Source organism: Phoenix dactylifera, chromosome 11 (genome assembly GCF_051530095.1).
Source record: "Phoenix dactylifera cultivar Ajwa chromosome 11, Ajwa_hap1_PhDact_Kaust_v1.1, whole genome shotgun sequence".
Taxonomy (NCBI): Eukaryota; Viridiplantae; Streptophyta; class Magnoliopsida; order Arecales; family Arecaceae; genus Phoenix; species Phoenix dactylifera.
In genome coordinates this window covers 19,262,439-19,405,377 of record NC_143200.1, presented here as the reverse complement: position 1 = coordinate 19,405,377, position 142,939 = coordinate 19,262,439, and the positions used below count along the sequence as shown (strand labels likewise).

Sequence of the window (142,939 nt, the reverse complement as noted above, 5' to 3'; positions counted from 1 at the left end):
GGAAGAAGATGAAGGTTGGATTCGGATTTTGGGCTATGAAATCCGACCCGAAATCTGAATCTGAGGGTTGATTCTTTCTTTCTTCTTTTTTTTTTTTGGCTAAGACAGGTAGTTCATACAATACGTGTATGAATGCACCTAATAAAATCAGAAAATAGAATGTCGCGGAGCTCTCGAGGCAGCTCCCATCCCCAGCCGACAAGGTGCTAACAGCATAGCTGGCCACATTAGCGGCCATCCAATACGCAACCCCGTTGGCTTCTCTAAATACATACTTAACCTGGACAGCCTCTCCATCCTGCATCATCATCCAGATGTCTTGAAGCAAGGAATGGTCGCAGTCGGCAGCCCTCAGACCCCTCTGGATCCTACTGATGACTGTGGCCGAGTCACCCTCCAGGATGTCTGAACTAGCTAATAGCACTCACCGAGCATATCGAAAGCCCACTCAGGCAGCCCTCAACTCTGCACCGAATATCATGATGTCGAATAACTGACAGTCGCCCGCTGCCACTATCCTAGAGTTCGGGTCCCTAATGACGAAACCCGCACCTAGGGGCTTCCAGGTGAAAAACACCATACGAAGTGCTGCCTAGGCAAAATGAGAACTTCAGATATCTCGAGCTGTCAATGGCACTTCTGAGAAGAACACATGACTAATCTCCGCCGACTGCACATGGGCGCTCTCCGCTACGAGACTCGGCGATATGTTGTGCTCACCAAAAGTTCGAGCATTCCTTACCAGCCAGATCTGCTATGTTATACAAGTCGCTCTAACAACCTCCTAGCATGTCAGTGGGTTGCTCGACCACCGACGGATGGTCCGTACGAACTGGTCCCTCTAACTCCAAGCCACCCATAGAATTTCTGCCAACTGCCAAGTCACCCTTGCCCATGTGTACTAAACAGCGCATAGTCCACTGTCTCGTCAACACCACACACCCCGCACTCTGAAGAAATTCTCAAACCTCGTCCACCGGGTACTGCTCTCGTTGGAAGCCGATCCCAGACCACCTTCCATAAGAATAGTGCTACCCTCGGGTGAAGGCTCAAGCACCAGATCCAACTCCCACTGGAACACGCAGGAGAGTTCCACCACCCTGACGCCGGTTCTACATGATGTGCTCCAAATCCGGATATCTGGTCCTGCACACCCCGATACTGGAAGAGACTGGATCCTCTCAGCAAGATGTACTCCAAAAACTTGACCCAACCTGGCATCGTCCCATGCTGCCCCACTAGGGTCGAGGAGGTCGCATACCCACAGTCCCTTCACTGCCTCTACATTAACCATAGTCGACTAGAGCCTCAAAGGGAAGGCATCTACCTACGGGTTGCCGGCCATATCGATGCTTCGCCTATCACCTATCAGCCATCTAGTGTTTGCCGAAACAGTTAGCAGGTGCCTCTCGCCACATGAATGAACATTTGCACCCACTCTGGGCCACCCCCTTAGGGCTTGCCCAGCCATATTTAGCTGTCATAATCTGACTCCAGAATCCCTGTGTCTCCAGCATAAATTGAACTGCATGTCGGGCAATGAGCGCCTCACGCCTCTCTAGAAGAGAAAACACCCCAAGGCCGCCCTCACTCAAGGGTAGGCAGACACTCTCCTACGCCACTAAATGCATCCCACGTCCCCCTCCATACGACCCCTACAAGAAGCTCCGAATTAGTTGCTCGATCCTTATCAGCATTATCTTCGGTACCATCATGTTTGCCATGAGATAGACGGGCATGGAGCCTAGCACCAATCTAATCAGCGTTAATCTACCCATTATAGAGAGAGACAACGTCCTCCATCCCTCCAGTCTGCTCTGCACATGCGGCACTAGACCAGAGCATTCAGCCACCCTCAACCTCCTACCTGTGATGGGTACACTTAGGTAGCCCAAAGTCTCGTCCTACTCTGGCATCTTCAGAATCCTCTGAATCTCTCGTCTAACCCTGCGCTCCGTGCTACGGCTGAAGGAGATGGTTGACTTCTGGAGGTTTATTCTCTGCCCTGAAGCTGCACAATAATCCGCCAGCACGCCCCTAAGGACCTGAGCATCCATTACCCCTACCTTGGCTAAAAGAAGACAATCATCGGCAAAAAGTAAATGAGAAATGGGTCAGACCTCTGAGGCTAGAACGTAAGCCTCCAGCTCCCGATTCGTACACGCGGCCCGCAGTGCCTGAGACAAGACATCAGGGCAAATAATGAACAAATATGGGGATAAAGGACATTTTTGTCTAAGCCCCATGGTGGACATTGTTGCCCAGATATGCAACCCAAGAGGGGGTGAATTGGTTTTTAAAACTTTTTAATTAAATGCAGCAGATAAACTATAATTTCAATTTGAAAGATATAAGTGCTTAAGCAATGAATGAATAATGGCAGAGATTAAAGTGCAACAGTATAAAGAGACAGGCACACACAAACACAGAAAATTTATAGTGATTTGGTGTAACCCACACCTACATCCACTCTCCAAGACTCTTGAAAATTTTACTATAACCACTCTGATTACAGTATGGTTGTTTTTCGAGCTCACAACCCAACTCGCTGTTTTTTCGGAATCACAACGAATCCAGTCAGGTTTTCCAGGATCACCAACTACAACCTTAACCCGTTTGTTTTTCGGGCTCACAAATAATCTAGCTGGTTTTCACAGGCTCACCAACCAAAATCTTTACACGTTTCTTTTTTCAGGCTCACAAACAATCCAACTGGTTTTCACAGGCTCACCAATCGAAACCTTAAACCTTGTTGAATCTCCTGATTCAACAACTTTCAATTAATGTTTGGAAGAACTATTATCAGTTTTAGAGCAAATAAAACTGTTACAGCAGAGTTTAAAAAATATGTAATAAATGCTGTAACTATGTAAACAAAGCTTCAATGTAAATGAAACAATAAATATAGATCAGAAGCTTTGAAGATGGTTGTTGCAGTCGAAGATCTTGATAGCACAGCAGCAACTTCTCTGTTGAATATGTGAGGACCCGTGCGGCGTGTGTTTAGTCCCACATCGGTTATTCGCTGGGTAGATCTTGGGTACTTATACAGGACCAAGGAACCCAAACAATACATTATGGCTAACCATTTTGGCCTCACATACTCCCCTCGTTCAAACCCTGACGTCCTCATCAGGCTAAGAGTTCATATCTATTCAAATCAAATCACAAACACCACGATTGGCCTGTGGTCAGCCTCAATGGATAAGTATTTGGATGACCTCACCCAAAATGGCTAGCCGGAAGGTATTATTTAGGTTCTTTGATCCTGTATAAGTATCCAAGTTCTATCCAGCGTATAACCGATGTGGGACTAAATACACGTCCGCACGGGTCCTCACAGAATATTTCAACTAATTTCCTCACAATATGATTTTTTCTTAAAAGCTCTTTTTGTGAGAATTTTATCTTTTGAAGCCTCGATGTTGGGTGTCAAGATTTTCTCACTTGATCCTCTCCTATGTCTTCTTTTTCTCTTGGCGTTCCTTTGAATTTTTAGGTTACATACTTTTCAGAAAGTATCGAGTAGCCGTCACACCAAGAAATTATCCGTTGGCACCCAGAAAAAGATTGTTGAAAGTAGCCGTTGGAGTTGTCAGGATAACAGAGGTCGACTCACCAGGTTCGGGGGTCGTCCCATGTACTAAGAGAGACAGCTCATTAAGCATAGGAGTCGGCTCTTTCCTTCAATCCATATAATGTTCCTATGCTTGCCTCAAGGGTCGACTCGTTAATGTCGAGAGTCGACTCATGTAGATATTGGCTCGGCTCCTTAAACACAAGGGTCGCCTCATTCCTTTAGTGCACATAAGTTTCCTGCGCTGGCCTTAAGGGTCGACTCATCAATGTCGGAGGTCGACTCATGTTGATAATGGGTCGGCTAATTAAATACAAGAGTTGGCTTATCTAGTTGGTCTCAAGCGATGATTCTTCTTTGTTTTTTTTGAACTATACATGAGTCGACTCATTTTCTGTATGGATCGACTCATTAAGTTTTTCACAAAAAATTCTGAGATCTTTGATTTTATTCTTCTTGATTCTTGGAAGTTGTAAGCGCAACTTTCGTCTAGAGATCTAACACTTCATATTTAAGCCAACATAATTAGAGTACATATTTAACTCAATTATTTTTATGATCATCAAAATCCATCCTTTAGGATTAACAAACTTGAAAAAAGAGGATGGCGTACCGTTGACCAAGATGGAAAAACTCGGCCCCCAAATGCACCCCAACACCTAGTCAATCTAGATCCCATGGAAACCAAAACTCTCCAAAGCTCGCCTTAAGAAGCCCCATCTGATTCTATCATAAGCTCATTCCATGTCCAGCTTGACAACCATCAAGCTTGGCCATTTCGAGGCCCGCTGAAGCTTCCACATCATTTCTTGGGCCAATATGACATTGTCAGAGATATTTCTACTTTCCACAAAAGCACTTTGCTCTTGATAGATAATACCGGGTAGTAAGGGCTTCATCCTACCCACCAATATCCTTGCCACAACTTTATATAGGGTGCACATCTAATAGGCCTAAAAGAAGAAGCTCGAATGATACCCCAATATCTCTGAAAGAATAAGGGAAAAACACATCCAGTCCGAGAGCCTTATCCTCTGCCAGAGCGCAGACCGCCTCCTACACTTCCCTCCTTGCCATTGGCCATACCAAAATGGGCATTCTCAATGGCTTCGATTCCCCTGTCTGCCCTCGGGAGTTGACCGACATCCTCAGAATGCCTATCCTCCGTCCATCTGGACCGAAAGAAGTTAAGCAATACCTGATTGATTGCCGACTTCCCTTCCCCCCGTTGGCCTGTCCCGTCTTGCAAGGAATGGATCGTGTTCCTCTACCTTTTAATAACCGTTGTCCGGCAGAAAAAACTAGTGTTTCGATCTTCCTCTTTGACCCATTGGATCCTAGATTTCTGTCTCCAAAAGATCTCATGCTGTCGCAATAATGAGTGATGAGTGGCAAGTAGCCCCCGTAGGCTTATCATGTCGGCCTCTGGGAGCTTGCCCCCCTGATCTTCTTTTTTTTGAAGGTCAACAATCGCGGCCTCCATCTCTTCCAACTTTTCAAAAATATCGCATATGACCTCATAGTTCCATCGGCGAAGCCACCTTTTAGTTAGTTTCAGTTTACGTGAAACCCTCTGTATAGCATTGCCGTGCACCGACAAGCTTCAGCCCTCCTGGATAATGTCTCAGGGTTGAGGGTAAGACAACCAAACCTTCTTAAAGTGGAAGGGGCAATGATGGTTGGAACCCAAGGCAGTTGAAATTAGCAATGGAGAGTGGTCAGAAGCAATACAGGACAAGTGGCTGACCTGACAGATAGGAAATTAGATGATCCAATCAGGGGTCGCAATAGCTCTGTCTATCCGCTCCCATACCCTAGCTCTATCGGACTGGTTGTTACACCAAGTGAATCGCGGCCTGAAGAAGCCCAGGTCCACGAGGCCATTTTGCAAAAAAAAGTCACATAACTCCCTTCTATCTACTATGTCAGAGAAGGCCCTTCCTCCCCTCTTTTTACTAGCATTTTGGATACAATTGAAATCACCCACCACCACTGTCGGAAAATTCTGGGCAACTAAATTGGTGATCTCGTCCCAGAGGACTCTTCTATTCCTATAATCTGTGCTCGCATACACACCGCATAATACCCATGGAGCTGCATTGGGTTCGGAGACAACCATAATAACCTGTTGGGGATAGTTGCGAAAAACGTCCATTATCGCCATCCCCCGCTTCTACAATACCAAAATACCCCCAGACAATCCTTAGAATTCCACAGCATAGGACTCTCAGTCGGCCTCCAGGCGTTAATGTACTCGAGAGGAAGCATATCTCTGAACTGCACCAGTCTCCTGAAGGACGTCATAAAAGATGACTTAGAACCCCCCCCCCCCCCCCGCGCGCAGTTCCATTCTAGAATCCTCGTGAAGAAAAATTCGAGAGGTTGGGCACAGGCTCGTCCACCCTCTAGGCCATAGGGTCTATCTCAACCTCATGGTACATGCCACCCCACTGTTCGTCATCCTCACTGACTTCGAAGACGACCCGCATCACTGCCGCCTTGACCCATTGAACCATTGTCGGATGATCCGTCGCTGACCTACTCACGGTCTCGTGGCCTATAGCCCTGTTGCCACCACTGCCAATACTAGCCTCTGAAGTCTCTGCCTCTCGGAGGGCTCATGCCGGCCGATCCACTTCTGCGCCTACTCTCGGCGTCATCGGTTCAGCCGCGTCTGGAATTGTTGTTGAGCCATTCTTGGGGCGGCCCACACCTAGGGCATGCTCCTACTGCACACCAACTACCACTCCAGGGCCTACTGTGGGCCTCCCATCATTGATTGACCCCTCGACAGTTCTGGGTGCTAGGGGCGTTCCTGGTATGGCGCCCTCCACCGCCTGGGCTAAAAAGACGAACCAGAAGACTATGCCTGATCCCTTTACTGGGCCCTCAAGCACGCCTAGTGGCCTAAACGGATCCCGTCCTAGGGTCGCCGAGGCCCCTATGTCGGGCCCACTCCCCAAGCCTGGCCCACTGCTGGTGGATCCGAGCCAAAGGGCCCGGTCACCCCGCTCACGGGCCAGGCTGCCCTTGGCTCGTCATGCCCGGCTCCTTTCCCACAGGTCCAGGAGCACACAGCCCTCCCTCACGGGCCTGTTGGTCTCCAAGCCCGCGTCGGGCCTGCTGGCTTGCCGCATGAGCCGCGCAGGGCACATGTGCCATGCGCGAAACCGCCCTTGCGAGGCTGCAACCCTCGCCGCCAACCTGACCTGTGCCTGCCGATTCCTTGGCCAAGCTCAAGAGCTTGGATTGGGCCAAAGGCTCGCTCGCCGGGGCTATTCCTGGGTCGGCTCGCTACCCTGTCGAACAAACCGGCCTCCCCACCAGCCCAGTAGCATTTGCTAGGACATCCGAGTCGAGCAGGCCCGTGAGTGGCTCAAAGGCCGAGTCGACTCGGGGGCTTTTGAGCTATGGCCTGGAGACTGGGTCGTCGCCTCCTCCGCCGGTGGACCCTTCAGTGGTGACCATCGGCGGGCTACCTTCGTTAGCTTCTGCCAGCCATCCAAATCTGGTGGGGACTTAGGTGAACTAGGCCGAGCCATTGGAGAGAGCGGCTGAGGCGAAGACTACTCAGGCAAGGGTGCGATCATCTTCTCCGACCGCGGCAGCCCTTTCTCCCTCGGGAGCTGGGCCTGATCCGCCACCAGCCAAGGGTCGTAGATCGGCCCCTAGTCACCCTCCCCAGGTCCCGACACCGACATTTTGGGGTCGACCCCAATGTCCACCACCCTTGATTGAAAATAGGGGGCATCCTCCTCCGAATGCTCCAGCACCAGGTGACGGCACACCGTCGCCGAATGACGGCACACCGTCGCCGAATGCCCAATCCTACCGCACCTGGAGCAGTAGTCTGGTAAGTTTTCAAAGAGGAGGGTTGCCACAACACTTTCGTCTTCCCTCGGATTCGGACACCCAGAAGGAGAGGCTCAGTGGTGTCAATCACCACCTTCACCCGGGCGAAGCCCATGGCTCATCGCTGCTCGGTCACCCCGTCAACGGCGAGCGACCGCCCCGCCTCGGACACGATTTGGAGTATGGTCGTAGCCGACCAGTACTCCGGCGGGAGCCGGGGTAGCCAAAGTTACACCACCACCGTCTTCACGGCATCCTCCCTAGGTATGAAATCTGGTACCTACGGCTCCATGGCAAGGAGCTGCCCCGCCACCATCCACGGGCCCTCAGAGTGTGCCCGGTCTTGGTCCACCATCGATCGGATCCTTAGGGCGAGGTGGTCGTCGGCGAGTGGCACCGCGTCCACCTTCCCTGCCAACTTCCCCCGGGTGGCCACATCTTTGGCCACCTAGTCAGCCGGCACCCGGCAGCCAAGACTGCGGACCACCACCGACAACCCGTCCCACTTCCGGTGTGTGGCCTCGATCGGCTCCTCTGACAGCTCTATGATTGCCGAGAAGCAGCGGCTTAACCGAGCCACGTCTGCTTCCGTGGGCCGGTGAGTCACCCAAGGCCCTAGCCTCGCCCAAGCCCCGGAGCTCTCCTCCCGTCTCGCATAAGCCTTACCTTTGCCTTTGGCTGCCACCTCCGCCGTCTTCCCCGATGCCTGCTTCTCGGTTGAGCCCGCCTACCACTCCATTAGCTGCTGGAGTCCTTCATCAAGTATTTACACCACGTTGTATCAGCTTGGAAATCCCAGCCGTTGGTCCCTTTGATGACAACCAACCTTGCCGACAAGGAGAGTCTTGAAGATGGTCCCCTGCTTAACAAAAGGGCTAGGATGAAACAATTTATACTAAACACATGAACAATAAGGACCGGAGCTTACACCCGAGCTTCTGCCGCGCACCCGCCGGTGAGAACTAGCCTTTAGTCGCACGGCTGCGCCGGAGCATCCCTTCCCACAACCAGCCGTTGGAGCTCCCCTGCTCTCTTAGAGGACTTCACTGTGGCAGCCGTTGGAGCACGCAGAGCGCCCGCCGGCGAGCCAAGCTTCCTCTCCTCGATTCGCAAGTAGAGCCTTCTTAATCTCTCGGAGAACCTACCGTGGATGGGGACGGCGACGAAAGCTGGTAGCCCTTGCCTTCTTGAAGCCAAGCACACACGAGCCGAGTTCCTTCCCTCCGTTCGCAGGTGGCCTTTGCCTTCTCGGAGAACTTCGCCGTGGATGGCGACGACCCCGCCAAGCATCCGCCGGCGAGGACTAGCCGTTGGAGCAAGATTGACCCCAAGTCAATATTATCCATAAACATGTTTCACATGGGCTCATGTATATTGCCATTGCACTTAGAATCCTGCGAAAAAGGCCTCAAGTTTATTGCTGTATGTAGCTCGATAAGATTTTTTAATTAAAAATATAATTAATATTCTATAATATTTTTTTAAAAGATAAATATTCGATCAAATATAAGTCACTTTGAATATATTATTTTTTCATCATTAATTAAAAAAATATTTCAGCGGGAATTTTTTTTTCTATAAACTTAAAAAAATTCTCAAGGAAAAAGATGGGGTGACCCTTTCTCTTCGTTCATTTGGTACGAATAGAGTTGATTCTTTTAAAAACGGGATTGACGCCAAGTCAACATTACCCATCAACGTGTTCAGCACGGGTTGATGTAGACTCCCATCGCTCCTTGAATCCTGACCAGAAAGGCCTCAATTCTCCTAGAAGGGCACATCACCGCGTCTAATTGGGTTGGTTTGTTTAATAACCGACAGGGCCAATTGACCCCAATTCCAAGCAGTAGCTGAACCATCAAGTGGAGCTAAATTATAAGGCTCGTACTCTATCACGTTCACAGTCAATTTGGTTATTTACAAGTCCATATGAACGCGTCTTGGCTTAGGCTCGGCAGGACCAGGTTGAGTTGTTATGAGTGACCCGGAGTCTTATATCACATACAATTTTGGCCATCCTTTTTTTTTACAAATCCTTTCTTTTTTGGTTAAAAAAATTTAGATCATTCCTCGATTTATGCGTATCATTTTTGTGTAAGGGCATGCTAATTTTCCCTGCATCATTCCAATTTTATCGATGTCTCCGAAGAGACGGTCGTTCTTTTATCCACTAATATCGTCGATATAGGAGAATATTGGTAAACGATCATTGCATCACCTATGAAGAGTAGTGATATAAAAATATTATTTTTTTTTAAATTCTTATTTACGTATATTTATATTCATTCACGTTTGAGTCTTCAAGTCAAGTAAACCTAGGTACAAAAATCGCGGGCGAGCTTTTGACTTTGATGTTTTTTTTTTTTTTTTGGTAGAATTCATGGGCAAAGCTTTTGATTTGTTCTTATGCCGTGTATACTAATTGTTGACTGGTGGGCTGGAAACTAAAATATTGCCGCTTTTTTTGAAAAAATATCTTGGTTTATATCCCCAAAAGATGCATCCACTTTAAAAATTAATTTTGGTTGTCGTCCTTGGCTGTCGTGGGCCAGCAAGCAAAGCATGGTGTGGTGGCGTCACTACGTACGACCACGTAGGAGGACGTAGGCACGCATGTGGGTGCGGCCGTTGGCAAGGCTGAGCTCGTTGAGAGGTCGCATCATACATTTGGTGAGAACAACCTGACGGGTGATGAGGTTTGCCTAGTATCCTAGGTTTTGAGGTGCACTCAACAGAGCGCCCCGGGCTCAAGGGTCGGATCGTATCATTGGAGAAGGTGCCCCGAGCTTGGTCGGGATGAGTCGGTGATCGTAGAAGGTGCCTCGAACTTGGTCGGGCGAGTATCCGAGGTCGAAGGAGCTTTCGAAGAGGTCCAAGGTCAGGCTGGTTCTGGGCCGATCCGAAGTTCCGTCTGGCTGGCGTTGGTGTCTATTGGGCCAAAATTGGGTAGCCGTCTTGTTGTGGGCGATGAAAATAGAGACTAAGGAGATAGGAACCGGGATTAGTCACCTAAATTTTATTAAGAAGAGGTAAAATGCATAGAATAGGAATAAGGAGTGTAATAAGGAAAAGAAGATTTTGCTACAGCATCTCATGGTAAAATATTAAATATATTAGTCAAATTTTGCCTTGAGATTTTTTTTTTGATTGTAATAAAGTGTGCATTTATTGAGGATTCGCATTGTACTTTTTATATCAAATAATGATTCACCTGTATCATGACATCGACCATTAAATGATGCAATTACCACTTCAAAATCCATGCAAGCTGTGAAAAAAAAAATCGATGTATTTTAAAATTTATATAAAATGTAATTTAATAATTAGTATTTTTTTAAAAAATAATTTTTTTATTTATACAAAAAGTATAATTCAAATTATGTTTAACTGTTATTATTATTATTATTATTATTATTATTTTTCATACCAAAAAAAAAAAAATACCTGCAACGATTTTTTCTGTGAGCACAAAGGGTTTGGTATAATATGGGTTGAGTTTTGGGCATTTTCAGAAAAAAATTATATCCTATACGGTCTGCATTATAGGACCGTGTAGTCTGCACATGGCACATGCGGTGGCCGGTGAAGCACATAATTTCTCAGTTTCAAAGAGCCGAGAGGCCGCCAAGGCGGTAGCTCAGTTGGAACGGAGCTCTGTTTCTGACCAAGCGGTTCCAGGTTCGAAACGCGCGCGCGTCGATTAATTGTGGGGAGCGGATGCCCCTAGCCTGGACGCGGGGTTTAGAAACGCTACTGGTCGGCTGACTGCTTTGGTGGTGCCAGGTGTGACGTACTCACACGTGGTGCTCGAGCCGGAGCCCGCTGGGGTATCTGAGCCGGGTCTACGGGTGGGGAGGGTATGAGTAATATATGGCTGGGGTCTGGTGAGCTGGGCCTATACCAAACAGCCATTCTGCCCGAATCGAACATAGTCCTGGCGGGGGCGGGGCCCGGGTTCGGGGTTGCTACGCGGGTTGGGCTTGTCCCTTCCCCCCTACCTCCTTTTTCTCAGCAAAAAAAAAAAAAAAAAAAAAAAAAAAAAAGAGCCGAGAGACGCGTTCATTGTCGTATTGGCAGCAACGAAAGAAATATTGACGCCTGGCATTTTCCTTTCGTACAATTTCTCAATTGGACGGCTACCAAAGCTACCAAAGGGAAGACCTCTAACCACCAAGGTGGTAGCTCAGTTGGAACGGGGCGTTTACTTCCAACCAAGTGGTTCCAGGTTCGAAACGCGCGGGCGTCGATTAAATTTGGGGACCGAATGCTCCACGCCTGGACACGGGGTCTGGAAGTGCTACTGGTCGGCTGATAGCCTGGGTGGTGCCAGGTGTGACGTACTCACACGGAGGGTCGGGTCGGGTAACCGAGCCGGCTCACGGGTGGGGAGGGTATAAGTAAAATAGGTCGGCGTGCCCAACACACGACCCGGTTTGCCCGCATCGAACATTCTCCTGGCGGGGTGGGGGGCCCAGTGGGGGCTGCTACGCGGGGTTGGGCTTGTCCCTTCCTCCCCCTGCTCCCTTCTTCTAGCAAAAAAAAAAAAAGGGAAGACCTCTAAGGGCTTGAAGCTACCAAAGAGAAGACCTCTAAGGGCTTGTCCTTTCCTCCCCTTCCCCTTTCGCCACAGTAAAAAAAAAAAAAAAGAAAAAAGAAGAGAAGACCTCTAAAAAGTATAGTCAAGCCTTTTTCTTTTTCTTTTTTTTTGGCAAGTCAAGTTGTCTTCTTTTTTTTTATGGTAAGTCAAGTTTAATTTTTCTAGTGTATACGTATTCTCCAAGGGCCATAAAAAATGAAACTTAAGGTTTTTTGCGTTCAAACGGGTCTGATAGTACCTTGCTGGAGTTAGGTTGAAAGAAACTTACCGTTTAAAGAGTGGCATCACGTGCGTAGAAATTAGCCCCTCTTCATGATTCAGACATTATTTCTACACCATCCACCGATGACTTCCTTGGTTAGAAATAAATGTATTTTTGAAGTAAGAAATAGAGTGTTAGAATGATTCTTTTTAGAATACCCACTCATCTTCAAGAATTTGGAGGATCCATTGATAGTAAGAATAAATTATGCTTCCTTAAAATCAACTTCGACAATAGCCTATATGAGAGAGGTGTTTTTGGTGGAGCAAATTTTATAATCAGAAGTCCTAGTAATATTCTACTAGCTATAGGTGGAGTTCGAGTTTTTAATTCAACAATTCTAAGTGGAGCTGTATGCAGCTTAGAAGGGATAGATATGGAGGACTTCACATATTTTATATATAAGGGATTCTACTCATCTACTGTAATTATCAAATAGTTATTAACTTCACTTTCTCTAGAGGCTAATTCTCATTCTATTCTACAAGATTGTTTGTAAATAACAAGTAATTTGTTTTCTTTTGAGCTGTGTAGGAGATTCAATGACAGCTTATGTAGCAAATCATATAGAAACTATTTTATGAAATTCTACGGCTATTTTATCGTCTAAATTTTTGAATATCTTATTTTGTGATTTCCATGGATGTATTTATAGTAAAATAATGTAATTTTTCCCCTATTTATAAAAAAAAAGAAACGAACTTACCATGCGGTGGGGGGACCTCAGCTGCAGTTGATGCCATATTTGTTTCACGACGACTTGGTCCAGAAACCGCGTGGTTCAAATTTGTAGGCAAGGAATTGCTGAAATTTTACGGATTACTGGAGTTGGTGGAAGATTTGAAGATTCTTGGAAGACCTGTCCTTCTTGAATGCGCAATAACCATACTACCAAAAAAAAAAAAAAAACCCAACAAGCTCCTATTTAAAGAGACCTCCTCTCATCTCTCTCCCTCTATCAGAGTTAACTTCTCATCTGTTCAGCACCAAGACCGATCCTTCCATACCCTTCGACAAAGAACTAGAAAAAACATGAAGGTACGTACGGCCAACTCGCCTTTTTTCTTTATATTTTTATTCTGATGCCACATATATGAAAACATACTGCTTGTCGAATGGCAGTACTATTTTCTTAGGGTATATGCACTTCTCTTTGTTTGCTATTGGATCAACTCAACACCATGCCACAGTTAATCGCTAAAATTGAATTTAGTTTCGTCAGCTGATAGCAATTCTTACATGGTGATATATACATGCATATATTTTGTGTTTGCAGAAGGAGATGGTGATCAACGTGCAGATGAACTGCGAGAAGTGCCGGAGCAAGGCCATGCAGTTGGCTGCATCAGCAGGTGGTAGATTACCAGATTCTTGAGGCTCATCTTTGCTGAATATATAATTAGAAATCAGATAAAAATATATATAATTATTACTATCATGTCACAAATATATGGACTCCCAAGATGCCGAGCTCCGACTGATACAATTTTTTTCTTTTTAATACGACAGGCGTTGATTCTGTTAAGGTAGATGGGGAGAAGAACCAGTTGGTTGTTGTTGGAGAAGTCGATCCTGTTATCTTGACAGGCATTTTGAGGAAGAAGATAGGCCATTCTGTCATAGTTAAAGTGGCGGAAGTGAAGAAAGATGATGAAGAATCAAAAGAACCAAAGGTCGAGCCTAACTTTGCATGGTATGGTTACCCGCCAGCTCCGCCCGTGGTAGTGTACGAGGATCCCAATAATTATTCGAACCCCAACGTTTGTTCCATCCTGTAAACTATGGATTATTGGGATCATCCCTTTGCTTGCTAGTTTTTATTATGAGGACTTCAAATATTTGTGTAGAATGTTGTGTTTGCTTATTATTGTGACCGACAATGGAGTAGGTTGGTGTTGCAATCACTCAACTACCCGTATAGCCCTTTCAATACTGATTGAATATTTCGAATTTCTATAAGCTTGGGATGCGTATTGTTATGGTATTGGTATTGTTGATCTTGCCTTGACGATGTACAGCAGACTTTAATATGGGCTTCTGGTCTGAACTCCAAACTTCTAGAATTAAGCATGTAGGCTTAAAAACATTTTCTTTTTTAAGAAAAAGTTTAAAGATGTAAGTTTTCCCCAAAAATATGACACATTAAAATGGTTACTGCTCTTACTGAAAGCATCTGGAAAAACATGTAATTGGTCTATTGGGGCCGAGATAAGAGCTGCATGTGAGGGTATCACAAATGCGGGACGTGTTTTGGGAGCGGATTGATTTGCCTTGAAGAATACTCTATATTGGTGATCGAGTGGATACAGGACAAGCATAGGTACGGGGATGGATATCCGCTGCTCTATGATATTCGCAGGTTGGTAAGAAATTGTGGCTCCTTTCAGCCCGCTCATGTATGCCGGAAGGCAAACGAGACCGCGAACTAGATTGCCTCCTTTGCTGCTCAGCACTCAAAAGAGATTTTTTGGAAGGGTTATGTATTTGCTCCTTCTCTTCGCTAATTTTTTTTCTCATGACTCGGCTGGCTGTACTAATGCAACGTCTGTGTAAACGGCCGTTTAAAAAAAAAAAAAAATACATGCTACCTTCGAGTATTTTAAGGGATCCAATACGAGGAATGCCCGAGTAGGTGGCACAGTCACCAGCAGGACTTTGAACGGCGCATGCGCTTCGTATATCCATCCAAGAAAATGACTTTGTTGGACGACAGCGGCTGAAGACGGAGACTTGTCTGCGCTGGCGAGAGCTCGGCCGAGACAATGGGTTGACGAGAAGACCATCATATCAGTGACCAAATGGAGACTTGTACGTCCTCTAATTCCCACGATGTTCATGTACTCATGATGCTTGCATAAAAAATTATGCTAGTGGGCTAACTAAGTGAAACACTCCGTCTTGGTGCTTAGAGGACCACTAGTTGTTGTTAGATAAACCATTATTCATTTTTTGGAAAAAAGATGGGCATAATGAAATGCAAGAAATGCAAATTAGAAATTTTTATTGATAATGAATCTTGCAAACTAGGTTATTAAATAAAAAGATGATGAACTACCAATCTCACACTTGGTTATGTCGGCTGAATCCTGCATGATGGGCTTGAACTAAAGCCTTAAATCTTTGCCTCGGTGGGTCAGTGCTCAAGTATTCTAAATATTGATCATTTAGTTAAACTCAATGTAAAAAAGGTCATGGTCTCGTATTATACCGATCCCCTGTATAAGATGAGGATCTCTAGACGAATTTAAATATCACCATGAATCAGCCTTGGGCACCCAAAATTTATTTAAATGCTAAGGAAATGACATGATACCGCTCCTACTTAATTCCAAACGTTGAAATCGGAGATTTTATTTGCCTGCTAATGAAATAAAAAATAGAAAGATAATAACATTAAGAACCTAAGTAATTCTCCAAATAGTTAACATCTTTGTGTACACAATTAAGATGTCCCTACACAAAGTTAACATCTCTGTGCATACAATCCAGATGTCCCCCCCCTTATGCTACCATCCAGATTCTCCACATAATCGAAGCTAAAAGAATAATAGTCAATAGCATCTGATACATTTTTTATCTATTGCATTGGCTTTATATTAGGTATCATGTTAAAGCAAAAAAAAGAAAAAAAAAAGAAGAAGACACAAAAGAGATTGAAGAAGACACAGAAGAGGAAGAGAAAAATTAAGTGAAAAGGGTATATTGGTTTTTTTAGAGCTTTGAGTGCCATACATAACATATCGCTGTTGATAGTCATTCATCACTTGATGACGGCCATCAAGCATTGTATAGCATTCTGCTATGCAGACAGTATAGCATAGAGGATTCTAGTGTAAGAATATTATAAATTAATATTCTATTAAAGTGTCCCACACACCCTATAATACCCAATTAAAGGATTATGGGTCATTACTAGTCCAATTGTATTTATGGGTAGAAAACCTATTAAAAGAATCTTTTGGTTTTCTTGCTCGTAGAAAACCTATTAAAAGAGTCCTTTGGTCTTCTTGATGGTGGGAGACCTATAAAAGAAATGAGAGACTCTAGGGTTCAAACCTACAATATAATTTGTGCCTCTAACCATCGTGAGACACTCTTGAGGAACATTGTTAGGGTGATCCTTTCTCTCTAAAAGCAAGGACAGATTTTAGCAATGGATACAGGTATGTCTATATAGTTTTATATTCCGCATTGATTGTGATTAACATGATAATCCAAGATCTTCTTGATGTATTTTCATATTTGAAAATATAACATTTGGTATCAGAGCCAATGTTGTGGATTATTATGTTTTTCCATTGATATTAAGAATCTGCCATCAAATAAGGTTTGGAGATTATGATGGATTTATGTACTTCATTTCTGTCTACTTAGTTTTATAACCTATTATCAAAAATTTGTCCTAGAGCTATATAAATATGCATGCCTTCCACGTGTTTGTCAGATTGACTCATCAACATTTCCTTTGTGGATACAGTTGTTGTATTGCATATCAGTTCTAAAAATTATGGACAAGTTTTTCACAGTTGTATATTCATACTAAGCATTCCTATAGAAGTTATTAGTGACAAAATAAACTTCTCTACATTTTGTTTGTCCATACCTCTGTTTAGTTCTTAAAATATTTTCTGTCCTTCTGTTCATGTCAAGGAGTATTCCTCATTTTTTTTTTTTGAAGTTGCTATGGTTGTTGTGCCTGTTATTATTGATACAGTTTGGCTTGGTCTGTATTGATTTTGGGCTCACAAAAGCAGGGTTTCCGTATAATAAATTTGAATCTTTACATGACCTGACGTAAATTTGACCCAACAGGCTTGGAAATTGGAACATTGTATTTCATGCATAAATGACAAATCCACTGCTTACGCCTACAGTGTTATGTTGATAGAAATTTATAACAATTTTTTTTTAAATTCCTCATGATGTTCTCTTCTGAAACGTCCTCATTCACAGTTTAAATGAATGAAAGTTCAAGCAAACCTTTTCAATCATTTATACAGTTCCTGTCTATTTTGGTCCATGGCATATTCTGATGCATCTTGCTTGCTCAAGTATGGAACCCCATTTCATCCATCTGAATCCATTCCATTTTATTAGCACTTGACATGAACTTTAGAAGAGATTGCCCATATTGTCATTGTAATCATCTAAGATGAGCAATGGGTACAGAGAAAGTGCATGTCCAATCTTTGCACAAGTTGCTGGATAATCTTAGTCCAACAATATGAGTACCGGCCTTATGTTTAACCAAGGTTTGGGCTGGCCTTGCGCCCATGAACAGTAAGTGAGGGTTGACTTGAACCTGCCCAGAATGATTATTATATTATTATTTTTAATATTATTTTATTTTCAAAAAAAAATTTGGTGAAAATTATTCTTATTACCTCTAGATTACCTTGTGCCCATTATGTATTAAATTCTTAACTATTAATTGAATTTTATTATGGTTGGGCATGTATTTGTATGTAGAAATCTTAGTCCATTATATGTAAAATTCCATTATTACTTGATGAATTTTATTTATTGATTGGACATGAATTGTTTGAGGTAATCTATTTGTACTAAAATCAAGTGAGAATTTGTTTGCCCAAAGGTACAAAATCTTACCAGATTTTAGATGGCAAATATTTGACATCATAATTATGAATGGATAATATTGGAGGGAACACTTGTATGTTAGGATCCTCCTAAAGGTTGGATCTTAATGATACGATTAGTTCATCCACTAATTTTTAATGTTGGAAGGAACAATTTGTATGTGAAAATTGCCTACCTAAAGGAGGAATTTTGATGATACTACTAGTTCATCCACAGAATTTAAATGCCGGAAGGAACACTTGTATGTTAGGATCCTCCCAAAGGTTGGATTTTAATGATACCCTAGTTCATCCATTATGATTTAAATTCTGATTATTATATTTATGAGTGTCTAATTCAAAGCATTAATGTGATTAAATTGAAATTCTTTGCAGTAAGTGTACCGATCTCTTTACATTCACAAGCATCATCTGTCCCTATGCTGAATGGGAGTAACTTTTTCGAATGGATGGAGAGGGTCAGATTCACCTTAGGAGTTCTTGATCTAGATTTATCCCTTTTGACCCCAAAACCAGCTGCTCTTACTGAAAACAGTAGCAAAGATGAGAAAGACAATTTCAAAGCCTGGGAGAGATCAAATAGGTTGAGCCTCATATTTTTAAGAATGACCATAGCTGGATACATCAAACACTCACTTCCTAGTACAGAGGATGCCAAAACCTTTTTGACAAGTGTTGAAGAGAGATTTTGCTCAGCAGATAAGTCTTTAGCGGGGACCTTAATGGCTAGACTTACCACCATGAAATATAATGGGGCTAAGGGAATGCAAGAGCATTTCCTTGAGATGACAAATATAGCTACCAAACTTGAAACTCTAGGAATGAAAGTAGAGGAGTCCTTTATTGTTCAATTCATCCTGAACTCATTGCAGTATGGTCCATTCCAGATGCACTACAATTCTATTAAGGATAAATGGAATGTGAATGAGTTGGCTAGTATGGTGGTTCAGGAGGAGATAAGATTAAAACAACAGGGGACTTTTTCTGCTAATTTTGTGACTCAAGAAGCTGGAAAGAAAAAGCACCATTATGGGAAAGGAAAGAAACAAGCGCCACCAAAGGGAAAGGGACCTGCTAAAGGCAATCAGGTTCAAGGAAAGGATACAAAATGTCATTTCTGTAGGAAGCCTGGACACATGAAAGCTGAGTGTCCAAAACGTAAGGCTTGGTTCGAAAAGAAGGGTAAGCTTTATGCTTGTGTATGTTTCGAATCAAATCTTGTAAGCGTTCCTACTAATACTTGGTGGTTAGATTCGGGTGCTAATGTTCATGTTTCCTTAACAATGCAGGGATTCCTTACAAGCCGTACACCAAATCCAATTGAACGTTTCATCTTCATGGGAAATGAGAATAAGGCCGAAGTTTTGGCCATTGGAACCTTTCGTTTAATTTTAAGTACCGGTCATTGTTTAGACCTTCATGATACTGTTTTTGTGCCTTCTGTAAGGCGTAATTTGATTTCCTTGTCAAGACTTGACATTGATGGCTACTCTTTTTCCTTTCAGAATGGTTGTTTTAGTTTGTTTAAGAATGTTATTCCTATTGGTTCCGGTTTCCTTTCTAATGGCCTTTATCAGCTTTGCCTTGTTAATACCTTTGTTAAAAATGTTTACACCCAACACCATGAAGTTTGTATTGGAATGAAAAGGAACATGATTAATGAAAAGTCTTATGACTTGTGGCATAAAAGGTTGGGGCATATCTCCAAAAAAAGGTTACAGAGATTAGTAAAGGAAGGGATTCTTCCGGTTTTGGATTTTACTGATCTCGGTATGTGTGTGGATTGCATTAAAGGAAAGCAAACCAAACATACAAAGAAAAGTGCCACAAGGAGTAAGGAGCTTCTTGAAATAATTCATACAGATATATGTGGACCTTTCTCCACAGAATGTTTCAGGGGAGAAAAGTATTTTATCACCTTCATAGATGATTTTTCACGGTATGGATATATTTATTTGCTACATGAGAAATCTCAAGCCGCTACGGTCCTTGAGATATTTCTCACTGAGGTTGAAAGGCAATTAGATAGAAAGGTGAAAATCATTAGATCGGATCGAGGTGGTGAGTACTATGGTAGATATGATGAATCGGGTCGTAACCCTGGCCCATTCGCCAAACTTCATGAACAACGTGGCATTGTGGCACAATACACTATGCCTGGTATGCCTCAGCAGAATGGTGTTGCTGAGAGGCGTAATCGGACATTACTAGATATGGTTAGGAGTATGATAAGCAATTCTACCTTACCTAAGTCATTGTGGAGTGAAGCTCTTAAGACTGCTGTGTATGTCTTAAACCGTGTCCCTAGTAAGTCAGTTCCAAAAACTCCTTTTGAGTTATGGACTGGAAGGGTACCAAGTTTGAGACATATGCATGTCTGGGGTTGTCCAGCTGAAGCAAGGCTTTACAGTCCACATGAAAAGAAATTAGATCCTAGAACTGTAAGCGGGTACTTTATTGGTTACCTAGAGAGATCCAAAGGGTATAGGTTTTATTGTCCAAACCATAGTCCGAGAATAGTAGAAACTGGAAATGCCAAATTTCTTGAGCTCAGTGAAGTCAGTGGGAGTAAAGAATTGAGAGATGTAATTATTGAGGAAGTATGAGTTGATGTTCCAATACCCACTTTTTCAGAAAGCATTACTGATCCGCTTAATGATCATTCTAATGATACTGTGGAACAAGTAAATAATGATCCATCTCATAATGAGAATGCCACTGATGAACAAGCTATGGAGATACCAGAACAGATGATGTTACGCAGATCTCAGAGGGAACGGAGACCTGCTATTTCATCTGATTATGTAATATATGTCCAGGAACATGAATTTGACATTGGAACAAGTAATGATCCAGTTACGTTTTCACAAATTAAAGGAAGAATTGATTCTGATAAATGGATTGATGCCATAAAGGAAGAGTTAAAATCCATGGCCCAAAACAAAGTCTGGGATCTTGTTGAATTGCCTGAAGGATGCAAAAGAGTCGGATGTAAATGGGTTTTCAAAAGAAAACATGACTCTAAAGGCAATGTGCAACAATATAAAGCCAGACTTGTGGCGAAAGGTTTTACTCAGAAACAGGGCATTGATTATAAAGAGACTTTGTCTCCAGTATCTAAAAAGGACTCTTTCAGAATCATTATGGCATTGGTGGCTCATTTCGATTTGGAGTTGCACCAAATGGATGTGAAAACGGCCTTTTTGAATGGAAGTTTGGATGAAGATGTCTACATGGAGCAGCCGGAAGGCTTCTCTGAAGAGGGTAAAGATCACTTGGTTTGTAAGCTCAATAAGTCAATCTATGGACTTAAACAAGCTTCTCGACAATAGTATCTAAAGTTTCATAATACCATTATTACCTTTGGATTTAAGGAAAACGTCGTTGATCGATGTATATATCTAAAGGTCAGTGGGAGCAAGTTTATTTTTCTAGTCCTGTATGTTGATGACATATTGTTGGGCAGTAGTGATATGGGTTTACTGTATGAAACTAAGAGTTTTCTCTCAAAGAATTTTGAAATGAAAGACATGGGTGAGGCATCTTTCGTGATTGGAATTGAAATCTTTCGAGACCGAAAACGAGGATTGTTGGGATTGTCTCAGAAAAGTTATATAGAAAGAATTCTTGAGAGATTTGGCATGAAAGATTGTTCATCTTTAGATACCCCGATAACGAAAGGTGATAAGTTCAGCATCTCACAATGTCCAAAGACTGATTGGGAGCGGAAGGAGATGGAAAAGATTCCGTATGCATCTGTTGTGGGAAGCTTGATATATGCGCAAACTTGTACGAGGCCAGATATCAGTTTTGCAGTTGGCATGCTTGGGCGTTACCAAAGTAATCCAGGAATGTCCCATTGGAAAGCTGCGAAGAGGGTACTGCACTATTTGCAAGGAACGAAGGATTATTTGCTCACCTTTAGAAGAACTGATAATCTAGAGGTGATCGGATACTCAAGACTCTGATTTTGCTGGTTGTTCAGATAGCAGGAAATCCACTTCTGGTTATGTATTTTTGCTAGCAGGTGGAGCTATTTCCTGGAAGAGTATGAAGCAAACTATTACTGCTTCGTCTACAATGGAGGCTGAGTTTGTGGCGTGCTTTGAAGCCATAGTGCATGGTTTATGGCTGAGAAACTTTATCTCAGGACTTGGAGTTGTCGACTCTATAGCCAAGCTGCTGAGAATTTATTGTGATAATTCCTCTGCAGTCTTTTTCTCCAAGAATGACAAGTATTCTAATGGTGCGAAGCATATGGAGCTCAAATACCTTAGTGTCAAGGAGGAAGTACAGAAACAAACAGTGTCCATAGAACACATCGAGACTTCACTTATGATTGCTGATCCTTTGACGAAAGGATTAACAGGAAAGAAATTTAAAGAACATGTTGACAGTATGGGTCTTACGTATTTATCCATGTTTTGAACATGTTAGTGAGCTCATTAATGTATTAAATGTTTTCTTCAAGACATACATGGATATCCAAGTATAATTGTTTCTGTTTTCTTGTTTTCCACTTATATGTACATTGAATTGTATGGATGAAAGATGACAAGAAAAATGTCTGAAATAGACATGAATACGAACCCAAGGCATAATGATAGTAGCCTTAAACCCCTATAAAAGATCATGTTGAATGAAGTTGCTAGTGTTGTGGTACATGGAAGGAATTTTGTTGATTGAATAACAAATGACCGCCATGACTCGCATTGGTAGCCAATTTGACATTGATATAATGGAACTCATATGAAGTATATTGGACTAGAAAGGTTTTCTAATGAAAAACGTGCACGTGTATGATTTTAATGTCATAACCCATAATAGTCGTTTAAAAAAAAAATTGAAGTATTTTCAAATTACAAAGAATGTTTTATTTTGTTTTATGGTGTATGGGTCAAGTGGGAGAATGTAAGAATATTATAAATTAATATTCTATTAAAGTGTCCCACACACCCTATAATACCCAATTAAAGGATTATGGGTCATTACTAGTCCAATTGTATTTATGGGTAGAAAACCTATTAAAAGAATCTTTTGGTTTTCTTGCTCGTAAGAGCCTTTTGGTTTTCTTGCTGGTAGAAAACCTATTAAAAGAGTCCTTTGGTCTTCTTGATGGTGGGAGACCTATAAAAGAAATGAGAGACTCTAGGGTTCAAACCTACAATATAATTTGTGCCTCTAACCATCGTGAGACACTCTTGAGGAACATTGTTAGGGTGACCCTTTCTCTCTAAAAGCAAGGACAGATTTTAGCAATGGATACAGGTATGTCTATATAGTTTTATATTCCGCATTGATTGTGATTAACATGATAATCCAAGATCTTCTTGATGTATTTTCATATTTGAAAATATACCATCTAGATCTTCTTTCTACCTTTGTATGGCAGAGAGAAGAGAGCACCGATAATTGGATGGCCCTCATCCACATGCACTCTATCCATTAAACAAAAGTTTAAGAACAAGCCATTTCCAAAGTCCTACGTTCTTCCCGCCGCCATGGATACCCTTATCCGCATGGGCCCCATCCAAATTTGGGCTACTTGTCATGTAGTGAAGCCCGTACGTAGTTTCATGCAAAGCTGGTTGGCTGGAGCTAGTCAATGTTCCATCCAGAAGAAAATTAGGGGATCAATCCTTTCAGAGGTCATGAATGAGAACGAGACCACTAAAGTCTTGCATATAAACGAATTGGATCAGATTTGAGTAAAATAGAACATTTAATCTAGTTATTTTTTTAAAAACATAATTGAGTAATTGAAAGAAAAATTTGAGTAACGAGACAACATAAAATTTTATCTTAAGTGACGAAAATGTTATCTTTGTTAAAATCAGATTCAATTGGAACGAAAAGGAATTTGTCACAGAAAAAAAAAAAGTAAAATTCGATACCATTGATGAAACTAATTCATCCAAAAAAATCCATAAGTAATCAGTAATAGAATCATACAAAAAGCACGGTGAAACCTAATCAGTGCAAATAACCTATATTTCGCAACAAAATCTTTTATATCTCTAACAAATAAATATTTAGTCAAAAATATTATCATCATCAAAAAATTTAAAATATTTTACAATAAATTAAATTAATTTATCGCTCTTCATAAAAATAAATTATAAATAATTAGTAGTAAAAACTGTTTTATCATAAAAGTTATAAAATGAAATATAGATGACAAAAGTTAGTTGACCGCCAAGTATTTTGTATTCTCCAATAAAACTTGATATGCTGCCAGTAAACATATATCTAACAATGATATATTATTATCACTAAAAATTATATAAATAATTAGCAATGAGAAACTATTTTATCATAAATTTACACAATGAAGAAGTGGTAACAAAACACTCTTTATCATTAAATAGTCTATATTTGGTGACAAGAATAGTAAAAGTTATCAACAAATAAACATTTAGCAATAAAATAGAATCCTGCTAAAAGGGTCTCAAATTTATTGCTGTGTGTAGCTCGATAAGATTTTTTAATTAAAAATATAATTAATATTTTATAATATTTTTTTAAAAGATAAATATTCAATCAAATATAAGTCACTTTGAATATATTATTTTTTCATCATTAATTAAAAAAATACTTCAGCGGGAATTTTTTTTTTTCTATAAACTTAAAAAAATTCTCAAGGAAAAAGATGGGGTGACCCTTTCTCTTCGTTTATTTGGTACGAATAGAGTTGATTCTTTTAAAAACGGGATTGACGCCAAGTCAACATTACCCATCAACGTGTTCAGCACGGGTTGACGTAGACTCCCATCGCTCCTTGAATCCTGACTATAAAGGCCTCAATTCTCCTAGAACTAGAAGGGCACATCACCGCGTCTAATTGGGTTGGCTTGTTTAATAACCGACAGGGCCAATTGACCCCAATTCCAAGCAGTAGCTGAACCATCAAGTGGAGCTAAATTATGAGGCTCGTACTCTATTTACAAGTCCATATGAACGCGTCTTGGCTTAGACTCGCGTATGAGTGACTCGAAGTCGTATATTGCATCAGTACTACGAAAAATCACACACAATTTTGGCAGTTCTTGATTGCTCCCTTGTTCGCTCACCATCACCGCATCACCTATGAAGAATAATGACTATTTTTAAGTGAGATTACTGAGGAGAGGAGAGAGATTGATGGTCTGGACTTAGTTGAAATTTCTGTTAAAGCATCTCATGTTAAAATATTAATTATACTAGTCTGTTTTTGCCTCGAGATATTTTTCTAGATTGTAATAAAGTGTGCTGCCACATCACCACTCATTCACTAAAGAGTTCGGATTGTATCGCAAAATAATGATTCACCTGCATCATAACATCAACCATTATATGATACAAACTTCAAGATCCATGCGGCTGATGAAAGAAAAATTGGAGGTGCTTTGATATCTATTTGAGATGTGATTCAGTAATTGGCGTTGTAAAAAAAAAAAAAAATCAATTTTTTCTTGCTGCAAAAGGTACAATTCAAATTATTTCCTAACTATTACTTTTTTTTTTTTTGTTTCGTGCGAAAGACATATCCGCAACGGCTTCCCGAAAAATAAATAGGCTCTAAGCACAAATCCGGTCAGCTCTCTTTCGGGCGTAGCCCGAAAACCAACCCAACTTGCGTGTTCTCCATAGATTTAGGTGTATATAATGGCCTTGTCATTTTTATTTCTATGCCATTTTGTTTATAAAACAAATATCAAGCTGATCAGCATTGTGAGGAACAAAAGACCTTGTAATCGAAGTTAGATTTTCCCTCAATTCAATATGATACTGTGGGTTGTGCCAATTTTGTTCTATTTAGTTTTGTTTCTCTGGGTCTTTGACCGCCCGGTCCATAACAAATAAGAAAGAAGCACAATGAGTTTATACCATAATGTATTCTATTAGGCAATTATAGAGATAATTAGGTAGGAGACAAATTTGACTAACTTGTATAGTTAATGACCAACAAGATTTTGCGTCCAGTGGTTGGCACCCTGCTCATGAGGGTTTGCTTCTGAGAGAGGTCTATAATTTGGCTCCGATAATTGTTTAATTTAAATAATCTCTTTGTTCTGGCCTTGTGGGTCCACTAGAGTTGTTTTATCTTGATCATAACCTTATCAACTAGAAATCTAGTCAGATTGGTTAGGTATGTTCGGCAGGTATCTTATTTGGTTTAATTTTTCCATGAATTTATCTTTCCCACCTTCATTTAGGTGTTGTCCGGTTTCACAACCACCTTGTCTTAAGAAATAATCTATGATCTTGTTTGATGAGGGAGTTTCCCTAAAATAAGTTTACATAAAACTTAAAAGGAATAAGTTTTACGAAGATGTCGTCTGGTTGCCCTCCACAAATCTGTTATGAAAATTGAAAATAAGTTTTATGAAAAATAAATTATTTATATTTTTTATAAAATATTATTATAATAATATAGAAAAAAAGGCAGGATTGAGAAATTGAGAGCTTGCCGATCATAGAAACCTAAACAACCGGTATAAAGAAATTTCATCTGAAAGCTGATTTTAAGTACTGAAAATTTTTTAGGTTGATACTAACCAAGTTTTCAGAAGTTAGATAATTTAATTTTTCTTCCCCTTTAAACTTCTTTTGCTTGATCATTTACCCTTAGAAGTGCTATGAGAGAAAATTCAAAGTCCAACACTAACTAAACCCAAGTACCCCACATGTATGTGTGTATATATATATATGCATATGCATGTATGTATGTATATACATACATACACACAAATAGTTCAACATAATCCTGCTAGAATATATATGGACGGCAATTCCCAATGACGACATGATGAATAGTCTGCAGAATCTGAGATGCATGATTGGTGTGGTGCACTATTATGTGGTCCATATAGTATGGAGTATAATTTCTCCTGAATCATTGACCTAAGAGGCGGCACGGTATTTAAAATAAGTTGACTCATTGACCTAAGAGGTGTTTTTGATCCATTTAACTGCGTTCCTCTCTCACTTTCCTAAATTCTCAATCTGCACTAGTGGACAACAAATGTTTTTAATTTCACCAAGAAGTACCGATGCATGGGCTTTATTTCGCTTTCTCGATGCACCTCTCATTCCTTTCGGAATTTGCACCTTCAAACATCTTTTTCCGGTGCTTTCTTTAAGAGTTGAGCCCACTCTTGCTACCTCTTTAGCGTAAAGTAAGTTGTTTAAGAAATAATAAACGCCAGCCAATTGCGTAAAAATATTCGAGTTTTAAACTTTAATTAACAAGAACTTATTTAGTTCTCAAAAAAAAAAAGAAGCAAGAACGTAGTTAGGTCGCTTCCTCGTCATCATAATTTTTTATTTTTTATCATCAACATAACTCCCAGTGCAAAAATAAATAAATTAAAACCAAAGACCTATAATAATAAGATTACAAATGACAATTGGAGGCTGATTTTTTTTTTTTCAAAGGAGTGAAGAATATTTGAAGGCTGGATGCTGGTTCATATTTGAGAAAACCGTAGGGTTTCAAGGGAACGGCCTTCTCATCAATTATGGCTTATTTTGGTAAAGTAGAATTCCACTTTATAAAAAGGACAGTGATGTCTCTTCTTCCTTTGGTTAAAAAGAGTTTGAATTCTTTCAAAAGCAAGATTGACCCCAAGTCAATGTTATCCATAAACGGGTCCCATTGCTCCTGTAGTCCTGGCTAAAATGGCCTCAAGTTTATCACCCTGTCCGGATAATATTTTTTATTAAAATTATAATAAATATTTTATAATAATTTTTTTAAAAAATAAATATTTAATTAAATATAAATCATTCTAAAATATAATTTTTTTATTAATTAAAAAATATTTTAGTGAGAAAAAAGATTTCAGCAAACTATAAAGGCCTCAATTCTCCTAGAAGGGCACATCACCGCGTCTAATTGGGTTGGTTTGTTTAATAACCGAGAGGGCTGTTGGCTCTAAGTCCAAGCAGTAGTTGAACCATCAAGTGGAGCTAAATTATAAGGCTCGTACTCTATCACGTTCACAGTCAATTTGGTTATTTACAAGTCCATATGAACGCGTCTTGGCTTAGGCTCGGCAGGACCAGGTTGAGTTGTTATGAGTGACCCGGAGTCTTATAAAAATCACATACAATTTTGCCCATCCTTTTTTTATACAAATCCTTTCTTTTTTGGTTAAAAAAATTTAGATCATTTCTCGATTTATGCGTATCATTTTTGTGTAAGGCATGCTAATTTTCCCTGTATCGTTCCAATTTTATCGATGTCTCCGAAGAGACGGTCGTTCCTTTGTTCGCTAACATCGTCGATATAGGAGAATATTGGTAAACGATCACCGCATCACCTATGAAGAGTAATGACCATTTTTAAGTGAGATTAATTAGTAATCAATTCTGTTTTCTTCTAAAAAATATTTTTTTCTAAAATTCTCATTCACGTGTATTTATATTCATTCATGTTTGAGTCTTCAAGTCAAGTAAACCTAGGTATAAAAATAGCAGGCGAGCTTTTGACTTTGATTTTTTTTTTTTTTTTGTAGAATTCATGGGCAAAGCTTTTGACTTGTTCTTATGCCGTGTATACTAATTGTTGGCCCTCGCGGATGAGTTGGTAGCTAAAATATTGTAACTTTTTTTGAAAAAATGTCTTGGTTCATATCCCCATAAGATGCATCCACTTTAAAAATTAATTTTGGTTTGATTTACATGAATTAGTTTATCTTAGTCCCGGCATGGCCCATGCTTTGGAGACCATGGTCTTGGGGCAACTACCTATATACGTATGTGTGTGTATGTATATATGTATGCATGTGTGTTTTGATATATATAGTAATGAAAATGGAGACTAAGGAGCTAGGAACATGGATTAGTCACCAAAATTTTATTAAGAAGGGGTAAAATACATAGAATAGGGATAAGGAATGCAATAAGGAAAAGAAGATTTCAAAGAAGGTAAGAAGAATTTAAAGTAGTAGATAAATATCGTCTCAGCTGTTTGGCCAAAGAGGAGAGAGATTGATGGTCTAGACTCAGTTAAAATATCTGCTACAGCATCTCATGTTAAAAATTAAATATATTAGTCAGATTTTGCCTTGAGATATTTTTTTTAAAAGGTTCGAATTGTACCTTTTATTAAAGTGTGCTACTACATCACCCTAACTTTAATAAAAGGTACGAATTGTACCTTTTATGCAAAATAATGATTCACCTGCATCATGCATCGACCATTAAATGATGCAATGATCACTTCATGCGAAGTGACGTGAAAAAAATTGATGTGATGCAATTTAATAATTAGTATTCTAAAAAATAATTTTTTATTTAAAAAAGTACAATTCAAATTTTTTTTTAACCATTGTTGTTATTATTATTATTATTATTATTATTATTATTATTATTATTATTATTATTATTATTATTATTATTATTATTATTATGCAAAAGATATACCCGCAACGCTTTTTTAAGATGAACACAAGCTCGTTCATTGCCGTATTGGCAGCAATGAACGAAGTACTGACGCCTTGCATTTTTCTTTCGTACAATTTTTTAATTGGACAGCTACCAAAGGGAACCTCTAAAAAGTCTAGTTAAGTCTTGAAATTAGCCTCTTTTCAAGGTTCAGACATTATTTCTGCACTATCCACTGATGATTTTCTTGGCCAAGAATAAATATATTTTTGAAGTACGAAATAAAGTGCTAGAATAATTCTTTTGAGAATATTCGCTCATGCTCAAAAATTTGGAGGATCCTCTGATGGTAGGAATAAATTGTGGGTCTTCCTTTGTAGATTCTAGTCATCTCAGGTTATTTATTTTTCTTACGAGCCACCACTTTTTTTTCTTTCAAAATCAACTTTGGCAATAGCCTATATGAGAGAGGTGTTTTTAGTGGAACAAATTTTATAATCAGAAGTCTTAATAGTGTTCTACTAGCTACAGGTGGAGTTCGAGTTTTTCATTTAACAGTTCTAAGTGGAATTGTATGTAGCTTAGAAGAGATTGACGTATGCTACACAGATATTGAGAACCTCATATAGTTATATATAAGGAAATTCTACTCATTTACTGCAATTATCAAATGGTTCTTAGCTTCACCTTCTCTAGAGGCTAATTCTCATTCTATTCTACAAGATTGTTGGTAGATGACAAGCAATTTGTTTTCTTTTGAAGCATCTCATATTTACAGAGAAGCTAATTCGATGACATCTTATATAGCAAACCATACAGAAAACTATTTTATAAAATTCTACGGCTACTTTACCATCCAATTTTTTGAATATCTTATTTTATAATTTCCATGGATGTATTTATAGTAAAATAATGTTATTTTTTTCCCTATTTACCAAAAAAGAAGAAATGAACTTACCATGCGGTGGGGGGGGACCTCAGCTGCAGCGGATTACTGGAGTTGGTGGAAGATTTGAAGATTCTTGGAAGACCTTTCCTTCTTGAATGCGCAATAACCGTGCTACCAAAAAAAAAAAAAAAAAAAGCCCAACAAGCTCCTATTTAAAGAGACCTCCTGTCATCTCTCTCCCTCTATCAGAGTTAACTTCTCATCTGTTCAGCATCAAGACCGATCCTTCCATACCCTTCGACAAAGAACTAGAAAAAACATGAAGGTACGTACGGCCAACTTGCCTTTTTTCTTTATATTTTTATTCTGATGCCACATATATGAAAACATACTGCTTGTCGAATGGCAGTACTATTTTCTTAGGGTATATGCACTTCTCTTTGTTTGCTATTGGATCAACTCAACACCATGCCACAGTTAATCGCTAAAATTGATTTTAGTTTCGTCAGCTGATAGCAATTCTTACATGGTGATATATACATGCATATATTTTGTGTTTGCAGAAGGAGATGGGTGATCAACGTGCAGATGCACAACGAGAAGTCCCGGAGCAAGGCCATGCAGTTGGCTGCATCAGCAGGTGGTAGATTACCAGATTCTTGAGGCTCATCTTTGCTGAATATATAAATCAGAAATCAAATAAAAACATATACAATTATTACTATCATGTCGCAAATATATGGACTCTCAAGATGCCGAGCTGCAACTGATACAATTTTTTTCTTTTTAATACGACAGGCGTTGATTCTGTTAAGGTAGATGGGGAGAAGAACCAGTTGGTTGTTGTTGGAGAAGTCGATCCTGTTATCTTGACAGCCATTTTGAGGAAGAAGATAGGCCATTCTGACATAGTTAAAGTGGCGGACGTGAAGAAAGATGATGAAGCGAAATCAAAAGAAACTAAGGTCGAGCCTAACTTTGCATGCTATGGTTACACGCCCGCTCCGCCCGTGGTAGTGTACGAGGATCCCTGTAATTATTCGAACCCCAACGTTTGTTCCATCCTGTAAACCATGGATCATTGGGATCATCCCTTTGCTTGCTAGTTTTTATTATGAGGACTTCAAATATTTGTGTAGAATGCTGTGTTTGCTTATTATTATGACAGACAATGGAGTAGGTTGGTGTTGCAACCACTCAACTACCTATTTTGTTGATCTTGCCTTGACGACGTACAAGATGTTAGCATGTCTCTTGCTTTTAGGAGACTGGCTCACCTGATCAAGTTTACCCACATCAGAATAAACACAACCTCGTTTAAATGGTGATTTAATCCAATCTGATTAGAAATTATTCAGAATTTATCTTATCATGTAGTTCCTGTGATGGATGGAAACTAATTAGAGATAAACCTTAAAGATAAAGATCCGAATCCCTAACATAGCATTATAAATAGTCTGTAAATCCATCACCTAAGGTACTCAAGTCCTACATAGGTTGGAAGCTCCGAATCTCCCCTCCTCTTCCTCTCTCCTGTAGGTCTCTTCTTCTTTTCTGTCTGTCGTTGGTGCATGTGCTTGATTATGTTTAATTTAATAATGACCAAAGGTTAGTAAAAAATATTTATGCTATATTAGAGCCGCCCTCCGGCTCATAAACAAACAAAACCCATCCCTTCAGCCCGCTGCCATGCTTAGAAAACAAGAGGAGGCAGCCATGGCCGCCGCCTCCATGGCCTCCCCAGCAGCGGTTGCGGCCCGCCGCCCCGGCGAGTCGCAGCGGCTGCGTCCCGCCGCCCCGGCGAGTCGCAGCGGCTGCGTCCCACCGTGGCTGCCATGGCCACCGACGGCGAAGGAAAGAAAAAAAAGGAGGGATGAAGATGAAGGATGGCGGCGTTCAGGCTTCCACCGCCGTCCCTTCCTCTCATGTGGTGGCCCGAGAAGCCACTGGAGGCCGCAAGGGCCACGCCGTCCGGCTAGCGGCCGCGCCGCCGTGAAAGAAGAAAGGGGGGGGGGGGGGGGGGGTCTTCTCCTTCTCGTCGGTTCTCCTGCGCCTCCCATATGGCCGGAGAGGCCGTCGACGCGGTTTGGGGAGGAGGCGGCAGTCGCCACTACCGTTTGGGCGATTTTGGCCCGTTTTGGCCCCTTCTCCTCTTTTTGGGTCGGTGGCTTGGGGAAGAATAAGAAGGTTGGATTCGGATTTTGGGCTATGGAATCCGACCCGAAATCTGAATCCGAGGGTTGATTCTTTCTTTTTTTTTTTTTTTTTTTTGGCTAAGACAGGTAGTTCATACAATACGTGTATAAATGCACCTAATAAAATCAGAAAATAGAATGTCGCGGAGCTCTCGAGGCAGCTCCCCATCCCCAGTCGATAAGGTGCTAACAGCATAGCTGGCCACATTGGCGACCATCAACCCCGTTGGCTTCTCTAAATACATACTTAGCCTGGACAGCCTCTCCATCCTGCATCATCATCCATATATCTTGAAGCAAGGGATGGTCGCAGTCGGCATCCCTCGGACCCCTCTGGATTCTACTAATGACTGTGACCGAGTTACCCTCCAGGATGACTGAACTAGCTAATAGCACTCGCCGAGCATGTTGAAGGCCCACCCAGGCAGCCTTCAACTCCGCACCGAATATCATGATGTCGAATAACTGACAGTCTTCCGCTGCTACTACCCTAAAGTTCGGATCCCTGATGACGAAACCCGTACCTCTCCTCGTGCCTCCATCCAAAACACACCCATCAAAGTTGACCTTGAGGAAGCTTGGGTGGAGGCTTCTAGGTGAAAAACACCATACGGAGTGCTGCCTAGGCAGAATGGAAACTCCAGATATCTCGAGCTGTCAATGGCGCTTCTGAGATGGAAACATGACTAATCTCCGCTGCCTGCCCCCGGGAGCTCTCCGCTACGAGCCTCGGTGACATGTTGTGCTCACCAAAAGTTTGAGCATTCTTTACCAGCCAGATCTGTTATATTGTGCAAGTCGCTCTAACAACCTCCTAGCATGTCAGTGGGTTGCTCGACCACCGACGGATGGTTTGTAAGAACTGGTCCCTTTAACTCCAAGCCACCCATAGAATTTCTGCCAACTGCCAAGTCATCCTCGTCCATGTGTACTAAACAGCACATGGTCCACCGTCTCGTCAACATCGCACACCCCGCACTCTGAAGAAATTCTCAAAACTCGTCCGCTGAGTACTGCTCTCGTTGGATGCCAATCCCAGCCACCTTCCATAAGAATAGTGCTACCCTCGGGTAAAGGCCCAAGCACCAGATCCAAACACACTCCGGCCCTGGCTCATGCTCCCACTGGAACATGCGGAAGAGATCCACCACCCTGACGCTGGTTCAACATGATGTGCTCCAAATCCGGATATATGGTCCTGCACACCCCGGTACCGGAAGAGACCAGACCCTCTCAGCAAGATGTACTCCAAAAACTTGACCCAACCTGGCATCGTGTCATGTTGCCCCACTAGGGTTGAGGAGATCGCATACCCACAGTCCCTTCACCGTCTCTACATTAACCGTAGTCAGCTAGAGCCTCAAAGGGAGGGCATCCACCCACGGGTCGCCGGCCATATCGATGCTTCGCCCATCACCGATCAACCATCTAGTGTTTGCCAAAATAATAGGCAAGTGCCTCTTGCCACATGAAGGAACATTTGCGCCCACTCTGGGCCACCCCCTTAGGGCTTGCCCAGCCATATTTAGCTGTCATAATCTGACTCCAGAATTTCTGTGTCTCCAGCATTAAACTGAACTGCATGTCGGGCAAAGAGCGCCTCATGCCTCTCTAGGAGAGAAAACACCCCAAGGCCGCCCTCACTCAAGGGTAGCCAGACACTCTCCTACGCCACTAAATGCATCCTATGTCCCCCTCTATACGACCCCCACAAAAGCTCCGAATTAGTTGCTCGATCCTTATCAGCACTGTCTTCGGTACCACCATGTTTGCCATGAGGTAAACCGGCATGGAGCCTAGCACCAATCTAATCAGCGTTAATCTGCCCATTATAGAGAGAGAGACGACGTCCTCCATCCCTCCAGTCGGCTCTGCACATGCGGCATCAGACCAGAGCACTCAGCCACCCTCAACCTCCTACCCGTGATGGGTACACTTAGGTAGCTCCAAGTCTCGTCCTACTCTGGCATCTCCAGAATCCTCTGAATCTCTTGTCTAACCCTGCGCTCCGTGCTAGGGCTGAAGGAGATGGTTGACTTCTGGAGGTTTATTCTCGACCATGATGCTGCACAATAATCCGCTAGCACGCCCCTAAGGACCTGAGTATCCGTTACCCCTGCCCTGGCCAAAAAAAGACAATCATCGGCAAAGAGTAAATGAGAGATGGGCCAGACCTCTGAGGCTAGAACGTAAGCCTCCAACTTCCGATTCGTACACGCGGCCCGCAGTGCCTGAGACAAGAAAACTTATAGTGGTTTGGTGTAACCCACACCTACATCCACTCTTCAAGACTCCTGAAAATTTTACTATAACCACTCTGATTACACTATGGTTGTTTTTCGAGCTCATAACCCAACTCGCTGTTTTTTTGGAATCACAACGAATTCAGTCAATTTTTTCAGGATCACCAACCACAACCTTAATCCGTTTGTTTTCTGGGCTCACAAATAATCCAGCTGGTTTTCACAGGCTCACCAACCAAAATGTTTACACATTTGTTTTTTGGGGCTCACAAACAATCTAGCTGGTTTTCACAGGCTCACCAATTGAAACCTTAAACCTTGTTGAATCTTCTGATTCAACAACTTCCAATTAAGGTTTGGAAGAACCATTATCAATTTTAGAGCAAATAAAACTGTTACAACAGAGTTTAAAAATATGTAATAAATGCTGCAACTATGTAAACGAAGCTTCAAAGTAAATGAAATAATAAATATAGATCAGAAGCTTTGAAGATGGTTGTTGGCTGTAGTCGAAGATCTTGATGGCACAACAGCAACTCCTCTGTTGAATATTTCAACTAATTTCCTCACAATATGATTTTTTCTTAAAAACTCCTGAGCCAACCTACGAGTGTCGCGGATAAGAGGATGGCCATCACGATATCTGTCAGTCCTCGCACCCAGTCAATCACCACAGAGGAGTCCCCCTCAAGACATAGACGCTCAGCACCCAATATCTGCCTAGCAAAGGATATCCCTTCCCAAGCTGCCCGCAGCTCCGTTCCAACAGCAGTATGTCCCGGCGTACAACGGCCACCAACTGCTATCATCCTCCCGAGATGATCTCTGATCACAAAGCCAACGCCTCCGGACACTCCGTCCGCCGACATACTATCATCGAAGTTCACCTTGAGATAACCGGAGGGTGGGGGTACCCAAGAAACAAGGGCAAACCTGGGCACTGTAACAGCAAAAGGAGTACCCGAGATGTCTCCGGCCATCCCAGAAGAGAACCTCGCAGCAACTGTGGTGATCTCCCTCGCATAACGTATCGCTCTGTCCACCACCATCCTCGGTGGTAACCTCCTACCCTCAAACAAGCCAGCATTCCTATCCAACCAAATATAATAAGCCAAATATGCCCAGCGAATCCCTGCATCAGCAGTACTAGGTCTTCGCATAGAGACCCTCAACCAATGAATCAAATCCTGTACCGACTCGACTGAGTGGGGCAATAGGTCCGGTGATCTCCTCCAAATCTCCCTGGCTCTAGGACACTGCAGTAGAACATGATCAATAGTCTCCTCAGTATCTATGCACACCTCGCAACCCTGAGTGATCCTCATCCCACGCCATGCTAACAAGCTCCTGGTCGGTAAGCAACCCCATGCTACCTTCCAAATGAAGAGCGCCACACGCGGATGAATCCGCATCCTCCAAATCCATCCCCCCTCTATCTGCCGGCCTGGCTCTCGGCTCATCAACTGATGAATATCCCTGGCGCGCACCTGCGACCTCCCTGTAGGCACCCAGACTAGTCTGTCTGGCCTATCTCGGGCAAGAATAGGTAGAGCCAGGACCATCTCTGCCAACTGCGCCCCAAACACCTCCTGAATCAGCTCCTCTCTCCATCGTCCTCCCTCCGGCTCCATCAGATCTCTGACCCTGAGGCCAGCTATCCTCGCCGTGTCCACCGTCACCGGCAATCTACTAAGAGTTGACAAGAAACGTAGTTAGGTCACTCTTGCTACCTCTTTATTAACGTAAAGTAATTATTTAAGAAATAATAAACGCCAGCCAATTGCGTAAAAATATTTGAGTTTTAAACTTTAATTAATAAGAACTTATTTAGTTCTCAAAAAAAAAAAAGAAGAAGCAAGAACGTAGTTAGGTCGCTTTTTGGTCATCATATTTTCGTATTTTTTATCATCAACATAACTCCCGGTGCAAAAAAATTTAAATTAAAACCAAGGACCTATAATAATAAGATTACAAATGACAATTGGAGGCTGATTTTTTTTTTTTTAAAGGCGTGAAGAATATTTGAAGGCCGGATACTTGGTTCATTGGTTCATATTTTAAAAGACCGTAGGTTTCAAGGGAAAGTCTTTCTAATCAATTATGGCTTTGGTAAAGTAGAATTCCACTTTTACAAAAGGACAGTGATGTCTCTTCTTCCTTTGGTTAAAAAGAGTTTGATTCTTTCAAAAGCAAGATTGACCGCAAGTCAATGTTGTCCATAAACGGGTCCATTGCTCCTGTAGTCCTGGCTAAAATGGCCTCAAGTTTATCACCCCATCCAGCCGGATAAGATTTTTTTATTAAAATTAAAATTAATATTTTATAATATTTTTTTAAAAAATAAATATTCAATTAAATATAAATCATTCTAAAATATACTATTTTTTATTAATTAAAAAATATTTTAGTGAGAAAAAAATTTTCAGCAAATTAAAAAGGCCTCAGGTCTCCTGAAAGGGCACATCACCGTGTTTAATTGGGTTGCTTTGTTTAATAACCGACAGGGCTGTTGGCTCCAATTGACCCCAATTCCAAGCGGTAGTTGAACCATTCTATTGGAGCTAAATTATAAGTCTCGTACTCTATCACGTTCATAGTCAATTTGGTTATTTACAAGTCCATATGAACGCGTCTGGGCTTAGACTCGGCAGGACCAGGTTGAGTGGGTATGAGTGACTCGGAGTCTTATAAAAATCACATACAATTTTGGCAGTTCTTGGTCGCTCCTTTTTTTATTTTTTTGGTTTAAAAAATTTAGATTATTTTTCGATTTATGCGTGTCATCTTTGCGTAAGGGCATGCTAATCTTCCCTGTATCATTCTAATTTTATCAATGTCTCCGAAGATCCGGTCGTTCCTTTGTTCGCTAACATCGTCGATATAGGAAAATATTGGTAAACGATCACCGCATTACCTACGAAGAGTAATAATACAAAAATATTAAAAAAAAAATTCTAAAATTCTCATTCACGTTTGAGTCTTTAAGTCAAGTAAACCTAGGTACAAAAATAGCGGGCGAGCTTTTGACTTTGATGTTATTGTTTTTGGTAGAATTCATGGGCAAAGTTTTTGACTTGTTCTTACGCCGTTATGCCGTGTATACTAATTGTTGGCCGGTGGGCTGGAAACTAAAATGTTACCGCTTTTTTTGAAAAAATATCTTGGTTTATATCCCCAAAAGATGCATCCACTTTAAAAATTAATTTTGGTTTGATTTACATGAATTAGTTTATCTTAGTCCTGGCGTGGTCCATGCTTGGGAGACCATGATCCTAGGGCAAGTACATATGTATACATACATACATACATACATACATACATACATACATATATATATATATATGTATACATATGTATACATACATATATACATACGTACATATGTATATATATATATATATACACATACGTACATATGTGTATATATATATATACACATACGTACATATGTATATATATATATACATATGTACATATGTATATATATATATATATATATATATATATATATATATATATATTATTGTGGTTCAAATCTGGCTCGAGGGTGACCACACCAGAGGAGTCAGGGGGGACGCCGGAGTGTGGAGGAAGAGGATGAGAGCCACCTCCCGCGGTCGGCGATATACCTGTATAAAGCCTCACCGGTGTATTCGGTGAGGTCCCTCCGACGATCAAGTTAGTGTGTAACTCAATTAGTCCAGCCAAAAAGTCCTTTAAGTGTTACCTGTCGGGGCTATTTATAGTCCCTATGAAGATGTCCAGATGGCGGAGGTATTGCCCCTCCTTATCATGAGAGGGAGTGGCATGTAGCTAGAGCTTGCCGATGACGTGCGGTGCAGTCCGTTCTTGGGAACGGTAAGGTGTTGACAATCGTAGCAGGGTATGGCCGGAGTAGCACCGTGCTGTCCTTGGCTGTCGTGGGCCAACAAGCAAAGCACGGTGTGGTGGCGTCACTATGTATGACCACGTAGGAGGGCGTAGGCCCGCATGTGGGTGCGGCCGTTGGTAGGGCTGAGCTCGTTAAGAGATCGCATCATACATTTGGTGAGGACGACCAGACGGGTGATGAGGTTTGCCTAGCATCCCGGGTTCCGAGGTGCGCTCGGCGGAGCATCCCGGGCTCAAGAGTCGGAACGTATCATTGGAGAGGGTGCCCCGAGCTTAGTAGGGGCGAGTCAGTGATCGTAGAAGGCGCCCCAAACTTGGTCGTGCGAGTATCCGAGGTTGAAGAAGCTTTCGAAGAGGTCCGAGGTTGGGCTGGTTCTGGGCCGGACCGAAGTTCCGTCTGGCTGGCATTAGTGTCTATTGGGCCAAAATTGGGTGGCCGTCTTATTGTGGGCGCCCCCCATCATATACACACACATAATGTGCGTATATGTATGTATGTGCATTTTGATATACATAGCAATGAAAATAGAGACTAAGGAGACAGGAACCTGGATTAGTCACCTAAATTTTATTAAGAAGAGGTAAAATACATAGAATAGGAATAAGGAATGCAGTAAGGAAAAGAAGATTTTGCTACAGCATCTCATGGTAAAATATTAAATATATTAGTCAGATTTTGCCTTGAGATATTTTTTTTGATTGTAATAAAGTGTGCATTTATTGAGGATTCGCATTGTACTTTTTATATCAAATAATGATTCACCTGTATCCTGACATCGACCATTAAATGATGCAATGACCACTTCAAAATCCAGGCTGTTGAAAAAAAAAATCGATATATTTTAAAATTTATATAAAATGTAATTTAATAATTAGTATTTTTTAAAAAATAATTTTTATTTATACAAAAAGTATAATTCAAATTATGTTTAACTGTTATTATTATTATTTATTTTTTCATAAAAAAAATATACGTGCAATGTTTTTTCCGGTGAACACAAAGGGTTTGATATAATATGGGTTGAGTTTTGGGCAATTTCAGAAAAAAATTATATCCTATACGGTCAACATTATAAGACCGTGTCTTCTGGACATGGCGCATGCGGTGGCCGGTGAAGGACATAATTTCTCAGTTTTAGAGAGCCGAGAGACGCGTTCATTGTCGTATTGGCAGCAACGAAAGAAATATTGACGCCTGGCATTTTCCTTTCGTACAATTTCTCAATTGGACGGCTACCAAAGCTACCAAAGAGAAGACCTCTAAGGGCTTGTCCTTTCCTACCTCTAAAAAGTCTAGTCAAGCCTTTTTCTTTTTCTTTTTTGTTGGCAGGTCAAGTTGTCTTTTTTTTTTTTTTTTATGGTAAGTCAAGTTTAATTTTTCTAATGTATACGTATTCTCCAAGGGCCATAAAAAATGAAACTTAAGGTTTTTTGTGTTCAAACGGGTCTGATGGTGCCTTGCTGGAGTTACGTTGAAAGAAACTTACTGTTTAAAGAGTGGCATCACGTGCGTAAAAATTGGCCCCTCTTCATGATTCAGACATTATTTCTACACCATCCACCGATGACTTCCTTGGCTAGAAATAAATGTATTTTTGAAGTAAGAAATAGAGTATTAGAATGATTCTTTTTAGAATATCCACTCATCCTCAAGAATTTGGAGGATCCATTGATAGTAAGAATAAGTTATGGCTCTTGACCCTTCCTTTGTAAATTCTGGTCCTCTTAGCTTATTTATTTTTCTTAGGAGCCACCATCTTTTGCTTTCTTAAAATTAACTTCGACAATAGCCTATATGAGAGAGGTATTTTTGGTGGAGCAAAGTTTATAATCAGAAGTCCTAATAGTATTCTACTAGCTATAGGTGGAGTTCGAGTTTTTAATTCAACAGCTCTAATTGGAGCTGTATGCAGCTTAGAAGGGATAGATATCGAGGACTTCACATATTTTATATATAAGAGATTCTACTCATCTACTGCAATTATCAAATGGTTATTAACTTCACTTTCTCTAGAGGCTAATTCTCATTCTATTCTACAATTAATATTGTTTGTAAATGACAAGTAATTTGTTTTCTTTTGTGCTGTGTAGGAGATTCAATGACATGTTATGTAGCAAATCATATAGAAACTATTTTATAAAATTCTACAGCTATTTTATTGTCTAAATTTTTGAATATCTTATTTTGTGATTTCCATGGATGTATTTACAGTAAAATAATGTAATTTTTCCCCTATTTATCAAAAAAAAAAGAAGAAACGAACTTACCATGCGGTGGGGGGACCTCAGCTGCAGTTGATGCCATTGATTCACCACGACTTGGTCCAGAAACCGCGGCGTTCAAATTTGTAGGAAACGAATTGCTGGAATTTTATGGCTTTCTAGAGTTGGTGGAAGATTTGAAGATTCTTGGAAGACCTTTCCTTCTTGAATGCGCAATAACCATACTACCAAAAAAAAAAAAAGCCCAACAAGCTCCTATTTAAAGAGACCTCCTCTCATCTCTCTCCCTCTATCAGAGTTAACTTCTCATCTGTTCAGCACCAAGACCGATCCTTCCATACCCTTCGACAAAGAACTAGAAAAACCATGAAGGTACGTACGGCCAACTCGCCTTTTTTCTTTATATTTTTATTCTGATGCCACATATATGAAAACATACTGCTTGTCGAATGGCAGTACTATTTTCTTAGGGTATATGCACTTCTCTTTGTTTGCTATTGGATCAACTCAACACCATGCCACAGTTAATCGCTAAAATTGAATTTAGTTTCGTCAGCTGATAGCAATTCTTACATGGTGATATATACATGCATATATTTTGTGTTTGCAGAAGGAGATGGTGATCAACGTGCAGATGCACAGCGAGAAGTCCCGGAGCAAGGCCATGCAGTTGGCTGCATCAGCAGGTGGTAGATTACCAGATTCTTGAGACTCATCTTTGCTGAATATATAAATTAGAAATCAAATAAAAACATATATAATTATTACTATCATGTCGCAAATATATGGACTCTCAAGATGCCGAGCTGCAACTGATACAATTTATTTCTTTTTAATACGACAGGCGTTGATTCTGTTAAGGTCGATGGGGAGAAGAACCAGTTGGTTGTTGTTGGAGAAGTCGATCCTGTTATCTTGACAGGCATTTTGAGGAAGAAGATAGGCCATTCTGTCATAGTTAAAGTGGCGGAAGTGAAGAAAGATGAAGAAGAATCAAAAGAACCAAAGGTCGAGCCTAACTCTGCATGGTATGGTTACCCGCCAGCTCCGCCCGTGGTAGTGTACGAGGATCCCAATATTTATTCGAATCCCAACGTTTGTTCCATCATGTAAACCATGGATCATTGGGATCATCCCTTTGCTTGCTAGTTTTTATTATGAGGACTTCAAATATTTGTGTAGAATGGTGTGTTTGCTTATTATTATGACCGACAATGGAGTAGGTTGGTGTTGCAATCACTCAACTACCTATTTTGTTTATCTTGCCTTGACGATGTACGAGAGACTTTAATATGGTCTGTGGTCTGAGCTCCAAACTTCTTGAATTAAGCTTATAGGCTTAAAAGAAAAGTTTGAATATGTGAGTTCTCACCAAAAATCTGACGTATTAAAATGGTTACTGTTTTTGCTGAAAGCATCTTGGAAAAACATGTAATTGGTCTATTGAGGCTGAGTTGAGAGCTGCATATGAGGGTATCATAAATGCAGGACGTATTTTGAGTGCGGATAGCATTTGCCTTAAAGGATACTCTATATTGGTGACCGAGTGGATATGGAACAAGCATAGGTATGGACATGGATATTCGTTGCTCTATAATATTCGCAAGCTAGTGAGAAATTGTGGCTCCTTTCAGGCCGCTCATGTGTACCGGAAGGCAAACAAGACCGCAAACTAGATTACCTCCTTTGTTGCTCGGCACTCAAAAGAGGTCCTATGGAAAAGTTATGTAGTTGTTCATTCTCTTCGATTCGCTATTTTTTTTCTCATGATTGTTGGCTGTATTAATGCAAGAACTGTGTGAGCAACCGTTTTAAAAAAAAAAATACACGCTACCTACATGTATTTTAAGAGATCCAATACGATCGAGGAATGCCCGAGTAGGTGGTACAGTCACCAACATGACTTTGAACGTCGCATGTGCTTGGTATTTCCTGTTAGCCTAGATGCACAAATATAATTAATAAATGAAATATTTCTAATATTCAAAAACAATAAATAAGAAGAATAAACTAGTAAATAATTAACTTGACAATATAATAATAAAATGAAGAAAGAGAGAGAAGATGGCCTGTGGATCGAAGCACGCTGATGCGTTGTTTCAGGAAAGTTTATACCCCCCACGCACGGATCTGCTGGCACAGATCTCCTAGAGATACGACGACCCAATACAGAACCACGTTTTCCCCGTCAGTGCGCTTCCAGGGAAGAAAGAAGAGCACGTTCACGCTTGCAGATACCTCAAAAGAAACTTAGAAAAATTATGAAGAAAAGAAAAATTTTCTTTATTTCTTTTCTCCTCAACGATCCCTAGAGCCTTTTTATCTAGACTCTTGGAATAGGGAGAAGAGAAAATTTTGATTGTACTTTGAAATGATCCCTAGAGCCCTTTATATAGGCTCAGGCGCGTCAAAAGAAGAAAATTCCTCTTCCGCAGATTGATGACGTGTCTTCTTGTGCTCCTTTATCCTTCGGCTTATTGCATCTTGGCCGTCCACGTTTCCTTCCTTCTTCGAGGGGCCTTTCCATGCTTGCTCTTGCGTTGGATGCATGACACTTGTCATGGTTTGCTTTCTTTTAGAATTTTTCAATATTTGCTCTTGCGCTGGATGCTTGCTACTTGGCCGTTGACTAATTTAGTTTTCAAAATTTTAAAATATTTAATTTAATTCAACAATCCCCCACATAAATTAAATATTTAAAAAATTAAAATCAAAATAAAATTAAAAAAAACAAAATAAAATGCTGAGTATCTTATATTATGTAATAGGTGCAGATACCTTTCGGTTTGAACCTTCACTTAGTGACAATTGATTACCTCTGTAGAGCCAAGGTAGACTATGCCTTAAACCTTGGTCCATGGCTCAGATTTCATCAACAGCACACATAATATAGCGTGAACATGCTCGAAGCGGGTTTGCGCTTTACGGCCATGCGCAGGTATCTCTTCATGTGTGTTATTAAAGAACAACCCACTTTCCACAGTCGCGGCCTTACGACTACACGCATATAGGTGAATCCTAAAAAGGGTACGAGCAAGTAGGTACCCTGCCTCATGGGTCTCGGATTCATTAAGAGTAAAAACACAACCTAACTCTTGCTTTTTATGAGCACTGTTGCCCTAGGGATAGAAAAAATAAATAGTGCTCCTCATTAGTCACCTATCTAGCTTGTTTCTACCCATTGAACTTTTTCAGGTTGGGTTACTACCGTGGTGACTTTATTTATGGGCTTAGCCCCATCCCCCTCGACAACTCTAGAACCACTATTCTAGATAATCCTTTGGTAAGCTGATCAGCTAGATTTCTTTCGGATCTTACAAAATTTAGTGCAACAAAGTTATTCTTTAATTTATATCTCAATGATTTATGGCGCACTTTCAAGTGCCTATTCATTTTCACATTTGCATTTTCTTGATTGCATTTATCTATAGCAGATCTGCAGTCACAATGAATAGATATAGAAGGTAATGGTGAAGTCTTAAGAGGTAAATCTATCAGTAGATCTCTAAGCCACTCGGCCTCAATGCTAGTGGTATCTAGGGCAATCATTTCAGATTCCATGGTGCTCCTAGCCACTACAGTTTGTTTGGTAGACTTCCATAATACAGCTGCACCTCCTAAAAGGAAGACAAAACCAGTGGTGGATTTGGTGTCAATTGTATCACTGATCCAGTTGGCATCACTATAGCCTTCCAGAACAGCAGGATAACCATAATAGTGTAATCCTAGAGATATGGTACCCTTAAGGTACCTGAGAATTCTTTCTAGAGCAGTCCAATGATCATTATTAGGATTGTGAGTATATCTACTCAGTCGGTTCACAGAGTATGCAATATCAGGTCTGTATAATTTGCAAGAAATCCTAAAGAACCAATGATCTGGGCATACAAGCTTTGATTGACTGGATCACCTAAGTTCTTCTTTAGATGAAGAGATGGATTATAAGGAGTAGATACAGGATGACAATCATAGTAGTAAAACTTTTTAAGAATTTTCTCCACATAGTGGCTTTGGGACAAAGTTATTCCATTTTCATTCCTCATGATTTTAGTATTAAGGATTAGGTCTGCTTTTCCTAAATCTTTCATGTCAAATTTTAGAGATAAAAATTGTTTTACTTCATTAATAATTTCTAAGTCTGTTCCAAAAATTAGGATATCATCTACATATAAACATAAGATTATAATTTTGTTATTCTTCTTTTTATAATATACACATTCATCTGTGTTATTAATTTTAAATCCATTAGTTAGGATTATTTCATCAAATTTAAGGTGCCATTGTTTGGGGGTTTATTTTAGACCATAAAGAGATCTAATCAACCTACATACCTTTTTCTCTTGACCTGGGACAAGAAAACCTTCGGGTTGGTTCATGTAGATCTCTTCATCTAGGTTCCCATTCAAGAAAGCGGTTTTAACATCCATTTGATGTATAACCAGCTTATGAATGGAAGCCAAGGCAACAAGAATCCTAATGGTAGTGATTCTAGCTACAGGGGCATAAACATCAAAGAAGTCAATCCCATATTTTTGAGTAAAACCTTTGGCTACTAACCTAGCCTTATATTTGTCTACAGTTCCATCTGGCCTAAGTTTCTTCTTAAAGATTCATTTACACCCTATGGGTTTACTTCCTGGGGGTAGATCTGCCAATTTCCAAGTGTGGTTTTGGATTATGGATTGCATTTCATTATCTATTGCTTCTTTCCAGAAGGGGACATCTAGAGATTTCAAGGCATCCTCTAAAGAAGTAGGAGAGTCTTCTATTAGGAATGTGTAGTAATCTTCTCCAAAGTTCTTTTCAACTCTAGTTATTTTACTTATTTTAGGTTCAGTTTCTTCTTCTTCTTCTTCTGTAAATCTGGTTCCGCTAGAACTAGTTCCTAAATTATTATTGATATTTATTTGTTCATTTATCCTTGTTTTAAAGGGAAATATACTTTCAAAGTAGATTGCATCTCTTGCTTCCATTATGGTGTTGTTATTAATTTCATATATTTGAGAGTTAAACACTAAAAATCTATTAGCATTACTCTCAATTGCATATCCTATAAATATTGCATCGACTATTTTGGGTCCAATTTTCTTTCTTTTATTTTCTGGAATATTTACTTTAGCTAAGCACCCCCACACTTTTAAGTATTTTAAGTTAGGTTTTCTATGTTTGCAGATTTCATATGAAGTTTTATCATTATGTTTGAATGGAATTCTATTCAAGATATAAGATGTAGTTACTAGTGCTTCCCCCCAAAGATTTTTCTGGTGCTCCTGAACTAATTAACATAGAGTTAACCATATCCATTAAGGTTCTATTATTTCTCTCAGCTACTCCATTAGATTGGGATGAATAAGGAGCTGTCACTTCATGAATTATCCCATGTTCTTCACAGAATTGGATCAGCTCAAATGAGGTATATTCACCTCCTCTATCAGATCTTAAGATTTTAATCTTTTTATCTAGTTGGTTTTTTAGCTTCTGCTTTATAGACTTTGAATTTATTTAAGACCTCATTTTTAGCTTTGATAAGATAAAGGTGACAGTATTTAGAAAGATCATTTATGAAAGTCATAAAATATTTGTTTCTACCCCTTGAGGTTCTTTTTGAGTCACATATATCACTATGTATGAGTTTAAGAAGATCAGAATCTCTACTTACAGAGTGGAAAGATCTTTTAGTAATTTGGCCTCTACACATATCTCACATTTGTCATTATTTTTAAATTCTAATTTTGGAATTAAGTTCAAGTGCATTAAAAAGTAAATACAATGATCAAAGATGTATCCTCACAAAGGGCCTATGGCTTCCGTATGTAGACTTAAGACTCATGTGCCATCCATAGCTTGTTGGCGGGATAATTGAAACTACTTCCTAATCAGCCGCATGAGGTGAAATTCAAATTCAAATTCAAACTTCTCCCATGCAGGGCACATGCTGAAAATCAAATGGGGAAGGAGAGCAAATGGGTTAGGCCCATTATTGACTTTAGTTGTACTCTCACCAATGGCTGAAATCAAGCCTTGGGTGGTAAGCAAGAACCGTATTTGATTCCGCCACCTTTTAAAGTTTTGACCATCAAACTTTTCAGATTTAGCGCTAAGATTTTAGATGTGTGGGAAGCCATTAATTTGTAGTTTAACACAATTTTGACACATGTGAAAATGGAAAAGTTTATGTCAAATTATTGCACTGATATCTAATTTGAACTTTAGATGTCTAATTGAAAAATCCAAAGAATAACAGCCAGATCAGCTCCAGATCGGTGGTGGAGTACTTGGCTCACTTAAGTACTAGCCTTTCTTAGGCACGTATGCCTTTTTGACAAGCTTTTCTTAGACACCGTTATTCAATAGATAATTTCACTAGATATCGTTCAATTTTATCCTAAGTGCAATATTAAGCTAGCTCCTATGAATTAACCAATTTCCGAATTTTCGTTTGAATGGAATCTGGAAATTACTCCATAAGGAGTCCAAATGGAGGTATTAATAAACCTCTTGGAGGTTAAGCAATCTAATATTTTGTTTGAAAAATTAAGTACTAAAGTAAAGCTAGCATAAATGTGTAACTGCTAAAATAGAACAATTTATAATTATGCAGCAAAATATTTAATAAATATTGCAATCTAAAATCTAGTGCTAACAGTACATAAACTTTTCTGAATTGTTAGCCTAGATGCACAAATATAATTGATAAATGAAATATTTCTAATATTCAAAAACAATAAATAAGAAGAATAAACTAGTAAATAATTAACTTGACAATATAATAATAAAATGAAGAAAGAGAGAGAAGATGGCCTGTGGATCGAAGCACGCTGATGCGTTGTTCTAGAAAAGTTTATACCCCCCACGCACGGGTCTGCTGGCATAGATCTCCTAGAGATACAACGACCCAATACAGAACCACGTCTTCCCCGTCAGTGCGCCTCCAGGAAAGAAAGAAGAGCACGTTCACGCTTGCAGATACCTCAAAAGAAACTTAGAAAAATTATGAAGAAAGAAAAAATTTTCTTTATTTCTTTTCTCCCCAATGATCCCTAGAGCTCTTTTTACCTAGACTCTTGGAATAGGAAGAAGAGAAAATTTTGATTGTACTTTGAAATGATCCCTAGAGCCCTTTATATAAGCTCAGGCGCGTCAAAAGAAGAAAATTCCTCTCCCGCAGATTGATGACGTGTCTTCTTGTGCTCCTTTATCCTTCGGCTTATTGCATCTTGGCCGTCCACGTTTCCTTCCTTCTTCGAGGGGCCTTTCCATGCTTGCTCTTGCGCTGGATGCATGACACTTGTCATGGTTTGCTTTCTTTGAGAATTTTTCCATATTTGCTCTTGCGCTGGATGCTTGCCACTTGGCCGTTGATTAATTTAGTTTTCAAAATTTTAAAATATTTAATTTAATTCAACATTTCCATCGAAGAAAATGACTTTGTTCCAAATCAAAAAAAAAAAAAAAAAAAAAGACTTTGTTGGACGACAGCGGCTGACTACGGAGACTTGTCTGCGCTGGCGAGAGCTCGGCCGAGACAATGGGTTGACGAGAAGACCATCATATCAGTGACCAAATGGAGACTTCTATGTCCTCTAATTCCCACGATGTTCATGTACTCATGATGCTTGCATAAAAAATTATGCTAGTGGGCTAACTAAGTGAAACACTCCGTCTTGGTGCTTAGAGGACCACTAGTTGTTGTTAGATAAACCATTATTCATTTTTTGGAAAAAAGATGGGTATAATGAAATGCAAGAAATGCAAATTAGAAATTTTTATAGATAATGAATTTTGCAAACTAAGTTATTAAATAAAAAGATGATGAGCTACCAATCTCATACTTGGTTATGTCGGCTGAATCCTGCATGATGGGCTTGAACTAAAGCCTTAAATCTTTGCCTCGGTGGGTCAGTGCTCAAGTATTCTAAATATTGATCATTTAGTTAAATTCAATGTAAAAAAAGGTTATGGTCTCGTATTATACCGCTCCGCTGTATGAGATGAGGATCTCTAAACGAATTTAAATATCACCATGAATCAGCCTTGGGCACCCAAAATTTATTTAAATGCTAAGAAAATGAGATGATACCGCTCCTACTTCCAAACGTTGAAATCGGAGATTTTATTTGCCTGCTAATGAAATAAAAAATAGAAAGATAATAACATTAAGAACCTAAGTAATTCTCCAAATGGTTAACATCTTTGTGCACACAATTAAGATGTCCCTACACAAAGTTAACATCTCTGTGCATACAATCCAGATGTCCCCCTCCATATGCTACCATCCAGATTCTCCACATAATCGAAGCTAAAAGAATAATAATCAATAGCATCTGATACATTTTTTATCTATTGCATTGGCTTTATATTAGGCATCATGTTAAAGCAAAAAAAAAGAAAAAAAAAATGAAGAAGACACAAAAGAGGTTGAAGAAGACACAGAAGAGGAAGAGAAAAATTAAGTGAAAAGGGTATATTGGTTTTTTTAGAGCTTTGAGTGGCATACATAACATATCGCTGTTGATATTCATCACTTGATGACGGCCATCAGGCGTTGTATAGCATTCTGCTATGCAGACAGTATAGCATGGAGAGATTCTGGATCTTCTTTCTACCTTTGTATGGCAGAGAGAAGAGAAAGCACCGGTAATTGGATGGCCCTCATCCGCATGCACTCTATCCATTAAACAAAAGTTTTCCAAAATTTAGAAGTTCCACGCTACAAGAACAAGCTATTTCCAAAGTGCAGCGTTCTTCCCGTGGGCCCCATCCAAATTTAGGCTACTTGTCATGTAGTGGAGCCCGTAGTTTCATGCAAAGCTGGTTGGCTGGAACTAGTCAATGTTCCACCCAGAAGAAAATTAGGAGATCAATCCTTTCAGAGGCCATGAATGAGAACGAGACCACTAAAGTCTTGCACTGGACGAAACACGTACGCTTGTAACCTTCCGCACATCTTCGTCTCTGTGGAATCTCCACATAGGTTCCCTCCTAAAACTAAAAAAAAAAAAAAAATTAATCTTAACCAAACATGACTTCTGCAACTTGTTTAATAAACGAATTGGATCAGATTTGAGTAAAATAGGACATTTAATCTAGTTATTTTTTTAAAAACATAATTGAGTAATTGAAAGAAAAATTTGAGTAACGAGACAGCATAAAATTTTATCTTAAGTGATGAAAATGTTATCTTTGTTAAAATCAAATTCAGTTGGAGCGAAAAGGAATTTGTCGCAGAAAAAAAGAAAAGTAAAATTTGATATCATTGATGTAACTAATTCATCTAAAAAAATCCATAAGTAACCAGTAATAGAATAATACAAGTAAGCATGGTGAAACCTAATCAGTGCAAATAGCCTATATTTCGCAACAAAATCTTTTATATCTCTAACAAATAAATATTTAGTCAAAAATATTATCATCATCAAAAAATTTAAAATATTTTTCAAAAAATTAAATTAATTTATCGCTCTTCATAAAAATAAATTATAAATAATTAGTAGTAAAAACTGTTTTATCATAAAAGTTATAAAATGAAATATAGATGACAAAAGTTAGTTGACTGCCAAGTATTTAGTATTCTCCAATAAAATTAAATATGCTGCCGGTAAACATTTATCTAACAATGATATATCATTATCACTAAAAATTATATAAATAATTAGCAATGAGAAACTATTTTATCATAAATTTACACAATGAAGTATTGGTAACAAAACACACTTTATCATTAAATAGTCTATGTTTGGTGACAAGAATAGTAAAAGTTATCAACAAATAAACATTTAGCAATCAAATATTATCCTTGTCAAAAAATCAAAATCTATTTATGATGAAAACTATTTGTCACTAAATATAAAAGCATTAGCAACAATGCTTTTATCACCTAAAAGCAAAAAAATATAGTTACTTTTTTTACTTTTTATATCTATAAATATATATTTGGAAATGATTCTAATAACGTTATTAAATTAATAACTTATTAGTGACTAGAATATATCATCGTGGTATTTACAACAATGGTATCTTGTTGCAAAAAGTATTAAATTGTCACGCCTGATTACAAAAACGAGCAACGAGACTATTTCGCCACAAAAAATATTATTCAAGAGATATTTCACATCAAACTTTTCATTTCATTGCGTTATGGTACTTACTAGCAACAAATTATGATTTGCAGAAAAATATTTTGTCGCTAATTGACTATTTTGTAATAGTAGAGTTGCCATCTATACTACCACTTCTTTCACTATCTTTACTATAACTACCAGACATCCATATTCATTTTTTTAAGTAAAAATAACTATACTAAATATATTTGTATCTAAAAAAATTAGTAAAATATAAATATAAATATCTTTATCGCTGTCCGCGTTCGTATCCAAGTTTAGTATCTGATTTCTTCTATTGCGTTGGACTTCAATGCATTTCTTGATGGGAAGACCGGGATTGGGTCTTGAAAAGATTCTGACTTTGAGATCAAACCACAGGCGTGGGACAGGATCGTGTCAAGATGAACACCGTGGTGTCGAACGAACGAGGGAAGTTCGTTGGGGCCGGTCTGATGCACAGAGGCGGAACGAGTACCAGGTGCTTGACGGAATGCGCAATTAGTGGGAGAGAAGAATGAAGTCAAAGAGCTGTCAGGACAGTGAAGGAAATTGAAGTATGCTGTGTTGGAGTAGGAAAAAGTTGAGAATATGACGGAGAACGGAGTTATTACTCCTTTGATGGGAGATGTTGGACGGGCATCAAGTTAGGCAATGCGGCCTACATGAAGAGCCTGTTCTATCTTTTCTGGTTTTCGTTTGTCATTTTCCAATTTCAATGTACCTCACGAGGTAAATCCTTTGTTCTTCTAAATTGTTATTTCCCATGTAGTTCTTGTTTGACATGCAGAGTCCATGATAATTTTTTGGATAAACTGGACTACGAGGGGACTTGACAAACCTACACAATTGACAAAAGGAAAGTAGATCAAACCCTCTAATAAGTAATTTTCATCCTGTTATGTCTAAAAAGGAATTAGAAGTAAGAAATGAGAAATCATTAACCTATAACAGACAATATCGTAAGTAAGAAAATGCATAAAAATTCATATTATATATATAATATAGTGTTTTAGAAAACATGAAATCAGGAAGAAACACTTTTAAGTCTTTGGAAGAAACTACAACTAAGAACGAAGCAATGAACTTATGCTACCATGGTTGAACTACCACTTTCCCATTTAACAAACAAAAGCTGAAAAATCTTCATAAAAATCAAACTAACAAGTTTTGAATGCTAGGAGGTGCCAAGGTGCATAAATTCTGAATGGTCTTTTTCTCCAATCTTTCATATTGAGATTTTTCTCTAAAAGCCCTAGAATGCTTTTCTTATCCAATAACTATTTGGCACTTGGATTCTTAATGAGCTCTAATTCTTCTCATGCCACTTTTTCTTCTTATAGCTCTTGATTGCCTCAATTTGAATTTCATAGATGATTATTCTTACCTAAATAGGCTCTTAATCACCTCTAGACCTTGAATGTCCAACGGTATAACCATCTCCAAAGCATCATGGCAGTCATGTGCTCCTGTCTCCAACCTCTATATACATTGCAGAAGGAACTGAGAATATCAGCTTCCTTGCAAATGTCAATTTGCTCAAAAGGCTAAGCAGTTACTCCAGGATTGCTACAGTGTTATATCTGACTATTCACAATATTCCAGTGATAAATCCATAGCATGCCCTGTCCTAACAAATGGAGTAGCTAGCACTTCATCAGTGCCATGTCAAGCGGGAGGCAAAATTGTTTCTATATTGACCCCTTGAGCTTATTCTGGATATTTATAGCTTGTCTTTCATGTTTTTGTATTGCTTTCTTAAATTTAGGAAAGTAACTCTTTCCCATTCTTCATTAGTATGATCCGTACTTGTAGTTATATTATTTAGGGACACTTGCAAAGGAGATGTCAAAAACACATGTTGTAGATTTCATTGATGATGGAGAAAGTACTAGGACAGACTTATCACAAAAGTAATATGGCTGAAATGATAATAATGGAAAGAACAGAAAAATCGATAAAAAAATTAGTCTCCACCTCAAAGACATTTAGACCCAAACATATGATTTCCTTGGTCTCCATTGCACATAGACCCAATAATCTACTTGGAATCTAAAGACTTCCAGACCCAAAAAGAAGTCAAATAAGGTGGAAGAAAAGATTATCACTTTGGCATGTTCAGCAAATATGTTGCAGTTATCCCAACATTTCCGTCATTTGATATGTATTTGCATCAGCCAGAGTTTGACTCCTAGTCCAGTCGACATGCGCATTGCATGTATATTAAGTCAAAAAGGAGAAGAAAAGGTAAAATTATTAATAAGAGGCAAAAATTATGGTTTTCTTTTAAAGTGAAATAACTGCAGAAATGGGTGTAGGGCGGAGAAAAATAGGAGTCATGACAAGATCAAGAGAATCTGACTTGGGTTAGACCTCAGAAATAGATAACACCAGTAAAAGATAAACAGACAAGAGATTGTTAGCTGGACATCATTTGTTTTTAATATATATAATAATTTATATTAGAATCAATGATTTAAAAACCACTAGATTGGAATGGTACAAGCAGTACCATACTGTTCCAGCAGAAAACTGGACCAGTGCAAAGTATGTCAGTATGAGACTACATCCTGTACCATGTGTTGGTACCCGCACCGTTCCAATTTTTAAAAAAACTGCTACACCCTCCAATATCGATTTTTAAAACGCTGGTTGGGATTAATTTATGAATGAAATTTCACTTAAAACAAACTAATGGTAGTTTTATTAGAAATGACTCCTAGATACACAGGCCAACTTGCTCTTTTTAATATGTTATGGATATGAAGTCATATCACCTCTATGTTAGTTCATTGCATGCCTTATTTTTCTATGGAATCATGGAGACTGATTTGATTCATACGCAAAGAATAAAAATTATGTTTTGTGAAAGCAAGTTCTGTGCTTTAATTTCATGAATAATGCGATATTGTCCTGTTAGACAAAGCCATGCTTCAATTTGAAGTTTTAAATATGCATTTCACTTATAAAACTTGCTATGGTAAGAGCTTGGTTGTTTACTGGAACTTTTGTCAACTAATGGCATTAAAGGTTTAACTCCTTGATGCTAGAAAGTTTAGTTAGAACAAACAAACAACTGTAGATATGCTTGGTAAATGCAGTCATGTCAGCTTCAAGATACTATTTCCAGTATTCCTTGAAATGCGCATAACAGACTTTGACTTTTTGTAATTTCAGCAAAGAACAATTTAGAATTAAAACTGTTCAAAACACGCATACAAAAGAAAAACTCTAGAAATACTTAGTCAATGCAGACATGCCACATTGTCAGCATATCTGACATACATATAACAGACTTTCTGTAAATTTAACAGAGAACAACTTAGGATTTAAACTCTTCTACATCAACTCCAAGAGTGCAGAAAATTTTCTGGACAGTCATAACAACACATCTGGGGGTGGAAAAGAACACTTAAAAGATGCCAGAACATTTTTGAAACACATCTTCAATATGATGTGTCTTTAATTGGCTGAAGCTTGTAATTGGATGTCTGAAAGGAATATAATTATCTGAGCTTCTGCTGCAACCTGGACAACAATTTGAGGAAAAGGCTAAAGGGCACCCAAGGAAGATCTAGAAATTTGTTAGATGCATTTCATATAGAGAAAAAAAAATTTAGGAAGCATTAGTGAATATTTGAACCAAGATATGCCGTACTGGTACTGGTAGGCGTACCGGTCGCCTACCGAACTGGTACAGTACCGGTTCGAACTAGTTTGTACCGGTATTGAACCGGCCAACGGCGTAACCACAGTGCGCGCTGCGCGCACCGTGGCACTGCCACAATGCCAAACGCCACTATGTGGCATTTCTGTAAACGCCACTCTGTGGCTGTGGCATTTGCTGGTTGGCACTGGCCAAACCGGACAGAACCGGTTCGGTTCGCTCTTGTACCCGCCGGTTCAGGCCGATATGGGCCCCATACTGCTCGGTTCCTACCCCAATGGGGCCGGAACCGTTTTTCACTGCGGAACCAAACCGGTCAAAGACTGCACCAGTCCGGTACGGCCTGAACTGGCCGGTATGGGCCAAATTTTAGCAAATCAAATTTTTCTTGTTATTTGTCTATGAAAACTTTCAGTTTAATTTGCAAACTTATTCCATGCCGATGAAATGAAACTTAACTGATACCAATATAATATGAGTTTTGAAGAACATTAAAGCACTTAAGCTGATATTTTTTTCAGCTTTCTAGATATTTATGTAAACAGTATAATTCTAGAAAAAAAGTCAAATAAAATTAAAGCAGATGGTGAAGCCATCTGCAGCCTAAGCTATAAAACATGGTCTGTCGTACCGCCTGGTACGGAGCATACCGTATCGTACCGAAAGAAAATCAGTACAAAACATACCTTCAAGTCGGTACAAGCCGCGTACCACCTCTACCGAGACATACCGACCCATACCTAGACGCACCGAGGTGCGTACCAGTCCGTACCTAGGTGCATATCGGTCTATACCGAGATGTACTGAGATAAAAATTGAGAAAAATGATTAGACAGCTATTTCGGTACTGAAGTATAACGTACCGTATCGTACCGATACAGTACCTGTTACTGTGATTGCGGACCTTGCTATATAGTATTTGTAGAATTATTCACCCATGTTGATCTATGTTTCTTTCCTTCTTTTATGAAGTAAAATGTATGACTGTTTTGTGGCAGGTATCAAAATAAATTGCAGTTCATTATGGTTACAAGTGAAATTAGAGTTGGGTACACATTTAAGGAAGTTGAAGTAGTAGATGCAACATGTTTCATTAAAAACAAGTTAAAAGGACTGGAGTTTAAACCCATAGCCAAATTCAAAGACAGAGTTGCAAAATGAAAATCTAAACCTTTGGATGTGATATACAATACTTAAATGCCCATAAGCAAGATTTCATATCTGTTGGAGACCCCTCAGTCCCTTACCATGTGTCAAGTCATCCCAAGTCAAGAGTTCTAATGGTAAAATTCAATGTTTTAGTTTTGGGATGACCTGATGCATAGGCATGATATATACATTGACTTTTTGTTTTAGGCATTCTGGAGCTTGTTGATCACATTCATTGCTTTGGATTTTCATTTTGCAACCCCTGTCCCTATATTCATAAGTCTGTAAAGTTCTCATGCCGCCCTTGGTATATTACAACTCTACTTACACACAACCGCCTTAATGTTGATGGAAATGAGACCATGGTGTTGATGGAAAATTAAGAAAAATAAATAAATATGAAGTATTCACCAGATAAATATTTCGACCTCTAACTTCTAACTTCTATAAGTGAATGGATTGCTAACTTTGAGTCTATCTCATTAATTGTGATATTGAACTGGATATAGCTTCTAAATAATCTATAGATGTAACCTATTTAAAAAACAACCTTCGCCTACCTGAGCCTCCCCATGAGCAGCGATAAATGTTCTCTTTTTGGAAAAGTGGGTTAAGTGGAAAATGCCCCTTTTTGTATTAAAAAAAAAACTTTATGAGCACCAAGTTTGATATTTTCCAGAAGCTCCCCCCCACAGTGATAATTCATTTTGGACTTGGTAGCCACACAATGCATGTAGAGTTTAATCTTTACAAAGATACAAGAACAAATGACAACAGGTGATACACAAAAAGGAAGGTATTGGCACTCACCAGAATCACTAGTTGGAACTCCTCAATTCTGTCAGCAGTTAATAAGTTGTTAAAGTTCTTCGTACACCCGATCTTCATGATCATATGATCTCACTATTGGAATGTGGTTCACTTTCGGTCTATCTGCCCCTTCATGTCTCCGTAAATTTTGCACAAACACTTCAGGCATATCAAATAAGTGGAGCTCTTTGAGGTTTACTAGTTGCTCAATGCCGAGAGGCACCGCCTTCAACTGCACACACTGCCTAATGTACATCTTTTGAAGATTTGGCATCGCTCCATCTAGCATTACATAATTCAAATTATCCAACTGTTCTAAATCCAAAATTTTCAGCTTTTGAAATCCTCCTTTTTGACAATATAATTGAACACCATCATATGCACGAATAAGTGTGAGTTCTACCAGATTTGGAAGAACTTGAAGAACTCTGAGTGAATCCTCTTTCAATTTAGACCACCTTAGGCGCATTCTAACAAGGTTTTGAAGAGTGGAAATCCAATTTGGTAAAGTCTCCAAGGGTCCTCTCAAATATAGACGTTGTAGGTCTGAAGGGGGAGATTTTAAATATTGCAGGTCAAGAACCTCATCCATTCCAATTGATGTCACTGAGATAGAGCGAAGGTTGTTCATCCTCTCAATGGAAGCACAAAGGTTTACCCCATCTTCTTTTCTCAATTTCACTATGCCCAACCTCCTCAGTTGAGTTAGGTATCCGAGTTCTCTAACTATGCCACTGTCCTGATTTGCCTCTATGTATGTGAGCTTCTGCAAATCTCTTAATCTGCCTATCCCCTGAGGTACCTTCACACCATTTGTATGATAGAAAGGTGGGTGGCGACCAGTGTAATAGTGATATGCAAGAAGATGGCGTAAACTTTGGAGTTTGAGGATCTTTGTCGGCAATTCAGAAACATATGTGCCCTTCAGATCTAAGGTTTCTAGGTTCTTGAGCTTTCCCAAGGATTTTGAGAGTTTGTTGATCCTTGTATTTCGCAAACTCAAGTACCTTAAGTGGAGGAGCTTCCCAAATTCTATTGGAAACCTCTCAATTGGTGCACCTTCCAAATCCAAGACCTTCAATAATCTAAAGCTGTAAAATAGATTGCCCATAGAAGAGGCTGAGAGGGCATTAACACCAAACATGAACAGAGCACGAAGGTGAGACAAGCTTGTATTTTGTAGAACATCCTCACCAGCGTTATGTATTGACAGGCGTCGAATCCTTCCGTGCATATGTGTTTTCTTTCTGACAAGAGACATGCTGAAATTCTCCTCCTTTGATTTCAAGAGAATAGTCTCATAGATAAGATCATGTACACGACAACTTCGTACTCTTCCGTAATCATAATGCTCTGCCACTTGAACCATGTTTCGATCAATGAGGTCATTGAGGTAGTCCACTGCAACCTGCTCCATTGTCTCACCCTTCTCACTTTCTATAAACCCTTCAGCAATCCACAGTCGAATCAAAGTGATGCGCTTGACTGGATAATCCTTGGGGAAAATGCTAAAATACAAGAAACAAGATTTAAGGAAGTGAGGCAAATCATTGTAGCTTAATAATAATATTCTCTTGATAGGCTCAAGTTTAGGATTGTTGGCTAACTCTGCATGAAGATTATCTAGCAATGTCCTCCATTCTAAAACACTGCTCTCTTTTTTGGACAGGAGACCAGCTATTGCCACGATTGCAAGAGGCAATCCATCACATATGCTGACAATATCATGAGAAATATCTTCGAGCTCTGGAGGGCAGGTCCCCCCTGGGATGGATCGAAAAGCCTTTTTACAAAACAGAGACCAAGCCTTTGCTGGAGGTAGTGGTTGAAGATTGCAGACGTGACCGCATGTTTCAAGGCATGAGAGACCCACATCCCTAATTCGTGTTGTAACTAAAACTCTACTACCACAATTATTAACAGGTAATGCATATTTTAAATAATCCCATTCTTGTATGTGCCAGAGATCATCTAAAACAACCACGTACCTTCTATCCCGTAGGAAATGGCGAAGTGTCTCTATCAGCTGAATGCCTTCCATTGCATCAATTCTTCCAGGAAATATTTCATTTCTTTCCTTGTAGAATTGATTTAGGATGCTTCTCAGGAGTTCGTCAATTGTGAACAATTGTGTCACAGTAATCCAAGCATGACAGCTGAACCATCCCTTCACTCTTTCATGGTCATAGACTTTCCTGACAAGAGTAGTTTTGCCCAAACCACCCATGCCGACTACTGAAATCACCTTCAGCTGTGATTCTCCTTTTACTAACCACCCAATCAGTTCCTCTTTGGGCTTTTCAATGCCCACTAGTTCAGCTTCCTCAATAAAAAGAGCAGCCATGTGACGATCATGCAATCTATCTGTAGTAGCATTAGAAGTTCCATTGTCAATAAACTTGATAGTATACATATCTTTTCTCTGAGAGATGTTATGGACCTGTTTTTTGATTTCTTGTATTGCAGAAGCTATCCGATGGTGAGTACCCAGATGCTTGATGTAGTGAATACCTCTATGAAGGAAGCCAGAAAATCCATGCCCATGAGGCCGGTTAAAGTGGAGCACAAACTCATCAAGAACATCCTCAATGTCATACGCTATCTCTCGTACTTGATTCACCCATGTTCTCATGCCATCTCTATCTTCTCTAGCATCTGCTTCTCTCAAAAATGATTTTATGCACTCAAGCTCATCTCTGATATCTTTGACTCCTGTGTCTACCCCTCTCAACAATTGTTGTTCGTTCACAAGCAAAGAATCCAACTTCTGGAGTGCAAACTGTAGAGCACTGCCTGCCATTATTGTGCTCTCTCTCTCTCTCTCTCTCTCTCTCTCTCTCTCTCTCTCTCAGTTGTATGTTGGACCAACCATTTTTCAAAAACCTCTTTTTACAAATCCTCAGACATTGGTGTCTGCATGTCTCTCACCATGATATGTAGGTAGGCAGCATCCTCGGTTGTTATATTATTGAATAAATTATTCTTAAAAAAGTTATGAAATATACTTTTTCCTCCCATATTTGTTGGAATCGGGAAATTGACTTGCTTTTGAGTTTCTTGTCCTCAAGTATTTCACTGTCTTTCTCATGCACTAACAAAATATCATGTGTGATATAATAAACTTGTCCTTGTGGGGAGGCTGACTCCTCAAACAATTGCTTTTGTTAATCAGATGAAATAGCTCCACAGCATAGAGATCAAAATGCACTATGAAACTCAGATCCATGACCTTTGGAAACTGAAGTCTAGGAAAACCTTTTGGTTGTCATATTATACTAGATTTGCTCCTTGATGTAGGAAATTTGGACAGGGAGATACCATCCTGAGAAGCTAGGTAGGGTGAGTTTGGTGCAAAGCAAACCAGTATTTCACCATGTTGCTTTTCTTGCTTTCCTCCAACCTGGGTTTCTGCTACTCTTGCCAGCTCAGGCTTATATCAGCTTAATGATGTCGATGTTGGGATGATACAAATTTAAGGAGACTTCCTTGAAAAATTAATTTTGTCTTTTTCTTTGGAGAGTTCAAACTTGGCTGCTAATGCGAATTAACAAATCTATACATTGCTTGCATAATTTTTTATTTAGGCAGGATCAGTTTTTTAACCCTAAGTAGTCTCTTTGCTTCTCAAAAGTTTCTGGTTCATGAATCAGCTCTGAGCTTTTAATGTGACAATGAAGCAGGTAATATCAAGCCACTTCATACTTTGTTTTTGCATAATCACTCCTACAACTGGGTATATATTAATATAAGGCATTCTGGCCGCAACGCTCACTGCTAATCATTATCTGCTCTTGGTGGTCCATTATTCCTATGACTTCTTGCGAAAGAAAAATGGTAATATCACCCTTCGATGATTGACAGCAATTTAAATGTTGTTCAGAGATGAAATTTCCTGGTTACTATGAATCCTAGGGCCTTGTCATGGTTGGATATAACTTGTAATCTTTCCCTTCAAATTCTATGCTATCTTCACTTGCAGATGACCCCTTGGTCTTCTTTTTTCTTCTCTTCTCTTTCTTTCTTTCTTTTCTCTCTCTCTTTTCCTCTGAATTAACCTTGTTGCAGTACTCAAGTTATACCTGCTCAAACTTGCTTATCAGATGGTGACCGATGGGCAAATGCAAAGAAAGTCGATATGCTATATTGTTTATTCCATATATGAAAACATTGAGTCGTGCTTTCATTTGACTTGTTAAACTTTTTCATTGTAAGCAATTCTACTTGAGTTTCCTAAATCTTATATGGTCAAGAACTTTGTAACATCAATCCGTGAACCATTCAATGCTTACGAGGGAATATTTATATTTTTATGAATGTACACATACAAATGCATCATAAGCTACTACATATATCAGAGTATACAGACTTTGAAGTTTCTTACCAAACCTCTGCTGAAGTTGGTGCTTGAAAATCCGGAATTGCGAACTGTGGACCTTAGAAGCAAATCAATGCGTACTCTAATTTGCAAATCGTCACTCCTTTAACAAAGAACTTAGGGATCAGGTAAGTATTTGCTAGTAATTATATGGCCTTGTTTGTCCTGGCACTTACCAATATTGCAAAATGATTGCAACTTATTTCTCGTAGAGGGAAGAGAGGAGAGAAGGAATCGAGAAGGGAGAGGAATCTGATGCTAAAATATATATTCCATTGCTCAAACTGTGATGCCTTTATGTGTCATTTCATTTATGCAAGTCTACTCTTATTCTTCATCAAGGAATCAGAAAGGTTCTAGAAAAAAGAAATGAAACAACCCAATATGCTATCTAGAGTCGGAGGTCCGACATCAGCAAAATAAATAAAAGGATTGATTTTAGAGTATTTGTATATTATTTTGCATATTGAATTCTGGGATGCAGTTAATACACCAGACAATTGAATAAACACCTCTTCTGGTTTTAATTTCATGGAAATAAGGAAGTATATTTGGATCACTTCACCATTATGTGCAAATCTTTTTTTTATTACACTATATACTCGCCCAAAATGAAATGAAGCATGCAAGTTGCCACCAATCCTAGTGCTATCAAAATGCATGAATATATTGGAGCTCACCGGTATCCCCCCTCCCTCAACTAGTTATGATGGAAGCCAAGATTAGGCCAGACTTGCTCTGGTAGCTCTCGATCATGCAGGATCTTTTCAGATCATACAGTTGTTAATGCCTCTGCAGACTGCTTCTTTCGGTTATCTTTATAAAAGTTGATGTCTTGAAGACAGGGTAAAATATCCCTTTCTCTGAGTGATGATATTTGAGTTTTTGGCAATAATACCAGGAAAGTTTTCTGAAGCATTATACTGCTTACCAATACAGTAGATCAATTGCTTCCAATGTGTAAAAGCTGAAAACATCAGTTTGTACATGCTTTTTTGTTGTTTAAGATTGAGAATGCAGCAGATGATAACACTATTTCTTATTCGTAGTATAGTGATTGAATAGAGTGCGCAGGAACAGATGTATTGGGCACCAAGCAATCAGTGTTGAACTCACAAAAACAATATCCAGAATGTTACTAATGTCGATTTATTCTGAAGCATTTTATAGGATGAATGGTGTCTCGGTTTGGTCCCAAGGTGTCATGACCAAGAGGTTGGTGGGTCACAAGCTAATGGTGAGTTGCGAGTTTGGCAGGATGTTGTTGAGTTGAAAGGTGCTGGTCGTTGGAAGGAGTAGAGCCGATTGCGAATTCTTTTTTATTTCTTTAGCAGAAGCAAAAGTTCATCTACCTCATAAACATAGGCTGGAATTTTTCCCTCTGGTTCATAAACAAATCAGCCAGTTCATGGACATTTGTCCAAGGTTTCAACTTGGTGGTGTGGCTGATCAATAGTTTGATGTGGCTTCAGTGCAAGATACCGGAGTTTGCTGCAATCCGAACGCTGTGATAATTTTTCACTAAGTGTAATAATCCAGAAAAAAAAATTTGGGGGCTCGTGGGCCAGCCCGAAGAGGCCAGACCCAGCCCAACTCGGATGAGCCCCGCCTATGGGTTTGTTGGCCGGCCCTAATGGGCCAGGCCCAAAGCCGACCCGTGCTTGGCACGCGGTCGATCAGGGAGCTAGGGTCTTCTTCCTCACCGATTCCCGCAAAAAGGAGGACTCTCCGAAGGCAGTCTAAGTTCGAATAGAACTCGAGGATCTTGCCTATATAATTCGCCTCCCCCTCCTCCAATTTCCTCCACCCAAATTGCCGAGAATTGCCGCCAATTCCAAGTATGCCTCTTCGAGTCTTCTCCTTGAATCTTCGCCGAAAACGTCGCCGGACTGAGGTAAGACCCGAGCCACCCTCGTCTCTTCTTCTCCCGGACTGAGTAAGCCAGCAAATCACTGGGCCTTCATCCAAAAATAGAGTGCTCTGTTCCGTCCCCTTTTTTTGTTCATCGTCATCGGCCGACGGAAAAAGGCCGAGTTATGCCACTCTTGGGGACCCCTGTACTCATGTAACTGTGGTTCGGGAGATAGCCACAGTAAAGAAGTGCTCGATGATGGGTGGTGCGGATTAATTTCCTTCCTTCCTTCTCGTCGGCCGGCCATCATCGCTGGTGACGCTAAGGCCGAAGGACCGCCGTGGGACGCTGCCACCGGAGCAGGCTACCTTGACCTCCACCTTGATCAGAGAAGAAGACAGCGAAAGAGCGGCTCTCCTCTATTTTGGAAGAAGAAAAGACCTCTCTTTATCAATCCTCTCTCCTCCCTCTTTCTCTCTCCTCGCTCTTCTCTTTATTCTCTTGTTTCTCAATTTCTCTCTCTACTGGACTTTCTCTCTCTATCTAGACTTCGCTCTTTACTTAGATTATTTCTCTCTTGTTTCTCTCTTTGCATAGATCTATGGACCCAATAAAAGGATTTCAGATATTTTTATTGTGGATCCGGGTTGACCCCAGTAGAGAGTTCTGGACCAGTGTCGTTCCAACCATCTGTCGTGCTAGTCTTACCCCGACCATCACCGAGTATTATTAGACTCTATTATCATGAATCTCTATTGTGTCACCTATGACCATGCTCTGATTTTTGTTTCATAATTTGACTAGTTGGACTAATCGGAGCAAACCAACCAGGATTGTTGGATGTCGTTGCCTAGTCAACCCTGTTCGTCCAACACCAGACTGTGGCCAGCCACCATTGGATCTATAATTGATAACCCCTGATCTATTGCCTTGATTTGATATATAATCCTTGATCAGATGAATTAGCTTGCATTATGCTGACCAATTCAAACAATTAGGCATTGTCCTCTAACCGGTCTCGTATATCTTCCTATACGAATCTATTTCCATAGTCAGCCCTAGTGTTGTATGGGGCTACAGTCATTCGGACAAGAAAAGTCCAACGAGATCTTATACTCTAGTTTCTCTCTCTTCCTATTGGTACTTTCTCTCTCTAGCTTAATTCGGAGAGATCGTTGGTTGTGCGGACTGTTGGATAGTCCTGGGTTGCAATGTGTTGGTGGACCCTTTAGTGGGTCAGTAGAGAGTTATGGGTTGTCGGATACCTTCAATAATTTTTTATGTTGATTTGGTTTTGTAGGAGAACAATCTTTTGGGCAAAATGACGTTGAGCAGGGTTCTACGCACCCCGGTTTGTAGATCAAAGAGTAGGTAGGTGATTCGTCTGTCTGGGTTGTCCTTAAAGAGGTAAAAATCTTTATACGCCGACTTGCGTGATATAAATTTTTTACCTATATATATATATATATAATATGCTATGATCCAGATAAGTAAAAAGCAAAAATAATTTTATGATAGTTTTGGTATTAAATCGTATTTTGATCATGTTAGCTTGTGATTAATGGTATGATGGATGCATATATGAGCATAACCTATGCTAGCATAATCAGACTAATGGATGTGGTGCTCTAGACTAACTATGTTATATTGGTTGTCTCGTCACGGGCTAAAAATGTGACTGTGGTTAGTCTCAAGCTGGAAATAAAAAAAAATGGTATGTGGATGTGAATTTGATTAAATGAACAGGGACTCTAGGCTTATCTCGTTATTATCAATTGCTCCGTGACAGGCTGAAAATGTGATATTATCGATTGCCCCGTGACAACCTGAAAATATGATACTATCGATTACCTCGTCATAGGCTGGAAATTTGATACTATCGATTGTTCCGTAGACTAGAAATGTGATACTATCGATTGCCTCATCACGGACTGAAAATGTGACCGAGATGTAGCCTAAAGTCAAAAAGATAATTGATTCGGATCAAATTAAAAAGAAATGGAAAGAAAAATATTGAAAATATTAATGAAGATTTATGAAAAATCATCTGCTATATCACTTTTGAGGGGATAATTTTTTATTGATATTTGATGTTCATGTGTATACTATACTGATTATTCAAGCATTATTGATAGTCGGTTTGTGATTTCATGATGTGCAACGTTTTCTTGCAGTTTTCAAACTTATATTATTATTGTGTTGGTATGGATGTGTGAAGATTCTTACTCAGCTGTAAAGCTCACAACTCCTTTCTTTTTCTCTTTTAGTGTTGCAGGTTGCATAGTATATGGCTATGGTTGAGATCATAGTTGGAGGGGATGATTAGATAGAGCATCACTAATTCTGGTTGGATGATTAAATTTTGTAATTGGATCAACTTTGATCTCTGGCATGAATTGATATTATTATTGATTACGGATATTGAGGTTGTAATATATTTTTTAGGCCTTACATATTCTCTAGGGCCCTACTCTAGGGAGTGTGCGGCCGTGTCGCATGTCGGACCCGAGTGCTAGGTTCGGATATGACAAAGTGGTATCAGAGCTTAGGTTAAGATAATTAGGGATTATGACTGAAAAACTATCAGAACTTAGGTTTAAGATCATTGGGGATTGTGATAGGAAAGCTATCAGAGTTTAGGTTTAAGATCATTGGGGCTTACGACAAGAAAACTATGAAAGCTTAAGATCATTTGGGATTGTCGCAGAAATGATATTGGAGCTTAAGGTTTAAGGCCACTAGAGACTGTGGCATAAGTGACATCAGAGTTTAAGATCATTAGGGATTGTAGCAAAATTAGAATCATAGCATCGGCCGCGTGGTTTCTACCTCCCTTACCATCAAAAAAAAAAAAAAAAAAAAGCCAAAATGGTTTCAAAAGTTCACAGAAGTTTTCACAAGCAGCAACCCGACCATCATGGGCTTCACCTTTTTGCCTTCTAAATACTACAAAAAGCCACGAGCCAGACAAGCCGCAACGAAGCTATCAGCTAGTCACTTTGAGATTGGTCAAGATGGATGAATGTTGGAGTTTAGCACTTTAAGATCTATGCGGTAGGTGATCCCACAAAGCAAGGTGATTTTTTTCTTTCGCACGAAAGAAACAACTCGATCCACGTCGAACATCGCTTGCATGGCGAACACAACGGCCAAATGCAATGAGCAACGTGATGGCCGACAACCATCTATCTTCGAGATAACACTTCATTAATTTACTCTAAAACTGAGTAACCAGGAGTAACGAGATGAGAAGCATTTATGAACTAGAACTGAACAACTTCTGTTTTTCCCAAAGAAAATGGTGATGCCCGGATCTTCGTATCCCAAGGAAATTAATGGTGATCACCATTCCCTCTTCCCTCTTCCCTCTTCCCGTCCCATGCTCGAATCCTTGCATTCTGGAAGGTTGTCTCTGCCATGGGCCTCCACCAATATCCTCGGCTATCTTCGAGCTTCTATCTAAAATCTTCTCCTCCGTCCCTGATAAAGGGTATATAAGCAAGTAGTATAAATAAATAAATATGCAATGCACAAAAAGGGAGCTTCCCTCTTAAAATAATTTCTGGTTGGAGTGGTTTCACTGCGTGTTGCTGAGGCTGCTATAAGCTGTTATTGGTCCATGGCATGGAGTCGCAGATAGAACCAATTTTTTTTGTAATCTTTTGTTTATTGGAGACGAGTTATATTCTGGCTGATTAGTCGGTGGCATATCTAAATGCATGATCTGCAATCGATCGACTCTCTCTGCTTTCTGTTTACAGAAGAATCATAACTTCAACATCTTCTAAGGATTTGGATTCTGATGGTTGTGCGAATGATAAGCTGATAGATTATATTGGGCAATAGTGTTTTAAGTCATATGATGTAATTGTCTCAAAAGTCAAAAACAACATGATACGCCAAAGTTTGAATCTCTCTGCTCAAAGCTTGCTTACTTCTCCAAACCACTGTACTCATGGATGCATGTTAGAAGCTTATAAATTCTTTGATGTTGATACACCAATAACATCTTTTTTTTATCGACTATTTTTTGCTTCCGTAGCTATCTTTAATTTTGAGAAGAGTTGTTAATATGAGACTAAATACATATCAATATGGGTCCTTACATCCTTTTTTTAATTTAAGCTTTGGTATCTTTGCTAAGCTAAGGGTTCAAATCTATTCAAATCTAATCATAAGCACCACGATCGGCTTCTGATCAATCCTCAGAACTCGTGTTGCAGTATCTCCTAATCTACATAAGCCATGGGTCAGTTTCGCTCTGATAGCATCTATCACAACCCAGAATATCATTCAAAAAAACTAGTTGGAAGATATTATTTAGGTTCCTTGGCCTTGCATAATTACTCAAAATTTAACCAGTGCATAACTAATATGGGATTAAATATACGCCCGCATGGGTCTCACAATAGTCATGCAAGGAGAACGTAGTTGAATTTCTCGTTCATAAAACGAATTCTGATCCACTAGGCTCATGTCCATGTTTGTTCCAAGTTCCATCATGGTACAAAGTTTGCAGGGTTAAGACGGTTGTTATGCTGAAAATATTGTTTGTTTGAAAGGATTTAAGTGGTTCCTTCTTATTATGCTTTATGGTAGATCATATTCAGCAGACTTAGCATTTAGTCCTTGTAAGAACTCAACATGTTGATACTCCCTCCAAACATGATAAGGTGTTAAAAAATCAGATAGGTCTGGCAAAACTAGAACCAAAAAAAATTCAGTGTATGATGTGCTAAGAACTAGGATCATATACTTTACAACCAAAAACCAACTAGTTCTTATAATTGGCTAACCGCAATGTGAACTTGAACTTCTAAGTATTCAAGGCAATAGGTAGAAATGTGAAGATCAGATGCACTGCATGTATTAAAGCCCATAGCATGCGATAAAACCAACAGTGGGAGCCACATGAAATGTGGAAGGGTTAGCGATCAGGAGAGGAGAATTCTTATCTTCATAGGCCAAATATTTGTGTTTTCTAGAAGTGGGGCTAGCTTATTTTCACTACAAGAATATTGGGCTAGCTTAAAAGCGTCGCTAAAAACCATCCCGACGCTTTCCTAAGCGTCGGTAAAGCGTCGCCTATGCTACAGTGGAGAAAATATTTTCCGGCGCTTCCAAAAGCGTCGAAAATTAGAGACGCTTTTTAGCGTCGGCAAAACTTGTTCTAACGACGCTTTAAAGCGTCGTTAGAATTATTTTTTAAAAAAAATAAAAAAAAAATTGAATTATTATCTGCGGCATAATTCCTCTCCTCCGCCGGCGGCGGAGGCGGCTTCCCTTCCGACTCCCCCGATGCCTCCGTCGCCAGTTCCTTCGAGTTCGAATTCTCCGCCCGATTCCCCTCCGCCGCCGCCTTCGCCACCGGATCCATGACCTCCGCCGACAAGCTCTTCCTTAACGGCCAGATCCGCCCCATGAAGCTCTACTCCCACCTCCAGCGGCCCCAGGTCCTCGCCCCCCTCCTCGATCTCAACGAAGAAGAAGACGACGACGACGAATCCGAGCGTCACCCGCCGGAAATGGCCGCGAGGGGGCGAGATCTGAAGCTCTGGAGCCGATCGATTCGCCGGAGGGCCAGATCTCATTCCCCGCTTCGGAACGCGCCACTCCATTGGCAAATGGAGGTCGAAGAACGAGAGGATAGAGCGAAAGATGTAGAGCCAGTTCCAGATCCGAAGCAGATCGAGGCGGAGGCGGCCACTCTATCCGTCTCGGCTTCGTCCTCCCGGTCCTCCTCCACGTCCTCCTCCTCCTCCTCCTCCTCCTCCTCCTCCTCTGGAAGAACCTCCAAGAAGTGGATCTTCCTCAAAGATCTCCTCTATAGAAGCAAGAGCGAGGGAAGAGAGAGAGGAAACACCAAAGAGAAGTTCTGGCACTCGATCTCTTTCTCCCAATCCAAATCCAAGTCCAAACCTCCGCCGCCGATTCCTCCTCCCTCCGCCTCGGCCGCCGCTGCTGCCGACTCCTCTTCTTCCGCCAATCCTCTGCCTGCCCCCGTGATCTCGGGTGTGGAGAAGGCGAAATCGAAGGATCCATCGCCACCGGTCGGCTGGTCTTCAAAGAGAACGGCGGCGAAGCCGGTGAACTGGGTGGGGCGGCGGAGGGCGCCGGCGCCGTCTCCGCACGAGCGGCACTACACGGCGAACCGGGCGCAGGCGGAGGAGATGCGGCGGAAGACGTTCTTGCCTTACCGCCAGGGCCTGCTCGGCTGCCTGGGCTTCACTTCCCGCAGCTATGGCGCCATTAACGGCATCGCCCGTACCACAGATTCATGCCGCAGATTGGGGAGAAAGGGTTCTACGGGATTGTTGTTCTCCGCAAAAGAGAGAGAGAGAGAGAAGGAGTTGGGACTTGGGATCGGGGAGGAAGAAAAAAATAGAGGGGCGCCTGTTTTACGACGACGCTTTGTAAAGCGTCGTGGGAAAAAAATATGAGGTGACTGGGTTGTAAGGCTTCCGACGACGCTTTTGAGCGTCGTAGCGTTCTGACGACGCTCAAAAGCGTCGTCTAATCTACTTTTTCCCGCCCCTACTGTAACGCGTCGACAACCTTGCACGGGGTGCCCAATTTTCTGACGCTTTTTTCTTGCGTCGGTGGGTAAGAGTCGGCGAAACCCCTTTTTGTTATAGTGTTTGGTTTAGGGGGAGAAAACTACGAGGAATAAAAGATGAACAAGATTTGTAAAACGTGAATGCAAGGAAAAAGAAAGGGTTTTTTTTGGCAACTTTTCTAAAACTTTTTTTTGCCATAGTCTATCTTCCTTTCATGATCTTGTAGGGCGCCTGTGTTGGGATCTCGCGCACACCGCAGAAAAAAATAGAATGAAGCAGAAGAGGCATGCGCGGATCCGTATTCATCGCATGAACGTATTTTAAAACCGACGTACGTAGATAGATTAGGATTAAAATTTTTTAGGACTAAAAAAAATCATATCTTCATCTTGTGCGGGTACATATTCATCACAATCTGATGATCGTGGATTTGTTGGAAGGTTCGCTTGAAGCCGCACACACGTTCGGCCTCTATGGGTATGCACACGAGGCAGAGGACCAATCCAAATGCTTGAATCTCTCCGGGATGCTAGCTCCCTTGCAGAGATTTATTTTGATGGCTGAAATCCTCTCTTGATTTATCAACTCTTTGATAGATCTCAAGAGGAAGAAGAAGGACTTGAAAGGGAGGAAGAAAAGCCACCCTTTTCAGCCTTTTCTTTTGATGCGGTGGAAGAAGGAATGAGAAGAGCCACACGCCACCCTTTTTGTTTTCTTGTTGCTTGCAGCTCCAAAGTGGGAAGAGGAGAGGAGGGTCACGACTGAAAGATAGAGGAAAAACTAAGGATTCTGCCCCCGAATTTTTCCTTCCTATCTAGATGTGTGGAGCTTCTAAAATTTAGGAGCTCCATGTCTATCTTTAAGCCAAGAGGAGGCCGTACGCCCCTCCTTTCTTTCATCACATATTGCCAAAGGGAGGGGCGTATGCCCCTCCTACGCCCCTCCCTCTTTTCCCCCCTTTCACGCACGCCCCCCACTTAATCAAATTAAGCGCCCCTCCCTCTTTTCCTCCCTTTCACGCATGCCCCCCACTTAATCAAATTAAGTGGGGCATGGGGCCTTTTTCATGGGTGTCTAATCCTCTTTTAAAGAGGATTAGGTGGCCTCCAAGACTTATCCATAAGAGTCCTAATCCAATTAGGACCCAATTGGATCATGACTCAATTGAACTCTTGAATCCTAATCTAAGTAGGAGTCTTCTTGATCTATTAGATCAAAATTAATTAGGAATTTAGGAATTCTAATCTAATTAGGACTCATATAATTTTAGTCTTAATCCAATTAGGACTTTAGAAATCCTATTCCAAGTAGGACTCTAATTTAATAAGATCAAGCCCAATTAATTAAGTCCAATTGATTCAATTAAATTGCAATCCAATTACAATTAATCCTCCTTCAACTCACTAACTCTTAGTGAGTTAAACCAATTATCAATCAAATTAATAATTATGAACTATTGTGATTCAAAATCACAATTCAACCATCAGATTGGTTAATACCTCTAATATGTGTGACCCCATAGGTTCTGTTCTGTTTGGTAGTAAGATATATTGCGATCTCTATCACAGTATCATTGAAAACTCCTTTCAATGGGTTGGAACAATTCCAACTCATCTCACCAGGGATCATCGACCATCAAGATAATCCATGTGAGTCTCACCATCCACCAATGACACCTGGCAGCATGTAGTGGCAACCCAGAAGAATGGAATAATGAACCTCTAGGTGCAGTTATCGTAGGATAGAGTCCTTCTATTGTGAATCCCTATAAGACGGAGGTCATGGATGACTCGTTAAACCCCATCGTCTGTCATATATCAAGATTTATTCGACTTAAGTTCAAGAGTGAAAAATTTCTTTTCCACTGTACATACTATCCCGGCCAAGGTTTTATGAACTTAGTCTAATAAATCACATAGGACTACTCCTTATCTACTAAGGTCGATAGATTCCATGTAGGTGCCTACCTTACTCCTATAGTAAACCTACTGCAATCTACACCACGAGGACCCATATGGCTAGAGACCATGTATACGTATAGTCAAACTACAACAATCTCACTATGAATAGCCAAAGCACTGCAAGTCAAAGGACCAGTCACACTACTACAACATCAAGTAAGTCACTGATAAGTGGATAGACATCCAAGTAACTTCTTGCTTTGGTCATGCTCGGTACCCTTGTTCTCTAACAAGCACCTGCACTGTCACTCCAGTGTTCGTACACTGTGGACTCGAGACTCGTCCATTCATAAGAAAAGTGATCTGTACACTAATCCCATCGGATCAATCACCATCCTCGTGATGATCCATCGATCAGGAGCATTTAGGAATTAATCACCAATGACACATGGCTCAAATTCTCAACTCTTGAGAATATGCATCATAATCTTATTAATTTCTTGGACGATTCATAGATACATACACAATATGAATAAAAAAGATGCCCATTTATTATTCAATAATAATAAAATCAAGTACAAAATTATATCCGAGAATAAATTATGCGTCAGCCAGATTGGCTTCTAGGGCATACATCTAACAGTCTGAATGCTTGACTCCCCTCCTCCTTAATTTTTATTTCTTTTCTTCTTCTTTTTTTTTTGAAAGGCTGCTTTTCAAAGTCAGTGTATGCAACCACTAGCATCAATCATAACCATATCCTGAAGGGGTTTAGGCTATAACTTCGGCACGAAAGAAGGATTCATCTTTTTTTTATGCAAATCCAACATTAGATCGTGCAATAGCCAATTCAAGATTTATACAAATAGATGAATGGAGTTCAAAGTGCTTTGAGATCTATATAATTAATGCACCAACTAATAATTGGCATGGTGACGGAAGAACAATTATTTTTTTTGCACAAAGTATACAACCCAAGCCTATCCTGGAGTAGTTGGATTAAAACCAAAAAAAGCTTTCCATAATATGGTGCCATTGTGGTCGGCCACATAAGATGCTACCATCATTTGATCCTTTTGAGTGAAATGGTTGGTGGTCTTTCAATTGCTTCTGTAAACAAAGAGGGAGAAAAAAAGCTTTCCATAAACAAATGTTTTGATGGCCCAAATTGTTGAAAAAGGGCGACACTGTTCATCCATACCACCACTTTCTCTTGGAAGCTATCGGCCAAAGGATTAGAATGGGCTGGAACTGGAACTTAAGCACGAGTGTCCATGAAAGCGCTCGGCTGCCAGAAAGATGTACCCGGATTCGCGGTGTACGAACTGGCCAAGAGGAAACCGACACGGTGGCAGTCTGGCGTTGATTTATGGCGTTGAATTTAGGATACATTTCATTCATGATCAAAACGGGATTCGAAATTCTCCGATATATACTTGATTCATTATCAGAATTAGAATCGAAATCAGAATAAAATTTAAATATTAGAAAAAAGTAGTGACAGCTATAATCGTTTCGTTCTCATTCTTATTTCAGAGTCCAACTCTCCTCAACTAGACATGCTTTTGGCCATTTACACCTGTTTTTGATACATTTTAAATGGGATGCTTTGTATTGTGTAGGAAAGAGTGGAGAAAGTAACATTTTTCTAAACTTGACCAGGAATTTTGTGGCTTATTTAGCATTGGTCACAACAGGCAAATGCTAAAAGACACAAAAAAGACACGGCATAAAAGATAAAATTTTGGTTATTCTAATTTTTGAGATTCCTCCACGTTCTTAGCTAGAAGTCCATCTGTACCACGTGGGCAGTTCGTTGGCAGCAAGCGAGGCCATGTGAAAGTCTCGCTGGAAAGATAGTTTTTTATTGTCCTCGGACGCTATTGTCGGAGTTAAAATAGACGATTTAGCAGCCCAAACACCCCAATCATTGCACCAACTTCCGCGCACACAAACTCTCCTTGCTTTCTTCTCCCAATGCATCATTCCCTTGTCCATTTTTAACTCCAAAGCAAATGATAAAGAAACCTAATGTTGTGGAATTACCACAATCATTTAAAAGTATTTGCTTTTATTAGCAGAGTTGATGTACTAACCATGTAATACTCCAAGAATTCATCCAGTACAGTTACATTATCCAACAGATTACTTTGATTTACACGTTTCTAATGCAAGCAAACCCTATAAAACCATAGGTCATCACCAAAATGTTCGCCCTTCTAACAAACTATCAATCCTACTTCAGTTGGAGTAGTAGGACATGGCTAATGAGCAATCCGACGAGCCTGGCAAGGCCAGGCTCCGGTCTGAAGAAGCGGCAGCGGTCATTGTGGCCTCCTTAGGCTCGTCGACCATCGGCCTTCTGATCTCCTTAAGCAATGCAGCAACATCCTTCATGGTAGGCCGGTCATCAGCACGATGACTGACGCACAGGACTGAGATGGCGAGTGCTTGAAGCATTTCTTGTATCTGATGGTCCAGACTGCCTCCGAGTCTTGAGTCGAGAAGATCTCTTGGGTTGTGCTTGCTGTGCAAGTGGTCACAAACCCATTGAACCAAGTGAGCTCCCCCAGGGAGCGTGGGGTCCAAAGCATGTCTTCCCGTGAGGACCTCAAGCAGGACAACACCATAGCTATAGACATCACTCTTCTCTGTGATTCGTTGCATCGAAGCATACTCTGATCATAGAAAAACCAAATTTTTAATGATGGTGGAATATATAACAGTATAACCCTATAGATCCCAAAAGTAATCTAAGCATATTATTCACCTTTTAAACCTAATCTCTATATATAAACCAGGCTTGTCTCTTCTAATAGAGTCTACAAATTATAAGAGCTTTCATACAAGGAACTGAATTAATACTTAAAAGTCATAAATTAAAAGTTAAAATATTTCAATGGTAATGAAACTAAAATAATAAAATGAATAATAATTACCTGGAGCTATGTATCCGTAAGACCCAGCAATGCGAGGAGGAGCCTTTGAATCCAACTTGCTAGCACAAGCACCATCATTGACCCCGGTCAAGACTCTAGCCAGCCCAAAGTCGGCCAAATATGGCTCAAATCTCGGCCCCAGCAGAACGTTCATGGCCTTCACATCCCCATGCAAGATGGCGGGCACGCAGTCATGGTGCAGGTAGGCGATGGCGTGCGCCACCCCAACCGCAATCTCGTATCTCACCTCCCACTCCGCCACCCCCTTCCCGCTCCGGTGAAGGAACCCGCTCAGGCTCCCATTCGGCAGATAGTTATAGAACAGCAGCTTCGTGCTCCGGTTCGCTCCCCATCCCAGCAGCCGGACGATGTTCCGGTGCCTTATCGATCCCAGTGCGGCGATCTCATTGCTAAATGCCCCGGAATCGTCCGACGACCACATCTTCTTGACGGCGAGCGTGTCGCCGCTCGGAATTCTGACCTTGTAGACCACCCCCGAGCTTCCAGTCCCGATCACATTCGCCGACGTTAGTCCCCGGACTACTTCCTCCACCGAGAAATCGAGCTTCTGATACAGCGTGACCTCCCATGCTCCATCTTCATCCCCACGCAGGCTAGTGCGAGTGCGAACCAGCGCGTAGGCGGCCATCAGCAGCAGCACGGCGCTGACGCTGATGAGGACTGACATGGCGAGCTTCAGCGCAGAGATGGTGGTCCTTCTCGATGAGTCCTCGTGGGTCATCGGACCGCCGGAGATGAACAACCCGTGGTTTCCGGCGAGATCGGAGAGTGGGAGCTTGCGGAAGAACGGGGTGTCTGGCAGCTCACCGGAGAAGGCGTTGAAGGAGATGTTTAGAGCTACAAGGTTCTGGAGCGAGGTTAGCGCGCCAAGGTCCCCGGTGAGCTCGTTGTGGGAGATGTCGAGGCAGCTGAGCTTCCCTAGGCCCGAGAATTCGCTTGGAATCTCACCGGTGAAATGGTTGCAGCTGAGGTTGAGCGAGATTTCGAGCGCTGGAAGCTGGCCTAATTCTGGAGGTATCTCACCGGAGAAAGCATTGTCGCCGAGATCCAGCAGTTGTAGCTTGCTGCAGGATCTAATCTCCACCGGAATCCTGCCGGAGAGCAGATTCCTCCCGGCAACAAGCTTGGTCAGCTCCGGCAACGACCCGATGCCGGGACTCAGCGGACCGGTGATCCTGTTATCCGAGACGTCAATGAGTTGTAGGTTCTTTGGGAATGAATCGGGCAAGGCTCCATTGAGAGCATTCGAATGAAGATCGAGGAATTCGAGATCCTCGCATCCTGATACCGCCGGTGGGATCTGACCTACCAGCCGGTTGTTGCTCAAGTCGAGGAAGTTGAGGTTCTTTAGATTACCAATCTCGGCGGGGATGGCCCCCGCAAGCCGGTTACCGTTCAGCCGGAGCCGGAAGAGGCGAGTACAGCTCCCGATATCCGGTGGTATGAATCCTGACAGTTCATTGGACAGGAGGAGCAATTTGGTAAGATTCTGCAGCCCGTAGAGCTCTCTCGGTATCGGCCCGGTCAGATTGTTGTAAGAGAGATCGAGAGACTGAAGGTTGCGGCATCGGGCCAAGCTCACCGGAATATTCCCCGTCAGCCTGTTCTGCCAGGCATAGAACAGGGTGAGTTTTTTCAACTTCTCGAAATCTATTTGGATCTCGCCGGAGAGCCAGTTGTTGTCCACCTCGAAATCGGTCAGAGAAGTACAGCTGGAGATTTCAGGTGGTACGAGACCTGTCAGCTGATTGGTACTCAACTGAAGCTGTTGAAGTTTTGTGAGGTTCCCGATGCTCCTAGGTATGCTTCCAGTCAGAAGATTCAGGGAGAAGTCCACAAGGACGAGCTCTTTGCATCGCCCGAGCTCCGGAGGGATTGCGCCCACCAAGTTGTTCTGCCATAAGAGCAGAGTCTGAAGCTTTTGGAGCTCGCCAAGCTGTGCTGGAATGGAACCTGAAAGAGAATTCTGATACAGATACAGGCTCGTCAGTTCAGTACAATTGCCGACCTCTTCCGGGATTGGACCTGAGAGGAAGGCAGTGTAGATGGCAATGGTCTGGATCCTCTTCAGCAATCCAATGGTGGAAGGAAGGTTTCCCGATATACCGGTCTCAGCGAGGCCCAGCATGGCAAGGTTGCTGCAGTTTCCAATCTCTGGAGGCAATATGCCTTTGAGATCTTGGTTCCCCCCGGCACGGAAAACTTCCAGCTTCCGTAGTTTTCCAATGGCGGACGGGATCTCACCACTGAGATTATTGTCATAGACGGTTAGATAAGTAAGGCTCGAGAGGTTGCCAATGTCGGAGGGAATGGCTCCTTGCAGAGAATTGGAATTCAGAGCGAGAGACACGAGCTTGCTCAGCTTGCACATCTCTGCCGGGATCTCGCCGAAGACCTGGTTTCTGCTGATGTCTATGAAGGCCAGCTCCTGGTATTCTCCAAATTCTCTCGGGATTGGGCCGGTGAGGTTGGTGGCAGAGAGAGTGAGTGTCTTCAGGGACTTGAGAGATTGGAAATTTGATGGCAATGGGCCTTGAAGACTCACTGACATCAAGCTTAGGCCGATGACTTCGGATTTCGAGTTGCAGGTGATGCCGAACCATTTGCATGGATCGGGGTCCGAAGGCTTCCATGACCTGAGTGCATCTGTAGAGCTGTTGAGAGTTTGCTTCCATGATAAGAGAGCCAGGCCTTGGTCGTCAATAGAGAGGCAGCACAAGAAGGAAGAGATTGCGATGAGCAGGAGAATTGGGGAGGTGAAGGTGTTGAAACTAGAGGACAGGGATTGCAGGTTTGAAGGCATTGGTGATGGGAGGAGGGGAGAGGAGATGATCTGTGTTGGGATTGTAGAGGGGGGAACCCCATGTTTTGTTTATAGTAGAAAAGCACGAGATCTGGATCCAAAGAACAGGTTTGCTTTATAATTTTAATATGTTCGCTGTTGTTTTGATTGTCGGATGGATGCAGATGGGCTTTGGTTTAGTTTATGCAATTGGGTCTGGGTTATGCAATAGATTGGTAGAAATTTGGCTGGTTGGGGATGGCATGAAGGGCTGAATAATTTAATCATGAAGAGCAACAGAGAGGAAGGTGGGTTTTAGGATAACATTGGTTGTTGTGGTTACTGTCATTACACATTTTATATTAGTTGATGCTTTTTTTCTTTTGTGTGTGTATGTTTCTTTGTTACATATAACGTTAGGAAAATGGTTTGACTATCTATTCTTTTGTTTCAGGAGATAACAGAGAAGTATATCTCCTTTTTTTCAACTGAGATGACAGGGAGTGGTGTTTACTTTGTATAACTTCGGAGAATATAAGTTTTACTTCTAAAAGAAAATTTCTTGCATTGTTGAAATATATTCTATTTTCCTCTGTATATTTGGCTCATCAAGCGGGTACGGTAATACTTGCAACACACTTGAGGTTAGGAGTCATAGTACATATACAAGCATAGGGATAAAATTGTTTGAATTATCAAAAAGTGCATGACCCTGCACTTCACTTATTCATGATAAATTCATTGGCTATTAATTTTCGAATAATACGCTGATCGAATTATCAAGACCTTATTCTCTAACAAAATCATGAAATTATGTAACTGTTAATTATGTTATTTCTGGATATTATATCAGTTGTTTAAACCATTGTTTTCATTGTTGTTTCCTTTTCTATGCTTACTCTTTCTGCATGCCCTAGCATATAGGCGTAATAATTTACTTTCGTATATATATTTTATTTTTATTATTATTATTTTTGGCTTGAAACCTTCCAGTCTATTCTTGTATTTGTTCTGTCAATTTTTTTTTCTTCTAAATCTTTAGTAGATCATTTGAGACTCCTTGATTTATTCTTTTCACTTGATTGTAGTGTCATGGTTCTTCTAATGAGCTTTTCATGTAGGTCAGCTACCATAAAGAGGAAGAGAACTAACATTAAAATCAAACTGTTCTTTTCTGCTTTTCTTTTTTCCTGAAATTCTGAAAGCTTGACTATGATTTAAAGGATGGAAATAATTTTGTCAATTGATTTCCTTTCATTTGCAACTATAATAAAAGGAGAGAAGAGTTTATGCTCTATGGCTGATTTGTTCAGGTTTCATTCATGTTATTTGAGAAAGTTGAAATAACTTCTTGTAAGTGCGCATTAAAATTTCTTTCTAGTATTCTTTCTCCAATTCAAGACATTTGTGGAGTTTTCTTAGTAATAAAAAAGAAATGCTTGGTAGAGGAGCAAGCGAGGAATCTTGAGGTGCACATGCTTGTAAAGTAGGGGTAGGTTAATTTTAATCCTAAAAATTTGCAGCTAAGCTCATGTGATTGGGCGGCAATCGCTGAAAAGTATTAAGAAGAATACCAAGAACATCTACATGTCTTTGAGTGGAAGGGACAGCAAGGGCAACATGGAGCTTCTCTCCTATTTTAATCTTTGCAGTTGTCAAAACTCCATGAAATTGTTCATAACCCAATAGTTCTCCTCAGCATCAGGGGACAGGTAGACCCTCATGGGGTTCGGCCTTCATTCACCATAAATAAACAAAGACTGCTAAAGGCCGGCTCGAAAAGAACAAAGCCTACCCTCATCGATGACTTTCCTAAATAAATTTGTCGATGATGGATTTTACTATACATTTGGTTTGCTGAATCTGAATTTCAAATCATGGCTTACTTCAATGAGATCTAACACAATAATGTCTAGCTTGTTCTAGCATCAACCACTTCGATGGTGAGTATCAACCACTTCGATGATGACTTGCTGCTATGATTCAAGTGCTCCCTTGTTTAGGATTTAGACAAATCAACAAAAGTGAGAAGGAAAATGTCTTAACATGGTGGTTCTTTTTGATGAAGACCGCTCGTCGATTACTATTGTTATCGATAATCCAATGATGAAATTAGCTCCTTTCCTTCTTTTGGATTTAAACACTACTTACAGTGAATCAAGTGATGTAAAATCATATCAAGCCCTCATCATATCAAACATGAATCAACCAAAATTTCCAGTTGTGGGTTCAAATCAACTGTAAGGGTGAGAATGCAAAGGCCTTCACATGGTGATGGTGGACAGATTAAGTGGCACACATGGGGTTCAAGGTTTGTGTAACGGGGATGGAAGCATCATGGGACAAAGAGGATCTAGATCCAATCAAGAGAGAGAGAGAGAGAGAGAGAGAGAGAGGAAATAGTGTAACGGGGATGGAAGCATTATGGGAATAAAGAGGATCTGGATCCAATCAATAGCAAGAGCGAGCGAGCGAGAGAGAGAGAGAGATGTGGTTGTGGTGGGGAAGTTATTGCCCGATTTTGTTAACATAGTTTGGACCTTAATCAAGATGTCATGCATGTTCTTCCATTACTTTTCTGACAGCAAGTTATTTTAGAACCACTCGGAGCCAAATTCTACACATGACCATCTTTTGCAGTGGCAGTTATGATGGTTACAAACAACAAAGGACTGTTCATGGCTTAATTACAGAGAAACAGTTTGCACTCCATTTGACAGTCTCCATTTGCCTCCTTTGGTTTATTAATTTTGTCTTTCCTTGGCATTTTACCATTTTTTCAAATCAAAAGAAACAGTTTCCCTTTCAACGATCCAATACATTCCATCTAATTACTTGGTTAAAAGAGATAAAAATATAATCATTTTGTGAAAAGTGAAAGGGAAGCTTTAATACCACTGCAAAGTCGCATTCGTTTTGAGCTCTTATTTTGGAAAGACAGAGTTGTTCTCTTTTCTTTTAAGGCTGCAGCTCTGTTTTTCAGGGATTCTTCTTAGCATCAGCCCAACAAAATCTATTTCACAATTGCGATCTCTGTCTCTCTCTCGTCACAAGGTGTACAATCTTAAGTTTCATGTCACTCTTCGAGCTTCCAAACAAGATAATTAGTACAAGCATCAGCCTTAAATAGTTCACCTTCTACTCTGAATTGTTTCTTGGTAGCATTTCTCAAGCAGGCAAGTGTGTTGCATAGTCCTTTTCTTGTTCGCTCGGCGATTAGTAGGAATGTCAATGCAACATAAAGGAAGAGAAGGAATAAAGGCATTAGGCTGGACTGAGGATTAAAGAGGTTAAAAGGCAAAGTTTAAACCTCCAACGATTTAATTAGAAGGGAAAGCACATGGAAGGAGGAGGAAGATGTGGTGTTTCTCGTTTGTCATTAGTCAGCTGTTCACGTGCCATACCCTTTAAGAATAAAGCCAGCCGGAAATGGATGAAGGAAGAACCAGTCCAATAGTCTAATCCCCAAAGATCCTGAGTTCCAATTCATGAGATGCTGCATCTTTGATGGGTCTCTTAAACAATTGCATCAATACTTGACCTGGATCAAATGATCAGTGGACTTCTTCCATACTCCATGAGAATATGGTGAGATTATGTTGGTCCAAGGGCTGGAGTCACTTGTGATGGCAGTCATGCACCTAACCAGTGAAAAAACAAGTGACATAGTCACTAACCAAAGCCAATTAAAAGCAAATTAATGCTCTAAGGTCCATGGCATGTTATAACTGGTTGTCTAAGAACAACATTGTTAACCAACCTTGTTTAACTTAACATAATAATGCAAAGAGGCCCTCAGGTTAGTAACACTGGTAAAATAATCCAAAAAAATATCGTAATTTTTTTTCCTACATGAATTTAGTTGAGATTCTAGCTACTTGACATTATTTTTTGAGGCAAAGAGCTGGGCTACTTGGAATTTGAGGTATGACCATCAATACTTTTGTCATTTTAATAGCCGTGATAGCGAAAGCCACAGTCTACATGAAAAGAATTTGACCATCAATACTTTTGTCATTTGGATAGCCGTGATAGCGAAAGCCATAGTCTACATGAAAAGAATTGCATCAAATATATTAGTGGAGAAGGTGCAACATGTTACTCTAATTTGATTTCTATATAATTTTTTTTTTGTTTTTAAGTGTATTTTCAAATTTTAAAACATAAGAGATGTCGCCAGGAAGAAGCCTAACTTTCTAATTTTCATTTTATTAATTGAATATAATTTCGAAGAAATTAGATTCAGGCATGACGCACCAAGATAGTCATGTTTTACTTTAAGAGAGACGTCCCTGTAAAGAGACTAGAGATTTTGGCCTCTCTCTCAGCATTAAAGACAACTTGTCTAGCACTTTGATTGTGCAGGGTCCCATCAATATCTCTGTCATTCCTTTTTCTAGTGACATTTTCTGCTCCATTTATGTCCAAATCTGCCTTTCCTTAGTGATGTTGTATTAAAATGGTATGAAGTTGCTGGGGCTAACTCCATTGATGTCAATTCATTGTCTCCTAAGCACCAAGCCAATGGTGGAGATAATCTTTTTCCCTGATTTCAGGATTATGTTGTCTTAACACCCTCCTCACTAGCCTTTCCTTTTTGTCTTTAGGCATTTAGAATGACAGAATGGATAGGAGAGTGGGGTACCAATACTCATTACACCTTTATAATTTTATTCGAGACGAGACTTCTAGATTGCTCTCCTTTGCTCGGCCAAAGATTTGGAAGATGCACCTGCTAATAGGAATCTGATATATAACAACGACCCCCCACACAAAAAATGATAACGAGCACGTCATACACTGGCTGCACGTTGATGGCTCAATCTTGGACCTATGGAACTTCGACTTTAGCCGGCCGATTGAGATCAACAATTTTGGCACTATGAAGATTCATGCAGGCGTGTGTTTAGTTCCATATCGATTATTTGCTGGATAGATATAGAATACTTATATAGGATCAAAGAACTCAAATAATATTTTCCAGCTAGCTATTTTAGATAAGATCCTGAGTTGTTATAAATGGTATTAGAGCGGCCTCGACTCATAACCTATGTGGACAAGGAGACACTGCAACACAGATCTATTAGGGCTGACCATGGGTCGATCATGGTGTTTGTGATTAGATTTGATTTGTTAGGTAGATCTTGAATACTTACATAGAATCAAGGAACCCAAATAATATCTTTCGACTAACTATTTTAGATAAGACCCTGAGTTGTTATAGGCACTGTTGCTGGAAATTGGACCCGGGGGCAATCTTCGGTCGAGGAGAGGGAGCGGCGAGTTCTCACGGCGGGGCGGCGGTCCGTCGGCGGGCGGCGTCCTCCGTCTGGGGCGGTCGGAGAGAAGGGACGGCTGGCCCATGCGGCGAGGCGGCGATCCGTCAGCTGGCGGCGTCCTCCGTCTGGGTGCCTGCACACGAGCCGGTGGCCGGGTTTTCCGGCGCCGGCCCTCCGACGCTCAAGTCAGGGAGGGGGCAAATAGTGTAGAAAGGAGATAAACAGTGTCTGTAGAGTGCATCAATCTTTCAACCCTCTCCTGAGAGGCCAAGGCTCCCTTTTATAGGCGGGGGTCGGTTTACCTGCGATGTAACAGGGCGAAGCCGTAGTACGGCTCGGCATGTCATTCGGGTCGGCGCACGGTCAGGCGAATCATTGCACTGATGTCGGCGGTGAGAGCGTCGTACAGCCCGAACTAGCACGCTATCAGGCGAATTATTGCATTGGTGTCGGAGGTATGGCCGAGATCGGAGACTTATCATAATTGACTAGACTCTGCTGGGCTGATTTGCCGTGGAGAGCTGAGAGTCCGTAGATGACAGGAGCCATGCGCATTTATTGTGGAGTAAGCCGGAGATCCGCATTTATTGTGGAGTAAGCCGGAGATCCGCATTTATTGTGGAGTAAGCCGGAGATCCGCATTTATTGTGGAGTAAGCCGGAGAGTTACAGCGACCATGCGCAACAAATGCCAGAGGGGCGTCAGGGTATGGTCCTCGGCCAGACCTCAGAGGCGCACGGCCGTAGTAGGTGGCTGACAAGAGTAGACCTCGAACATCGGGGTTTTTCTTAGGTCGGAGGTCTCGAGGTCGGGCGTTCCGAAGTCGGACGCCGACTTCGGCCGTCCGGGGTCGGAAGTTGTACGGCTTCTTAGGGGCATTTATGTCATTTGGGAAAAAATCTTATTCCCCCCAACACTACCCCCCGACTTCCGAGTTCGAGCGACTTGTGGGCTCGGACGTGGGAAGTAAAGTCTGTCACTAAGGTTGGGGGGCGAGTCTCGTCCGCCCCCTTGCGCTTCTCGGAGCTTTCATGGTGAAACCTGCGCCCTTTGGCGTCTCGAGGCTGCTTTATTCAGTGAGCTTATGATGAAGCTCGTATCATTACGCTTCTTGAAGCGGAGGTGGCGTCTCTTGAATCGCCAGGATCGCTTTACGGCGGATTAACGATGGGGGTCCTCGAGCTCGTCGAGGCGGTGCCTCGATCCCGTAATCGAGGCTTCTCGCTCATTAATGAGTGTGCCGTTACGGGGTTTAAAACGGACACGCGGCGTGACCCAAGGTCGGACGCTTCCGATTTCGTGTTACTGGATCATAATTCCGGAGAGGTGGAGGCCACATCGAGGCTCCACGTGTCCCAGATCTTATTAAATGAGGGGAGCGGGGCAGCGTCCACTCGTTCCTCAAGACGATTTGATTTTGCGGACCCATGATGAGGCCCCGAGATCCGATGGGACAACGCTTCGATTTCGTACCTGATTTATTAATCCAGAGTGAATACGGTGCCTCGGCTTCCGAGGTCGACACGTGGCGCAACCCGATCGGGGGATGGGAACCGACCCCATCGATCTGGGCCGTCAGGGGGGTCTATATAAACCCCTCGAGGTTGCCCTAAAGGTCTTGTTTGGCTGCTTCTTATTTTCGTTGCCTTTCTCCCTTGCTTCCTTTCTCAACCGAACCTTGCCGTCGGTGCCCGGAGCGATTTCCGGCGATGTCCAGTAGGTTCCTACCCCGTGATTGCTAGAGTTCCTCTCTTCTTCTCCTCCCCAGTTTCCATTCGCTATTTTTAACTTTTATTTCGTTCTTCTGTGGGAATGGGTTTGGGTCCTGAGGAAGTGGGATCGAGCCTGTCGGGGGAGGAGTTGGAGCTGATCCGCTCCCGGTTCTTCTTCCAGCCCGGGTTTCGTCTTGAAACTGCGGGGCCGGAGGACAGGGTGACGCAGCCGCCCCCAGGTCGGATCGCGGTCTACCGCGAGACACTTTGGGCTGGCCTGCGTTTTTCCGCCCACGAGTTCGTGAGCCAGCTGCTGGCCGAGTACCAGCTCGTCCCGGCGCAGTTGGCTCCGAACTCGTGGAGGATCATAATCGGATTCTTGTCCCTGTGCCTCGGGCACGGGATCCCGATCTCGGTAGGCCTCTTCCGCCGGTGTTTTCTGTTAAAGAAGAACCCGGCGGACGCAGAGTGGCTATACTTCGCCTTTCGGGGCGGTATGTCACTCTTCCAGGGTGCCCCTTCCTCGATTCATGAGTGGAAGGGGAAGTTTTTCTTCCTGACGTCCGAGGCGCCTTGGGGGTTCGACCCGAGGTGGGGGGACCCTCGGTTGAAGACCCTCAATAAGCTCTCCGAGCCCTCGAGGAGGGAGCTGAGGACCCTGGACTCCGTGTGAGCCCTCGGGAAGGGCAACGACCTGACCGAGCTCCTGCGGGAGGATGCCCTGGCGAGCGTAGGTCTGAGCTCGGCGCGCCCCGAGGGTAAGGGTGGTTACATTATTTTATTTTTTCTTCGTTCTTTGCTTTTACTGTCACTGGTCTGACACTTAACGAAATTTTGATTTCAGATATTCCCCGCCTGCCGACCAGCAACACATCACTTTTTTCTCGCCTGAGAAGGCGAGAAGCCGAGGCCGGGGGAGCCGCGCCCCAGCCTCGGAAGAGGGCGAGGACGGACGGCGCTTCTACGTCGGCCGGGAGGAGTGGCCCCGAGGCGGGGGCCTCTGCAGCCGAGCCGAGGCGGGCGCGGGTCGCCAGCGATGCGGGCCCATCGGCCCTTCCTTGCCCTGCCCCCCTTGCCCAGCGGGGGGAGTCGTCCATGGCCCGGCCGCAGCAGCCAGAACCTGGGCCTGCCCGAGGCCCCGAAGCGAGCGGCTCCGGGACCTCGGGCTCGATCGTGCCGAGCTCTTCCCGGGCTTTCCGAGAAGAGTCAGTCGAGCCGGACTCCCCTATTCCCGAGGGGAGTTCGGCCTTTCGTAATGCCGAGGTCGCACGCTCCGTGTTGCGGCGTGCGATGCTCCCAGCGGACCGGGCCGAGTTCCGGAACATTCCGCTGGAGGAGGTCGTCAACGGCGCCTACTGCAACACTGCCCGAGTAAGTTTCTTTCCTTGATTGCCTTGAGTCATTGGCGAGTTCATATGCTTTCCGACTCACGATATCTTCGTTCCTTTCTTTTCAGCATGTCCACGAGCTCGACGCCTTGGTGTTTATCGCCCAAGGCTGTCAAGAGGAGGCCTGGCGGCTCGGCCAACAGCTGGAGCCGGCCAAGAAGAAAGTCGCCGAGCTGGAGGCGGCATTGGCCGATGCCGAGGCTCGGAGGGCGGCCACCGAGGCCGAGCGCCTTGCTATGGCGGGGGCGCTTGAAGAGGAGAGGGCGGCCCACGCCCTGACCAGGTCGGCCATGCGCGGTACGGAGGCGCGCTTGGGGGAGGTCCAGGCCGAGGTCGCGGCCCTCAAGTATGAGGACGGGGTCTCCCGCCTCCGGATCGAGCAACTTGAGGCCCGGGAGAGGAGGGCACTCGACCGAGCCGAACATGCTGTGGAACTCTTCAAAGAGTCGCAAAAGTTCCGCGACATGTTGGAGGAGGAGACGGTGGACGGTTTCCTCCGGGGCTTCAAGAACTTCCGGGTGCAGATGCGTCGGTACTGCCCTCAGTACGACCTTTCGACGGTCCGTCCGAGGGAGGACCTGGGCTGGGGGTCCGACGTGGAAGCCCTTCCTGCCATCCTGACATCCGAGGCGGGAATATATGAACAAGACCCCGCCGAGCCTTCGACGGGGGTGGCCGAGGCGGACGGTGTCATGGAGGCGGCTCCGGCGGCCGAGGTGGACGCCGTCCTGGGGGCGGTGCCCGAAGCTCCTGCTCCCGACCCCGAGCCTGTTCCGGATGAAGATCATGAGGTCATCAATGTGCCGGACGACCCCCCGGATGTTGCTCTCGCCGCTTAGGACTTAGCGTATTTTTCTTTTCTTTTTCGTTGTATCCGGGGTCGGCCCTTGAGTGGCCGACTTCCAATTTTGTAATTGGCCTTCCGGCCCTTTGTTAATGAAAAAATATTTTTGTCATTCCGTGTTCATCTTTCCCTCTGTTGTTGTGGATGAGGCTAGAGCCTTAGCTAACTGCCTCGAAGACCTCTAACTTTGTATTTTAATTTCCGGGCTGCTTAACGAAGTTGTCCCCTTTTCCCAGGCTATGTCTTAGCCTTCTCGGTTTCCAGTCATTCCGACCAAAAGGAGCTCCGAGTCTTAGGTTTTTTAGAAAATTCCTCTAAGTCCCATAGCTCGGATCTAAGAATCGTGGAAGTCATCACGTTTAGCCTTTAGGGAAATCCCAAGACATCGAGGTCGGGCCTTAGCCCTTCAAGTAAGACCGGACTAGGTCTATGCCTGCTGCTATTCGGGGATTTTAGTCGGGTTTCCGAACTTTACTCCGAACCCCTCGTAGGGAGCGCGGGCTAATAAGTAAGTCATTGTCGAAGGTTTTCGTAGTTATCGTTCTCGGACTCTGCCGAGATCTCGGTGAGCAAGGCTGGGATTTCCAAAAATTGCCTTGGTATCCATGTTTGGCTGATACACTCGTGGTCGGGACCACTTTCTCAGCTAGATGTCGGAGTTTACGTAGAAGAGCCGAGTTGGGCCCTAATTTATGAAGCCTTCGTACAGATTGCGGAGACTTGACGAACGGAGCCTGCATAATGTAGTTAGGGGGTCGATCTTAAGCCGACCCATTGGAGAAGCCCGGCTTTGGGGCGTGATAAGACTCCAACGTTGAGATTCCGCTCAGCAGTATGTAGATAAAATTTGACAAGGAGGGCGTCTAGTTAGACGTACCTCTTGCATTCTCGGAGTTATGCTTCGCATGGTGGAGTAGGTTGCCTCCTTTCCTCGTCGACCTCCGGAGTCATTTTGACTTAAAGGGGGGCTCGGGTTTCTCACGGACCCAACAGCGCCCACCGAGGTTGAGAGGATTTGGCGAGGCTTTATTGAATTGTAGCTCTCTGCGAGGTCGAGGGAGTTTCAGACCTCATGGTAGGACCTCGGACGCCTCAACCTTGGTCGAGGGATCTTGCGTCAGGTCGGCGAGTCCGTGGACGCTTTGCTGACCTGTGGTGCCTCCCGAGGTCGAGGGAGTTTGGGACTCTACGGTCGACCCTCGGGGCATCCCGACCTTAGTCGAGGGATCGTTCGTCAGGTCGGCTGGTCTGGGCACGCTCTACCGACCTGCGACGCTTCCCGAGGTCGAGGGAGTCTGGTTCTCTACGGTCGACCCTCGGGGCATCCCGACCTTAGTCGGGGAATAGCTCGCTTCGGGGATCGGGGATCGTCGACCGCTCCCGGGGGTCCACTTCGTGGCGCCCCGGGTGGAGCCACCCTTTCCACCCCTTACGGCTTCTTTCCGAGGTCGAGGGAGTCTGGTTCTCTACGGTCGACCCTCGGAACATCCCGACCTTAGTCGAGGGATCGTTCGTCAAGTCGGCGGGTCTGGGCACGCTCTACCGACCTGCGACGCTTCCCGAGGTCGAGGGAGTCTGGTTCTCTACGGTCGACCCTCGGGGCATCCCGATCTTAGTCGAGGGATCGCTCGCTTCGGGGATCGGGGATCGTCGACCGCTCCCGGGGGTCCACTTTGTGGCGCCCCGGGTGGAGCCACCCTTTCCACCCCTCACGGCGCCTTCCCGAGATCGAGGGAGTCTGGTTCTCTACGGTCGACCCTCGGGGCATCCCGACCTTAGTCGAGGTAGGAGAACGAGCCGAGCTCGTCTGGTCAGAGAGGACCGTGCTCATAGGTGGAAGTTGATGGAGAACGAGCCGAGCTCGTCTGGTCAGAGAGGACCGTGCTCATAGATGGAAGTTGATGGAGAACGAGCCGAGCTCGTCTGGTCAGAGAGGACCGTACTCATATCTTGACGTCTCGAACATCCCTATAGCCGGGGCATCCCGACGTCTCGGGGCATCCCGACGAACCGAGGCATTCTGACCTTAGTCGAGAGAATTTCGCGCCAAGTCGATGTTTCGTCGTCCTGCGATTCTTTCCGAGGTCGAGGGAGTTTGGGACTCTACGGTCGAGCCTCGAGGCATCCCGATTTTGGCCGGGGAATCTGAGGATCACAGACGACCCAATATTAGAAGAGAATTACAGCCATCGAGATAAGAGAATTGTTTGCGAAAAGGAAGCTGAGTCCATTGTCCTGATTGTCTTGAACCCCTAGGGGTTTTACTGGTAGTACATTCGTAGATTCTCGGAGTTCCAGCTTCGCGGGATCAGGGTCCCCTCTAGGGACTTTAATTTATACGCCCCTGGTCGTTGTACCCGGGCGATCTGATACGGCCCTTCCCAATTTGGGGCGAGCTTTCCTTGCTCAGTCGGTTGAGAAGCCTCGGCTCTCCTGAGGACGAGGTCCCCCACTTTGAAGAGCTTGGGCTTGACTCTAGAGTTGTAGTATCGGGCCGTTCGCTGTTGGTATCTCGCCATGCGGACCCGGGCAACCTCTCTTGTCTCTTCGACGAGGTCCAAGTTGCTCCTGAGCTGGGAAGAATTGGTGTCGGGGTCATAATGCTCCACCCTTGGAGAAGGCAGGCCGATCTCCAACGGGATGACGGCCTCAGTGCCGTATGCTAGGTTGAAGGGGGTCTCTCCCGTGGGCAGTCGGAACGTGGTCCGATACGCCCAAAGGACATTGTACAAGTCCTCGACCCACTGTCCTTTGGACCGATCAAGCCTAGCCTTGAGCCCCTGCAAAATAGTGCGGTTAGTTACCTCAGTTTCTCCGTTTGTCTGGGGGTGAGCGACTGAGGTGAAACGGTGATCAATGCCGAGCTCAGAGCAAAATTTTCTGAAATGAACATTGTCAAATTGTCGACCATTGTCAGATATAAGGATACGGGGTAGTCCGAATCTGCAGATTATGGACTTCCACACGAAGTCTCGCATCTTTTGCTCGGTGATCCGGGCGACGGGTTCGGCCTCAACCCATTTGGTGAAGTAGTCGATGGAGACGACCAGGAACTTTCTCTATCCGGTGGCCAGGGGAAAGGGCCCCAGGATGTCGATCCCCCATTGGGCAAACGGCCAGGGGGCGATGATGGAGGTCAGCAGAGCTGAAGGTCGGCGCTGGACATTGGCGTTTCGTTGGCACCGATCGCACTTCCGGACGAAATCCGTTGCATCCTTCTGGAGTGTGGGCCAATAATATCCTTGTCGCAGGACCTTATGGGCTAATGCCCGACCCCCCAGGTGATTTCCGCAGATCCCTTCATGGACCTCTCGGAGGGCATAGTCCGCCTCGGAGGGGTGGAGGCATCTGAGAAGGGGAGAAGTAAATGATCGCCGGTAGAGTCTATTCTCGTATAAGACATACCGGGGGGCCTGGCGCTTGATTCGGCGAGCTTCCGTCTCGTCGTGAGGTAGGGTTCCGTCCTGAAGGTAGCAGACGAGCCCATCGATCCAGCTTGGCTCGGAGTCGATGCACATGGTGGGCTCGGGTTCCTCCGTGCTGGGGATCCGAAGATACTCGAGCGCTGTTCCCTTGGGAAGCTCGCTCATGCGGAAGGTTGCCAATTTGGATAGCTGGTCTGCCCTGAGGTTTTCCGCTCTGGGGATGTATTGAATATTGAAAGAATTCAGGGCAGATATGAGTTTCCGCACCTTTTGGAGATACTTTTGCATGGATGGCTCTTTAGCTCTAAAATCTCCTTGGACCTGGTTCTCCACCAGCTGAGAGTCACTGAAGGCCGTCAGGTCTTCCACTCTTAGTTCTTTCGCCAGCTTGAGCCCGGCGATGAGAGCCTCATACTCGGCCTCATTGTTCGAGGCCGGGAATTCGAGGCGCAAAGCTTGCTCGGCCACCACTCCGTCTGGACTGGTGAGGATAAGTCCGGCCCCGCTACCCCCCGAGGTCGAAGACCCGTCCGAGTGCAGGACCCATGGCTGCCTCGGGGCCTCCTCTACGGATTCGGGTGTCCTCTCGGGGTTGTCCGGAAGGGTGCACTCCACGATGAAGTCGGCGAGTATCTGAGCTTTGATAGCCGGCCTGGGCCGATATTCGAGGTCGAATTCCTCGAGCTCGACCGCCCATTTGGCGATCCTCCCCGCACGATCTGACCTCTGCAATATTTGCTTCATAGGCTGGTCGGTCAATATAGCTATCGTGTGGGCTTGGAAGTAAGGCCTGAGTCTCCGAGCCGAGATGATGAGAGCGAAGATGGTCTTCTCAAGTTTAGAATATCGGGTCTCAGGATCCCTGAGAACCCAGCTGGTGTAATAGACCGGCTTTTGGAGCTTGTCCTCTTCCCGGACGAGGACTGAGCTTACTGCAGCTGGGGAGACGGCCAGATATAAGTAAAGGACCTCGCCTTTCTGGGGCTTGGTGAGCAGCGGGGGAGAGGCCAGAAGGCTCCGAAGCTCTTCAAAGGCCTGCTGGCATTTTTCTGTCCACCGGAAGTCTTTCGGCTGTTTAAGGCTCTTGAAGAAGGGGAGGCATCGCTCGGCTGACCGAGAGACGAACCTTCCCAGGGCGGCAACCCGCCCCGCGAGTCGTTGCACCTCCTTAACTGTCTTTGGAGGCGACATCTCTTGCAGTGCCCGGATTTTCTCCGGGTTGGCTTCAATTCCGCGCTGGGTCACTATGAAACCCAGGAACTTGCCCGAGGTGACCCCGAACGCGCACTTCGCCGGATTGAGTTTCATTTGGTATCTTCTGAGCTTGGCGAATGTCTCGTTGAGGTCGGCTATGTGGTGCTCCGCCGCTCGGCTCTTTACCAGCATGTCGTCCACATAGACTTCCATGTTCCGGCCGATCTGGTCTTTAAAAATTTGGCTGACCAGTCTCTGATAGGTGGCCCCAGCGTTTTTCAGGCTAAAGGGCATCACCTTGTAGCAGTAGGTGCCCTTGTCGGTGATGAAGGCCGTCTTCTCCTCGTCTTCTGGCGCCATTCGGATTTGTTTGTACCCTGAAAAGGCGTCCATAAAAGTTAGCAGCTGGTGTCCTGAAGTGGAGTCGACGAGCTGGTCGATGCTCGGGAGGGGGAAGCTGTCTTTCGGGCAGGCCTTGTTCAGGTCGGTATAGTCCACGCACATACGCCACTTCCCGTTGGCCTTCTTTACGAGGACTACGTTGGCGAGCCAGTCCGGGTAGGAGACCTCCGGATGAAGCCGGCCCCGAGGAGTTTGTCCACCTCCTCAGCCGCAGCTCGTTGTCGTTCCGGGGTGGAGCCTCTTTTCTTCTGCTTTACAGGCCTGCTGGTCGGTCTCACCTGGAGTCGGTGGACCATGACCTCAGGGTCAATTTCTGGCACGTCCGCGGGCGACCAGGCGAAGACGTCAGCGTTGTCCCGCAGGAAGCTGACGAGGCAATCCCTCTCGCGGGCGCCGAGGCCGGAGCCGACCTGCACAGTTAGCTCGGGAAAATTTTCTTGCAGTGGGATTTGAATAAGGAGCTCACCGGGCTCTACTTGCTTCTTCCAGAGGGTGTCCCTCGCATCGAGGGTTTCTATGGGCAGCGAAGGGCCCATCGGGTGGTCCGGCACCTCGGCTGGTTGCTTTACTGTGTGGGCCGCCATGTAGCATTGCTTGGCGACCAGCTGGTCTCCGCGGACCTCGCCTACTCCTTGGTCGGTGGGGAACCGCATGAGCAAATGGCGAGTTGAAACCACGGCTCGAAGGGCATTTAGCCCTGGGCGCCCAAGGATGGCGTTGTAGATCGAGGACAGACGGACCACCAGGAGGTCCATCCTCACAGTGCTCTCCCGGGGGGCGAGGCCGACTGTGACAAGGAAGCTAGCCTCACCTTCAGCCGGGACTGCATCTCCGGTAAACCCAACCAACGGGGCATTGACTCTCCGGAGATGCCCTTCTGTCGATCCCATTTTTTGGTAGGCATGATAATACAAAACGTTGGCTGAGCTTCCATTGTCAACTAGGACACGCTTTACATCAAACCTATTTACAATCATAGAGATGACCACAGCGTCATCATGAGGGGTTTCGACCCCTTCTAAGTCCTCGTCCGAGAACGAGATGACTTCATCAGTACGTGGGCGCTTCGGGGGTGCTCCCTGGGCGGCCGTTCCTGCCGAGGCCCGCCCGATCATATTGATGGTGCCGGCGATGGGCCTGTTGTCGCCCGGATTTTCGGTTGGTGCGACATTCTCCGCCGGCCTCCTTTCCTCAGGTCGGTTCCTCACGAACCGGTTGAGTACTCCCCGTCGGATGAGCGCTTCTATCTCATCCCGGAGTTGGTAGCAGTCCTCCGTGTCGTGCCCACGATCTCGGTGGAAGCGGCAATACTTCCTGGGATTCCGGGGGAGTCCCGTGTCTCGCATAGGAGGCGGGGGTCGGAAGAAGTCCCGACCCTCGATTTCCATCAGGATTTCGGCCCGGGGAGCGTTGACGGGTGTGTAGTTCTCGTACTTTCCCGGGTACGTCCGAGGCCGTGGTGGGGACCTCGGCCGAGGGGGGGTCCTTTGCTGAGATCGCCTCTGCTGTCGGGGCGGACTTCTCAGTCTGGGGAGGTTCTTCTCTCGGCGGGGGGATCGGCTCCTTTGTCGGCTGCGCTCCTCGCAGCGTTTCTTCTGCTTCTTCGAGGCGGGCTCAATTGCCCCCCGCCTGGATGCAACTGCCTCCTCGGCCTTGGCATACTTCCGGGCTCGGGCCAACATTTCAGTGAAGTCGGCCGGGAAGCTCTTCTCGATGGAGAAGAGGAATCGGTAGGAGCGAACCCCAGTCTTCAGAGCCGACATAGCTATCGACTGGTCTAGCTCACGAACCTCCCATGGGGCGGCGGTGAAGCGGTCCAGGTACTCCTTGAGGGACTCCCCCTCTTTCTATTTGATGTCGAGGAGGGAGTCCGACGTCCGTCGCTGGCGCCGGCTGGCAGCGAAGTTGGTGGCGAACTGCCTGCCGAGCTGCTCAAAAGAGGACACCGTATTCGGCTTCAGCCCAGAAAACCAAAGCCGAGCGGTCCCTCGGAGGGTCGCTGGAAAGGCCTTGCAGAGTATGGCCTCCGAGGACCCTTGCAGGGCCATGAGGGCCCGATAGCTCTCTAGATGGTCGAGAGGGTCAGTCGCCCCGTTGTAGGGTTCCACTTGAGGCATTTTGAACCTCGCGGGAACCGGCTCATCCTCGATCTGGCGGGAGAAGGGGGACTTAGTAGTGAACTCAAAGTCTCCCTCTTGTCTTGCCTTCTTGCTGTGGAGCGCCGCAATCTGGCGCTCCAGATGCTCAACTTTCTGGTCGAGCTCCCCCACTCGTGGAATTGTCGCCGTGGTTTGCGTCGGCTCACGGTGGTCTGGGGCTGACTCCGCCTCAGAAAGCTGGGGCCTCCGGTCGAAGCCTTCTCCCGGTGACTCCCTCCGGGGGGAAGCTCGTTCTTCGTTGTTGGCTCTGGAGGAGCCATGCAGGTTTTGGCTTGGAAAAACCGGGCCATTGGGGAGACACTCCGGCAGGGCCTGAGCCCGTGGGGGGAGCGTAGGTAAGGCTTCCTCGCGCCGCAGACCCTGAACGGCGGCGGCCAGGGCCTGGACTTGCTGTACCAAGGCGTCAAACTGTTCCGGCTGGACCTGAGGAACCGGGTCCGCCGGAGTTGGAGAATTCTGGACAGAGTGTCCAGGACTTTGCGGGGGACGCCGGGAGGCGTTAGAGGCTCCCTTACTTCTCAACTTCATGACTGCTACTCGGTGCCCTTCCTCTAGCGCCAACTGTTGCTGGAAATTGGACCCGGAGGCAATCTTCGGTCGAGGAGAGGGAGCGGCGAGTTCTCACGGCGGGGCGGCGGTCCGTCGGCGGGCAGCGTCCTCCGTCTGGGGCGGTCGGAGAGAAGGGACGGCTGGCCCACGCGGCAAGGCGGCGATCCGTCAGCTGGCGGCGTCCTCCGTCTGGGTGCCTGCACACGAGCCGGTGGCCGGGTTTTCCGGCGCTGGCCCTCCGACGCTCAAGTCAGGGAGGGGGCAAATAGTGTAGAAAGGAGATAAACAGTGTCTGTAGAGTGCATCAATCTTTCAACCCTCTCCTGAGAGGCCAAGGCTCCCTTTTATAGGCGGGGGTCGGTTTACCTGCGATGTAACAGGGCGAAGCCGTAGTACGGCTCGGCATGTCATTCGGGTCGGCGCACGGTCAGGCGAATCATTGCACTGATGTCGGCGGTGAGGGCGTCGTACAGCCCGAACTAGCACGCTATCAGGCGAATTATTGCATTGGTGTCGGAGGTATGGCCGAGATCGGAGACTTATCATAGTTGACTAGACTCTGCTGGGCTGATTTGCCGTGGAGAGCTGAGAGTCCGTAGATGACAGGAGCCATGCGCATTTATTGTGGAGTAAGCCGGAGATCCGCATTTATTGTGGAGTAAGCCGGAGATCCGCATTTATTGTGGAGTAAGCCGGAGAGTTACAGCGACCATGCGCAACAAATGCCAGAGGGGCGTCAGGGTATGGTCCTCGGCCAGACCTCAGAGGCGCACGGCCGTAGTAGGTGGCTGACAAGAGTAGACCTCGAACATCGGGGTTTTTCTTAGGTCGGAGGTCTCGAGGTCGGGCGTTCCGAAGTCGGACGCCGACTTCGGCCGTCCGGGGTCGAAAGTTATACGGCTTCTTAGGGGCATTTATGTCATTTGGAAAAAAATCTTATTCCCCCCAACAGGTACAAAGATGCAAACAAATTTAAATGGTTGTGGTGCCAACAATTGTAACTTCTTAAACCTGGCCTTGTCATACAGGCATGGAACTTCGACTTGGCCGGCCAAGTGAGATCAGCAACTTCGGCGCAAAGGAGAAAGGTGTCCGGTCCTTGTCATATTGGCATAGAACTTTGACTTAGCCGGCCGCGTGAGATCTACAACTGCGGCACAAAGAAGAAGGGATTGTCATTGAAGCACATTGCTTAGGCATAGTTGCAAGCTTGGCCTGCCACGCGAACAAATTTAAATGGTTATAGTGCCATCAATTTTAAGTTTTAATTGAGATTTCTTCAAAATATATTAAGGTAAAAAAAAATCTTATGATCTAGGCAATCTGGGGTCTTGGGAGGTTTCTGTACAAAATGGTTTTCTCATGAATTGCATTCGTGTCATTTAACTTTTCAGACTTTCATGTGTTCAATTATGTTTATAAACTAATTCTATAATATAGTTCAGCTAGATATGGTACAAAAGTATGTGTAAAATACCTTCATGTTTAAAGTATCAATACGCAAATAGCTTTGGGAGGCAAATTTAGTGGTTGATTGGTCGGCCAATCAGGATGGTTCTATTAAAGGCAAGGATAAGCTGGTTGGTAATTTTCTAATTCTATTGAAAGTGATTTGATCATTGGATGAATTTTTTTACGTTTAGAAAAAGTGACTCTAGAGCAAAAGGGAGAAAAAGGATTTATGCAGCAGACTCCAAATAGTTTTAGCTTTGGTTTTTTTTTAATTATTGTTACTAAATATTAAGGCTTAATTGAGTCAAGTTGCTCAATACATGGATTTAGAAATGTTTTTAAACTGAAAAAGATAGAAATACATGTTTAAATGTTGGTAAGGATCCTAATCCTCTTGATGAGTTGCACACCATTGGACGCATAAAATATCCAAAGTGGTAGATTATAACTTGATTTACCGCTAAGTTATGACTAGCAATCTAGAATCATTGGTTAAAAAGAAAAAAAAATTACAAACCATGAAGAAATATTAGACATCAACAATTAACTGATCACTTGCAATAAATCTCAGAGTCCTTATAAATGCAACCATGACTTACAATCCTTTACAGTGTATATATCCTCCACCAGGGGAAAGTACTTAAAAGTTCCAATATCAGTTTCTCTTGACAGTAACTTGGAAATAGGTTTTCCTAAACACACCCCATTGGCCAACATTTCTTCATAATTACAATCATTATATCGTCATCATTTACAATATTGTCATTTAGGGAGTGGAGTTCCTTTAGGTCTTCTCTACTACCACTATTACACGGGAAACTCCTACGTGTGGACTTACCCTGACTCCATCTTTGCAATGATTGCCAAAATTGTTAATACAACTCCCTGCGACAGCTCATTTCACAGCATTTGATATTCTCATTCCTTTTCCCCATCTCAGCTGCATCCCACGTACTAATCATAACTAAAACGCATCTCCACAACAACCAACCTTCCACTAGGGAAAAAAAAAAAAACCAGGATTGCGACAAAGCAGGACGGAGACGTTTTCATTTGGAAAGATTCCTTTAAATCTTCTCAAAGATGTTACCGTGCTTAAAGATCTTCAAGTCTTGACGATTGGTCTAATACATGGAGAGGCCAGGCAATGGATTGAGCAACCTAACTGCATAAGCTAGGGATGAAATTTTCAGCACGAAGAGTCCGATAGAAGAATCTTTAGCCGATCCTTCTGCATGTTAATTGGAATTTGGAAGCCTTCAATCCCTAGAGAACAAAAGGGCATGAATCTAAATAATTTTAGAGCATATTTGGTTGGGGGCAAGTTGGACTCTGAAACAAGAATTGAAATAAGTGACACTCTTTCGATTGGAGAAAATCCAATTCTCATTCTGATTCTAGAAAAGAATGGAAATACCGCAATCTCTCATGACCCAATCCCTACTCTCCCATATTATTCAAGTTTCATTCTAATTCCGATTCTAATTCTGGTCGCAAAACAAATGCGGCCTTAGTGAACCATAAGACTGTAACTGATCAACAATGAAATTAATTTGCCTGCCAATGCAATTGCAGTCACCCACAGCTAAAATACTTGACCCACCGTAAATCCTAGCATGCTGAAACATGATCATTCAAATAACATCACTAGATCAAATTATTGAGAGATCTGCAAAGTTATCAATGTACAATTTACCCAAGTGAATAAAAAACCATCGCCCAACCAACCATCCATTGAGAGCTATTTTCCTGGTTGGAACAGTTAATCAATAAAAGATGGAAAGCAGGGTGATGATGAGATCACATCTTATCAACAACTACAATAAGACTCTACATCTGCAACATCACCCAGACGAGCAGAAAGAGCCCTACCAAAGACTGTCTCTCATGGAGGAAGAGATTCATCCACCCTTGGAAGCCTGTAATGCTTAAGAGAACCTACTTCCACCCACATGACTCGCTACTTTACTAAAAGTAGGCACCACTCAAGGGGTTTATACAGCTAACACACGAGGGGGGATGCACCAGCGTGTGCTAATTATGGATGATAGTGTTGAATTATGAGAAAAACCAGGTCAAAATGCGACATATAGAGAGAGCCTTAGAGGATAACAATTTACAGATAAGTAGAACAGAAGAGATTGCATGCAAGAAGATTCAGCCAAAGTAGAAATGAAAAAAGAAGCCCAAGTTAAGATAGATAATAGAAGATACCATTAAATGCTGGCATCTATTATCCAAAAGAATGGACAGATACATAAAGACAAAAGTAGTCTAATTAGTTTTAAATGGATGACATGGATGGATGCTTCCAAATCTTGTGTAACCAGTGCAAACCTTAAACAATTTGAGGGACAGTTCTATAAAAGAGAGGTAAACTTGCAAAGATTTATGGATCAAAATGTTGACCATTAAAGAGAGTCCAAGGAAACATGACTGTGATTAAAATTGGAATGCTGAAATAGATATATGGTAAAGTATCTAGAAGAGTTGTAGGAGGATGCTTATTGAAGACAAAATGATGGAGGACAAACTGAGAAGATTTGGTCATATACAATAATGAAATATTAGGGAAACTCGACAAAGTGTTACTTGAATCTTTGTCCAATGATTTAGGAAGAGAAGGAAGACCAAAGGTAACATGGGTGGAGGTGACAACAATTTGGGAAAGCTTTCAACAATAATAAAGGCAGTCTTAGGAATGATTGGTGAAGGAGGATTTACAAAACTGACGAAAAATAGCTTCAAAAACACAAAAAACATTCAGGGGTTATCAGATAATTAATATCTAACAGCTACAGCAGTAAAACCTGATTATAGAGCAAAATCTGCATATCATAAGCTAGACAACTCTTCTGTTTATAAACCTGTTAGACATACCCATCAAATTCTTATACAAAAAAAAAATGTACACAATTTAGAAGAATATGCATGTTTACAACAATATTCTTTCCGTTTTTGGTAAAAAAATCACTCTTCCATTATCATAAACAATGTAGGTAGAACTCCACAAACTAACTGCATAGTACAGCCAATGTTGGGGAACCCAAAAAAAATAAAAATAAAAAACATTACCATGTATGTTCTAGTACAGAAGTCTTTCTTATAACAGATGAAAACTAGGATACAAGTGCCTCGGTAGGGAAGAACCAATAAAGGAAAAAAAGATAATGAAACTACGGACTTTGGCATCACCTGCCAAAGCATTTCAGTATTGAAGATGTAAGAGTCGAAGACAGAAACTTCAGCCCAGTAGATCCTCCCGGAAAGTATGATACAGAATAGTATGCAAGTGCAAGAACCTAGGAAAATATTAAGCATGATTGTAATTCATTTCACAAAATAATTATTAAGGTATAAAATAAATGCAAGCACATTTGTAGTCGGGAAATATGGGCAGTATATATTAATTTGCATGCGGAATAAGAAAGAGTAAAGACAATATAGGGTTTATATCCATGACTCATGGCTGATAAGGGTATTTGCAAGGCGTCGACAGTGTATCAGCTTATGCTAAAATAACTTAATCAAAAATAGTAAAATTAAATAAAATAAACATATCATAATGCCACCACAGAAATTAGACCAGTTTTATTTGCTACTAACTCATGTATAGACTGAAAGGGAGAAAAGAGCAAAACTAAATTTAAGGCCATGAAATTTTATACCTGAAGCCCAGAAAAGAGAACAGAGAGAATGTAACTGTGGAGCACCATGGAAACATAAATGGTACCCACCATGCTGCCAGTAAATCCCAATGTGAATGGAAGTCTCTGCAATGTAAATAGACAAACTTATGTGAACAACATAAGATAAATATCACAAACTAACCCTTGGTTACAGCGTATCAATATTGTGTAAAGAAAGTTAAATAACTATGCTTTAGACAGGAAGTTTTCAAAAAGAAAATTCCGTGATAACAACACCACAAAACAGAACATGTGCAAAACAAAAAAAGCAATAACAAAATTTACATGCAATAATACAGCAATAGAGAGAGGACAGTTTTTTGTTGAATGCAATTAAACTTCACCATAAAATAAGTGGTGCATGAATTCACATGTTTAATGGTTTGATAGGTATAATCCAGTGAAATGACACAAGTTAAAAATACTATTATCAAGGTTTTCTAAGTTTGAATTGCTGTTTGCTAAAAAGGTCGTCCTAGAGGTTATATATGAGGATCTATGAAACCAACCTCATATCAGTGGGCATGCTTCCTGATTTCCATTTTATCAAAGTTATATCCAATTTTCCAATCAGGGCATTAGCAGATCACTAAGGCAGTCAATTTTATTGAATGACATGACATCAACCCAGGCCCTGCCTAACACCCACCTAGCCCCATGTATCGCACCAAACCTGGACTGCCACATGGGACCAAGTAAATGAGTAGATAATGGAGTAGATAGCTGTTGCAGTGCTCTAATAAAAAAATTAGTCTCCTAGATAGGGTTAGAACTGGGTCAGGTGGAGTCGTGTTTCCTCACAGCTCAAGCCCACCATGGATGGTTTTTTTCAATCTCTGAGCCACACCCAGGCCTGAAAATTTTTAGCAAGTTCAGGCTCATGCCTGAAATTTTTAGCAAGGTTAGGCCAAAGCCCAAACCCGAGTCTGGCCTGAAGCCGAAGCGTTTCCTACCCAAGCCTGAGCTCAGCATGATGGAGACAGAAAGGAAGGGTGAGGGAGTGATGGACTGGACCGGATATCTATTTGGGCTTTGCAACCTGAGTCTGAACCCGAGCAAGTTTACACATATTGGGGCTCTAAGACCAGGATCTATAGATAACCAACTATGAGGTATGAAAGGGAGAAAAAGCCATTAAGGGAGACTTCCACTCATATGGCTTATAGGTTAGATCACCAGTAATATCACCAGGGTTGAGCTGAAGAACATTAGAAAATGGTAGAAAGTTTATGAGAAAACCACCAGCCTCCATAGAATCTTAACAGATAAAATTTTCTTTCCTAGCAGTGCACAACACAAGAAAAATGGATATTATCCCTCAAACATTTGTCATTATCAACTCCAATAAAGAAATAAGAAATTCATAATGTTTTTTGTCCTTAAAGCCAAAAAATTATATTTATTTGACATATATACCTTCCTTATAACTACTCTATAACTTCAAAATGCTTTATACATATCTGTTTTACTTGGTCTTCTTTAAAATGGAAAAGAAACATTTTGAGAGGAGCACTAAAACAACAGTAATCCTTCATTTGAAAGCAATATTAACATACCCAGACAAACAAACTAAATAGTCATATCTTTTTGAAAGGCAGACTACTTTCATCTCAACAAAGTCAAAAGTGTGCCTGCAAATAACAAGCCTTATCCAGACTACCTGGGTCAGCTAAGTTCTCAGCCTTCCAATTAAAGGCAATCTGACATGTTCCTAAGCCTTTGCACACAAACCTTTAGATCTTTCAGCTTTTCTTGCTCAATCAGATGAGAGCTAAACAAATAGGAGTTTCATATTCAAAACAGATACCTCTTTTGAAGACATGTGAGCAAGCTGATTCTTGGGACCTTTAAGAGCAAAGAACGATCCAATAATCAAGATGCAACCAAGAGTAAAGCAGATAGCAAATTTCTGAGGCACCAGCACCATGACTGGAAGGAACATTGTGAATGCAACAAAAATAAAGAACACGCCACTGGCAAGGAGCAACCCAAAGTACATGAGAGCCTTTCCAGAAGGAACACTGCTGGTAGCATTCTGGAAGCTCCCCGGTAATTCCCTCACACCTTTAGACACCCTGGTAAACACCAAAGAAACATGTAAGAAAATTATAGTATGCCATGTAAATGAGAAACTATTGAGCTATCTTTCATAAACATGTTAAAGAATAAACTATGGATTGTAAATCCTTACAGTTTCAAAGAAAGATATAAAACGTGGAGAAAGAATACATTTCAAAAGCCAGTTTTTCCAAAGTTAGGCCAACGTAAGACACTTGAATTGGGAAGGGGGAAAGGAATGCTCCATACCTTCTAGTTCTTCTAGGAAAGAATCACATTTGTAGAGTCTAGATTAACATTTCTCTTTTTGAATGAGAAAGGATAAATAAATGGATAAGATCATTTTGACCAATAACAACAAAACGTGCAACAAGATTTTAGCTAAGAGAGGGTATTAAGCAAAGAAGCAATATGTTTAGAACAAAAATTAAGTGCATATAGTTGGCTTTTTAACTCTCTTTTTCCGAACATATTATTTAAGTTGTAGATCACTCTCTCGCCCTGCAGGTGCAAAGAGACAAGGTGTTATGTTTCTAAAAAGAAAAAAAAGAAGAAGAGGAAAATGTATTATTTAGAAGGGTGATAATAAACAGGTTGGAATTATCAGAATTTTCAGCATATACAATTGAGTACAAAAGAAGGAGCAGTTGGAAAAAAAATGATACCCATCCTTTTACCATCATGGACCAAGAAATGATGTCAATGAAATAAAAAGAACTATCTTTTCATCTAATATTTGTCATGCATGATGAGTGCGAGAATAACCAGACAAAGGGATTGAGTGGGACTGTGGGAGTGACCGATGGGCGAAGAGAGGGAGAAGAGGGGGAGGGAGGTTCCTTCTGAAAATCATCCACTAGTTAACACTTAGAAAATATATTCTTGATGTTAGAAAATTCATTCTTGATTATCACCTTGTTTTATTTATGTTTAGCTACTCCAGCGCCTTAGAAATTAAGAGTCATATTATAGTTAAACTCATCATTAGTAACCACATTACGATTTCAAATAGCATTTTAATTCACCAACTTAGAATCTACATGATAAAACTAGGAACTATTCATGTGTATCAGATTTTTTTTTTGAAAAAAATTTTATTGATATTCTTTTGCTATAATCCATTGCACAAAATATTGCGAAGCTTACTACCACTATCTTAAGCATAGTCACTAAGCAAATCCCACTACATCCAACATATTCTAGGGTGCGTCTTATCTCTGCATTCTTCTTTAAAATATATTGATGGCAACAAAATCAAAACTCATTCATCTTTCAGCCACTCAATATTGACTAAATCTGATTCCTGCTATACTCTACTAAAACACTATTCTTCATACTCTATATTGATTTAACATATGCTAAAACTTTTACCATCCAATAATTTCCTCCAACATCTTCGCACCTATTCACCAACATCAATTACATGAAATTTCAGAGTACTCGCACAGAACCAAAAAACCACAAACAACGGATGCATTTACCAACCAGAATAATAAAATTCCCAAGCAATACAAATGTAAATCCAATTCAGAACCAAATAGCAATAGAAAGAACAAAAGAAGAAAAGAATTAACGAACATAGACTAAGAAATTTCTCTTACACGTTGAAGGTCCCGGTGACCTTATCGTTGGCCGTCCTGACGGCGGCCTCGAGATCGAACCCGACGGGGGAGGACCCGCTCGCCTCGGTGGATCTGGAGGCGGCGTACGAGTTCCAGTCAGAGAGAAGGGAGGGAGCCGGCTTCTGCTGCTCGTTATTGCTCGGTCCTCCAGCGAACCAAGCCTGTGCTGTCTGCATCGCGGATCAGATCGGATCAGAGGAGGAGAGAATAGGAAGAAGGGAAAGGAATCAAAGAACTAAGGGTAGATTTCGTGATAGAGATCGGGTGACCGAGCTCTCTCTTCCTCCATCAATTGCGATAGCGAGGAGAGAAAGAAGAGATCTCGGTCTCTGAAACGAGGAAGGTGGAGGAAAGAAGGTGAGGGTTTTTGTTTTCCATTTCAAGAATCAAGAACTAACGCGAGGGAAGGGATTGGTTCGGACCCGATGGTCCGGTTCGACCGACATGGTAACCTAACTGGTGATTGGATCCTTACAAGTTTTAACTCCGAAAGTTGTAACTCTTCAATGTGAACTTTGATAACAGTATCAGCGAGGGAGGAAGCAGTAGAGGTATGAAATTTATCATCAGAGACCACAACATCAAACTGGCGGCGGCCAGAGATCGACAGATCTTCGATATGTCTGTCGTCAATGCCAAGCTCAAAGCTGCATTGGAAGACATCATTTATGCAAGACATGTTTTAGGTAGAGACCGCATTCTTCTCGAGAGAGACTCAGCTATGGTGATAGAGTGGGTTCGAGGTTGGAGATGCACTGCGGGCAGAATGCCGCTGCTCCACGATATTCATAGACTTTTGAGTGAGTGTGACTCCTATCGAATCACACATATCTATAAGAAGACGAATAGTGCTGCTGACTGGGTTGCTTTCTATACGGTAATTACTTCGCAAGTTTCATCTAGGAAAACCACGTATCTGCTCCTTCTCCTTTGTCCTATCTTCTTTTTTCTGAGTTTGTTGGTTGCACTTATGCCTATTGTGTGTAAGACGCTATTGTACCAAAAAACAGTCATAAGTTATAATAATTTTAAATTTAAATTTTATTTTCTACATAGTATCCACATGACCATCCTTGGATCATTATAAGGAACATAGAAAATAAAATTTTAAAGTAGATATCGGTAATGTTCATTGATTATTTTAAAATTTAATTTTCATTTTTCCACCTGATGACCATAGAACCATCTTGTGGCCATTATATGGAACATCATAAATAAAATTTCATTAGCCATCCTTATATGGTCTCCATGTAATAATCATGTAACCATTCAATTGTCACTGTATGAAAAATATGAACTAAATTTTATAATATACTTCTTTATAATTCATTGGTTATAATGAGAACCAGATTTGTATTTTATATAGTGATTGTGGAACTATTTTAAGGTTACAATATGTGACATGCAGAATAAGATTTATGGGTGGATTCTTGCATGGTTTATGAACATATTAAATTCTAAATTTTGCGCGCATGATCAGCGTATGGTCACTACATAAAGCATAGGAAATGAAAATTAATAGCAAATCAATTACTGATTGTAATAGTATTGCAATAGTATTTTTTATAGTAACCATGGAACCAATCTATAGTTAGAATATAAAAGATGGGAATTAAAGTTTGATAACAATTCGCTCTCTACTTTGTTAATTATAATAAGGCCAAAAATTCATGTCATCATACAATGACAACGTAATTATTCAGAGCTTATTATATAAAACAAGAAAATAGAATTTAATAATAATTCCCACTATTGTTCATTGACTATATTTAACAAATATATTTGATACCTTCTTTATAATGGGAAATGAGATGATAGGCCTAACCATAGTTCACTAATTACGATAAGGTCCATCCTTCGTATTTCTATACAGTGACCACAAAACTATTCTACTATCAATTTACTAAAACATAGAAAATAAACTATATAAATGGATCACTTTATTACTTATTAATATTTTAAAATCCAACTTTTTGTAATTCCATATAATGACAATAGACCATTCTAGAGTCATTATATAACATAGGAATTGAAACTTAATGAACTTGATGATGCAGGTGGTTCATTAATTATATTAGAACTTAAATTTTTTTTTCCATATGTCAATCGAAAAATGATGACATGGCTGCCACCCTTTGCTTTAGGATATTCGGGCCATGGTAGGTGAAGACGTTGCCTTCTAAGCCAAGCATGCCTAGAGACCAATGGAGCTGCAGATTGGGTGGCCTCGTATGTGGCTGACCACTCTGGTGGAACCCTCTGGGTTGGTGAGAGAGAGTTGCCTAAAGCACTCTGAAACTTGTTATCTTATGACTTTTTTTGATATATTCACACTAAAAGTGTATGAGCCATTCGTTGTAGCAAAAAAAAAATGATAGTATGATCATATTTTATAGAATATGGTACATAATTTTGATGCAGATTCCTCTATAGTTTGTTGATTACAGTAAGCTCAAATCCATTTTCCCGTATAGTGATTACAAAATCATTTTGTGGTCACCATGTAGTACATTGAATATGAAATTTAATAACATGTTTCTTAGTTTATTCATTATATTAAAGCACTTTTTATGTTTCTTTATGGTAACCATAGAATTTGTAGTGTCAGCAAATGAAACATGAGAAGTAAAATTAATGATAGGTCTTTCATCTTTTCTTAGTTATAATAACTCTTAAATTCTGTGATATAGTGACTATAGAGTTTGTTGGAATATTTCAAAATTTCAAATCTGCCCTTCTTTATCTTTTGTCTTTTGTCTAGTGTACTTTCTTTAGTCCCACATTGGAAAGAGATAAAACTCAAAAGGTGTTTTTGTGGTCTTCAACATTTTAACTTGGTGAAGCAAAGAAAGTAAGTAGCCCACACACGCACGAGCCCAATAGAGGTCCAAGGCAAAATTGGCGGATCCGATCCGAAAATGTGTTAAAAGGGCACGTCGCGCTCGATCATCGCGCGCAGGAGGGATCCCCCTGCGCGGAAGTTCGGCTTGAGCTTGGTTTGTTTTTAAATTTTATAACCATTTTTGTGTCTTTTGGTAAAACGCCGTGTCTTTTAAATAAACGTCTCTTTCTTTTCTTTTTAAACCCTATCAAATCCGAGGATTAATATTAGAAAAATCTTATCTTCCTCCTCTTCATACCCTCTCTATTTTCCTATGTTTTCTGTATTTCTGAGTGGTTCTGGGCTGGAGGATAGGCCGCCATTACCTGCTACACCGAGATTCATTCTCAGAGGGGCGCGATCTATTCTTAAGAACAGTGAAATCACGCCTCAACCGATAAGTTCTTTCTTCATTCCATCTGTTCTTTTAATGACAGAGTCAGTTTGGGGTCCATCTGTCTAATGGCAAACCCTCTGTAATTTATCAATCATTTTGAGGCTGAAGTTTCATGTAATCTGACGATGACCCGTGGAACATTCCATGATCGCTCTATAAAACATGGAAAATAATATTTGATGACAAGTCCTCTTTAATTTATTGAGTATAATAAGGTATAAATTTCCTATGTCTCTATAATGACTACAAAAACATTCTAGGATTAATATATGAAACATGAGAAATGAAATAAAATGATAGGTCTCTCTATAATCTATCAATTATATTAAGATCCAAGCCTCATATTTTTCAGATATAGAACACAGAATCATTTTATGGATCCCTTTGTAGGCATTGATTATATTTCAATGAGATCCAAATTCCCTGGCAAAATCTGAATGGTATTCTTTGTACATCATCCACAAAACCTCACCTCACTTAACTACATCAAAATGAGCATAAGAATATGTTAGAAATCATCATCTCTTCCACTGTCCTTAACTACTTCATGGAGGCCTGGAAGACACTGGATTATCCTGACAGACTCCCCGGTTACAATAGATTGACTGATCAACGACCATGTCCTCGTGGCCAAATGGATCAACTGCCTAATGTACTGGGCTCAATAAGCACTGCGTGGTGTTTTTACTTTTGATAACATTCCACATGCTATCAGAGGCTATTTCCTTTCGAAACCATGCAGATCACTTTGGAAAACTCACTGATATTCTTCCTGAGATTCTTTTTTGAAGTTAAAGCTGTAATTATATAGATATAATATCTTTATCAAATGTACAGACGGTAAACAATCTGAATTATTTTCTGAGCTAACATTTTAATTTTCAGACAAGTTTTCAACAGTTCAGATTGTCCTTGGGATCAATTCTTCCTGATATTCTTCTTTGAAGTTAAAGCTGTAATTATATATATATAATGTATATATATATATGCAACCTCGTTAGCAGTATTTGACAGTCATGATTGCTACTTTTCATTTGAAAAGATTGCATGAAGGCAGCAATGTTCCTGCGCTCCCTGTATATCAAAAATCAACAACCGCAGTTCCCCACTCATCAATATGCTTAATCCTCGAAGTGTTAGAAGTATGTTATTAATGACTCAGCAATTTAGATTGGAGTAGGAAGCATTGCCACAATTTAAGGAGTTGCAATCAACATGCAAATTGTTCTCGTACCACATAAATGCAATATAAGCTGAGTACAGCCAAAGAACATGATGCTAAAAAGATTACCTATGTACATCCTTGCTGCTGTACTGAACAAATTCCATATATTATGATGTTTGGAAACTGGCGACGATATATGTGATCCATGAACAATGGACAAATCAATGTACCTGAAAAAATAAATGTAAAAAATTACAAGTGAGAACACTTGAGTGGAACCATAAATAGAATAAAGAAGCTAAGGAAATGATCATTTCTTTCTCCACCAAAAACATTTTGCAGCAAGTATACACACCAAGAAATGTAATGATGCAGTATGGAACAGACTCCATCACAAAGCACATCCAATCATTTTTACAGTATTGTCCGTCTCGAGCATCAGACCTGCAGAAAATAGAAAAGAAACAGATTACAAAATCAGCTGGTTGAAAATGTCAAATATAACATAAAAATATCAGAATAACTGTCCTTGAATTTCATCAAGAAATAGCAAGAAACCAGTCAGTTGAAAATGTCAAATATAGCATAAAAATATTGTAGTAATTTTTTGAGTAGATTTTTTTTTCTTCTTTTTTTTGAAGGGGGGGAACAAAAAAAATATTGGAACAACTGTACTTCCATTTCATCAATAAATAGCAATAAACCAGTAGGTATAAATTCTCAAGCAAAAGAGTAATTTGGGGACATCTGAATATGCTGTAAAAGTGATGGCTTTGCAGCAGCACACTACTCGCCAAAAATTAGCTAGATGAAAGAAGCTAGACAAGTCATTTAATTGTAAAGTAACTCTCCATACTCGACCACATGCAAGATTTAGTAATCTGCCTAAAATGATTTACCATATCACACGTTTATGAGCACAGGATCCCCTAATGATAGGATTTCCTAAATTTCCCCTTTCTCCACTTACTCTTCATAACAGTAGCATAAAAACAAATTCAAGCTAACCGATGTCCAATTGTTGTATTGATATGATATCTCCCAAACAGGAGGTGGTGGAGATGCAGAGCACTTTTTGACATTTTGGAACAACCCAAAGATGACATTTTAATTTTCACTTAGTACAGACTGTGCAAGCTAACCATTTTCTCCATAAGCCTTTTTCTCCAATTCACTAAGTTCACCATATGAAGAGGGGGGGAAAAAAGCATAACAAATGAAGAATATTTTTTTGGGTTTCATACCCTGCTGAATAACCTTGGTATACATATTTTCCATCATAACTTTACATAATCAAAACAAAAGTTGAATGTGAATTGCATGTAATACAGCTGTAAATTAAAGGGCCAAACACATAGTTGATTGTCATTTATTTTCCAAATGACTAACTTATATTGTCTTCAAAACTCCTACATACATCTCCAGTAAGCGCCAAACTGTACATTTCTTCAGTAAAGGGATTGCCTCCAAATGTCATCATCTTGCAGAGTGAAACAATCACCTGTTGGATCTTGGTAGAATTTGTAAGGAGGTGGATATACATGCATTTACCCAGTTATCCATACTATTTGTCAAGCTAGTAAGAGTTTTCTAGCAGATATTTCCTAGACAACCCAGTTACTATCTTTGTCTACATCCCCATTGCCATAATACATCAAGCCAGACACCAGCAAGTTAATGATGCTATCAAAAAACAATAACTCCTAAATATCAAGAGGACACCAAGTCACCACATGCACACCCAAAAGCCAGTATATAAACTCTCATTTATCTAGTCATATATGGAGATGGTGCAGTATGAGCAATGATGAGAGCAAGGGTACCAGAGAGAGGTCTTGAAACAAAATAGTCTGGATGAAATCAGGAAAAGGATTAAAAAAAATGTGCTGGTATAATATACAACCTTTGACAAGATTGAATGGTGAAGTATAATAAATAATCCAATATAACTAGAAAAGATCATTAATTTTGGTATTGTTAAAGATAAATGATAGAGGGAGAGTTTCAGGCTCATTCAAGTCACGCTCAATAATTTAAAAACTAACGAATCTGCATGAACACAAACTCTGGGATTTATAACTAGCTATATAATCATTTGATTCTTTAATCCTAATTTACCATTTCCAAGGTTCAAATATTAACAGTATATAAGTGGGAATACTCCCAGCTTTTTAATTCCCACAATACCCTTAATTAGATTTCTCCATTAAATGGTGTTCCACTCTTAATCTCAGAAAGTCTTCCTAATCATAGGTCCATTATGACTAGTAGTCCTCACCAAACTTACTACCTAGCAATCCTAATCTCTCTATCAGCCACACCCATGCTCTAATCCTAAAATTCTTGTTTTGAAATCAATGACCCTTTGCTTGCAATAACTACTTTGTTCAAAATAATGTTTAATTAATTTCAAGTCTTTCTAAAAAAGAGAATTTCGCTAAATTTCTCTCGAACCAAAATATATAGCAACCACATGCATTTGCATGCTCATTATATATCCAGACTTGAAGAAATTTCATAAATTTCAGTATGAAGCATGATGAAGAAAATGTGAGGCAAACCAAAATATCCAAGTGTCCTGATTCTTCATTTGGCTTCTTGGATGTAACATTAGCCATGATGCCAAGCAGTCTTCTTTTGTATCAGTTCTTTTTCTCTAGCTCACAATCTTTGAAATTTCTCTTTACCAAGAACTGTTAAACTGTGAAACTCTGATGCAATATGGCATATGTGCAGGGAAGAAAAATACCTGACTACAAAGCCATTTCAGCTTGTAATGCTGCAAGTTCATCTTCTTCAGTGTATTTTTCTGTGGAACAGGGCAAGTAGGCTGCCTGCCTGCAGGAGCATACTGTATGGGCGCAGCAGGAGCAGTTGTAGCAGGCTGAAGAAGCTGTTCCTCCAACTCTTCAACTTCTGCTTCCAGTTCATCCTGCCATTGCAAAATATACATTTTGTCATGATGGAAAAAATATTACGGCTAAAATATACCAGGAGGGTAGAAGTGGGATGAGATGATTACTGCATCAAAATCACCTGCTGCTCCAATAGGAGTAGATAGTGCTCCCTGGATTTGCTTCATGTTCTCTGTCTGCTCATTGATTTCATCCATAGTCTTGTCAACACCATTAATGTTACTGAAAAATTAATAAGCAACAAAGTCAAGTTCCTCAATATAAATAACTGTTAAAATTCTGAGAGTAAATCATTCAATGGAGGAAAATACAAGAAAATATTCAAGAATTTAAGGTCGAAAGCCATCATCAGGATTGAAAAGAAAAATATTACTTTATTCTCTAGTCAGAAATTCTGGAAGTTCAATTACATGCAGATTGAATATTTAGGGATGAAACTACAATTATACAACAAATAATTTTATTTATCGTGCATTGTGATCAGGAAATAAGATGGCGGAGAAATTGCTGATGCACATATGAAATTTGTCTGTCCTACAAAATAGTCAACCAAGAGCATGAAAAATAAAAAGATTAATATAAAACATCCTTTTTTGAGTATAAGGTGATTGTTACCCACTAATGTTTGAACCTGAGACCACTTACATGGAAAGATGGATGCCATCTACCTAAGCTACCAGCTGTTGGCAATATAAAAAAACTCAAAAGTACATAAGACAGAGCTACTAACGTTGCCTTTTGCATAGCCTTCATTGCAGCTGCCCCGGTTCTCAATGCCTCGACAGTTTCTGTTGTAGCTTTTGCACCTTCTAGCATCATCATCTGAAGTACAATTACTGCACCGGCACTGCACCGATCGATTTGAGGAATGAACAAGACGAAACCATCGAAAAAGAGAGATTTTTCATCAAGAACAATTACTCGCGCCGCGACTGCGCGTTCGAGGGAGAGATTGGGATCGGCCGCCCGTGGGAGTAGAGCGCGGGCGAGGCGGGGGTTTGTACGCGACAGGAGAGGGACCATGAAGTCCCCCCACGGAGGAGGGGAAGAAAGAGGAGTCCCTCCTGGGATTCATATCTCCCTTGCACTCCGATTCGCATTGGTAATGGGGCACACAACGAAGAACCTACTGGTGCTTTAGAGGAGATTAAGCAAGCACCAGTTAACGAAAAGATTATGGTCATCATGGAAAATATCTTGATTATATCAACTTATCTCTGCCCAAATCTAGTTTTTTCCCCCATCATAATGCAAGGAGTCCTCTGTTGACATTTATGCTTGTTCGAGTTCATCCTTAAAACTACCTTATCATCCAAGTACGAGGGATAAGTTTAAATCTGTATGAAGAATAATTTCTAAGATGTGGCTTGTTCCATTTGCTTCTAATGGAAATATATGTTCAATTAATTTCATGTTAATTAACTACATATTACTTGCTGATGTTACTAATTGCCTGCCAAATATCGACAATGGAATGATCTCTATTTTTCATACAATACAATGTGATACAGATGGTAGGGAACTTGGATTTTCCCTTTGCATTCACATGCCAACAATTGTATCTGGAGTTCAACTTTTAGGGACTGCTTTCGTGATTACGTTGCGTTCAAAAATGCCAATGATAACCTCGAATTCAACCTAATCAAACTGTGATAACAAGTGTTATTCCAATTTTTGCATCTTGTGTTTCAAAAATCGATTTCATATCATCAATACTGCTCTCGTAGAAGATGAAGAAGAAGGGGCTGAAAATGACCATTATGTTGACACACGGGATTTAAACGACATTAATGAAACACACTTTTCTTATCGCAGTACAAGCAAAATCTGCACGATGCACTTAAACCGAACATATATTCTAGGCTAATTACCACCCAAATTCATTAGAGTTAAGCAAATAGAACAGATTACAATAGAATGAAAACAAACACAAGTATTATAAAAAAAGTTACAGTTAGAATTCTCTTCAGATTGGGTCTAACAATCTCTAATATACCACTCAGGCATAGCATTAAGAACTAAACAGCCGAGTTAGCCCTGCAAAGATCTTCCACAATTTATTTGTGAGCCTGTTCAGTAGTTTATTAACCCTAAGATTATTAACATACTGAATCTCTCACTTCCAGATGAACCAAAGCACCTGTTACAACATCACAATATATGATCCAATTCTAGAAAAGCAGTGAGGCCCATTAGCTTTCAAAGGAGCCTACCTGTTTATATTTTTCTTTGGAAAAAATAGATAATGTTCCCAGCACAGATGGGGTGCAAGTTTGCTAAGAATACAACCAAATTAATGCAAACTTTCCCATATGATACAAGCCCTTCAGAAACTGAAACAATTATAGATCACACTGCATGGATACTTAAGTAACATTTTCCACAAACGAAAACAGACAAAAATAGAGTCAATACTTTTCTTGGCAACTAAGAATTTCCAGCAGTATTCTCCTCAGCATGGTGAAATTATGGTGCTCCTATAATCCAAACAGAGGTTAACAAACCATTATGAATATTGCTGCTGATCCCTAAACTTGCACTAGATCAGAAACTCAGGTGTCATCAACTTGAGAGTGGAAGACAAAACTTGGGAAGGTGGTGGTGATGTCCCTGTTTACAAAATACACAATAAGTAGCAAAACAATAATAAAGCATATGCAAGAAGTTCATCAAGTTCATTAAATCAACTTATTTTGCCAGAATTCAATAGTTAGCCCTAGCTACAATCCCCACAACAATATCGAACAACAGATTTTAATAAGCAATTAACATGAGAGACAAAATATGTAGATTTGTAATGTAAGGGAGGATGCACTAACACCACTTATGGAAATAGCTACACCGACCAGCACAGGAATTACCAAAACTTGCATGATGTTTTTCACTTGTATGACGTTAAGCTCATTGGAAATGTTAGGTCATAAATTATCACCTTTTTAGGAGGGGCAAACCAGGTGGTGTAGTACAATGTCATGTCCAAGCTTCTATACCACATGATATGTCTAGGTTTCATTGGAGGTGTCATGTCCAAGTCAAAAAAATGTTTCCATTTCAACAATCTTAAAGAGCATCTCATTTCACTGTACATAACAACAATTAAAAAAATGTTAACTGACAAGAAAAATGACCTCTAAAACCTTCACCTATTTGCTTTTCAACTGAAGGGTTGTTTTGTGGTTGTATGAGCTTAAGCTGCATCACCATAAAGAAAGGTCTCCCTTCCTGCCAACCAGTCTTCCAAAATTAATGGTAACCCCTTCTCACCTAAAATTGCCTTGGCCAAATTATCCCAGGCTGATATCAGGTTGGCAATGGTGGCAACTATATTGAGGGCTCTGCTTGTTATGGTAATTAGGCCAACACCTGATGACATGAGCTAACAACAGCCATGCACCATCTGTGTCCATGTTCGCAAAGTCACCCACAATGAATTATACCACGTGCTCCACCACTTGTGCAAACCCGTCAATTCTTTTTAATGACCGTATGTTCCATAGCATTTTGTTGCATAAGTGAAATTTATTTGTATAGGAAAGGTTTGCATGGAAAATACTAAGGAAGGCTAACTTCTAAAAGAGAGATGAAATTTACAAAATAAATTTCATTGTTTAGCAAAACAATATTGCTTTGTTGCAAGGATTACACAAGTGAGACATTTCTTGAATTCAAAACATAAAAATAAACTGCACTATTACTCAATTGCATTAAATTCTAGATCTGGAGGTTTCTTTGTTACATATTCCAAACTTAGATCTTGAACGTAGCTAAGGTACTAGTTTAACATTTTCTGCAAAAATTCACATGCTCAGTGTGTTTTTGGACATTTAGCTTTAACATGGTAAATAGCTCGTACTATATAGGGTTTTTTTAGCTAGGTTATATAGATGCAGAAGCGCCCTAATAATGGAGTTCCAGACTTGTAAAACTATATATTTGACTACATATGCTGATGTCATACTGCAGCTGTAGCAACACTACTCAAGTTTCATTCTGCTACTACATGCCTAATGTTAATTATATTCCCAAGTCAGATGCATAGGACTGGTTCAAGACTTTTTACCTCCTCCAAACACCATTAGCACTCTTGATTTCAATCCTTCACTTTGTGTCCTGACCATGGTTTCTTGTTTATTAACTTGGTGGATTTTCCTATGATGCATACTCAAATATTCTTTACATTTCTAACTCATGATTGATCATTCTTAAGCTTAACAATGAACTGTCTTGCTCTCCCTCTTTGCCCAGCATCCGCATCAAATTCTAGATTGACCTCATCTTTATTTACATGTCCTGTTTTTCATTGTTGCCCCTGATCCCCATACTTGGTGAACTTATCTCTATTAGGCCTGCCTCTCACCTTCACATCTACTATTCATCAATTGCTTTGACAACCCAAAACACTCATGACTTCTTGATCATGGTGTATTTTCTTCAACATCATTACAGTTCATGCATCAAATTTGGTGCTTCTGCCACTTATTACCATACCACCTTTCTTGCATTGCTCCCTTTTCAAAGAATTATTATGCACATCATGGTCAACTCATCATCGCAACCTTGTGGTGTCTTATCCATCTCGAGTCTCCTCCTCCAGGCGTGTTCAAAGAAGACTTTCACCTTCAATATTTTGTAAATACATCTATACTGTAGTATATATAAATTTAGGGCAATGTACACATTTAGTTATTCATTCTTTTGGTATGGAATGCATCTATAAGTGAAGAAACGTGGCGGGGGGTGATGTAACACTTTGTTGTTCATGTCTTGTGGGTGTCAACATTGAAGTGCTCTGAATTTGCTGCACACATGCAGATCTCCTAATTTGGAATTTTTGTGATTTAGTCTGCTCATAATTCGTTTTGAACAATGGTAATTAAAAGCTTGCAAAGACTTCACCTTTGTATCAAGATCACCAGGTTTGCTAATTAACAGGTCATCATGCTAATCTGGTGTCAAAAGACCCCTATCACTTGGATACCAGGACTGTCCCCCGCAATCGTACATGGCAGGTAACCTAGGCTCTGATCCAAACTGATCTAGGACATTCTAGACAGTAGGGGTCTATAGGATCTAGGGAAGCAAGGCTTAAACCTATAGGTTGCTGGAAAGTGTAGCTTAGTAGCAAGTTTAGGGTTTTAAATATAGCAAAGGAACAACTTTTTTGGGGCTAGAAAGAGGGGGTCTGTTGGTGAATTATAAGAACAGATTCCAAGAGAAATAACAAAGATGGTAACAGCAGATTTGATTCTGCAGTACTACAGATCCAAGAAACTAGTGGTGTTAGGGGTAGCATGGTTAGGGTTTGAAGGGATCAACCACAGGTTGTGAGGGAAGGCTGTTAGGCCCCACTGCAGTACCAGAACAAGGTGTGCTATCACAACAACCCTGATCTGGCTCAAAATAGACACTGACAGGTTGTGTTTGCCTTCCACAGATGAATAGCAAGGGAATATCTTTGTGTGTGTTAGGTCCAGGCAAAGAGGGCCTAGTATGGTCCTGCTGCATATTAGTTCAAAGCAGAAACAATAAAACAACCGGGTCACAGAAAAACAAAGAATGGAAGCAAAACTGAAGGCAGTAGAAAGTAGTAAAAGGAGAGAGGACAATACAAAAACTCGCTCCGGTACCTAAGGAATCACACCTAGGCTTTAAAGACCTCAGAATGCCAATTAGTTCGCAACAGCAATAACAGAACAGCCAGGCCAGAGGAAATAAAGAATGGAAGCAAAAACAGAAGGCTGTAGAAAATAGTAAAAGGAGAGAGGATTAAGCAAAGTAGCTTCGGGACCTGAGGAATCACACCTAGGGTTTAAAGACCTCACAACTCCATTACAGAATCACACCACAAGAGCAAACAATACCAAAGATTCCATTCTTTCATTCATCATCCATCTAAAGTCTGATTACATCAACCACTAAGAGTCCCTTTTTAAAATTAAACAGAAACCCGAATTCAACTATTTTAAATCCCAAAACTGTCCTTATAAGGCATGGTTCCTGTCCACTATTACAGTAATTTGAACAGTGATAAACAATAGCACTACAGTAAATAGGTCTCATCAAGATAACAATTAAAATCTGAGATCTTTCAATCTCAGCCTTTGATTCTAAAAGACCTACTAAAAACTAAAAATAACTGGAAATAAACTGAAAAAACAGAAAAACGTTATAATTAAATCTAAGAAAAATCCCATGTTGCAGCCTTTTAATGCAACATGGCATGCTCTCAATCTCCATCACATTGCCTCATAAAGGCACAATATATGTTTTCTATGCATGTACCTTATTGATATTTAAATGTCTATAGCTTCATTTTATGCCAACCAGTCAAGATATCATCATAAGTAGGCAATACAAATTTTACGCATATATTATATGTGTGCTACGTAAATTCACAAATATGTCATATGCAATCTATGTAGCAGTTAAAAACAGAAATTTTAATTTTGATCAAAAATCATGTCATCTAATACGTATGATTATATTGAAAACAGATCAATAACAAGGATGCCACAAATCCAAGTGTGTTACTTGAGATATTGGAGGGTCATATTCTTTAGCAAAGAAGGATGTCTCAAGACAAGGCTACGCCACTCTTCCTTATCGATTCTTCCATCATGTTTTGTATCAGCTTCCTCAAATGTCTGAGATAAAAGAATAAGAAAGAGGCATCATATGCATCAGCCACAAATATTTATATCCCATGATAAGATGACAGTTAAACATGGAGAAACTTTCACAATATCCACAATGAGAAAATGTCAGTTCCACAGCAACATGGATAAATCATGATATCCATCTGTACTATTACAATGGTAAAGCCTTTAGAAGTAGGACTTTCCCTTATGATTATGTTAGTAGAAGGAATTTTCCATTTAGGGTGGCACACTGTTTCCTAATCTCCTTGGAAACTTGTCCCCTGAACCAGTTTCAGAAGTGTTCTCTTACTAATTTTTTTTGTAAGAGACCTGCTTCTGCATAACCACACCCAACATGTTTCCAGTAACCAAGACATGTAATATTAAGGTTTTTTTCTATTACTTTCTTTTTTGCAATGGCTTCTTAAGTAGTCCAAATTCCAATGTGCTTCTAAAATGAGCCCCAACTGGCTGAGAGGTGCTCCACCTATGCGCAATTTTGCTGCCCTTTGTAAATCTTTTCTTCTTAAGCACAGGAAAGGTCTGTAATAGAGTCCCAATGCAAAAGAGAGATGTTGGAATTGCTATCAAGTACACATAAGACCCACCTCTTCTATTTCTCAATAGAATATCATAGCCATCCTTGCAATATGCATGCATAATCTAGCCGACATATCAAGTATATAATTCTTAAAACAATCTGAACAAATGCACAGTAAGTCACATGTACGACTCTAGAATGAAACACTATCTTTTATAGATCAGCAGCAATATGGGGAACATGATCTAGTGAGTTAAAAGACTAACACAACCTCCTAAAAACATTAATTATGGACATGCAATGAGGTGGACTAGAACATACTTATAGCTCTTAAATAAATTGACAGGACAAGTGTCTATAACCAGGTTTTGGTCATATAAATTCCTTTGAACTAGCTTCAGTCATAAGCACCTTAGACCTCTATCATCTTCATACTATATCAATTCTAAACTTTTGATGCATGCCATTACTCAGGAGCAGTTAACATTTTATTTCGCTCGACTTTGTATAACAAAATACCTTGCACTCCTTAGACCTCTTTCACTCCTTTCATACCTTGCACTGACCTGGCTGTTACAAGCACTTGAAGCATTTGTCTATGTTGAATTATGTTGCCTTCAGCCATGGGCATAGCTGAGTAAAGGGTGAGACAAGCATATTTCTAGTCTCTTCTCCTCTACTATGTTATTCTTTTTTCAGCCCTGTGTTCAATTATAATTTTGGCTTGGGGTGCTTCTGCACAACATATTTTACCAAGGAAGAACATATTAGTCCAGCCTCTCCTGCACCTGCTACAAACACATTAGCTGAAGAATAATCCACAGCACAAGTAACCACACAATGAGCAAGACAAAACAATAAAACCTTTGATGGCAATAAGCCCATTACAAAAGGATAGTTAAAACTCACCAAGGGGCATCATTGATAATAGCATTATAGTATTTGAATAATATATCAATTAATTGAATGCCCTATATCTCATCCATGCTCATAGGCAGTCAAGGACGAGTAGCCAAGAAGCAAATATATATACACACACACAAAGATAAAGTAAGCTTGCACTCTCCCAGAAACACTAGAAATAGTGTTCAATATGCACAAATATTGGGCATCACAATTTTGATGGACAAGATATACCCGGGAATCCATGCAAGATTCATTCACTTTTAACATATATCAGCTAATAAATCCCAACAGCTCGTAAGTCATCCACATGGGATGGTATTATGAATCAAGGGTCATAAGCCAATCTTCATCCTCTCACAAACCGTTAAGCATAACAACATTTGGAGAATTAAAGATAATTAAATTTAAGAAAAATATCAAAATTGAAGCAATCAAATTTTCCTAGCATGCAAATTTTCCTACATCCCAATGAAGATTTCCATCCTTCTTGTTATTGGTCTCCATAACATCTTCTATAGTTAACTCCTCACAATGGATAGGTTAATCCTTGGTTGCAAACAAAGCCATTATAATCAGACTCGTCACCAGGAAATGAGGGGAAAAAAAGAGAGTTGACTATCCATGAAAATGTATCCGTATCCTTAGTTGTTAGTGTTAGAGCTACATAAAGCACCTGTGTAACAATAGAAAGCAAATGAGCATAAAAACATGAATGCAGTTGTTCATGATTAACAAGGTGATTCATGCATAAACAATCCATTAAAGGTATCAGACAGCACAAATGTCACGGATATGCAAAAGAAGAGACAAATATATGGAAAGTGATTCAAAAATAAAGTTTGTTCAATATGCCACCTTGTCAATAATACTTTCTATGACTTCATCCGAAAGATTCATGCCCGATTCAGCCAGTGTAGCGACTACCATTTGCTTCACCTGTGCAACACAATCTTTAGTTGTATCTTATCACCAGACGAAACAACTCTAAGTCAATAGCAGAGGTCTATAAGAACCTAAATTAGAGATCAAGTTCTGTTGATCTCATGTTTGATAGGTTAATTTGATTCTAAAAAACATGTGAGCCAGAAAATAAAATGGAATGCACCTAAGATTAATATGACACATGGTTTCCCAGTTGGCATTTAACATGATTAAGCTATGGAAGGAAGACAAACCAAGACCAAGTAGGTTCATTCTCATGATGACTGTTCACAGCCCACAATCTAAGTTTCTTTAATTGTTAACAAAAAAACTGTAGTGTTGAAAACTGTGTTACATAAATTATTTGTAATTGGAGATATTAAAAGTCATGCAGAACAAGTCAGGTTATTCATGGAGTCTTACTAAATTACTTATCAAATAAGAGCTTTAGATAACAAATTTGGCTGAATATAGGGAAGTCTAACTTTGTCTACTAATTCAAAGTAGAAAACTATGAATTAAACTACAACGTCACTCCAAATCAAGTATTAATGAAGGAAAAGGTACAAACAGAAAGACCTTCCATATTTGATGCATGATGTAATCTGGATATGACATTGGAACAGTTGCATCATTCCTTGATATTTGACTAACTAAAGGTGTTTTCATTTCCATTAGTACTGAGATATTGAATCTTACATTAATATGTAACTGGCTTTTCTTTTCTAAAGTTAAATGCTTACATGAACTACTAGCCGCATGGGCCTTATTCTAGGCCAACATAGCAAGCTGACTGTCCCAGTTGAACAGGGCCAAAGCTGAGTTCTTGTGGACTTTATGCTGGCTGATCATTTCAATTTTACAGTTTAAAAAGGTCTTCTAGCCAAAAATCTTTAAGTAAATTTGCAGATCCAGCAGCAGCAAGACCACGCAATGTTGTTAGGAAGAAAATGGCAAGTGACGAAGAGGTTCCAAGCACATGAGTTGCAAATTTGAGGTCGTTTAGGTAGTTTGGTGGACTCTAAACGAAAGTTTGCAAAACCAATACTGAAGGGTGTACCAGACGGCGACCGGTTTGATATGGTACAAGTCTACACCATAGCATTCTGGAGTGTACCGAAACAAGGAGAGACGGAGCGGGAGGCAGAGGAGAGAGAGGAAAAGAGAGAGAGTCAAAGAGGGAGGGGGAGGGGGAGGGAGGGAGAGAGAGGGAGAGGGAGGAAGGAAGGGAGCAAGAGGGAGAGAGAGGGAGAGGAAGGGAGAAGAGAGAGAGAGAGGCAGAGATAGAGAACTCGAAAGCCCTCTTCATCATAGGGGGGATGCTTTAATCCCTAGGCCACAAGGATAGCGCAGAGGGGAGGGTTTTGGTGTGGGGAGGGGCATGTGGGAAGGGGAGGGTTTTGGTGTGGGGAGGGGGGCGTGGGAAAAGGGCAAGCATCGAGGAGGGGCGTGCCCCAATCAGTCGCGTGCACCGAAGGGGGCAAGGGGGCCTTTTAACCAAGCCCCGGGGGGGGGGGGGGGGGGGGGGGGGGGGTGGAGCCAGTTTAATCAAGGGGTAAAGTGGTAAACTAAGATTAAAACCAATTTGGCCTATTTACCAAGCCGACAGGGCAAACAATCCTGGTTCACCATCAGTTCGATCTAGAGTGGTACAGCCAACCATGCTCCTAACAGCTTAATCTTCAAACATGAGAGGTTGTGGAGTTGCCTTGAATTATAAGTTAGCGAACAAGTTGAATTGAGGTTTAAAAAGGATCGTATAAGGAGAGGAGACTTTGTCAAAGGATTGGGAATGATGAACTGAAAATTTAAGATAATACAAACAGAATTTGATGTAAAGACTCCAAAAATGTTTGCATGAACAAAGGATATGATTTTATACTTTTACGATATGTAAGTACATGACCAATAAAGGATTCATTTTAGTCAACCCAAAGAACTAGCAGTAGACCAAATTTAAGAAAAATTTGTAGCAGCCCTTGTAACTGCTCTGATATAATTTTAAGACAACTAATAATTAGTTCATTTTTGTGTTTCCAGTGAAGGTTTCCTGTATTTTTCTCTTGTATGCTCCTTGCACCAAAAAAAACTTATAAATATTACCCAGATAACTCACATAGGCAGCACAAAACATCAAACAAAAGAAAGTGACTAGGCAGAAGCATTGAAAAACTTAAAGTATAGATGGCAAACTGTAGTGCACATAGAAGGCAAATGAAATCCACAAAGGAACATGATATCGATAGGTGAGATATTTTAACTTCATCATGAACATAGAGCCAAATATTTTGGAGTTGCTGGTTGGGGCATTTATCAAACAAGTTGTTCTCATTACTATGCTTCTTTATGTAGAAAGATGAAACCATAAAAAATAAACCTTTCTTAGTGACATGGTAATATGCCAGACAGTGTCTGCCGAACCGGGCTGAACCGCCTGATTTGGGCAATGCCAGGCCGACCCAGTGTGAAACCAAGTCGATTCGCCTAATAATTTCGATTCCGGCCCCATACTGGCTGGAACCTCTACCAAGCCAGCCGGTAAGTGTTCGAACCGGCCGGAACCAGTCGATTCGATGCAGACTTAGTGCGAACTGGCCGATTCGACCGAGTCAACCTGATTCCGAACCGAATTGACACTGTGGATAAAGCATTAGGTTGTCTGTCCGGAAGGCTGAAGCCCTTCGGCCATTCCGACAACATTTTGAAAGTGGCGGCTCTCTCCGCTGCTTGCCCTTCCCAAATACTCCAAACACAACATCGATTCAAGCTATCAAAAGGAAGATCCAAGGCTAAAAATAAGGTGTGCTTTCTCTCCTCTATCTCACTCTTTTTTTGAATAAGCTTGAAAAAATAATCAAAAATTGCAAAATAAGAAGACATCATGCCAAAATTTTTGATTTAGGCTTAATTTTTTTATATGTTGTAGATCTATAGATGATCTACACGATGACATAAAAATTTTTAATTTTTGAATTATATATAATTTTTTAAAATTAAAAATATATTTTTAGATTAAAAATAAAATAAATAAAAATTTAAAAAAATATAAAATCAGAAACATATTTAGGGTGTGCAGGCTACTCTCCATAAAAATTTGGTGTCCAGTCATTCAAATTTCGATGTGATCATGCGCCCAGTGACCTAGCCTAAATTTTTTAAATACTAATATTTAAAAATTATTTTTAAATTCAAAAAATTAAAAATATATATATAATATGAAAAATTAGTAGTACGTGTTACAGAATTAAGAAGAATTTCTAAGGTAGAAATCATTATTTTTTGAATTTATGATATTTAAACATATTTTAAAATTAAAAAAATTATTAAAAATATATAAATAAATAAATAAATGAAATTAGGGTTATGTATTGAATAAATCAAATGTATTTTTTGAGGTAAAAAAATTATCTCCATCGTAACCAAATTTTGCTATTTTTAAATAATCGATAAACTAACGTACTTGATAAACCTGCAAAAATTGAACCATCAAGAAAAAAGGACTCAGAGCTTGACATTGGCTGGGATTATAGGCAAATACTCTCGTGCCGGCACCATTGAAAGTGCAACTGGTACAATACAGAGTTCAAGAAAAAAGAGATATCTAGGTTGTAGTACTTAGCTAGTGGTTACCCCAACGTATCTATGTGCCAAAAATACCCATAGAAGATTCAGTAGCTATGAAGAAGCACTTCGCTGATTTTATAGAAGCGAAGAAGAGGATTGCCAAAAAGACGAATGTGGACCGCCGCGAGGCAAAGCCACTTTTCTATCACTCCAAGAAGTAAGAGGAGGTGTCTGCTCTAAATAACGAGGCACATATCAGTAGCAGCAAGATGAGGTAGCCAAGCATAGGGCTCAATTTGAGCCCTCGTACTACGAGTTGGTCTCCAGTTTTGTGAGCAGCAGAGCAAATCCAGAGTTGAAGAGGACCTCAGTCAAGAATGCCGTCAGCAGAGGCAGTGGCTAGTATGTATCTATATTAGAGCTTTTGGTAGCAAAAAAAAAAGTCATCCAGAGAGATTTCTCCGGGAGCAACAATCCATTATTTAGATCTATATGCATTCTCCAGCAATGTTTCGAAGCAGCAAAGAGTTGACTTAATGCCGAAGAAAGATAAAAAGAAGAATATGTAATGAGCTATCGAATTCTACTCCTGATAAAATCTCTCTAGGTGACTTTTTTTACTGCCAAAAACTTCCAGCATAAATACAATCCGGCCACCACCTATGCTAACGGCCTCTCTGACTGAGAGCCCAAATCGAGCCCTATGCCTCACAACCTCATCCTATTGCCACTGATCATCCAGGCTCAACTGCATGGCAGCATGAATCTGTGCCTTCTTGTCATCTAGAACGGACGCCTTCTCTGACTCTATGGAGTGATAGAAAAGTAGCTCTGTCGCTCAGCACACCTCCGCCTTCTTCTTGGCAACCTTCCTTCACTGTTCTAAAATCAACGAAGTACTTCTTCATTAGCTGTTGAACCTTCTGTAGGCATTTTTGGCGTATGGATACGTCAAAATAACCACCGGCCAAGTCTGTTTCACCCTGGTTACCCCTCCTTTCTTAAACTCTGTGTTGCATAAGTTGCACTTCCAATGGTGGCGGCCCGAGAGTATTTGCCCATAATCCCAGCCAATGTCACACTCTGGATCCTTTTTTCTTAATGACTCCATTTCTACAGGTTTATCAAGTACATCAGTTTATCAATTATTTAAAAATAGCAAAATTGTATCACGATGATAATTTTTTTCTTCAAAAAATACATAATCCTAATTTTTTTTATTTATATATTTTTAGTATTTTTAAATTTAAAAATATTTAAATATCATAAATTCAAAAAAATATGATTTCTACCTCATAAATTACTTCTGAATTATGTAATACGTACTACTAATTTTTTATAATTTTTTTGTATTATTTATATAACTTTAATTATTTTTAAAATTTAAAAATAATTTTTAAATATTAATATTTTAAAAAATTAATTTTAGTTCAGATCCATGTAAAACCCAACAATGGATGCTACATATATTTTTCTAAGCCCTCAGGTATGCAACAAGGCCACTTATTTCTCAATTTTTTTTAAACTTATGCCTAGGCCACTTGCGCATGATTGCATCAAAACTTCAATAAATGAACACCAAATTTTTATATAGAGAATAGCTTGCATACCCCTAAATATGTTTCTAATTTTACATTTTTTAATTTTTATTTATTTTCAATATATATATTAATCCAAAATTATATTTTTAATTTTTAAAAATTATATATAATTCAAAAATTAAAAAATTTTATGTCAGCTTGTAGATCGTTCATAGATCTATAATATATAAAAAAATATCTAAATGAAAAATTTTGGCATGATGTTTTCTTATTTTGCAATTTTTAAGCTATTTTTTCAAACCTCCCTAAAAAAAAAAGAGGGAATGAGATAGAGGAGAGCAAGCACACTTTATTTATCCTTAGATCTTCCTTCTGATAACCTGAATCAGTATTGTTTTTGGAGTATTTGGAAAGAAAAAACAGCGGAGAGAGTCGTCGCTTTCAAAATGCTGTTGAAAAGGCCCAAGACACATGATGCTTTAAAAGCATCAAGTGGAGTCCACAGTGTCAACCCAGTTTGGAACCAGGTTGACTCGGTGAAAACAGGCCGATTGGCACCGAGTCTGCACCGAACCGACCGGTTCGGACACTTACCGACCGGTTCCGGTCGGTGTTCCGGACGGCTCTATAGAGGTTCTAGCTAGTACGGGGCCGAAACCTAAATTATTAGGCGAACCGACCCGGTTTCGCACCGGGTCAGCTCAGCACTACCCAAATCGGGCAGTTCAGTCTGGTTCGGCAAACATTGGAGTGAAGTGAGACACAAGAAACTAAATGAAAATAATATATTGAATATATTTTTCATCGCGAAGAACGAACTGATTGCAAAACTGATTGTAAAATTTTAGGTACATAACTGCCTCAAATAAGCCTTGTTCTTATGTTTGATATAAATAAATATATATAGAAATTTACTTGATAGTTGATTGTTTATTTCTAACAAAATTCTACCTCCAAAATTTAAAGGGCTGAAATATCAAGTACAGGATTGGTACAGTTTTATTTAGATGAAACCTCAAGATCATTTGGATGGGTAATAACGAGCAGAGATGGCTAGCTGAAACAAACAAGGTGCCTGAAAGCTATTATAATTAAGGATCATAAAAATATTCTTAAAGTAGAACAGGGAAAGTTATGGTCTCATATGCACAATACTCGAGTTAGTAAATGTGAACCATTGACTAGGAGGAGTAATCAAGTTGAATGGCGTTCTGTTTTAAAAAAGATATGAAACCAAGAGGAACATGCCTTAAATTTTGAGAGCCCATGATGGCGTCAAAGGGTTCCCTGAACAACCACATGACCAGACTACTCAGCAACTAATGCACCCATAGTCCACCAGGCCAAGTTTTGACTTCCAAAGCAACAAATTCTTCATATGTTAAAAAATGTACAAATTATGTCGACATCCTAGTTTAAAACAGCCTTCAAATATCTAAGAGAAAAAAAATTGCATGAACGTATTTAACAACAATTGGCCTTCAAAGATACACATCAGCATGAACATCAGCAGACCAGCCTATTTTAAAACAGAGCAGCAAACTGTCTAATGCCAAAATCAATGTGTTTGCTCAATTAAAAATAAGTTCTATTGCACCAGATAGTCCAATTTGTATAGTTGAAATTTTCACCTCACCAAGTAGTTTCTCATAATTAAGTCAAATTCTAGAAGCATCTACAAGTCTCAGTACAAGTTTCCTAGAAGTTACATTGAAAGAGATGAAATTTACAATTCTAATTATATGACTCATCTTGCTGTGGTGTTATTTCATAGAAACTGGGTCCAACCCGAAGGCCTTCTAGCGTGACTCCAAAAGAGATGTTTGCTGAAGCAGATGCAAGGTCGGTGAAGACATGGCAAGCCCAACAGATGGCTAGTAAAAAACAAAGGCTAGCAAGAAAGCCTCCTAAATCACTTAGTAGACGCTCATACTGACAAAATAGTGTGAAGAAATTAGTTTGTAAACTAGTAAGGTTATCAAGTGGTATACTAATCATCCTTTGAGTATCCAAAAGGTAGTCAGAACTCCATTGAGGCTGATTTACCAGTGAACCAGCCAGAACCAACCCAAACAAGCAGCCACAGATCAGTCCTGTACTGCTTCGTACTGAGCTTAAGTGTATTTTTTACACTTTTCATCCCTGATTTGAGCTATACTGAACAGCACCCAATGGCAATATGGTGCATATATGGTCTGCACCTCAATTTTAAAAACCTTTAACAAGGACATCTTAAAATACAAATGAAGAAAGCTGCTGCATAAGAATCTAGACGAGACTTTGTTACTCTAAGCTAGTAGACAGCATATTGCAAGTGAGCAAATCAGAGACTCTGAAAGCAATCCATACACAAGAAATAAGAGAAATTCAGCTTCCATTTAGAAAACAGTAAGGAAAAATTATATTAACCCGGCATACTACAGGTAATGTAGAGGGAAAGATTTGAATTTGGTGTATCCAGACCTTAATCATATACAAATGAAATGGAAGGGCACCCTAGTATTCAATGTTCAATAAAGAGCAATACACATGTTCAAATAAACATAGCGTACCTCTTGTCTTTCAATAAACCCTTGCTGCTTGAGATCATACAGTTGGAAAGAAACTACAAGTTAATATTGCAAAAGTTTAACTTTTGTATTTCATAATTCAGTCAACAAGTCAAGATAAAATTTGAAGTAAAGAAAAAAGGGAAATGTATAATATGCAAAAAGCATGGGCTGAAAGTTCTCAATGCACTTGTTATCGTAAGGCTGACTAAAACACACAAACATGCACAAGCATGGCATTCTGATTTCGTGAAGTGCCACTCTGATTTAACCAGAAACCCTGACTGTATAAGGGAAGTTGAACCCATCTCAAGTCTAGAAATTCAATAGATCAAGACTTAACTAATCGTTAAAGGATCACATATCTCAATAACTTATGTTTTTTTGGTGTAACAATCCAATGATTGACAAACATCCACATTCCAAAGTAGCTGAACATGTTCTTCTACAAAATCCTTTCCATTCAACATGTAATGATATTTTGGGTACAAAATGGTACTCACAGCTTTCATATTTACAATTCCAGGAATTACTCTCAGCATGATCCTAGCTTTCAAGTGCTTTAAACAGTAATGAAGGTTTTAACAAAAATAGTTGTCTATCAAGAATGCCTGAGATTATAAATCTGCAACTAAAGTCATATATCTGTTCTTCTCATGCATTATTTAACATAAAATAATAGTAAACATAGTACAAGTTCAAAAATGATAATTGGCCCAATGGACACATTTGACAATCAAATACTTGCACAATTAAGACATTCATGCAGTGAAATACTAAACACTTACACTCTATCTTATCGTCAATTGGGGCATTTGGATGAAATACAGAAAGAGCACGTGCAAACTCTTCAAATCCTAGAATTCCATTGTGTTTTGTATCAAACAAGTCAAATACCTGTAACAATTTAAAATGTGAAACTTCAGAACAAATTTTCATAATAACCGGAGCATAAAACTATCACATATGCTTTTACATAAAGATTACTGTTTTTTCATTGCTATGGTTTGTTATATTGCTTACTTTTGTAATCTTTATCTCGTATTCTAAGCATGCTATCTGACTTTTTAATGCTAATGCATATGTATTACTTTATGTTATACACTACAGAATAATCAAACATGCATATACTTCTGATAGAATATTATAAATTACTTTTTTTCACTTTTTTTAACATAGAAACAAGACTTAGGATATTTAGAAGTTTAGATATGCATTAGCAATAGTGCAGTACATGGCACAAAAAATGCCAGAGCATGGCTGGCATTAGCATGGCATGCAGCAACTGAAAACCTTGCAGACAAATCGGTTAGGTTATGAACATTTACAGACCTTGATGTGATGGGACCAGACCTGGACACAGTAGATTGTCTATAATGATCAATGGTTAGCTATCTTATTCATGACAAACGATGGCTTTCTGCTTGTGGAGACTCAGTCTCGACGATGAGAAACACCAATGTAGGAATACTGGCGGTCCTAGTTTCATGTGCGATAAGGTAGTTGAAACAATTTCGTCTTCACTTAAATTGTAGAACTTTCGATCAATGATAGCCTCATTGATTGATTGAGCTGAAAGGCTAATCCCTATAACACAATGTTTCACTAGGAAGGTCGTTTGATGGATAACAAACACAAAAAAAATAAAAATATACATAAAAGGTGACTAAGATTTTACTTTGCTCTTCAGCAGTCAGTTTGATTTAGAGTTGAATAAAAAAATTTGGTGATTGCTCCAGTTTTTCAAAATTCAAAGAAAGAAAAGAGTCAGTGGACTTTTGTAATTTTTCATATATAAGCACTGAGATATTTTGATTTGCATTCAAGTGACTGCTTTCTTTTATGCAGGTTGCTAGTACCATCTTGATGCTGAGTTGTCAATATGTTCTTTGTCTTGGCTCTTTTATTGAATTCAAATGTGGAGTTTGATTATTAGTTAGAAAAGAAAAGAGGAGGGGGGGGAGGAACACATGCGGACTTAGTAACATTAATAGATTGTTGAATGTTGATCCATCAAAATGTTTTAAAATGGGAATGATATCGCAGAACATTCAATGATTTATATTATAAAATAAAAATCCATCTGTTACATATTTGAACCTAAAAGGTACATAGCAGGAATTATAGCTGGAGTATGGTTAGAAAGAGGTTATGACAGAATTCTTGTTGCTCGCATTCCAAATGGCACAGTGAATAGGTGCTGGAAGCTTGGGAGCATGTTCTGCACTATAACTAAAGTGATCCACATCCTTGCTTCTAAATATTAGATTATCATCAATTGGTGGGTGTTGTTTTTGTGATAGGTCACACAATATCCAGTCTTAGCAGATGAAGCTCAGAAATGGCCTATCATGAGATCAAGTGGCAAAAAATTTAAAAAGAAAATGTCTAGCCATTTGTCTTGAAGTTTAAAAGAATAATATAACACTTAAAAGATTTTTGGATATGAAACATATGATGATGTTACAGGACCGCAATGAGGCTCTTTTATGAAAGTAAAGACACAGCATTGGTGATCATATGATAATCTTAAACATGAATAACAAGTTCTAGATGGGCATACCCGATCAGCAAACAAGCTCTCCTTTTTGTTTGTTTTGAACAAAGCCAATTGAAACTCTTCCTGCAGCAAGATAATTGAAATAACAAGACAGATTAATTGAACATTGTAATTTTTCACTGGAAAAGAAACCATCACATCTCATGTTGATGGAGTATCGGTTCAATCACTTAAGGGTTCCAACAGGTGATAGATAAAGCGAAGACATGGAATTTATGTGCTCGAGATTTAAAACATCAAACAAAGATCTGGTGAAGTTCCAGAAAAGAAAAGTTGTTCCATATAATTCAAAAATATTAGCAAATAGCATTAACTGATAGGTGTGTGTATATATATATATAAAAAGTATTGTAATTAGATACATGAAATTGCATGATGAGAGTAGCACTAATTTTTATGATAGGATATTAACTACTAAGTGAGGTTCTTACCTTGTTTATCAACCCGTCATCAATCACAGCACTGCTGATCTTTTTAAACAGCTCATACAATGCTTCAATTTCACTTACACTAACTGAAAACAAATGAAGCAAATAGAGTCTCAGTTGAGCTGGCAATATTCTTTAATTTACACTAAGATCAGATAAGTAGGCTATATGACAAGAATATAGCTATTCATATTGAAAAGTCAGGTGCAGGATGAGCTATAAGAATCATATTCCCATGCCAGTTGATGTCAATAGTAACTTCAAAGTAGTATGTAACTTACAAACTGTTTCCCTGGCCAAAAGTTCAGGATCTTCGAGGCCCTTTGACTGCTTATACAGGTCAAGATCGCAGCACTTTAACAGAACAGCAAAGAAGTGCTTAAATCCTTCTAGGCACTGCAACATGATATCCTCCGCTCATCAACACACTCCATACCTGCTGTTGGGGAAGAAAAACAATAAATATTTTACGTAATTGTAAAGCAAAATGAACTTCTGGTATACAACTTGACAATAATTAGGTAGGTAGGAATAAGAATAACCTTTTAACCATTTATAGCTTCTCCTCACCCAAGCCCAAATGCAAAGGATCACAAAAAAAATAAATAGCAACTCTAAACCTTACCTGGAATTGCATGGCTTCATTAGTCATCAATCTCATAGGAAACACAATTAAGGTATTAGTTGTTACAAGAAATTTCATGAAGGCCATGAGAAATTTATATATTTGGTGCATGCTTGCATCTGTATTGAAATTGCAAATGATACGGTCAGAAAGGAAGGTACAAGAACCTTTCATGCTGTTTCGAATAAGATCAGCATCCTTCTTATTACCAAAGGCAGACAGTCATTAGTGGCTGCAAATGACCTATTTGACTATATTTTGGCTACTCCATGTCCTAATATCAGAACACTGAAAATGAATAGCAATTCTGCCTTGTCTGAAATAGCAAGAATCATCATTTTTTAGGCCTTGCAGGGTGCTAAAGGAAATTCTGTAATTGATAGCTATAACAAGTTAGCATATTTGGTATACATGCAGGTCTACTAAAACTGTAAATAGGACAGTTGGAAAGGAACAATTCACGAATCCTTTATGATAATTCAGAGACATTGCGCAACCAATATAGGGTTTGACAAGAACTTGGTGGGTACGCACAACCTTCAAACAAGCACAGGTCCACCTTGCTTGAGCCCAAATGCAAGGGCTCACCATAAAGGTACGAAAAGATAGACTTTATTATTCCTTGACCTTTCATGAAACTCTTATGTGGATTTTAAAGAATATTTCATAATGTGTCATGAACGAATTATGAGTGAACCTGTTTGTACCTTAAAATTGTACATGGAGCAGTTAAGGAGGAAGACCCATCAATCAAGTATGAAATTTCAAGCAAAACAAGCATCCATGTACGACCAGAAAAAAAATTTGATGGGCACAAGTGTGTTATCCATACAGAGTTTGTCCTCTCCCTCAAACACAAGGGATTCCTTAGAGTGACTGGTGACTCTGAACCTTATCCGAAATGGCAATACCATCAACATTCATTGACCTACCCATAAAATAAATTAAGCTGTTAAAGACATTCCACGATGTGTGATAAGACATAGACAAATACAAACATATGGAGCTCGTGCTCTGCCTGCAAGGAAAATTCAGGCCGAAAAACATAAGAAATAGGCAAATCTGGCCAACTTTGCAACGCAAACCAATTATGTCGCCCAATAATCAAACACTTTGGACTCGTTTGGTTCGTGAGAAGAAATTTTCCTCACTAGAACATTTTTTTTGGGAAGATGAATCGTGGGAATATGATGCTTGAAAAATGGATTTTGGCATGTTTGGTTGATCATAGAAAAGTGGCAATTTTTAAAGTGGCTTATGTTTGATTGAGCATCTACTTTTCAATGAAAATTATATGAAATACCTATTATACCGTTAATAAAGGAAAAAACCTTGCCCATGAATTTTGATGGTTTAAGGATACTTTTGAAGAAGAAAAAAAGACTAATTTTCAACTGGTGGAAAAGTAGCTTTTCCATATCCCTCATAAAATTTTCTTTTCCATAAAATATGAGAATCTTATCTTCATAAGATTGCTACTTTTCCATCTCTCTCTTTTGAAAACTCCAACCAAACAAGAGGTATTTTTTATTTTTCCGTTGACCACACGTTTTTTTCTTCTTTTTCTACGAACCAAACGAGTCCTTTGAGGAACCTTTTGTCAATCAAATGGCACAGGACCTCAAAAGTTGAAATTTTGCAGTGCATCTACAGGGGAAACTTAGAACTCTAATGACGATGGCTTCTACATAAAGCTCTTACAATCGTGATGACAACCATATGCTTCCTTGTTTACTTTTTTTCTTCATCTTTTTATTCGGGAATCATTGGAAGGTCGGGGGAATCAAACCCATTGGATCCACATCTACACTTTTTTCATTCTATTTGCTTAATTTCGCTCCAATATCTCCTCTTTCTTTTTCCCTTCTAGACTAAAACTGCATCCGATCCACACACAAATAGAAGAAACCCTTAAAAATCCTCCACCAAGCCAGTGATACAAACCCTAGAATTTCCACAAAGCAATCAAACGATCAAGCTCGCTTCAAAACCCACTAAAAAAAACGAACTTTTTCCACCCGAAATAGATCTAGAACACGAAATCCAAACGCGTCAGCTTTGCACATCGAAGCCGGCATCCCCGGTGCCCGAAGAATAACCGATCCCACGGGAGAAGAACAAAAGATATAAAAGATTCAAAGGTGGGAGAAGAGAGAGAGAAAGAGAGAGATTCTTGCCTTTAGACTCTCCAGGGGGTGATAAAGGGAGAGAGCGGAATTTGCAACATTGTCTCCCTTTTTCGGTCCTCCAAACCTCGGAAACATCTGCCCTATTTATTATTTTATTTTTTTATTTTTATATTATTTGTTTCATGGGTATTATTATATAATTTCCTTTTTGAAGGCTATTATCGGTATTTTACGTGGCAAATGACGAGGATAATTGGGACGCGAAACTTACCCGTGTAGAGATAAAATCTCGACACCAGGATGACATGCAAGAACGTCGGTTCCGGATGCAAAAAAAAAAATTTATTTCTTTTTGAGTTTAGGATGAGCTAATCCTTATTTTTTCAATTCGATACTCACAGAATTCTGAAGGACTCCAACTAGAACCGAAACCTACTGTTTTATCCAAATAGATACTATCCGAGTAAACACACGGTGATAATTAGTTTTCTCTCTTCAATTCTAATTTGTGATTGTGTATTGGCGTTTTATTTGGGCTACCTCGGCTTAGACATCGAGCATGACTTGCGTTTCGGATCCTTAATGTGCTGCAGATTAAATTAAAAATATCCAGATGCCAATTGCTATATATATATATACATATATATATATATATATATATATATATAATTAATTAGGCTTCATTCAACTGAAACTTTAATTAAAAGTAAAAATAATAATAATAATTAATAATATGGAATGGGACGTGCCACCGCCCATACTATTCTTAAAGAGCCATCACTCTCCCAGCACCACATTATTATAATATAATTATATTTTATATATATATATATATATATGTGTGATTAAATGTTAGGACTAATGTATCTCATCCCTCGTTCTCATCATCTCAAAACGTCACTCTTCATCACAACATTGGATCTCAAAAAATTTGAGAAAAAAATCATTAATTGTTGGAACTCATGCCTATGCTATTTCACTGTCCCTCCACAAGAGCTCTCTCTCTCTTGGTTATAATGGCACTATGTTAGATATAAAAATATTTTTTTCTTTTTTTTTTCAAAGCTCTTCTCCTTTACAATATTTACTTATCATTTCGATAAAAAAAAACTAATTAATTATTATGATGTAATAAATACAAAGTGGGATAGAAAAAATACAAATGTTAATGGAGTAAACAACTTGGCCAAAAATAAACAAAAAGTTACATAGGCGCCCATCCAGAAATAAATAAAAATAATTGAAGAATAAACACTAAACCTTTCGACATAAATATAAATAGCCTAGAATAAACACCTAGTCTATGACGATAAATAGAAATATCGTAGAAATAAATATAAATTGGACCCTCAACCCTTGGATAGGGTAGAGCTCATTTTCGACAAATAACAAAGAGTTGGAGGATAAATATAAAGTTTGGATGCAGTAAACATACAAGAGGGTAAAATAAACACAAACCTTGCTAGAGTAAATAAAAACTTGCCAAAAATAAACAGAAATCTATATGGGTGCTTACCACCTTCCTACACTCCTCTCTACAAATAAACAGAATTACATCTACAGAATAAACATAAATACCGCTTGGATAAACAAAAACAGCCCAGAATAAATACCTAGCTTGTGGTATTTCTATTTATCACTGCAGATATTTATTCTAGTTTATTTGTATTTATTCAAGAAGTGTTTGTATTTATTCTATAGGTATTTCTATTTATTTTTGGAGGGGAGTGAAGGAAGATAGTGAGCACCCATATAGATTTCTATGCATGACATATACACAGTTTAGATTGATCTGTAAAGAATGCAGCATAGTAAGATTTTCAAGATCTGGAAATTTGACAATCTCATTCATGGCTATAAATTTGAACAAATTATGCTTGGAATAATTTCAGTTCTCAGGCATCTATCTAACACACAGGAAAAGTTGTCTGATAGAATTTTGCTCACTGGTGAATAACAAGATCAAAGATATCGTAATTTATTTTGTAAGAAAAAAATTAGCATTTTATCGGTCAGAACTTTGTTATATTATAAATTTGCTTCGATATTGTTTAGCAGATTCATTTGTTGCTGCTCCGCTAAGGAGACTCGTAATCTTCATATAGAAAACATTTTGCTCATCCAAGAACTTTTTTGTGTGAATATTGCACTGGGTAGATGCAAGTGGATATTTCTGTGTGTCCCATTTCTGGACGTAAATACTTCATCCCCCCAGCTACTAAAAGTTTTTGGTGGAAGTCCCTTCTCAATCATGGCCCCTCTTGCATTGTAGGGTTTTACCTTCTGAAACCGCAAATGAACCTTAATAACAAGAATAAATCCGTCTCTCTAGTCTCCTCTTTTATTTTCTATAGTTATTTGCATTCTAATGATCATAATCAATTGAATCGAAGCTTTGAGTAGTTTGCTACGAAAAAGATTATCTAGATCGACGTAGTTATCAAAGAAAGATAAGTAATAGAAGCATGAAAGATCAAATCTATGAGAAGAATCTGCCGGCTTTTTTTTTTGGATAAACCGGCGTCTCACTACATACAGGGGCGGCCCAATGCATTTGGAGGCCTAGGGCGAACTCACTAAATGAGGCCTTTTTTAAAATAATAATAATAATAATAATAAATTTTTAATAAGTATAAAATACTTTAAAAATTTATTTAAAAATAATCCGTCTAGCTTTTTGAGATGCCTAGGGCGAACTCACTAAATGAGGCCTTTTTCTTTTTTTTTTTAAGTTTTTCATATCCACATTCATATTTTCTATTAGACATTTGAATATAAAAATTATATTACCAAACAAAGCAATTAAGATAATTACTACAAACAAATTAAAATATAAAAGAGAAAAAATAGAAGAGAAAATTTGTAACAAAATTATAGAAATTGCAACAAAATTAGGGAAATTAGACACTGGATGTTGAAAATATAATCAAACAACAAAAAGAGGGTTAGAAGGATCACACCATATGTTGTGCTACAGTGCCACTAGGCCCACTACCCACTGAGTCACTGTCACAGACTGACAGACTCAGTCTCTCAGTGACAACTGACACCGTGACACGGACGTGAGGGCTCAGGGCTGAGGGGATGGCCGAGCCCGCCGGGGTCACGGGACAACGGGAGTCGGGGCCGGGGAGGGAGGCGAGGGCCGAGGAGGTCACGCCGTCTGCCGTCACGGCCTCACGAGTCATGCCTCACAGGAGCCGGGGCCGGGGTCGGGCGAGGAGCGGAGGAGGTCACGGGTTCACGGCCACGGGAGTGACGGACTGACGGCCTGACGGTGTCACAGGCGGGGTCCGGCCGTCCGGGGACTGGGAGGCGCTCAGGCGGAGGAGACGACCTCGCCGGCTCGCTGGATTGAGCCGGACGGGCCGATGGGGTCACGGCCTCACGGGAGCCGGGGGCCCGAGAGGCGGGAGGGAGGCGAGGAGGTCGCGGGCGGCGGGACCGCCTGGATGCCGGGGAGGCGGGGCGCCGGGGTCGCGGGGATGGTCGCGGGATGCCGGGGCCCAAGGAGGCGGGGAGGCGGACTGGCGGAGGCGCGGCCGCGCGGGGGGAGATGAGGAGGAGACGAGTAGACGACCCAGGGCCAGGCGGCAGGCAGTCACACCTTCACGGCTTCACGGAACAGTCGAACAGAGCTGTCAGAGACTCAGAGCAGAAAAGGATTGAGGAGTGGAGGAGGAGTGGAGCAGGATGAGGATTTTAAAGAGAGCCAGAGAGGAGGAGTGGACAGTGGAGCACCCGCGTCTTGTCGAGGTAGCCGTTGGCTCCTGCGGCCTTACCCTCTGAGGCTCTGACACTGTAGCTAGCTAGTAGCTAGGAGCGGCCGAGCGGGAGCTGGGAGGCGGCCGAGCGGGGCTGCGGGAGCTGGGAGGCTAGAGCCTAGGATGCCGTCGCGCGGGGGCCTTCTCTCGAGCCGGGGCCTTGGGCGACCGCCTAGGTTGCCTAAGGCTTGGGCCGCCCCTGACTACATAGTATGAGTACACCTCCAATAGTTACAGTACAAAACACGAGCTAAGCCCTGCAAAATAGGGACAGTACCTCTCATAAAAAGACGCCGGCTTTTACTTGGGCATCATATGACCACCTTTGTTATCTATGGTAGAGTTGGTGGTAGTAGCTCTATCCCAACTGATTCTTCTTTGTTGTGTCTCATCAACTTTGGTGTTTTATTGTATTGTTTGCACAATTAAAGATATGGTGATGGAAAGTCAAGAAGAGAGCTCTAAGCATTACTGGTGAATGGCATAATTGATATTTCTTGGTTACTTGTATCAACTCATACATGCACTATGATCATAACATTGTGCAAATAAATAGCATAACGTGGGCTCGAGGTCCAAATCCGGCCCAGTGGAGTAGCGAAATGAAAGGCCCAGTAAACCGATGCCGGTCGGTGTCGGTCCGTGCTCCATTTCCGAATTCCGATTCTCCGAACCAGAGAGAAGCGCACGGAGGAGGAGAAAAACTGGAAGACGCGCAGGCAGCAGAAGACCAAACGAAGTTGGGGAGGATAGAGAGAGAGAGAGAGAGAGAGAGAGAGAGAGATGGGCTCTCGACACTCGCTTCACACACTTCTCCTTTCCTTCCGTCCCCGCCTCCTGGCCCGATCGATCTCCTCCACTTCCCGCGTCGAGAGCGTCGGATGGTTCGACAAGATCAAAGGCGTCTTCACCGGCAAATCCACCGCCGATTCCAAGTCCTCCTCCTCCTTCTCCCTCATCGGTCAGCCTCTCTCTCTCTCTCTCTCTCTCGCTGTAATTATAGATTCATTTGATTTGATTTGTGGCCTGGTGTTGATATGGGGCGGGCGGCTGCAGAATTCGCCGATCAGATGGACAAGGCGCGGATGCTGGGATCCTTCAGGAAGTTCGAGGTGGGGCGCAGCAGCGCCGCCATGTCCGAGAATTTCAAGAAGAACACCGCCATCCTTCGCTACCTTGGCTCCATCGATCCAACGGGAGAGGTCCCCCCCCCCCCCCCCCCCCCCCCCCCCCCCCAAAAAAAAAAGAAAAGAAAAAAAAAACCTTTTTTTCCTTAAAAAGGAATTTTCTGCTAATTTATCAGTCAAATGCATACTACGCACACTTCTATGTAATTTCTGTTGCGGAAAATACAGGATCCAAACGGCGAACAGAACAATGCACAGAATTGAGAGAGGAAGAGGAAGAAGAAATTGAACACAGGGATTTACGTGGTTCGGCAATGTGCCTACGTCCACGGGAGCGAAACGACCGTAACTTTTCTTCTGTCACAAAATAACAAGGGTTACAAGATATTTATAGCTAAACCCTAACCCTAGAATCCCAATCCCTATCAGCATCCCTGGTAAAATAAAATATTACATAATTATCCCAAAGATAAATATATCCCGTCGCTTCGCTCCGCTCCGTTAGAATACCAGTGTACCACTCAAATAAGAATACCACTTAATATGAGCCACTTATTCTAACAATCTCCACCTTGGCGAATATTCACCCCTTAGGAGAAAAAATAACCTGGGATACCACCTGACGCTGGTAGGTTGGAACACATCCTCTCTAGCATCTAGAGATGTTAACCAAGTCCAAGCAATGCTTGAACTTGTCTGCAGTAACGGGTTTTGTCAACATATCTGCTGCATTTTCAGAAGTGTGAACTTTCTCAAGCAATATGTCACCGGAAGAAACCAACTCCCTGATCTTGTGATACCTCACATCTATGTGCTTGGTTCTCGCATGATACACCTGGTTCTTCGCCAAATAGATCGCACTCTGACTGTCACAATGCAACTGAACTCCACATTGCTGAACACCCAGCTCCTTGACTAATCCCGTTAACCACAATGCTTCCTTGGCAGCCTCAGCCACTGCCATATACTCTGACTCAGTCGTAGATAGTGCAACTAGAGACTGTACCATGGACCTCCAACTGATAGGCCCTCCTGCAAGAGTGAATATATAGCCTGTAGTCGACCTCCTGTCATCCAAGTCCCCTGCATAATCTGCATCAACATACCCTATGACTGAAGGATCATCCTGCTGTCTGACAAACATGATACCATGGTCTGTAGTACTCCTCAAGTATCTGAAAATCCACTTGACTGCATCCCAATGCTGTCTCCCTGGATTCGCCATAAACTTGCTCACTGCACTAACTGCATGCGCCAAATCCGGCCTGGTACAAACCATAGCATACATCAGACACCCCACTGCACTAGCATATGGAACCTTTGACATGTCTTCAATTTCTTTTTCTATCTTTGGGCACTGTGAGGTAGACAATCTGAAATGATTCGCTAAAGGTGTGCTCACTGGCTTCGCATTACCCATGCTGAACCTCTCCAACACCTTTTGTATATAACTACCCTAAGATAACCACAATTTTCTGGAATCTCTGTCCCTGCGAATCTCCATCCCAAGAATCTTCTTGGCCGCGCCCAAATCATTCATATCAAACTCTCTACTCAACAAAATCTTCAACTTGTTGACTTCATTTATACTCTTCGCAGCAATTAGCATATCATCCACATACAGTAACAAAAAAATAAAAGAACCATCATCAAGGCTCCTCACATAAACACAACAGTCATACTCACATCTTCTGTAGCCAATCCGAATCATGTAGGAGTCAAAACGCTTGTACCACTGCCTCGGAGACTACTTTAGCCCATAAAGTGACTTCCTCAATTTACAGACTAAGTGCTCCTGTCCAGGTTCTGAAAACCCTTCTGGCTGCTGCATGTAAATCTGCTCCTCCAACTCACCATGAAGAAAAGCTGTCTTTACATCCATCTGCTCTAACTCCATATTGTAATGTGCTACCAATGCCAACACTACCCTGATGGAAGTGTGTCTGACCACTGGGGAGAAAATCTCATCATAATCAATCCCAGCTCTCTGTGAGTATCCCTTTGCTACCAGACGTGCCTTGAACTTTTTCCCTTCTTTTTCTGATACTGCTTCCTTTTTCTTGAACACCCACTTGCATCCTATCGCTCTCTTCCCCTTTGGAAGCTCCACCAACTTCCATGTCTGATTTTTATTCTAAGATTCCATCTCCTCCATCATAGCACCCATCCATTTACTCTTCTCCTGGCTGTGTACTGCCTCCTGAAAAGTAGTAGGATCTCCACTGCTAGTGATTAATGCATAGGAAACCAAATCTTCAAAACTATACCTAGTTGGTGGCTTGATAGTACGCTTGGGTCTGTCTGTGGTTATATTATGTTGCTCTTGATCGGCTGAGGTAGAAGTCTCTGTACCCTGAACATTATTTTCCTTGACAGAACTCTCTAACTCTACCTGCATCACCTGCTTATTGCTGGTGCAACTTTCTGACATCTGCTTCTCTTCTTCTTGAGTACTTTTCAACATGGCTTTCTCATCAAAAACCACATCTCTGCTGATCACCATCTTGTTTGCCTTCGAATCCCAAAGCTTGTACCCTTTCACCCCTTTCTGATACCCCAGAAAGATACACTGTCTAGACTTCGGGTCTAGCTTTGACCTCTTCTCACTAGGAATATGCACATAGGCAGGACATCCAAATACTCTCAAACTTGAGTAGTCTACCTCATTACCTGTCCATACCTCCTCTGCAACCTTACCATCTAGTGCTGCCCTAGGTGACCTGTTAATCAAGAAGCATGCCATATTCACTGCCTCTGCCCAGAAGTTCTTTGCAAGCCCTGCATTTAACCTGAGACACCGTGCTCTTTCAGCTATAGTCCTGTTCGTCCTTTCCGCCACACCGTTCTGCTGAGGTGTCTTGCGTACTGTGAAGTGTCTCTTAATCCCATGCTGCTCACAAAACTCAATGAACTTTGAATCTGTGTACTCAGTCCCATTGTCTGACCTGAGGCATTTGATCTTTCTCCCTGTCTCATTCTCTACTTCAGCTTTCCACAACTTGAACTTGGCAAACGTTTCTGACTTGTGCTGCATGAAGTACACCCAGACCTTTCTCGAGAAATCATCAATAAAAGTTACGAAATATGTATGTCCACCCCGTGATGCTACTCTGACTGGTCCCCAAACATCTGTATGAATATAGTCAAGAATACCCTCTGTCTTGTGCGTGGCAGTCTTGAATTGAACCTTGTTCTGTTTTCCAAGAACACAATACTTGCAGAAATCCAGTTTGCAAGTTTTAACACCCTTCAGGAAATTTCTTTTATGCAGTTCCAGCATACCACGTTCACTCATATGACCCAAACGCATATGCCACAAGACTGTATTATCAGACTCAGATTCTGCAGCAGCAACTCCACCTACAACAGTAGTCCCTATCAACCTGTAGATGTTCCCTGCTACTTTCTGCCCCTTCATCACTGTCATAGCACCTCTACTAACCTTCATTACTCCACCTTGAGACTTGTAACAAAACCCGTTAGAGTCTAAGGTACCCAATGAAATTAGATTCTTCCTCAAATCTGGAACATGTCTAACATCACACAACGTTCTAACCACACCATCAAACATAGTAATTCGGATATTCCCTATTCCAATGACTTTGCAAGATGCATTATTACCCATCAAAACAGAACCAGAATTAACTAACCTGTAGGTATCAAACCAATCTTTATTGGGCGCCATGTGATAGGAACATGCTGAATCTAGAATCCAAGAATCCGCGAGATGATCTGAACTGGACGAAACTGAAAGTATATCACCATCACTGCTCTCTGTATCTTCTTTCACTATATTTGCAGACTTGGACCCTTCAGATCTGTCATCATCTTTACCCTTCTTTTTCTCAGGACAATTCCGCTTTATGTGACCTTGTTTTCCACACTTGTAGCACGTTATGCTCTTCTTTTTTCTGGATTTAGACCGAGATTTACTGCGATTTGATCCATTCCTTGTGTTGCTTCTTCCACGCTCCTGGTTACCCTTCACCACTAAGCCTTCTCCTTGAGAACTCTCAGCACTGGCTTTCTTCCTCTGATGAAAACCTAGCAAGGCTCCAATGACGTCCTCTAACTCTAGGGTCTCCTTTCCCCACGTCAGAGTTGTAACCAAATTTTCGTACGTAGGAGAAGCAGGTAAAGAATGCAATAACATCAACGCTTTGTCTTCGTCTTCGAACTTCACATCAACTCGCTGCAAATCACTGATAATCTGATTGAACACATTGATATGTTGGCTTAAATCAGCACCCTCTATCATCTTAAGACCGTACAGTTTCTGCTTAAGATAGAGCTTGTTCGTCAACGACTTGGACATGTACCGACTCTCCAACTTTGACCAAATTGCTGCCGGCGATTCCTCGTCCATGACATGATACATCACGTCATCAGCCAGACAAAGTCGTATATTTGAAACAGCCTTAGCCTCCAATTCCTTCCACTCTGCATTACCCATGTCATCTGGTTTCTTTCCATACAAGGCCTTCACCATACCTTGTGATACTAACAGATCCTTCACCCTCCTCTGCCATAGCCCGAAATTTCCAGTTCCATCGAACTTTATCACATCGAACTTTGCAGAAGACATCCCTACAATCTTATCTTTTTGCAAAATAAATTATAGAAAATAGGATCTGATGAAAATAAAAAAATACCAGAAACGCCCCTCTTCTCCTAGGTCAGAACGCGAGCTAGCGACGGTAGAACTCCCCTCCTCGCGCGTCTACGGTGACGTACGGGTGGGCGAAGGCAGACGGCGGCGCGTGGCAAAGATCCTTCTCCCTGGATCTGATGCGCGGCTTTGGTGGAGACGCGGCAGAGATTTCTCCTCCTTTCTCCGGCCACAGACAGCGTCAGGGAGACGCTCTCCTCCTCCTCCTTGCTCGGATCGTGCGGCGGTTCCTCCAAATCTGGCGCGGGCGGCGTGCGAACGGTGACGGGAGGACCGTGCACGTGGCCTCCTCTTCTCCTCCGAACGGCGATCCGAACGGGGTGTCGATCTCCTCTGGTTCCGGCCACAAACGGTGGCGCCGGACCGTGATCAGGCCTCCTCTCTTCCGGATCCGGCGTGCGGCGGCGCTACGGGATGGGAGGATCTTTCTCCTCGCTTGCGGCCGATCGGCGACGGGGTTTGGGCCTCCCCCTTTCTCGGCGATGGAGGTTTGGGCCTCCCCCTTTCTCCGCGACGGAGGTTCTTCTCCTCCGGATCTGTTCACGCGGCGGCGGCGCGAGGATGCGGGCGGCGGCGCGACAGGCCTTCTTCCCCTTCTTCCACGGGAGTCACCACAGACACCAGGGAACGCTCACGGGATGAAGGGAGTTTGGGGAAGAAGACGCCTTGGAGAAAGCGCCCTACTCCACGTGAAAGGGAATAGAAAACACTATATCCCTTCCTCTTACGTGCCCTCCCACGGCTTGGGAACAGCGCCTGAGATCCCACGTGAAGCAGAAGACGCCGAAACTCCTCTTCCTTGCGTGAAGGAAAACACCCACGGAATCCTGATGCTCTGATACCAATTGTTGCGGAAAATACAGGATCCAAACGGCGAACAAAACAATGCACAGAATTGAGAGAGGAAGAGGAAGAAGAAATTGAACACAGGGATTTACGTGGTTCGGCAATGTGCCTACGTCCACGGGAGCGAAACGACCGTAACTTTTCTTCTGTC

The 142,939-nt window shown here is 41.2% G+C and overlaps 9 protein-coding genes, 1 long non-coding RNA gene and 3 other non-coding genes across 21 annotated transcripts; 5 read left to right on the top strand and 8 right to left on the bottom strand.

The window, feature by feature from the left end:
* Positions 1-9,481: 9,481 nt before the first annotated feature.
* On the bottom strand, positions 9,482-9,582 carry LOC148700695 (U6 spliceosomal RNA). Its single transcript, XR_015971614.1, has one exon. It is a non-coding gene; the product is annotated as a U6 spliceosomal RNA (small nuclear RNA).
* A 3,505-nt stretch (positions 9,583-13,087) lies between these two features.
* Positions 13,088-14,258, top strand: LOC103721258 (heavy metal-associated isoprenylated plant protein 47-like). The gene is made up of 3 exons (XM_008811389.4): positions 13,088-13,326; positions 13,565-13,640; positions 13,798-14,258. The coding sequence occupies exons 1-3, from the start codon at positions 13,321-13,323 to the stop codon at positions 14,064-14,066; spliced, it is 351 nt and encodes a 116-aa protein (XP_008809611.3). The 5' UTR covers positions 13,088-13,320; the 3' UTR covers positions 14,067-14,258.
* A 13,766-nt stretch (positions 14,259-28,024) lies between these two features.
* On the bottom strand, positions 28,025-28,124 carry LOC113461929 (U6 spliceosomal RNA). The gene has a single exon (XR_003384188.3). It is a non-coding gene; the product is annotated as a U6 spliceosomal RNA (small nuclear RNA).
* A 2,193-nt stretch (positions 28,125-30,317) lies between these two features.
* Positions 30,318-42,140, top strand: LOC148700694 (heavy metal-associated isoprenylated plant protein 47-like). Of its 2 annotated transcripts, none has more exons than XM_088707086.1 (3): positions 30,318-30,469; positions 41,307-41,382; positions 41,541-42,140. In XM_088707086.1, the coding sequence occupies exons 1-3, from the start codon at positions 30,464-30,466 to the stop codon at positions 41,807-41,809; spliced, it is 351 nt and encodes a 116-aa protein (XP_088563212.1). In that variant the 5' UTR covers positions 30,318-30,463; the 3' UTR covers positions 41,810-42,140. The 2 variants fall into 2 exon arrangements, with proteins under 2 accessions (XP_088563212.1, XP_088563213.1); XM_088707087.1 differs by lacking the exon at positions 30,318-30,469 and adding an exon at positions 40,564-41,068.
* LOC103721256 (heavy metal-associated isoprenylated plant protein 39-like) lies at positions 30,567-31,567 on the top strand. Its single transcript, XM_008811386.6, has 2 exons — positions 30,567-30,784; positions 30,943-31,567. Exons 1-2 carry the CDS (start codon positions 30,685-30,687, stop codon positions 31,212-31,214), a joined length of 372 nt encoding a protein of 123 aa, XP_008809608.3. The 5' UTR covers positions 30,567-30,684; the 3' UTR covers positions 31,215-31,567.
* Positions 37,331-37,428, bottom strand: LOC113463658 (U6 spliceosomal RNA). Its single transcript, XR_005513575.2, has one exon. It is a non-coding gene; the product is annotated as a U6 spliceosomal RNA (small nuclear RNA).
* A 9,247-nt stretch (positions 42,141-51,387) lies between the features above and the next one.
* On the top strand, positions 51,388-60,740 carry LOC113463657 (uncharacterized). Its single transcript, XR_003388334.3, has 3 exons — positions 51,388-51,528; positions 58,092-58,345; positions 58,889-60,740. It is a non-coding gene; the product is annotated as an uncharacterized LOC113463657 (long non-coding RNA).
* On the bottom strand, positions 51,520-59,222 carry LOC103721264 (disease resistance protein RPM1-like). Of its 2 annotated transcripts, none has more exons than XM_088707085.1 (2): positions 56,423-59,222; positions 51,520-51,637 (listed from the first exon to the last, which is right to left on the bottom strand). In XM_088707085.1, the coding sequence occupies exon 1, from the start codon at positions 59,220-59,222 to the stop codon at positions 56,472-56,474; it is 2,751 nt and encodes a 916-aa protein (XP_088563211.1). In that variant the 3' UTR covers positions 51,520-51,637; positions 56,423-56,471. The 2 variants fall into 2 exon arrangements, with proteins under 2 accessions (XP_088563211.1, XP_026665888.3); XM_026810087.3 differs by lacking the exon at positions 51,520-51,637 and adding an exon at positions 53,882-54,324.
* Positions 60,741-65,698: 4,958 nt separating the features above from the next.
* Positions 65,699-72,748, top strand: LOC148700693 (uncharacterized). The gene is made up of 4 exons (XM_088707914.2): positions 65,699-65,703; positions 67,964-68,645; positions 68,718-68,962; positions 72,730-72,748. The coding sequence occupies exons 1-4, from the start codon at positions 65,699-65,701 to the stop codon at positions 72,746-72,748; spliced, it is 951 nt and encodes a 316-aa protein (XP_088564040.2).
* Positions 72,749-73,123: 375 nt separating this feature from the next.
* On the bottom strand, positions 73,124-77,177 carry LOC103721265 (uncharacterized). Its single transcript, XM_008811403.5, has 2 exons — positions 74,047-77,177; positions 73,124-73,785 (listed from the first exon to the last, which is right to left on the bottom strand). Exons 1-2 carry the CDS (start codon positions 76,868-76,870, stop codon positions 73,349-73,351), a joined length of 3,261 nt encoding a protein of 1,086 aa, XP_008809625.3. The 5' UTR covers positions 76,871-77,177; the 3' UTR covers positions 73,124-73,348.
* A 21,031-nt stretch (positions 77,178-98,208) lies between these two features.
* LOC103721259 (protein transport protein sft2-like) lies at positions 98,209-103,076 on the bottom strand. The gene is made up of 4 exons (XM_008811390.5): positions 102,602-103,076; positions 100,750-101,017; positions 98,922-99,026; positions 98,209-98,555 (listed from the first exon to the last, which is right to left on the bottom strand). Exons 1-4 carry the CDS (start codon positions 102,796-102,798, stop codon positions 98,445-98,447), a joined length of 681 nt encoding a protein of 226 aa, XP_008809612.1. The 5' UTR covers positions 102,799-103,076; the 3' UTR covers positions 98,209-98,444.
* Positions 103,077-107,307: 4,231 nt separating this feature from the next.
* Positions 107,308-111,999, bottom strand: LOC103721266 (uncharacterized). Of its 4 annotated transcripts, none has more exons than XM_088707083.2 (5): positions 110,902-111,999; positions 110,711-110,827; positions 110,088-110,202; positions 109,815-109,997; positions 107,308-107,509 (listed from the first exon to the last, which is right to left on the bottom strand). In XM_088707083.2, exons 1-5 carry the CDS (start codon positions 111,165-111,167, stop codon positions 107,504-107,506), a joined length of 687 nt encoding a protein of 228 aa, XP_088563209.1. In that variant the 5' UTR covers positions 111,168-111,999; the 3' UTR covers positions 107,308-107,503. The 4 variants fall into 4 exon arrangements, with proteins under 4 accessions (XP_088563209.1, XP_088563207.1, XP_088563210.1 ...); XM_088707081.1 differs by lacking the exon at positions 107,308-107,509 and adding an exon at positions 108,283-108,566; XM_088707084.1 differs by lacking the exon at positions 107,308-107,509 and adding an exon at positions 108,283-108,566 and having other exon boundaries at positions 110,711-110,816.
* A 150-nt stretch (positions 112,000-112,149) lies between these two features.
* On the bottom strand, positions 112,150-132,553 carry LOC103721260 (calcineurin B-like protein 3). 4 transcript variants are annotated; one of them, XM_039129718.2, is made up of 11 exons: positions 132,431-132,518; positions 130,421-130,569; positions 130,171-130,253; positions 129,910-130,064; positions 129,632-129,714; positions 129,204-129,263; positions 127,429-127,537; positions 126,644-126,696; positions 118,921-119,001; positions 116,512-116,624; positions 112,150-112,590 (listed from the first exon to the last, which is right to left on the bottom strand). In XM_039129718.2, exons 4-11 carry the CDS (start codon positions 130,031-130,033, stop codon positions 112,533-112,535), a joined length of 681 nt encoding a protein of 226 aa, XP_038985646.2. In that variant the 5' UTR covers positions 130,034-130,064; positions 130,171-130,253; positions 130,421-130,569; positions 132,431-132,518; the 3' UTR covers positions 112,150-112,532. The 4 variants fall into 4 exon arrangements, with proteins under 4 accessions (XP_038985646.2, XP_038985647.2, XP_008809614.3 ...); XM_039129719.2 differs by lacking the exon at positions 132,431-132,518 and having other exon boundaries at positions 129,910-130,067; XM_008811392.5 differs by lacking the exons at positions 130,171-130,253; positions 130,421-130,569 and having other exon boundaries at positions 132,431-132,553.
* Positions 132,554-142,939: the final 10,386 nt, after the last annotated feature.

Coding starts and splice junctions, on each gene's coding strand:
- LOC103721264 (XM_088707085.1), bottom strand. CDS start 59,222: ATGGCAGGCAGTGCTCTACAGTTTGCACTCCAGAAGTTGGATTCTTTG.
- LOC103721266 (XM_088707081.1), bottom strand. CDS start 111,167: ATGATGACCATAATCTTTTCGTTAACTGGTGCTTGCTTAATCTCCTCT. Junction 110,828..110,901: donor AACGCGCAGTCGCGGCGCGA/GTAATTGTTCTT, acceptor CGATCGGTGCAG/TGCCGGTGCAGTAATTGTAC. Junction 108,567..109,814: donor TGAAATGGCTTTGTAGTCAG/GTATTTTTCTTC, acceptor AAGATCCAACAG/GTGATTGTTTCACTCTGCAA.
- LOC103721260 (XM_008811392.5), bottom strand. CDS start 130,033: ATGTTGCAGTGCCTAGAAGGATTTAAGCACTTCTTTGCTGTTCTGTTA. Junction 129,715..129,909: donor TTTGGCCAGGGAAACAGTTT/GTAAGTTACATA, acceptor ATTTGTTTTCAG/TTAGTGTAAGTGAAATTGAA. Junction 129,264..129,631: donor ATGACGGGTTGATAAACAAG/GTAAGAACCTCA, acceptor ATCTTGCTGCAG/GAAGAGTTTCAATTGGCTTT.
- LOC103721265 (XM_008811403.5), bottom strand. CDS start 76,870: ATGCCTTCAAACCTGCAATCCCTGTCCTCTAGTTTCAACACCTTCACC. Junction 73,786..74,046: donor TTACGGATACATAGCTCCAG/GTAATTATTATT, acceptor TTCTATGATCAG/AGTATGCTTCGATGCAACGA.
- LOC148700694 (XM_088707086.1), top strand. Junction 41,383..41,540: donor GCAGTTGGCTGCATCAGCAG/GTGGTAGATTAC, acceptor TTAATACGACAG/GCGTTGATTCTGTTAAGGTC.
- LOC103721258 (XM_008811389.4), top strand. Junction 13,641..13,797: donor GCAGTTGGCTGCATCAGCAG/GTGGTAGATTAC, acceptor TTAATACGACAG/GCGTTGATTCTGTTAAGGTA.
- LOC148700693 (XM_088707914.2), top strand. Junction 68,646..68,717: donor CTTCCGCCAATCCTCTGCCT/GCCCCCGTGATC, acceptor TGGTCTTCAAAG/AGAACGGCGGCGAAGCCGGT.
- LOC103721256 (XM_008811386.6), top strand. CDS start 30,685: ATGCATATATTTTGTGTTTGCAGAAGGAGATGGGTGATCAACGTGCAG. Junction 30,785..30,942: donor GCAGTTGGCTGCATCAGCAG/GTGGTAGATTAC, acceptor TTAATACGACAG/GCGTTGATTCTGTTAAGGTA.
- LOC103721259 (XM_008811390.5), bottom strand. CDS start 102,798: ATGCAGACAGCACAGGCTTGGTTCGCTGGAGGACCGAGCAATAACGAG. Junction 101,018..102,601: donor GTCACCGGGACCTTCAACGT/GTAAGAGAAATT, acceptor GGTGTTTACCAG/GGTGTCTAAAGGTGTGAGGG. Junction 99,027..100,749: donor CTCACATGTCTTCAAAAGAG/GTATCTGTTTTG, acceptor TTTACATTGCAG/AGACTTCCATTCACATTGGG.